At 33.3% G+C, this 144,179-nt stretch overlaps 13 protein-coding genes across 17 annotated transcripts; 4 read left to right on the plus strand and 9 right to left on the minus strand.

Moving 5' to 3' along the window:
* The first annotated feature begins 3,793 nt into the window (after positions 1-3,793).
* LOC133313409 (protein MAIN-LIKE 1-like) lies at positions 3,794-7,656 on the plus strand. Of its 2 annotated transcripts, none has more exons than XM_061514775.1 (6): positions 3,794-3,964; positions 4,068-4,679; positions 5,543-5,689; positions 6,036-6,164; positions 6,493-6,924; positions 7,053-7,656. In XM_061514775.1, exons 1-6 carry the CDS (start codon positions 3,911-3,913, stop codon positions 7,326-7,328), a joined length of 1,650 nt encoding a protein of 549 aa, XP_061370759.1. In that variant the 5' UTR covers positions 3,794-3,910; the 3' UTR covers positions 7,329-7,656. The 2 variants fall into 2 exon arrangements, with proteins under 2 accessions (XP_061370759.1, XP_061370761.1); XM_061514777.1 differs by having other exon boundaries at positions 3,880-3,964; positions 4,073-4,679.
* A 1,884-nt stretch (positions 7,657-9,540) lies between these two features.
* Positions 9,541-10,547, minus strand: LOC133313408 (non-specific lipid-transfer protein 1-like). Its single transcript, XM_061514774.1, has 2 exons — positions 10,116-10,547; positions 9,541-9,811 (listed from the first exon to the last, which is right to left on the minus strand). The coding sequence occupies exons 1-2, from the start codon at positions 10,481-10,483 to the stop codon at positions 9,802-9,804; spliced, it is 378 nt and encodes a 125-aa protein (XP_061370758.1). The 5' UTR covers positions 10,484-10,547; the 3' UTR covers positions 9,541-9,801.
* Positions 10,548-15,487: 4,940 nt separating this feature from the next.
* On the minus strand, positions 15,488-16,043 carry LOC133313382 (non-specific lipid-transfer protein 1-like). Its single transcript, XM_061514744.1, has 2 exons — positions 15,690-16,043; positions 15,488-15,547 (listed from the first exon to the last, which is right to left on the minus strand). The coding sequence occupies exons 1-2, from the start codon at positions 16,041-16,043 to the stop codon at positions 15,488-15,490; spliced, it is 414 nt and encodes a 137-aa protein (XP_061370728.1).
* Positions 16,044-25,882: 9,839 nt separating this feature from the next.
* Positions 25,883-26,771, minus strand: LOC133313384 (non-specific lipid-transfer protein 1-like). Its single transcript, XM_061514745.1, has 2 exons — positions 26,418-26,771; positions 25,883-25,909 (listed from the first exon to the last, which is right to left on the minus strand). The coding sequence occupies exons 1-2, from the start codon at positions 26,769-26,771 to the stop codon at positions 25,883-25,885; spliced, it is 381 nt and encodes a 126-aa protein (XP_061370729.1).
* Positions 26,772-36,460: 9,689 nt separating this feature from the next.
* Positions 36,461-37,240, plus strand: LOC133313385 (serine/threonine-protein phosphatase 7 long form homolog). Its single transcript, XM_061514746.1, has 2 exons — positions 36,461-36,514; positions 36,641-37,240. The coding sequence occupies exons 1-2, from the start codon at positions 36,461-36,463 to the stop codon at positions 37,238-37,240; spliced, it is 654 nt and encodes a 217-aa protein (XP_061370730.1).
* Positions 37,241-37,267: 27 nt separating this feature from the next.
* Positions 37,268-38,731, minus strand: LOC133313386 (uncharacterized). The gene is made up of 4 exons (XM_061514747.1): positions 38,482-38,731; positions 37,783-38,397; positions 37,412-37,646; positions 37,268-37,295 (listed from the first exon to the last, which is right to left on the minus strand). Exons 1-4 carry the CDS (start codon positions 38,729-38,731, stop codon positions 37,268-37,270), a joined length of 1,128 nt encoding a protein of 375 aa, XP_061370731.1.
* Positions 38,732-44,319: 5,588 nt separating this feature from the next.
* On the minus strand, positions 44,320-44,743 carry LOC133313387 (non-specific lipid-transfer protein 1-like). The gene has a single exon (XM_061514748.1). It carries the CDS (start codon positions 44,701-44,703, stop codon positions 44,320-44,322), a length of 384 nt encoding a protein of 127 aa, XP_061370732.1. The 5' UTR covers positions 44,704-44,743.
* An 11,293-nt stretch (positions 44,744-56,036) lies between these two features.
* On the plus strand, positions 56,037-57,088 carry LOC133313397 (expansin-A2-like). The gene is made up of 3 exons (XM_061514760.1): positions 56,037-56,163; positions 56,278-56,566; positions 56,785-57,088. The coding sequence occupies exons 1-3, from the start codon at positions 56,037-56,039 to the stop codon at positions 57,086-57,088; spliced, it is 720 nt and encodes a 239-aa protein (XP_061370744.1).
* Positions 57,089-60,930: 3,842 nt separating this feature from the next.
* On the plus strand, positions 60,931-61,881 carry LOC133313396 (expansin-A4-like). The gene is made up of 3 exons (XM_061514759.1): positions 60,931-61,072; positions 61,158-61,470; positions 61,578-61,881. The coding sequence occupies exons 1-3, from the start codon at positions 60,931-60,933 to the stop codon at positions 61,879-61,881; spliced, it is 759 nt and encodes a 252-aa protein (XP_061370743.1).
* A 9,017-nt stretch (positions 61,882-70,898) lies between these two features.
* On the minus strand, positions 70,899-81,752 carry LOC133313398 (MACPF domain-containing protein CAD1-like). 3 transcript variants are annotated; one of them, XR_009751812.1, is made up of 8 exons: positions 80,988-81,752; positions 80,090-80,328; positions 79,814-80,009; positions 79,633-79,710; positions 77,838-78,021; positions 77,557-77,720; positions 71,276-72,155; positions 70,899-71,073 (listed from the first exon to the last, which is right to left on the minus strand). XR_009751812.1 is itself a non-coding variant. In XM_061514761.1 (7 exons), exons 1-7 carry the CDS (start codon positions 81,243-81,245, stop codon positions 71,523-71,525), a joined length of 1,752 nt encoding a protein of 583 aa, XP_061370745.1. In that variant the 5' UTR covers positions 81,246-81,752; the 3' UTR covers positions 70,899-71,522. The 3 variants fall into 3 exon arrangements, 2 of the variants coding, with proteins under 2 accessions (XP_061370745.1, XP_061370746.1); XM_061514761.1 differs by having other exon boundaries at positions 70,899-72,155; XM_061514762.1 differs by lacking the exon at positions 79,633-79,710 and having other exon boundaries at positions 70,899-72,155.
* A 5,672-nt stretch (positions 81,753-87,424) lies between these two features.
* On the minus strand, positions 87,425-92,576 carry LOC133313379 (serine/threonine-protein kinase STY13-like). 2 transcript variants are annotated; one of them, XM_061514740.1, is made up of 6 exons: positions 91,637-92,576; positions 91,067-91,199; positions 90,684-90,879; positions 89,613-89,737; positions 88,740-88,898; positions 87,425-87,999 (listed from the first exon to the last, which is right to left on the minus strand). In XM_061514740.1, the coding sequence occupies exons 1-6, from the start codon at positions 91,861-91,863 to the stop codon at positions 87,703-87,705; spliced, it is 1,137 nt and encodes a 378-aa protein (XP_061370724.1). In that variant the 5' UTR covers positions 91,864-92,576; the 3' UTR covers positions 87,425-87,702. The 2 variants fall into 2 exon arrangements, with proteins under 2 accessions (XP_061370724.1, XP_061370725.1); XM_061514741.1 differs by having other exon boundaries at positions 87,843-88,006.
* Positions 92,577-102,643: 10,067 nt separating this feature from the next.
* On the minus strand, positions 102,644-108,706 carry LOC133313388 (protein DETOXIFICATION 53-like). Its single transcript, XM_061514749.1, has 2 exons — positions 108,509-108,706; positions 102,644-104,047 (listed from the first exon to the last, which is right to left on the minus strand). The coding sequence occupies exons 1-2, from the start codon at positions 108,704-108,706 to the stop codon at positions 102,644-102,646; spliced, it is 1,602 nt and encodes a 533-aa protein (XP_061370733.1).
* A 12,936-nt stretch (positions 108,707-121,642) lies between these two features.
* LOC133313389 (uncharacterized) lies at positions 121,643-122,047 on the minus strand. Its single transcript, XM_061514750.1, has one exon. The coding sequence runs from the start codon at positions 122,045-122,047 to the stop codon at positions 121,643-121,645; it is 405 nt and encodes a 134-aa protein (XP_061370734.1).
* Between the last annotated feature and the right edge of the window lie 22,132 nt (positions 122,048-144,179).

The raw sequence follows: 144,179 nt of genomic DNA on the forward strand, positions 1-144,179 counted from the left end.
TGGCTTTCAAGTTTCCTACAGAAAGGCGTGGTATGCGAAGCAAAAAGCGATGGCAATTATGTATGGTGATTGGGAGGAATCGTATGCTTTTTTGCCAAGGTGGTGCGAATACATGCTTCGTTTTTCTCTAGGTTCATTTTATCATATACAAACAAATGATCTTTATGCGGAGCAGAGCTTAGTTTCTGGAAAAAAGGTTTTTCATCGCTTTTTTTGGACGTTTAGACAATGTTGTGAGGCGTTCAAATTTGCCAAACCCGTCATACAAATTGATGGAACACATTTATATGGGAAGTACAAAGGGAAATTGTTGGTGGCCACAACCCAAGATGGTAATAATGAATGTTTACCGATCGCTTTTGCCATCGTAGAAGGTGAAACTTTGGAAGCATGGGATTATTTTCTCGTTAATATTCGTGCTCATGTTACTACCATGTCAAACATATGTTTGATATCTGATCGGCATCGAAGCATGGGATTACTCCCAGTTATCACGTGTTAACGAATTTTATTGAATAATTACATAAATACAAAACGACGTAAATAACATACCTGAATATGTTGCATCCTGACACCATGTATGAATCCCGCCTGTCTTAGGTACTCTTCGACAACCGGTGGAATAGCACCGGTAGGTGGCCCCCCTTGTGGCTTCCCACGTTTGGTCTTAATTTTTCGTACATGCTCTGTATTCCACACTCGCTGTGAAATATGCGCTTTTTGCGTCCTCTTTCGAAGGACCTCCCACCTGTACGGCCCAGGGATGATCCATATGCTGGGATCGGTGGGCTCTACATCCGACTCAGATGATGACTCAGCCATTATCCTCAACTATATAATATAAAACAACATTTAAATTAATCACATGTAACAACCCATTTTATTTACAATTTAGTTAAGCAGTGAAATAATTGATTATCACAAAAATTAAGCATATGCGTCATTTATTTAACTAGAATCGAAATTTATGAAGTCCCGCCAAAACGTAGAACAGTTATTTATTTGCAATTAAATAATAATAATACATCAAACAAAAATAATATAATACTAACTGAATACTTAACCCTAGGTCACTACCAACTTGTCCAATATGTACTAATCATCACACCTAACTAACTACAAAGTTATGCACTCCCGCATTAATAACATCATACATACGAAATTTACGAAGTCCCTAACACTATTTATAAATCACTAATTAATATGCTAACCCTAATGCATAATTAAAATTTAATAATAATAACTATGTAATAATAAAATTACTATATCATACAACATTTATAGCATGCCACAAAATTTCTAAGTGACTATCCTAATGTTCCAAGTCTCTAATATACAGTCAATCCTAACATGTATTACTAACTAGCACTGTTATTTAAATGTATACATATGAGGTATTATGACCTTACCTACGTTGGCAAAGCTTCACTACGAACCGCGGTTAGAGAGAGGTTAGAGAGATAAATGAGTAAGGAGTGAAAAAAAGAAAGTGGGGTATATATAGGTTGCACATGAGACGCCCCCTTTGGGCGTCACATGTGACGCCCCAGTGGGGCGTCTTCTCTAGGGGAGAGACGCCTCACTGGGGCGTCACACGTGACGCCCAAAGGGGGCGTCTCATTGTACAACAGATGTGTAATGTTTACAAAACAGCATTAAATGCGTAATTATTTAATTTAAATGCATTACTTTAATTTTTTTGCCCACATGCATTACATTTGTTCGAATTATACCTAATAATAACTAATTATTTTATCTGTGCGCGCGTTAGGTTATTTTGTATTTATACTTTTTATTGAAAATAATTGTTTTTGTTTAATTGTTTATTGGGAAATAATACTCTCAGCCACATGAGAGTACATCATTTTCCTACACAAATTCGTTTTCCGTGCCAATTAATTTTTCTTTTCTTTTTTAATATAAAATATGGGACCCACATTTAACTTCTCTCTATTTTTTTCTCTCCTACAATCCTACAACATAAGAAAACTTAAACCCTTCTTTATTACGCATTATCATTCTTTTAACGACATATTCATTGAAAAGTATTAGAATTATAGTATGAAATTTTAGTTTAAATATAATATCATCATTTATTTTCATGCCTTAAATCTTCAATTGAGTATAGCCTTATAATTTTAAGTTTGTAAAGCAGTATACCCACTATCGTCGCTTCTCAATAATTTGTCACGGCTCAAGACAATTTCGTTCGTGAAATAATATTAAAATACTATCACTTCTTCCCCATTAATTACTTGCAATGGCTAAGGTAATTTTACATATAAAAAACATAGATAAATAAGTGAGCTTGAACTTTTATTTAAGAGTTAATTTAATCCATTTAATTAATTTGGACATTGACCTATCAAAGTTTCTTAAATGTTAATTTTTTGTCCGATATATGCAATATTTATAGAATATTTAATAAAGATCAATTGCTTTAGATAGCAGCTTTTACATACATTAATTTATTTTGGCTTAAACTTAACATGATTGAATTGTTAGGTAAAAAATTATTGTAATTGTAATTGTAATAATTTACAAAAAAAATTATTGTAATTGTGAAAAGTATTGAAAATTATAAAGAAATTAATACAATCGAAAATTGGTGAATGCTGATATGGAAAATTGTATTTAAAAAAAAATAAAAATAAAGGCAGGCTGTAAGCTTTATTCTTTACCCGCATAATTAATTTTGACTTTTTACTTTTTTATTAAGATAAAAAATATATAATAATAGAAAATATTGAAAATTAATTGTATATATCTATAACATATAGAATAGATTAGAAAAGAAAAAAAGAAAGAAAGAACATATATATGACGTACAAATTAGAAGATGGGTCGTTTATTAGTTTTCAAGTTTTACAAGGCTTTGATTGTATCGGACATGTAAGAGAGCCCATTTTAATCGTCTTACTGGGCTTTGATTACATTGAACTTTGTGACATAAGCCATTATCATGCGGAAATGGATTGGGTTGAGGATTAGCAGAACTTTGGACTCGAAAGAAGAAAAAGGCCTTAAAAAATAAAATAAATGTGCATTTAATTTCTTATTAGAAAATTTTGCTTTTATTACAGAAAAAATTTCAGACATACTTATATAAAAGTGAATAATGAGTTCTATTATAAAGAAAAGAGAAATAAACTTTTACGTGACAGAGAAATTTCAGTAAAAGCATATATATTGAATCCTTTTTATAATTAAATTCTAAACGAAGTACTTATACAAAACTTGAAAGTGTGTACAAGAAAAAAATATATTTTATCTTATTTTTTTTTTTATATTTGTTTAAAAAATAACGTTTATATTTTATTTACAAAAGTATTAACAAAAGTAATTTTGTATTAAAATTTTATAAAAATAAAGATGAACTTACTTACAGGAATTGGATTTGGTAGTTATTTTAAAATACCAATTTATAATTCTGTTCACAATAATAATAAAATAAACTGATTTTTGAGTTTTTTTTTTAAATGAAATAAATTCTTTCGTATAATAGTATAGATTATAATCACAAATATATATCGTTAAAATAAAAATGAATGAATACTTTCAAAATAATCATTATTTAAAGTTTTGTATAATACTTTATAATTTTATTTATAATATTTCCTCATTTTATTGATATCTCTTTATTTCATCTAAAGAAAGTATTAAAAAAAAAAAATGAATATTTTTTATTTTGTTAAAATGAAAAAAATTAAAATAATCTGATATTTTGGCGCCCTTTATTTTGATCTCAGGTACACGTCATCCATTTTTTTGAAGCTTCTCCCGAAAGCTTTGCCACTATTACCAGTAGACATTTGTGTCCTCTGTTTATGCCGTTTGCATTTCTTCACGTTCATTCACTTCCATTCAACACTTCCGTCACCGTCACCGTCACCGGAAAACCCAATTCCCGATGAGGAAATCAACCAGACTATCTTCCGCCGGCCTCGCCCAAGTCCGAGAACCGGTACACCTCAATTTCATGTTTGTTTCCCGAGAAAATCTAAGAAAAACAGGAATTCCAGTTTCAACTTCGATTTCTTCGTTTTTCTTTTTTTTTACCGTTTCAGGTTAGGAATTTCAGGACAAGATTTTCTCTCACGTCGTACGCGAAGCGTGTTCAGCAGCTGACGGCGGAGCAACGATCCGCGATAACGAAAACGGGTTTCGGGAACCTGTTACGTGTTCCGAATCACTCGCTGAACAAGGTTTTCTTAACGGAGGTGATGGAAGCTTGGAGCTGCGAGAAGCGGGCTTTCGTTATCGGGTCGGGCGAGATCCGAATGAGCTTGTTAGACGCTGCTTTGATTATGGGCCTTCGGGTCGTGGGTGACCCGGTTGTGTTGAAGGAGGATGAACCTTTCTCGGATTTCGAAGGCTCGTATGAAGCAAAGGAAGGGAAGAGGAAGGTGTTGATGAGTTTTCTTGAAGAGAGGCTCGATTCAATTGGGGAAGTTTCGAGCGATTATTTTGTGAGGACGTTCTTACTTTACACGATTGGAACCTTTTTATCTTCCAATGATGGTAAAGTTGATTCACGCTACTTGCACTTTCTAATGAATTTGGATGAGGTTTCTCGATTTGCGTGGGGTGTTGCTATTGTTGAAGATTTGGCTCAGTGGCTAGATAAGAGGAAAGAAAATAATGTGCAATATGTTGGTGGTTGTCTTATATTTCTCCAAGTAAGTTTCACCATGTCATAATTTTATTTATTTATTAATTTGAATTTTTTAATTTATTGAGTCAATTCTCGAATCATGTATGCTAATGTAGGGTAAGAGAACCTATTATAGATTCATAGAATTGATCTGATCCTTTCACTAGACCTTGTACAAAAGGGGAGCTTTATATCATCATGTTACCCTTTTTTTATTGAGTCAATGGATATTTTGGTCTAAAAAAAGACTAAAAGAGTGTGCGTATATTTTGATTCATTAGTCCTACAAAGATTATTTACATTACGTCAATTGATTGCATAGTTTCTCAAATTTAACTCATTTAAGAAGGAAATATAGTCCTCCAAATATTGAGTGCATAAAATGTCTTAACTGAATTGAAGTTGAAGATTGATGTGATCATTTATTGTAAATGAATTCTCAAAAAAAAAAAAAACTAACTTGATGTCAATTCAAGTTTCCTTTTTTTCTTTTTCATGTTTATATTGATTACAATTTACAAAAGGGTATATGCGTTGTCTTGGAAGTAAAATGTATGTATACAAGCAATTTATATGTTGCTTTTAAGACTAGATGGGAAAATTCCAGTGTACAAGTCTCCCTGCTTTGCCAGGATAAAGATAAAGGGAGATTATACACAGCTTTATTCTTGCATTTTTGCAAAGAGGTTGTTCTCTGTACTAGAATAAGTGACCTTCTGTCACAAGAAGCTACCTTACATTTGCTTAGAAGAGTATGTGTAAGAGTTAGTTTTCCGAGGGATAAGAAGTTTTGGAGCAATACTTGTAAAGTTGTGATTTATAAATGCTTATGTTGATTAAATGTTCTTGTTTTTAAGTTTTATTTTCCCCTTTGTCTATGGCGGACAGACATGGTGTTATGAGCATTTTGATATAGCACGACCACAGTTGCAATGTCATGATTTGACCTTTCCTCGTGTGTGTCGATGGGATAATAGTAAATCTCTCCAAAGGCAACGAGGTACTTCAAGGTTAAAGGACCTGCATGATGACCAGGTAACTTGAAACTTGCTTACGTATCTGTTGAATATTGAGTTTATTCTTTATAGTCACTGGCTCCCCGCATAATATGGCAGGTGGAGAAAACATGTGTCTGTTTTGACCTGGTGCCATTTTTATGTTATATTTAGTCATTTTTTGATGATTTAATGATTGAAGTAGCAAAGCCGTTCTCTTCTCGAGAGCTTTAGGCTTTAGTCTGAATCTGCAGATAGCATATTTGGTGTTTGAATTAATGATGGCTGCCTTGGTATTAGTTGTCACACTGAAGTCCTTATCAAAAAAAGGACGAAGGAAAAGTGGGTTATAATTCCTTTGTAGTTTATTATCTGTTTATGTGCAGATAATTTGGAAACTCCAACCTACCTCTGAAGAGTTACAACTAGAGATAATCAAAGAAGCACTGGAGTTGGTGGGTGACAACGAAGAGCTTCAAAGTGAAGAAAATTGTTCGATTAACACATTAAATAAAGTGAGTTATAATTTTTTGGTTTATGAACTTTTTAAATTTCTGGTAAATAAAAGTTTAGGGAGAGGGGAAGTTGCTCCATTCTAAGGTCAGTGCATATCACCAGCCATAGCAGACTCCAAGTCAAGACGTTTGAGTTGATGTGGTACGATCTTATCTTTTGAGCCAAACCTCATTGGAATAATCTTAATGTTGGTAATCAATTCAAATTTTTGATTCGAATGTATGAATTACTAACATGGGTGTCTTTTGAGTTATACTCCTTCTATTTAATCGCTTATGTTGTAATGTGGTTTGCTTTCTCTATTGATTGACAATTGGACGTCGGCAGGTTCCTGGTGTAGGTTCAGAGTTACAAGTTAGTGTCTCTAGTAAAGTACTTAGAGAGGATGGGGATAATTTTGAGAATCAGGTAGTGGACGACACTCCCACAAGGTTGAGCAGTTGTGATGAAGAATATAGAGAGCAGGAGACCAATCTTGAAAACCTTATAGTGTTGGACACCCCCCCAAATCTGAGCATTTGTGACGAAGTAAATAGAGAGAAGGAGATGAATCTTGTAAACCTGATAGTGTTGGACAGCCCCCCAAATTTGAGCATTTGTGATGAAGTAAATAGAGAGCATGAGATGAATCTTGGAAACCGGATAGTGGAGGACACCCCCACAAATTTGAGCATTGCTGACGAAGTAGGCAGAGAGCAAGAGTTCAGTGCTGAAAAATTCAAAATGAACGACACTCCCCCAAAGTCGAGCTTTTATGATGTGAGATCTGGTTCTGCTTTATTCTTTTGGGTCTTGTCATAGATTATATTTCTTTATTTTTTTTCTTTATATTGTATATATATATCCACAATGAACATCACAATAAAATGAACTCTTTTGATTAACAGGATGATTTAAGAAAGAAAAGTGTCATGTTAGAAGAGGAAAATGCCCAATTAAAGATGAAAATAGGCCAAGTAATGGAGGAAAATGAACTTCTCCGTAGGCAGATTTTATCAAATACCCAATTTGAAGAGCAGAACGCTGAGTTAAAGAAAGAGCTGGATTTCTTGAGAGAAGAACTCAGAATTTTAAGATTGTCAGAAAGTAGCTTTTTGGACCGAATGGATAGACATATTTTGGATTACGAAACTGATGCAACTGCAAAAACATGCTATTCTTGAACTTCACCCTTAAACATACCTAGCTGCTTGCAGATAGAGCTGTGGCACTCAAACCACCCGTTACATGCTAACTTTAGACCTTGCTGCAGCCGCTACATCGATCGATCTCAGTTCTTTCGCAACAGCCAAGTGTATATATTTGTTGTTAAGGTAAACATACATTATTCTATCTAATTTACGTGTGGAGGTTTCTATTAAGTGAAACTATGAAATTCATGGCAGGTAAACAGAACTATTTATTTTTATCTTTGTTGTATATTAGTATAGTAGATTGTTCAAGTACTTCTCCAAAAACGAGGCATCCTCCATCCCCTAGATTTTTGGGTGCCTGGATGTACTAGATGTAAAATATTTTTTTTTATTTAAGAATAAATTACATTCACTTCTTGAGGATAGCAGTAATTACAAGTAATAGTCTTTTTTATTTAAGCATGATACCAGTCTCCTTTCTAATTCTGACAACCACATTAACTGCTGTTTAATTAATGGATAAAACTTTGTATATATCTTCGCAATTTATAAACAACCCAGCAGAGAAAAAGGTAAAAGAAAAAAAAGGGACAAGAAAAAGGAAAAAAGAAAAAAGGAATTGTTCTCCATCTTTTCCTTCTACTTTGCACAATGTTTGCGGGGGCCCTGGATTGATGCTCTGTAATTCAATGGCTGTTGGTGTCTTTGTTGGCTGGAGCTCGCTGGTTCTTATTGGGTTGTTTTGGAGTGGCATGTGTGGTTGGTGCGGCGGGGATGCGGCGTTTCCCATGGCTGGGCATAGGATATGGTTTTGCTTGGTGATTCGATTTCTGCGTTCTTGGACTTTGTGGTGGCAGTGGTGGTGAGCTGGCCTTGGTTGGAATTTGGGTTTTTTGAATTGATGAGGGTTTGTGTTTAGTTCTTCCATTTTTAGGAATGGTTGTGCTTTTTGTAAATCTGAAAAATTATTTTCTTTCTCTCCTCAGTCACATAGCTAACGTGTAAAATAATTTTTTTTTTCAGAATTACACATTCATACTCTGTGTTAGTCACTAAATTGATACAACTTGTGTCCTTTTAAATGACACGCACTAAACCTTTAATTTAATTATCGTTGATTTTCATCAATCTAATGGTTATAATTTATTGAAAATTAATAACATTTATTGGGTCACATTTATTAATTAATTTTTAATTCTGAATAAATTATAATCGTTGGATTATCGAAAATCAAGGTATAACGGTTAGATTGTTAGAAATCAACAATGATTAAATTGATTGTAAGAGTAATAAACTTTTTTGGTGATAAGTATGTCACTTTAAACTTTTGCAGCTAACCCAAAGAATCGTGGGGCCCACCATCATTCTTTTTAAAAAAATAAAAATAAAATATTGCCACTGATTAATACCTCGGTAACAGAAGGATACACCCTTGCAGATGAGAAGTGTATTCCCCATGGTTAATTCCTTAGGGCTATAATAAGCAAGACTTTTTAAACCAAATCAGTAAAGGGATTGATTCATTAACTTAGTTAGAAGTTGGTTTTCCAAGTTGCTTGTTGGGTTGGAGTTTATCTTCAATCCTCAAGTGATCGGTTCGAACTTTAGAACTTTATATTTCTAATATGAATAATGTAGATAAGCAATATTATAATAATAGTGTTAAGTTAATAAATAAATAAATAAATTTAAAATTTAAATAGAATTCTTTATATTGTTATTAAATGATAATTATCATAGTAACTGACATACAAGTTCACATTATACATGGATCAAATATGCTTTATAGTTTATACTATGTAACCAAAAAAAAGTAATGCATGCTTCGTATTAGGGAGAATGTTATATTTACAAATTTTTTGTTTATAAACTCTTACAAACTACACTATGACCAGTCATACTTCAATCAAGAGTGTATGACCGGTCATACTTAATGTAATTTGTAAAATTTTTTGTAAATGGATCCATCCCTTTATATTATATATTTGAAAACAAATAGTAAAATAAGTGAGCTCATTATGATTTAAATATTTAATTGCCTCAGCAAACATTTGATGATGAGTCATCCTTAAATCTTGATCCAAAGTTCCTTCCTTTTAATATTACGTTGATAGTTTTGAAACCTCTTTCCCCAATGGCACTTTTGGTCAAGGAACAAAGAAATAGACAAAGTCACTTGTGAGGCACAAGCATCATTAATCAAGTTCTCCAAATCCATTCACAAAATAGACTGCGCATATCATTAACAAAGAGACAACCACTGCTTACATACCCATTTCTTCTAGTACTCCACTCCTTATCTTCTGCTAATGCCTACAATAACCATGAAAGAAAAGGCTACCCACTATCAAACACAGACACACAAGAACACTAGTACAAGCTTGCAAGAAGCAATTTCTAGTCATTCCCATGTCACTCATGTAGCCTCTTATTCACACACTATATATACTACTGCCATAACACCACTCTTGAGCTACTGCTCCAAGATCATCATGCATCAACCTCACTGAACTCTGCATCAAAACAAAAAAAAGAAGACTCGTTAGACATATTGGAAAGATGAATAAAGGGCATGCATGGGGCAAATCTTGGTACAAAAGATATCCCAATTTTGGGAGGAGAGGGTTGATGGTCCATTGTACACGTCCTAACCATTGCATATTTGCAAAGAGGTTGTTTACAACACTGAGAACCCATGACCTTTTGGTCACTAAATAACAACCTTACTGCTGCTCAAGATTCACCCTATGAAAGATGCATGATAAAAAAATAAAATAAAATAAAAATGCATGTAAGATATGTATATATTATAAGTACTTGCTACAGTCTGTGTTGGGGCTGATCTGGTAGGGAATGTTAACACCACATTTCTTTGGAAGGCCAGCAGCATTGTTTAGATTAAAGTTAGAGTAAGTGAATCCACTGGAACTAACAGCATTCTTTATGCAATTGCAAACTGTTTTGCGATCTGGTGTGGTCTGAGCCATGCCATAGAGGGACTTAACCCCGTTGCAACACTGTGCTGGCACAGTACTCCCACCATAGAGTACATATGTAATGCATGGGGTCAAATTGTTTTGAACTTGATCACATGTCACTGCAGCTTGAACCTTAGGACTAGTTGGACCAAGTGCTAGAAACACAATTGCCAAACAAACAACCTTAACCATGATTGAACTAGCCATGACTCAAATCTTGCACTTTGTATAGCTTTACCCTTATACTAGATTTCAACTTATATATATGGCCTTTTTAGAGACTCTTTGTGTTGAGCTTTTCTTTCTGTTGCTGCATGTATATATAACAAGAGAAGGGTAGGAGGGTATGTGGGGTGCAAGCACAGTCATGTGACTAGCCACGTGCTTGAAGTTATTTGGTAGTTGAGCTGAATTCAGTGCCATAATGGATTGTGGTTGGGCATGTTAAATGCCGCTATTACTGTTTTAGTCAAAAGATCCAGGACCAACCATTTCCCTGCCTAGATTTTAAAGAAAGATGGCAAACTCATTGAAGTAACATTTATATGTGATGAACTGAAGTCACTGCTATTTATCAGTGAGTGAGTTACTGTAACCACGTTTACAAACAGTCCCATGTCTTTTTTTTTTTTTTTTTCATCTAGATTTTCAAAATCAAATTAAGATTCTTTCTCTTAATTTTGGCAAACAACGCTTGAATATTGTTGAGATATATAGTCCCACATTGGTTGTATGTGCAATTAATTAATGTGAAGTTTATAAGGCCTTGCGCACTCCCACCCATTGAGCTAGTGTTGCTACTCACGGCAACTGCACCGATCGTACAAGTAATATATGATTAAGTAAGAGATCGTTCCCACGAGGATTACGGTTCAAGCACTAATTCACTATCGCAAACTTAGTTGGACAATCGAAAGTGTATTTGGAAACAGGATTTGAATTGCAAAATTAAAATATTAAATATTAAGCTAATTACTTGCAAGAATTAAAAACAAGAAATTAAAGATGTGATTTAACTAATAAAATAAAAACGTAGCTAGGGGTTCGATTTCCTTTAATCTCCTTATTATGATTCGAAGTCCTTCTTTACGTTAACCGTCCTTAATATCAATCTAACCAATTCTTTCGCGTGTTATTAGAGCTCAATTCCTTGTTACCCTAAAATCTTTACAAACTTGAAAGAACCCTAGTTCCCCGGTTATTCCCCAAGAATGCAAGCATTAAGTTCAAGAATCTTAAGGTTACACAAATTCTATGTCTATCCCTAGAATCATAGCGTTTACGATGAAGTTATCAGATATGGATCACACACCAACATCCCTATTGTCATGCATTTACCGATGATCATTATATAAGATTCAAGCCTATATAAAGCATTAAAAACAGATAACTTCATTCATGATAAAAAGGAAAATTAACGTACGAATTATTCAAAGCATAATAAATCGACTAAAATCCATCTAACCCTAACTACTTAAAGAACTAGCCGGACATGGCAAAATCAAGAACAAAAGAAAATAGAAAAGCTCCCCCAAACACCATAAGTGATTGGTGGATCTTCAATATCTCCAGTGAACACTTGACGTTGATCCGTCTCCGCCGCTCACGAACATGAATATGATGTTCCTCTGCGTTCCTTCAGCCTCCAAGCACCCAAGAGTTGTTTTGCAATGTAAAAGTTATTTATTTCTGGTCTCCAATGGCCCTTTTATTGGCCAAGAGTTTGTATCCTAGTAGAAAACTCGAATGGGCCTAAGTTGGATCTGTCTGGGCGCTTAAGCCTGTTGTAGCGCGCTTAAGCGCCCTAGGACAGTGAATTCTGATTCGCGTTGCGCGCTGAAGCGCTCTGAAGGGCGCTTAAGCGCGCTCCTCGCGACAACCTTTTCTTCTTGTGGCGCGCTTAAGCCCTGAGTTGGGGGCTTAAGCGCCCAGAGGCAGTAGCTATTTGCGTTTTTAGGGAGCTTAAGCTTCTGAATGGGGGCTTAAGCTCCCACTTCTAACAACTTGATAAGATCTTCAATCTTATTGTTTTTGATCTTCTTCTATCATCTCTTGATCTCATCTTTTCTAGTTGTGATCTCTATTTATCCAATCTTCATCTTTGACTCCTTTTGTCAACAAATCCCTAAAAAATAGCAAAGATGATTCCATTAAACAAAAATTCAGATAATGTTCATGATTATTATATTAAACCCTAGTTTTTGACTTATTTAACTTGATATTTTATATTAATTTAGTCTATAAAATAAGATAAACTAAAGGTTTATCAGCTAGTTTTTGGGGTGGTGTATCCCAAGGTTCTTTACATGGTATGAGAGCTTCGCCGCCCCCCACTTTCTCTTGTGGCATTTCTTAGCACAGGTAGGCTGGGCATGTTGTATTGTCCACTCTTCAAGCCCAACGGGCTCTCGTGTGAGGGGGCGTGTTGAGATATATAGTCCCACATTGGTTGCATGTGCAACTAATTAATGTGGAGTTTACAAGGCCTTGCGCACTCCCACACTTTGAGCTAACTTTTGAGGTGGTGTATCCCAAAATACTTTACAAATATGATATTTTTTTTTTTTGGCAACAAATGTTGATAGAGGCAAATTTTGGAGTAGTAGTAAGATTGTTCTTTGTGATCACAGAAAAAGTCACCGGTTTAATCTGTGTATAATCCAGTTTCATCTCTAACCCGGCAAGTCGAGAAGTTTCATGCATTGATATGTTGTTTTTAACATATGGTGATCACTTTATTAGTATACTGTTCTTGATTATTCAGGAGTACTGCAATTTAAAAATTACCAATCAAATTTAGCTTGAAGAAAGTCCTGTAAAAGCCATATAGGAGGTTGCATATGTGGACCGGCAGAGATTTGAGTCATAAATATCGGACTTAAGTAGTTCTCACTTGTCCAATTGAAATCTGTCCTTTCCATGTTTCTACCTCTTGATGTATACAATAATTTCTTGTTTGCTTGATAAAATGATATCATTATTGTGGTTACATACGACTTTAATTTTGATATAATATTAATATAATTTTTTTTTACACATTCGTTCTATAATATATTATTTAATGTGTTTAATAAGATGTCAAATTTATCATGTAATATGAAAATATATTGAGTAACAATATAATTTTTTTTAATCATCTTTTCATATGACTTGCGGTTATTTGAGATCATCTTAATCGTTGTTAAACAAATCATTAGTTACTCTTTTTCATTATCTATCCTAATATTTTAAAAGGTTTTAATGTTTTTTATGTTGTAGGAAATTAAACTATTTTTTATACACATACAAAAGTGTGTGAGACTCATGTAGAGTCATGTAAAGAGAAAAAAGAGAAAACATAAACTTCACACACTTCTATGTGTATATAAATCTATAAGAGATAATTTTATGGCTTACAATACAATAGACATTAAACCTATTTTAAAATTCGGAATTGGAGTGGAAAGTGCTAGACTTTCGATGCAATGATATCATTGGTTTAATTGGTTGTTGAATTTATAATCAATGAGTTAGTTGATGTAGTTTTAAAACCATTTCTATAAAGGACTAAAAATAGCTTTATATTGATAAAAGAGGGAGACAGAGGGTGACTCTTAAAAAGCACCAGGAGCTAGTCCCTTTTATAGGATTCGAGGGATCTAAGTTAAGTTACAATCGTATTCTACGTGGAAAATGAGTATCTCTTATTTCAACATGAATTTATATTATTTGAAAAATATCAATTATTCATTAATAGATTAAATAATTTTAAAACAAAAACTTGTAAAACAGAAAATAAAAATGGTCATTTTAATTGCTCTGATAATTGATCTATTAAAGAATTAATGACTAATTTTTTTGAGATAACATGACTATATTAAAACAAAACATAGGGATTCATTCCCCTCTAAGTGATTCCTGAAATTATTAAAATTAAGAATGAGTTTCTCAAGTGTCAATAAATTAAAAGTTCATAAACCTCAGTTTAATCTAAAATTACTTACCTTCTTATGGTTTAATTTTTTATCATTTATATCTTTATGATTTTTTCTATCCAAGTCCATTTTTTTAATTTATTGTTAAAAATGTCATTAATATCTTCAATTTGCCCTTGTTAAAAGCATCTCCTATTCCAGTTAAACATCCCATCAGAAATTCTAAGGACACAAAATGTATACCATCTCAGTATTTAAAATTGAGTTCACCATCTAATTCTGTTCCTGGTTCATGGGCTTGTATGGAGCACAACACTTCAAATGACTTTATTGAATTTTGCATAAACTCATATACTTGGGATAAAAAATCTAGTGCAACTCGAGGTTTAGTGTTGCTTTACGAATGCAGTGTTGGGCCAACAGAGGGAAGAGATCACCATCCATGGGTTGGTTAAGTGACGGGAATCCAAAGTCTTGACTAGTGTAGCCAAGCCTTGATGGCAGTTCAATGCCTTAAGGGACACTAGTGTCTATTATAATTATGAGAAAAATGCTTATCCTTTTAAATGACACAACTTATATCTTTTCACTCTCACAAAGAGGTGGGACTCACATCTTTATTTTTTTTTTGTCAACTCTCTCTCCTCCTTTATCTATCTCTTTCTCTCTCTTAAAATGAAACAACTTTACATCCTTTAAAATGACACACACTTTACCTTATAAGTGTAATGGTTAATTAAGAACTTTCCTCACAAGAGCGAGCCCCATTGGCAAATGTAAATTGTAAAGAACCAATTCAACCTAAAAGGTTAAGCTGTTGGGTGAGGCTACATTAATGGTTTTATATATCTCAACACGTCCCCTCACAAAAGAGCCCATTGAGCTTTAAAGGTGGATGATGCAAGCCCAGCCTACCTATGCTAAGAAATTCCACAAGAGAAAGTGGAGGGTAGCGAGGATCGAACCCGAGACACGAGGCTCTGATACCATGTAAAGAACCAATTCAACCTAAAAGCTTAAGCTGTTGGGTGAGGCTAGATTAATAATTTTATATATCTCAACATAAATCATTGATTGAAACATTTGAAGTTACTGCAGTTAAGTATATCATTATCTCATGAGAGATTGATAAAAGAGATGATGTGAAAATGGATAGAAATGCAACAAGTAGCAAATATATAACATTTGCTGTAATAATTAAATGGAAATCTGAAACCACATCTTAGACATGTAATCTATAACTGAGGATCGATCCACACATCTAGGAGTAGCCCACTTCCTTATTTTCTCTTGCCACTTAATAAGTACTTATTGTAAACAAGCACAATAACCTTTCACGCGAGTTGCTCACTGAACCCTGCAATTGGCAATCAAATTAAAATAAAGGTTAATAAGTTTGTTGACTAATTAATACATCATAATGAAAAGTTCATATGTTGAACATAAAGGAAGAACATTATACAATGTATAGATAAGTATCTCTATATATGTATATATACATACTTGTTGCAATCAATGGAGGGAGTGACCTTGTAGGGCAAGTTAACACCACATTTGCCAGGGAGGCCAGCAAGGTTGTTAGGATTGAGGCCAGGAAGGTTCAGAACAGTGGGTTTGAGGCACCTACAAACAGCTTGACGATCAGGTGTGGTCTTAGCGCTGTTTAAGGTCCTAATCGCATTGCAGCATGGTCCAGGGACTGCACCACCACTACTTCCCTTTAGGTATGCAACGCATGGTGCTGCTGTGGTGACCACCTGGCCACAACTGAGAGCTGCTTGTGTTAGTGGTAGACACAAAACAATGCACATCACTGCCAAGCATGCAACCTTGACGACCATTGAGCTAGCCATGGTTAGGAAACGCAGGATGAGGACTTAGGAGTTTTGAAAGTTAGTGTGAATTGATGTGGAGAGCAATGGTAGAAGCTTGACTATATATAGATAATTGGTACCATAAATGTAGTCACCGAAGTAACTCAAATCATTGTTTGCAGGAGAATTCAGGTACTTGGGTTTAGTATAAACTTTTAAATTATAAATTTCACATATCTCAAGTTAGGGAAGGATCCTTTTACCACTACTAGAGAAAACTTGTATAGGGACGGAATTGTTATGGAAATTCCGTCGCTAATTTCATCGCCACTACTACTTTCCGTCACAAATTTCCCCACAAAATCGTTAGCGAGGGAATTTGCGACGAAAAATAGTAGCGAGGATCAAATTAGCGACGGAATTTTCATATCAATTCCGTCACTATACAGGTATTTTCTTGTAGTGTACTTTTTTACAAATTTATACAAATTGCACTATGTTCTCTCTGGAGAAGATAGTGTGATTAATATTCTCCCAGAAGAAGATAATGTAGTTTGTAAGAGTTTGTAAACAAAAATATTTGTAAATATAACCTGGCCCCTCAAGTTAAGTAGGTAATATATTTATATTGGGGTAAGATTTGGGGGTGAAAATTTTCAATACGACCCACACCACACGAGAAATTCATGTTTAAATTGACCCGTTTTCAAATTTGGGTCAAGTTTGTGTTGGAAAAAAATCATGTAATGTTAATTTTCTCACCTTAATTTTTTTTAAATTATTTGTATTGTGTCATATTATGTCACGTCAACATGACATTAGTGAAAATAACATTCATCATGCATGTTATTTGTGTTGTGTTATGTTATATCATTCTGCATATTAAGTGAAACATTTTGAGCTTGACGAGTTATTTGTGTTGTGTCGTGTTAACTCACGAAATAAGCAAGTCATATTCGTGTCGAAGACGAATCTTTGTGTTGTATTCATGTCGAGTGTTGTCAAACCTCGACCCGATGACATGAATTGTCACCCCTAGCATTATCTACTTGTACCAATGCAAGGATAAGAAATCTTAGCTATTGATTACACCTATATAAATGAGATCAATAATTAAGATTGAGTGTAACACATACATTGGTACAAATTGATCATGTATGGTATATAAGGGGTATTTATAAATATTTTATTTATAAATTCTGACAAACTTAACTATGTATTAAGGATAGTACATGAATTGGTTTATGTACTACCCTTAGTACATAATTAAGTTTGTAAATATAACCTTCCTCGTATAATTATTTTTTAATAAATATGTTGACCCGTGTTAACTAATAATTTGAATGCATATTTAGCTAAGAATTTTTCAGGCTAGATAATATGCTCAACTGCCCGCTCAAGCTTCTAATAACTGAAATTTAATGCAACCACATGCTGCACGGAAGAATTTTCTTGGGTACAAACGTTAGAACATGCAATGATTGTCTCTCGTTGGTGCTGTATCAATTGGACCCATTTTTTAAAACCAAATGGAAGTCCTCTGCATTCACATTTTATATAGTAATGAATATTGTAACAATTAATAAAGAATAATCTAGGGAGTTATAAATATTAACAAAAGCAGTGAGGAATTATTTAAATTTAATACTTATTATACTCATTATCTTCATCATAAAAATTCTCAAATAAAGAAATTGACAAGTGTCCTCACGTTGGACAAGTAATTTAAATTTAAGTAAAATTTAAATAAGTATAAATTAAAAAATATTTAAATAAAAAATATTTAAAATTAAAAGTAGTGTGTACATATATAATTAACTCAGGTAAAATATGAAAAATATATACTACAAGAGAAAATTAAAATAATAGGAATTATAAGAAGGATATGCATAATTAATTTAAAATAATTTAAATTTAAAATTAAAAAGAGTAAAAGTTATGAAACTCATGTGTTATTCTTTAGGAAAAGTAATCTAAAAAATTAAGTCACTTTCACGGTAATGTATTTAAATAAAAATATAAGAGTGAATCAGCTGAGATTTAAGGGTTTTTTGATACAAAAATAAAATTTTTAAAAATTAATTTGAGCATATAAGCATGTAAGTTTTGGAAAGAAAAAAAAGTTGTGCAAAGTAAATTGAAAGTAATTATTTTGAGAATACAAGTATGAAGTATAGTTGAATTTTAGTAAAAAAGAAAAAAAGTTAACATAAAAATTAGTATTTAATAACTTAAGAATTTTTCAAAAATGTAAAAAAGGAAGAGTGTTAAATCTCACGTGCCTGAATGGAAAAAATTACAATAAAATATTATCTCACGGCCAAAACTGGGAACTCTCTTTTTTTAAAATTTTTTATATTAATTATGATATTTTTTTTTGCACATTCAATTAATAATATATTATTAGCTATCAGATGTTAAATTTATTAAATAAAACAATGTAATCTTTTTACACGCACAGTACATTTTAAAATTTAAATCAAAATTTTAAAACATAAAAATTATCTTGCCCATCAATATTATTTTTGGTACAGCAGAAAAGAAAAGGAAAAAAGAAATCAGCATTTAAGGCAAGATTGTGAAATCAAGACAAGAACAATATAAAATCCTAAAATATAAAATAATAAAGCGCAAAATAGACGAGGTATATTACTCATTTATCCTTGTTACGAAAAAATCACAAGCAAATAAAATATTATAGCAAGTCTATCTTTTTCTTTCTAACGTGTTTAGCGTGTTTGGGAAAAGATGGCAATGTTACGAAAAGTTCACAAGCAAATAAAACAATAGAGCAAGTCTATCTTTTTCATTCTAACGTGATGGCAATGCTTGCCATCCATAAAGTAATATTTTTAAAATTCAGAACTGGAGACGGAAAGTGTGAGAATTTCGGTGCAATAATTTCATTGGTTTGATTTGTTGTTAAATTTGTAATTTAACTGGTTAAATTTATAATTTGAGCTTAATTGAATGGTCATTAACTCAAATAACATTTGAACCAAAAATATAATTGGTTTCAGTTCAACCAGTAAGTGTGATATATATAGTTTTAAAAACATTGCTGTATGTAATCGATTAAAAATAGTTTTTTTCCAAAAAATATTATATTGATAAGAAAAAACAGAGAGGGAAAAAAAAAGACAGATGGAGAAGGACTCTTAAAATGCAATAGCAAGCCTGATTTTGACTTATTCCACATGGGATATAAGACCTAGTCCATAAATGGTCTAAGAGGTTTAACCTTTAAGATTTAAAGGTTAAAGAAAAATGTCCATCTCATCTTGATGTCATTCCGTCGGCATACAACTATGCTATCAAGAGCACAGAACTCTACGGCCATCTTAATAACTAATAATCAAAGGGCAAGCACCTGATTCCGGCTATACATAGAAGGCATAGTTCACGAATATAGGCATCCCACACACTAGAGAGCCTGCAAGAGCCATCTCAGTCCACCAATGAGATCAAGTGCCACCATATGAAGGTGGCATAAGTAGGACAACCAACAACTATATAACAAAGACTTGAAGTCCATGTATAATCATCTAATCCATCTTGACTAAAGCTCATCGATAAAAATCTGACTTGAGCATCATAGTCCTTGCAAGTACCCCATTTTTCCCAATAAATCAAGACAATTAATCAAACACCAAACTCTATCTCGCTGAAGTATCCTACAAAGGAATCTCTCCTCAATATTTGAATTACTATTGGACCAGATTCAACTCTGTGTGGTCTATCAAGCCCTTTTATAGAATTTGAGGGATCTAAGTTAAAAAGTATTGTGCTTTAATTGATGATTCCTGCAAATTATTGAAGTTAAGAGGGAGTTTTTCAAGTACCATCAAGTGATGTCTCTAATTTCTTACCTTTGATGACTCTTTCATTTTTTTTTTTTAGAGTAAATATCTTTTTCGGTCCTCAGCAAATTTTACGATATCCGCTTTAATCCCTAACAAATAAAAAAGCTATTCGTGGTCTCTAAGAAATTCAAAGTGGACCCATTTTAGTCCTTTTGAGGGACTAATGTGGGTTTTTTTTTGAATTTGTGAGAGACCACGATTTTAACTAAATGGATTCATTTTGAATTTCTTAGGGATCATGAGTAACCTTTTTATTTGCTAGGGACTAATGCGGACATTATGAAATTTGCTGAGGACCAAAAAAGATATTTACTTTTTTTTTTATCTATGCATCTTTTTATATTCTCTATTTATTCCTCCATTTGTGTCTAAAATTAAGAACAAATTCAACTTGATTGACCTTAACTATGAAGAAAATCATGCGTGTGTACATCTGAGCTATATTTTTGGCGAAAAATCATGTTAAGAATTGGTTTGAGGTTGGTTTCACACTTCATCTTTCTTCCATCACCTGTTTCTTTGAATAAATTAGACCCTTTATTTATCTTTTTAGTTTGATGATTGAAAACAAGGTATTGGATGTTCTATTTTTACTTTCAACTTAGTTAGCTATTGAATCACTTGAATCTGCTTTTTTTCATGGGCCGTAAATATTTCAGATTAAGAAAATGACTGTAGATTTTCTTTACTTGTCCACTTTGTTGGGTGGAAAGAGTGTGTAAAGTGCTAAGTAGGACGATGAAATAGAGTCATTGACTAACTTCTCTATTTTATCATAACCTTTGTTCATTGATTATTTTCGAGTTACAAATAATATTTTAGCCTATTGTGTTGTTGGTAATTGTTAAAAGTTGTGAAAACATTTTTTATTCAAGGTTTTTTTTTTTTTCTTTTTTCTGAGAGCTTCTAAAGTTGTTCTCTAATCAAACTTGAAGGTAAGTTATCAATTCTCTTCTATTCGGTTTAGGAATGTAATTTTTTTTTTTTTTTATAAACTATATGTATCCTCAACAGGAAGTAATCATGTTCTAGTCGGAAACATTCACATCATTTTAGGGATAACTCTTTCAAAAGAAATTTTTTGCATTCACAAGGACTTGAATCCAAAACCTTACTTAAACTGAATCAAACTTGTATCACTTAAATCAATCCCATTGGTTTAGGGATGCAAATCTAATTAATGTGTTATATACACTTTCAAGAAGATCATTCCCGTGAAAATTATTATATAACTACATGCTAATTGCAATTTTAATGCTTTCTGTGGGTTATTAATACTATTATTTTATTTATTGTACATGCTTTTTAACTTTTAAAATTTATTTATCATCCCACTATTATGGAACTGTTGAAGAATTTTTGAATTATGCTAAAGAATTTTTCTTTTTTCACAGTACATCAAACATACTATCACATGATTATTTAATATAAATGGTTGAACATACTATCGCTAGTGTATCTGCTAAATGCTTCGAAAAATCTATGAGGTGAATTATTTTTGTTTTGAGATTGAAAAGTTTAAGTGAAGTTAGACATTGGTACCCCCCACTAGGGTCAGGAAAGATCCCCAACCATTTTAAGAATTTCTGAGAGAGATTACATATTACTTACCAACAAAATATTCTTAGAACGGACTGCAGGGTTTGAATCCACATCTTTGTGGAGTGTGAACCAAACTTTTAGCCAACTATACCCAGTGGCGGAGCCGGACTTCAATTTGAGCTCGGGCCAAAAAATTATATGTATATTTATTTTTCTTAATTTTAGTTAGTTCATATCATAATATATTTAAATTATATTAAATACAGAGCACTTGAGCCGGCAATACCAAGAAGAGTTATAATTTTATTAAATATTTTTTAATTTTTTAAAAAATATTTTTTTATACAAGTGAAAATTGAATACATAACCTAATACAATTTACCCAAATCTCTTATTAAAAAATTTTAAATTTTAGATAGGGCTAAATTATAAATTGTAGTCCGAGCCAAATTATAATTAATTATATAATTATATATAATAAGTATAATTTGTTAAATTTAACCCGGATCGAGGTCACACCCAGAATGTATGTGACCCGTGACTATACCCACCATTATTGGCACAACTTTTGTTTGATTAGTAGCTTATTATGTAATATGTGTTCCTCAAAGGTTAATTTGTATTAACTCTTTTGTGATATAAATATCCAAAATAAAATATGGTGATTTGATTCACGTCTAACTCTTACTATATGGACTATTTTCTCTTTGAACTATTTTTGTACTTTTTGCTTTAATAGAATAAAATGAGTAGAATTTGTAATATTTTTTAATTAGAAAAGTAATCTCATATAAGTAACCAAGATTACAAATGTGGTTAAACAGAATTTTTGACACAATTAGGCATGTTTTCTATTGTACGTAGTAGACAAAACAATTTAGCTTGTTTAACTTAATAAAAATTGTGGCGAAATAAATGTTACCAGTTCATTAGTCAATGCTATATTTTGAAATGCTAAATAAAAATTGTGGCTAAAGTAATTGTAAAAAAAATGAGTAAATTATTGAAATGCTCTATATAATCACGTTAGTCAAACTATGAAATTTTTTCTTAGCCATTGCTTTTTAGTACGGTTTGTCGCGGTTGGCCGTGGCTAAACACTATGTTATTTTAGTTACAATTGAAAATATGGAAAGAGATATTCTATATTTGATAAATTGTTTTGAATGAACAAAATATTGGAAGGAAAATGATCCTGCTAGATAGAAAATGCAACGTAAGATAGTCATCACATCGTAAGAAAAAAAAGAAACACTAATCAATAGTATATTAAATTATTTTTTATCCCAAAAAATATTAAATTAATCCAATAATTGTGAGATAATCCAATATTTATGTCAGCATTATTGAACAAACTTTTTTTTTGACATCATAAACATAATCCCACTGCAGCTGGGTGGGGAAGGGGAGCATATCTTCTTTATTACATGAATAGGTGTTACTTTATTAAAAATAAGAAAAATAAAATTTGGGTGAGATTAATCACAAATAAGTGGATAAAATAAATAAAGTCAATTTTTTTTTCAATTTTAATAAAGAATATACTAAATTTTCAATTCTCCTAAAGAATTGAAGATATTTTTGGAAAGACCCACAAACCAGAAGGTCTCAAGATAACCGGGTCGAGTGTTGGTGATCTGATAAATAAGATTTGTTCTATAAAAGGACTAATGGGCTTTGAGATGTTTTTTAATGTTGACTTGAGTTGGCGAGGGCCTTGGCTGACCTTGGATTTTTTGCTATTCCTTTTTTATTTTTTTTGGTACATGAGTTTTTGCTATTCCTTGTTCGAACCTAACATGATTTTTAATTATTTATATCCATAACATAATTGAGATGTGCAATTTATGTCATTCCATTGTATTATCCCAGGTTTCATCTCATTCATGACTATATATATATATATATATATATATATATATATATATATATATATATTGAATTAATTTTCCTAATAATTCTCTTCATTCTTAAATGAAGAAAGTATTAAATACTTTTTTTTATAATTTTAATATATTAACTATATAATTATTTAATTTAATTTTTTAATTAAGTGTTACGAGAATTGTTAAAATGATTACTGGGATACATCATTAGTATTATGAAAAGCAATTATGAAGCTTGGAATGAAATGTTTTAAGGAAAAGTGCTTAGACAAAAAAAAAAAAAAATACTCAAAATGAATCCAAGTATCCAACTAAATCAAACCAATTGACTTGTTTGGTTCTTCTATCAAAATAGAATCGATTGTATTTCTAACATAAGGAAAATAATTTATTTAGTTTGAATATATTTTTTTCTTTAAAACTGAAGCAATGCAAACAGCAAAACGGGCTATGATTAATTTATTATAGCTAGGAATGATAAATTCCAAAAAATATTTAGTTTGAATGCCTTTTCATTTTTAGTTTTCTTTCTTTTCTATTATTTTTCTTTTTTAAGTAAAGAAACTCATTAGATGATGTTAACCGTTAGATAAAAAAAGGTATTGAAAGTTACATATAAACCACCTATCTTAGGCGGGCTATAAGGATGGAACTATGAGAAGAACTAACGACGTTAAGTGTCAAAATTGTTTACCCACAAACATTGATAATGGTGTGCGTACATGATTCTCCAATGAAGCACGGTGATAAAATAAGATACCGGTATATGGCCATGCAGCAAATTAAGTCCCAAAAATATAAAATATCATGATGTAGTTTTTACAAACTTCAATGAAAGGAAAGTAAATCAAAGCAATGGTTAGCAACTGTCGTTTCCCAATTGTCAGAGAGCGTGAAATGTAGACATTAGGTACGGATATAGAGATAAAGACCTGTGGTACGAGTGTTGGAGCTAATGAGTTTGAGAGGGAAGAGTTTAGAGGTGTTTAGGGTCTGTTTGGAGCACATGATAAAGAAGATAGGATGAGATAACTTATCATATCTTATTTTTATCTCTTGTTTGGTGGGTCAATAGGATATGATTAGCTTATCCTATTGTCTCATTTTATCCTATCCAATGCATTATTTCTTATCCTATTGGGGGAGCTGGGTTAGGATTCAACAGGATATGATACCAATATTAGATACCCAATATATCCCCACGCTACCCAATATATCTCCACGCTACCCAATATATTTGTATTTATTGCATTATATTTTGTTTTTTCTTTCTCTTTTCTCCTTCTACACAATCTTATCAGATTGCTAATCAGGTGCTCATCAAACATATGACATGATATAGGCTTATCAGCCCCATATCATATCCTACCCTTATCAGCCTCATATCATATCCTACCCTTATCCTATCTTGTCCATCCAACGAGCCCTTAAAGTATTACACCAAGAGATATTAAGTTAGTTTTTTTTTTTGGTAACCAGATATTAAATTAGTTTTGAATGGTTAACAGTGTTACCTCCAGTATAAAAAACCTAGAGATAATAGAAGTTATTGGGTTTCAGCTCATATGGACTCAAATAAGTATGCTTTTACTTGTTAGGCTTGTATGTGAAGATACTATTGTTGGACTATATAATTAATATATCTAACATAGAGAATATCACAATGATTAAATATAGGAATTATAGTCTCTCAAGTTACATAAAGTAATTTTGTCTAATACTACATAAAAAATGGGTTTGACCCGCTTGTTCTTATTCTCACTCTTTTCTTTAGTAGATCTCACATATTTTTTTATATATTGCAAAGAGACAAATTGTCTTATGTAACATGAGAAATTATATTCTCTTAAATATATTATATACATATTTTATTATGTTTTTAATGACTAAAGTTGATTTGTGAAACATTAATGTCTTTATTTTAATTGTTTTTATGTTAATACTATCTTCATATTATATTTAAGTTTTGTTGTATTATATCATTTTTATACATTACTGTATTCACATTTCGATTTCGTATTCTATCCATATCTCGCATATGTGGCAATGCATATTATATTGAGTTTTATTAATCTCCTTCCACATAAGATAGTTATCTTACGTGGTAGAGAGAAAATGAGTGAGTCCCACCATTACAAGAAAAAAGAAAAAGAAAAAAAAAGTGGGGTGCGAAAATCGAAATGAGAGAAAATGAGAGTAATATTTCCCTATTATATTTTATGCTGAACGGAGTTTCTATAATAAGTAGGGCTAATTAAGAATTTGCCTCACTAGTAATTAAGAGTCCCTTTGATAAAAGAGGTGAAGTGAAAATGGTTAGAAATGCAACGTTGCACGCGTGTAAAAAAAGCAGCGCAGATTTTTGTAACAAAACAAGTAGCAAATATTTGTAAGCAGGAGAAAATCAATAATATTTTTAACTGCTATTATATATATAAGAGTTCATAATAATTAAATGGAAATTTCAAAACCACATCTTAGACATGTAATCTATAACTGAGGATCGACACACACATCTAGGAGCAGCCACCTTCCTTATTATCTCTTGCCACTGAGTAAGTACTTAGTAAGCGAGCACAATGCCCCCTCACGTACGTAAGCTCCTCACTTGATCCTGCAATTGGCAATCAAATTAAAAAAAAGGTTAATATCTTTGTTAACTAATTAACACATGCATGATGATGAAAAATTTATATTAAAAAAAAAAAATTATCAGTTTAAATAACATAATTTTATGTCATTTTAAGTAAAATCACTGTATTTTGGTGCATATTTGTTGATTTTTTATATTCTCTTTTTTTTATAATATTCTTTCTTTCTCACTTCTCCTAATTTTGCCAAGAGGAGAGATAATATAAAAGGTCAACAAACATATACCAAAATTTTATTTAAAATGACACAAAATTATATAATATAAAATGACAAACATTTTTGAACAACAATATATAGGGGCAGATTATATTTACAAACTTTTTTGTTTACAAATTTTTACAAACTACATTATCTTCTCCCGGGAGAACACTAGGTTTCATTATGTTCTCCCGGGAGAAGATAGTGTAATTTGTAAAATTTTGTAAACGGATCATTCCCCATATATAATGTATATATAAGTATCTATATACATACTTGTTGCAATCAATGGAGGCAGTGATCTTGTAGGGAAAGTTAACTCCACACTTGCCAGGGAGGCTAGCAAGTTTCTCAGGATTCAATCCACCAATGTTCTTAGCAATTGGTTTGAGGCATCTACAAACAGCTTGACGATCAGGTGTGGTTTTGGCTTGGTTGTTTAAGGTCCTAACCCCATTGCAGCATGGTGCAGGGACTGCACTACCGCTTCCAATTAGATACGAAACGCATGGTGTTACAGTGCTTGTCACCTGGCCACAAGTGGGAACAGCATGGGTTAGTGTTACACCCAAAACAATGCACATCATTGCCAAGCAAGCAACCTTGATGACCATTGAGCTAGCCATTGTTAAGAAACACAGAATTAGAACTTATAGGAGCTTTGAAGTTATTATTGTGAATTTGATATGCATAGCAATGATCCAAGCTTGACTATTTATAGATAATACCATACATACAGATACTTGGTAGTTGGCAGTTGACAGTGTAGTCACGATAGTGAGTACTCAAAACATTGTTTTCGGGAGAATGTTAGGCATTGTGGGCCGGGTTTACTATAAACTCTTGAATTATTTAAAGAACTAATTTAACTTAAAAGTTTAAGATGTTGAGGGGAGGTTACATTAATCATTTTATATATCTAACACGAGTCGGGTGAAGTTACATTAATGATTTTATATATCTCAATACGAGCCCAACAATATACAGGCCTACCTACCTGTGCGAATAAAGAAATTGCACTAGAAAGAAAGTGGAGGCGGTGAGGATCGAGCTCGATACACCGAGGCTCTGATACCATATAAAGAATCAATTCAATCCAAAAGTTTAAGCTGTTTAGTGAGGCTATATTAAAGATTTTATATATCTCCACAAATTATCATTTGATATATGTAAAGTTATGTAAGTAATATATACTTATTTTTTAAAAAAATTATCTTTATACGTATTAAACAATAATTTGAGTGAATATAATAAGGGTATATTTAGCTAAGAAATTTTCGGGCTAGATAATGCTCAACTACCCTCTCAAGCTTCTAATGAGTTAAAATTAATTGCGACCACATGCAGGTTATAAAGTTGCCGATTGAAATAGACCCAACCGTTTCTGGGTAACCATGTGGTTAGCTTCGTTACCTAATTTTGGGTGCACTAGATGTGGACACTTGCCGATAAGAATTTATTTATTTATAGTTAAAACTTAAAAGTAACATATATGCTTCATTTTTATTTATTAAATAATATATTTTATATGTTTAGAAATTATTAAAATTATCTTTCTACTTGAAAATTTTAACTATTAAAATAATAATTTAATATTTTATAATATAGTAGCAAATACTTTTATTATAATTAAAGATCAAAATTATAATATACAAAAGAGTTAATTAGTTGTTCAAATATTGAAATGAAGTTCATTTGGTTGTGCAAATCTTGTTTATGGAATTAGTTATTATTAAGCAATACAGATTTTACCAAATTTTTTTTTTTTTGGAAAAATAAGAGTAAATTGCTATCTTATATCACAAATATCGTGGTCTGCAAATCTCGTGTGGGTACACAGAAAGGAATTAGGTTATAGAGATTAATTATCAAAACTCATTTTATTATGTTGGTTTGAGCTCTGGTACCCCGGCACGGCATTTTTTTGAAAAATTGTGTGTCGCACCGTGGCAGACACCAACATGCTTCAACACGCGATCAATATTTTGGGACACGTAGTCAACTCTTTGACACGTTTTTTCGACACGCAGTCAATTTTTTCCGACACATGGTTAACGCTCCGATCCGTTTTTTTTTCTTAATTTTTTTTATTAACTAAAAATAAAAAAAAATTATTTATAAATCAATATTTTTCTGTTATAAAATTTGACATGAAAAATTAACCAGGTATGAATTTTTTTATATTTATGTTATAAAAATTGAATATTTGATTGATTATATGACTTATTATGGTCTGTTAAATGTATTAAATAAATTATATTTTACATATTGAAAATATTATTTAATATCAAAACATGTCCCAACGTGTCGAATATGCCATTTTTTAGAATTAATGTGTCGGCGTGTCGTGTCGTATTGTGTCACGTGTCTCGTGTCAGTGTCCGTGCATCGTAGGGTTTGAGTGTACGTGGCTTGGCAACGTAGGTGGTAAAAGAAATATTTGCTCAACTTGACCCGTTCTGCATCTTCAGGGATCAAAATCTAATATCATTATACGTTATGACATTTTCAGTTGTTTGGTGTGACCATCGTATAGTATAAGCTTATACATCAGAACCCCTTAATACATCAAAATGATGTATAACTTAATCCGGCCTAAGGGCATGTTTGGTGCATAGTATAGGATAAAGCCTGATAGTATAAGACCTGATAGTATAAGGCCTGATTGTATAAGACCTGATTGAATTTTAATACTATCAAGCGTTTGGCACTGTATTGTATAAAATAATATATTGTATAAATGCACTGTATAATACTATATATGATAAAAATAATTATTTTTAATAAAAATATCCTTTAATAAAAAATTTATATAATTCTTCAAAAAATGGCATATGATATTAATTTTTATAAAAATTTATTGATCAGTGTGTCCAAAATATAAATTAATTTTTATTAAAATAAAAAGATTCAATATTTTAAAATTAATATATTGAAAAATATTTTTATTTTAATAGATTAATATCAAATAATATATTAATTTTTGAGAATTACATTGGTCAACGATGTTAATACATCAATCACTTATCAAGTCTTATCCCTCACCCTTAGGCCGGATTAAGTTATACATCATTTTGATGTATTAAGAGATTATGCTGTATAAGCTTATACTATACGGTGGTCACACCAAACAACTAAAAATGTCATAACGTATAGTATAAGCTTATAATATCATGCCTTACATGTCACACCAAACAGGCCCTAAGGGGGTGGGATTAGGCTTGATAAGGGGTTGATGTATTAATATTGCTTACAAGTACAATTCTCAAGAACCAATATATCATTTCAATATTAATATATTAAAATAATTTATTTAATATATTAATTTTTAAAATATTGAAGGATATTATCTTATACAATACCATACCAATTGATGGAAAGTATTAAAATTTAACCAGGCTTTATACAATTAAGTCTTATACTATCAAACTTTATCCTATACTATGCACCAAACATATCCTAAGAGTCATAATTTCGGAGAAGGATAGAAAGGCACAATCCAAAACCTGATATAATTGGTCTATTAAAAAAAATGGTATAAAAAAGATTAGAGTGGATTGATTTAATGGGTCGGAGCATTAATCCCACCGGACCAAAAGAAGCTTGGGAAGAGGCCCAACTATTTGAAAGACTGTGAGCAGCCATAAATGTGAGCTGATCCATACCTAAAGCATCTTTTCTTTTATTTTTAATTGCTCTCTTGTAATTTCGTTTGTTGTTTGTTTCGATCCAGTCTCTTATGATTAAATATGTACATTGAGCATGAGTAATGCATTAAGCAATTTCTAGAATATTCTCCCTCCAATTTCTCTCGCTTATACTTTCTCATCTTCTTGCAATTAATCTTAAAATGTGAATGATAAATAATAAAATTTCATATTAATTAAAAAATAATAATTAAAGATTGTATAAAGAGAAAGCATATACTTAAATTTTGAATCAAGATATAATATTAGACCCACATTTTTTTTTTTGATTGCTTGCGTAATTTTATTCCTGGAAGATGACGGTTAAGCCCAGTGAATATATCTTTGTACTGCAGGAGTATGTACTTCATTTTTAGAAATAAGTTCGAATAGATAGATATTTGGGAGAGAATAACCAAAAAAAAAAAGTGGGTAGATGGATGAATCAAAGGCCCATAACAGTACTAGGTCTTTATGAGTTTCACAACAAAAATCTTCGTTAGTACGTGAAATATAAGCTATATCCAAAAAAAATTCATATTTTATAAATTATTATTTAACAAGATAAGTAAGTCAAACTTGTATGTGAAAAAAAAGTTCAAACCTTTTCATTATCACATCTAAATCAACTAATAATGCCTAACCATGGCAATAACTTTTCAGATATCTAAATTCATTTGCAAGGAGAAGGACATAATTTAAGAACAATTAGTTAGAGGATAACATTTAGCTAGCTGAGGCAGATTTGTAAATTGTAAGTACTGATTAGTTTCATTTGAGGCACATTTTTTTGTTTTTTTTGCGTTGTTTGGCACAAATTTAATCAGTTGAGAGAATAGCATTTTGGGTGAACAATCCACCCACTCTTTATAGTTGCAATAATTTCAGAACGCGGTAGAAGAGGAAACCATGAAAAGGGTCAGGAAATCAACAATTAAACTTTATTTGATAAATGTTGGAGATCCATCTCGTGGTTATTTGGTTTTTCATACAATAGGAGTGAATGAACAAGAAGTGTTAATTTGAAAGGTAAAATGGAGATTAATTTTGTTAAACAATCGTCTCAACTAAAAACTCAAGTTGTCAAGTGAAAGTCCATGAATGATTTTTATATATTCTCTCTTTAATACAGTCCTCACACAAGAGCCCTTCAAGGATGGACAATGTATCAAACTTGTGGTCACGAAAACTTTGATATAAAGCAACTAATTCAACCCAACAACTTAAACTTTTAAGTGAAAATCCATAATTATTTTTTAATTATATCTCTCTAACAAGCTTCATATTTATACAAGTTCTTTATCCTTTTGGGTAGTGTGGATATATAAGAAACATCACTCGAGCCCTTAAATGAATAATCAAGATCATGAATTAATAAAAAAGAACTAAAAATAAATAAAATGTTAAACAAAATACATATTTTGGAAATAAATTTAGAGATATGATATTATGTATATATTTTTATGCCTCTTCTACTTATTTTTAAAATGAGAGAAAACAAAATATTAATTAAGATTCTGATCTAATAATATTGTAAATAAATAAATAGAATAGTCATGGGAAAAAAATAAAAAAAATAACCATAGTATTCTATCCCTTGAATTTATCTCATGTCACCGTTCAAGTGAGCATCTCAACCAACTGCGCCACATATGGCATATGTATAACTTTCAGTGTCACCCGCTCTAACTCTCAAATTACGCTCTTTCAAGTTTCAAGATTCTTTTAGAGAAAAGTGTTTGTCATTTTAAATGATATAAAGTTATGTCATTTTAAGTGAGAGATAGAAACAAGAAAATATTTTTTATTTAAAATTTAAATTAAACAAAAAACCACCTACTTTCTCTTCCATGATTTTCAGTTCTTATGTCTATCTCTCTCTTAAAATGACATAACTTATGTCATTTAAAATGACAAACACCAAACCCTTCTTTTAATAATTAATTTAATTCAAATGTCACTTAAAATTGGTAACAATATGCTTTGTTTGTGAATTTATATTAATTGACTACTATACTGCTACTAAACTAAAGAGCTTCGTGAACAGAGACAGTCTATTTTTTGGATATACAGGATTAATTATATTAATTTATTTATACTATTCAATACTTTTATTCAAAGGAGATTTTTCAATTTGGTCTCTACTTTTTTTAATATAACTAATTATTTCTTTGATTAAGAATTTATAAATAAATATAAAAGAGAAAATTAAAAAAAGTTGTTAACGAGTGTATAAGATTAGAAAAAAGCCTTTGCGTTTTATTTAATGTTTTTATTTTGATTTCTTAACTAGTGTCTTATATATATATATATATATATATATATATATATATATATATATATATATAAATTAGATACAAAAAAATTAAAGAATCTCCTTTACATAAACGAGTTGAAAAGCATAAATAAAAATAGGGAAAGTTCAAAAATTCCATATGATTTTGTTTTGAATCACTTATACTTTTATGTTTTTTTTAATCATTTACCTCCTTATAATTTTTTTCATCCAAACATATCCTCAATACAGTTAGAAACTAAATTAATTTGCCTATATTACCTTTCTTAGAAAAAAAAATAGACTAACAACAAAAACTAAAACAAAATAAAAGATATAAACGCAAATATATTGAAAACTTATAATACCTATAGAAAATAAAAAATAAAAAATGAAAAATATAAGAAAAAAATTAAAACTGTCTTAATCAAAAAATTAAAATAAACTCAGGTCAAAATAAAATTGAAAAATAAAATAAAATAAAAAATAAAATCAAATGTGTTAAAACTTACAACAATGACAAGAAAAGAATAAAATTGAAAAGAATGAAAACACTCTAAATCAAAAAGAAGAAAATTATGAATAAGAGAAAATCTAATTGAACTCAAACTTTTCAACATGTTTAATTTTATTTTTTCTTCTTTTCTTTTTATCTTCAAACTATCTTCTTATTTTTAATTCATATATGTTTGATCTTTTTTATTATATATATATATATATATTTACTTTTAATTTTTTCTATTATTGTTAAAAATATGGAAGACAAAATTAGACAAAAAAAGAAATTAGTGTTGAAAATTTTCAACATATTTGGTGTTATTTTTGTTCTATTTTTTGTCCTTTATTTTTTTTTCTTTTTTGTTTAGTCTTATTTATTCTTCTATTTTTTTTTTATCTTCAGTTTATTTTCTATTTTAGACTAGTTCTATTTTATTTTTACTTTTAGTCTTTTATACTACTGTTATTAGGATATTCATTTTATAACCAATTTTGACAAAAATCAAACTGAATCGATTTTAAACGGTTTGGTTTTCAAACCAAATCAATTTTTTTTTTTAAAATTGATTTTTAATTTTTCAAACTGGTTTGAAATCGGTTCCAAAATCAGTTTATGGTTCATAATCGGCTTTGATTTAGAATTAATTTTAATTCAAAATCAGTTTAAAATCAAAATTAATTGTGAAGCATAAATCAGTTATCAATCGGAACTGTGATTTGAATATATATTACTCATTAATTACATTCTTACTGAATTAGAATATTCTTATATTTAGATAAAATCTTCGACGCTCAAGCAAATAGACAATTGCCAAATATTGTTTTGAATTGGAATATCCTTACCTCCTATTTTTACCTCTCAGTCATCACAACATTCTGATTTTACAATTCAAGCAACAAACTGCAATTCTTCATTTTTTATTTTATTTTATTTTTCTCTTCCTCTTTAAGTTACTTCTGCCATGACAATTATGTATTTATCCTTATCTTTTCGTTAATTTCTTCATTTTTTTTATTTCGAAAACAATATAAAACTGTAAATTTGACAAAAGACTTTCATAGTATAATTCCTTGTCTCTTCCTACACTTTCCAAAGTCTTGCATTTTCTTAGAAAAGATGCTAGGGAGAAAGTAGAGTAATTTGGTTATGAATAATCATGGATAACTAATTATTTTTATAGTTTGGTAAATAATCAGTTTATAAAATAAAATACAATTTCGTATGAAATCGGTTTTTTAAAAAAAAATTGATTTTTAAATGTGGAACAATTTGGTTATGGATTGATTTGGTTCTTTTGAACATTTAGAACACTAAGTTTCCATCATATTGATTTTTTTTCTTGTCTTTTTCACCTTAGTTTATTTTATTCTTTTTGATTTAAACTTATTCGATTTTTCTTCTTCTATTTTTGTTTTTTTATTTTTAATTTTTTTAAGTGTTATAAGTTTTCAATATATTTGGTCTTTTTTTTGTTTTGTTATAAGTCTATTTTCTTTTTTTAACTAGGGTAAAATAGACATATTAGTTAAGTTTTTAAAAATATTATGGATGAATTTGGATGAAAAAAATCATAAGGGGATTATAAATATGGGGTTTAAGTGATTAAAAATATGGGGATGAATTTGAATTAGTGATTAAAAAAAAATCATAATGATTTAAGTGATTCAAAGCAAAACCATATGGGGTTTTTTGAACTTTTTGCATAAAAATATATTATATTATGATAATAACTAAGACTTTGTAGTTGCATTAAAATATTTAAATAACGGTGTCTCGTAATTAATGTGAGTGTCTAAGATTGACAGAATAACATTACGTGCAACGAAAGGATGAAAGTGGGTTATCAGTTACCAAGAACAATCAGAAGATGCGTTTGAAGATTAAAATCATCCTTTTTTAGGTTTTACTTAGCTAGGGATAGAAATATTATTAGCAAGTTGGGTCACACTTCCTTTAGCAGCAAAGTTGTCCATCATATTTTTGTTGCTTCTAATCTAAGCATTATTATCTGCAAAATCAAAATAATATTAATTGCCAATCACCAATTTGCAATGCACGAATGTGAGATCATACTCCCAACTGAAAATTTGCTTTCAAATTGAAAGGCATTATTGATTTTAATTACTAATCATGGCCTTCTTCCATTTGTTCCATGTTCTTCTGATTTGAGCAATATATATTTTTATATTCTTAACGGAATTTAGTAGAAAAAAAACTCAGCCAATACCAAAAAATCCAATCGGATAGAATTTTACCAGTAACATTGCTGTATTATTTTTAAAAAGTTAACAAATATATACTACAAGTGTACCATATTTTTTTTAAAAAGATCTATATTATTTTTAAAAGTTAGCAGGTGACTTGGCTCGGGCTAAGTAACTAGTGGTTTCGCCACTGGTCCCAGCTTTCTTTCATAGTTAATAAATAATAAATTTTCAACCAGTGAGGTGTGAAGCACGAATCTCCATCCCATATGCTTTTAGATTCAATAAAAAGGTCAGGTTAGAAATACTCCATCATATTATGACTACAAGTTAGGATAGAATGTGGATTATTTTGGTAAATTTAATTACGTTAGAGAGCTTCATATCAGTTAATAATGCAATTTATAGACTCAGCGAAGCTACTATAAATATATTTTGATATATTTTACAATGTAGGGGATGACGAGGATTAAGCTCCTGACCATTCATTAAGTAAGGTTACATTAAATATTTTGTATTCGCATTCTATAGCTATGGTATCGTTGGATCTGCTTGCTAGCCAGGGATGCTGCTACAATGTCGTTGGCTAAACTGCATTTGCTTTTCCGCAAATGGTATTTTGTTATCGAATTCAATTAAATATTTATAAGTATATGACTTTATTTTTGGCAAAAAAATTAAAATATTACACTTTTACTAATTAATTACGAATAGGTTGCAATTTGAAAACTATGTGCAAATTTATTGCAGTCATTCACACCCAAAATGGGCGGGACAGTTCACGCCCAAAGTAGGCGTGACAATTCACGCCCAAACCAGGCGTGAATTGCTTGGCCTATAAAAACCCCAAAAATTTCATTTTTCCATCTCACACCTTCTCTCTAAATTCTCTCTAAAGTTGGTATGCCTTCTCTCTAGATTATTTGTGGAGCATTTTGCGCGGCGAAGCCCTGTTGAACAAGTAAGTTTTCATATCTGTTTTATTAATTTTTAAAATATAATATTATAGTGATATAGAAATATGTTATTATAGTGATCTAGAAATATGTTAAAGTAGTGTCTTAAACCCTAGGAATATAATAGTGACTTAGGAATATAATAGTGACTGTGGAATACAATAGTGACTGTAGTGACTGTGGAATATATTAGTGAACTAGGAATATTGTACAGATTTAATTAAATATTTTTTGTAGGTAATGTAATTTAATATTTTTGTTAACACATGTAAATTAATATTTTTTTGTAACACATGTAATTAAATATTTTTTGTAACACAAGTAATTAAATTTTTTTTAACACATGTAAATTAATATTTTTTGTAACACATGTAATTAGTTAATTGTTGTAACACATGTAATTAATGTAATGACTTTTGAATATATTAATGAAACCAATTAATTTATTATTGTGTATAGTACACTATTATGGCTGACTCGTCATCGTCGGAGTCACCTCGGTCTACATCCGATACTGAGGCTCAGGGCGAGATCCCAGGACTCACGTGCTTCCAGGACCATACAGGTGGGACGTACTTAGGAAGCGCACGCAACGCACACATGTTTCACAGGTTGTGTGGAACGAGGAGAAGTGTCGCTAGTGCAAGACTAGACGTGGAAAGATGCAGGGGGGCCATCTCCTGATGATATTCCCGATGTCGTGGCAGACTATTTCAGCAAGCTGGCTTCCTACATGTCGCATGCATGCGGCATGTTCATGCTACGCATATATGAAAGTACCGATCATATGACTTTTAATTTAATAATAAATGTGAAAAACTTAGTGTATGCTTAAGCAAGTTTATTTTGATAATAAATGTCTGCATTTATTTCAGATTGATCCCATGCTGATCAGTGCTCTGGTGGAGAGGTGGCAACCAGAGACACACACGTTCCACATGACGCAGGGCGAGATGACTATTACGTTGCAGGATGTTACGGCTATATTGGGATTGCCGACTGATGGGAAAGTGGTTACGGGTGCTACATCCATGAACTGGCGAGTCCTGTGCGATGAGGTGCTTGGTCACGCCCCGCTCGTTTCAGAGCAGCCGTACGGGGATGTCAAACTCTCATATTTAGACAGACATTACACGCATTTGGGTGCAGGTGCTGCGGATCCACAACAAGTTATATTTTTTACTAAGGCACACATTGCGCGTATGTTAGGATCATGGCTTCTGTGCGACAAATCTGGAGGTAGCGTCGTCGGATGTCGCTACATTGCGTTGCTTGCAGGAGATTTTGATGACATTGGTCAATACAGTTGGGTATCTGCTGTTCTCGCACATTTGTTTAGACTATTGTGCGAGATTACTGACCCACGCAGATCAGACATGGGTGGGTGTCATATACTGTTGCAGATATGGGCGTGGACCAGGTTTACACCTATTGCTCCTCTCTCTGGAAGGTTGACAGAATACGACCTCTCATAACCCTCGTCAACTTCAAATACAGTTTCATCAACATTGTATGTACGCACATTGTGACCTGTTGCAAGGGACTCATTAAACTTCATCGATTCAACTATATTTTTGCAATGACGATGTGAAGCATGAAGTTGTGTTGTAGCTGCTTGACCTCTTTCCACAAAATAATGAACTAGCCTGATGTATGTATGCTTAACCAAACCAGTTATTGGCATGTTTCTTGCACCCTTCAAAACCCGGTTAACGGATTCAGACAAGTTTGTTGTCATATGGCCATATCTAAGTCCATCGACATCATATGCCCTTGTCCACTTTTCCTTTGGAATCTGATCAATCCAATCTGCAATCTCGGGACTAATGTCACGAAATTTTGCAAAGGCTATATCGAAATCAACCTTAGAAGGAGTATAACCTGAAAAGAGAAAAATATTTAATAATTTGTTGCAATGAATAATAATCCTAAACATCATACAAAAGAGACCAAAACATACCCAAATTCATAATCGTCTTCTTCAATTTTTCATTCTGAAACTTTTGATTAAAATTACTTGCAATATGGCGAAGGCAAAACACATGTTGGGCATGTGGTGGCTGCCAACCACGATGATTCTCCACAGCAGATAATATACTTCGATGCCGATCTGAAATGAGACATATGTTTTGCTTTTGCATGACATGACGACGAATGTTATCGAGGAAGTACTGCCATGCTTCCAAAGTCTCGCCTTCAACAATTGCAAATGCTAATGGCAAACATTCAGCATTTCCATCTTGAGCTGTGGCAATCAATGATTTCCCTTTATACTTTCCATATAAATGAGTGCCATCGATTTGAATTACTGGTTTGCAAAAATTGAAAGCCTCGCAACATTGTCTATAAGTCCAAAAAATGCGATCAAACACTCGTTTTTCACGTACCAGTCGGTGGGCAACAAAATAATCATCTGTATGAATATTATAAATAGAACCTGGAGAAAAGCGAAGCATATATTCACACCACCTAGGAAAAAATGCATAAGACCCCTCCCAATCACCATACATGATCGCAATTGCTTTTTGTTTTGCATACCATGCCTTTCTGTAAGAAACTTTGAAAGTATACGCATGTGTGATCCTCTCCTGAACAAGTGAAATTGACACTGATGGCTCCTCTCGTATCATTCCTAACAATCATATTGTAGTTAGACATTAAACCTTAACCCTAACTATAAATTCGATTTCCTTGACAAAATAATCAAATAACATACCTAGTACGAGTGAAGCAATCACATCAGCATCAAGCTGTCTATGACCCTGAGAAATATGATCATTCAAGCAATTGTGGTCTCCACCCCATTTAGTAACCTCCCATTTTTCACTGTACGTTGGTTTTATTACCCTAACCCTCCACGGGCAACCCTGTTCATACTTACAACATTTCATACTTAATTTGGTAGGCGTGCTCTCAAGTACGATCGCTTCTTGATGCTCTTTCATTAGGTTTCCCTTGATTTCCATTTGCGCCTCTTTTTTATTCAAATTCTTGCTTAACATACAACTTGTTACCTATTTTCCATGGACCATTAATTGAACCTGAGGCTGAGCCAGAACTTGAACCGTCATGGAAAGAATCTTGTTCCCTCGGATGATCCCAATTAATGTATGTGTAATGTGGAATTTCTTTCCAAAATGGAACAATATCGTCCCCTGCAAGTACGAAATTAAACATTAAAACCAAAAAATTTGATAAATATAAATGTATATTTTCAGTCCATTAACTTACTTACCTTCCGATATTGGCGGTAACTGAGTGGACGCGACGTTATCATGTTCCTGGACATGAGACTCCCCCACAACATTATATTCTAGGATTTGAGTTTCAGGAATACCACATTCATCATCGTTGTCTGAAGCGCTAGCATCCTCAGCAAGAAGTTGATCTTCCACTGCAATATTTTCATCATCGTCATCCTCACCATCATCTTCCATAACCTAAGTAGGGTCATTTTCTCCTTCCTCAGACAGATTACTGATAACACATATTTTGTTACACTTATTTATTACTCTTGGGTGATATTTTTATGATTTATTTGAATTAAATAAAGGTCTTTTGGGTTAAATCAGAATTCTAGATTTTAATTGGGTTTAATTGATTTTCGTCATAATTTTCCAAATTTACACTACTTTTGTATTTTGACCATATCTCACTCTACAGATGTCTGATTGACTCCGTTCTTGTTGATTTTTGCAGCTAATAGATAGGTCTACAATCTCTATTTCATCTACTAAAGCCCAATTCGGACGTAAAGATGGTCGAAACCTGATTTCAAGATGGACGTGTTTTTCTGGAAATTTATTTTGACGTTTGGAATTAAGTTATAATTTTGAACCCAATGTACATGAGGCCCAGAGCCATTATTTCTATTTTGTTTCCTTTTATTTTGGGTTGGATTTGTAGAGCCTGATGCCCAGCTTGATTAGGGGTTAAAAGGGCGAGAGTAGGGACCTTGTGGAGAATCTTTCATTTGAGTTTGAATTATACAGTTTTGAAATTAATATAATTTTCGTCTCTTTTCTCTCCTCTTTTCTTTAATCAAACCAAGGGTTGAGGATTCTATGGTTGAATCTTGAGGACCTGCGCCTTATTTTGAACCAAATACGTTTCTCTTTCGAACTCGGTTTGGCATCGCGCGATTGTGGGTGTTCAATCTGAGATACGCGATTGCGTTCTTAGGAAAGAGATTAACTATTAGATTTAATGGTTAGGTTGATTAACCCAATGAACTCAAGTCGAACGGGTTGATACTCCGCGATTGCTCGAGTAGACGCGCCGTATTCGACCAAGCGCTAAGCGATCGCTTAGAGAGGGTTCTCAATTGGAAATAAGGATTCTGATTCAATTGAGATCAATCACGATTTGGTAATTATTTGTCCAATGATGGATATCCTTGGAATCCTAATTCTTGGGTTGGTTGCTTTTAATTTGATTATTCTTTTTTGTTATTTTATTTTTTTTATTTCCGTTTAAATTGACAATCATATTAAGTCCCCCCCTTTTTAGTTTCCAATTTTCTTTAGTTTCCGTTTCTCCTTAGTTTTTCTTTTATTTAGTTCCCATTTTTATTTGGTTTTCGTTTTATTTGATTCCCATTTTTATTTAGTTCTTGTTTCATTTAGTTTCCGTTTTCATCTGGTTTCTATTTTATTTTTATTTTTATTTTCATAACTGAACGATTAAGATCCTTGTAAACTCCTTGACAGACGACTTAGGGTTTTTCACTTTACTGAAAATTTTCTGAACCCTAAATAAAATTAATTTTTAATTTGCGCAAGTTCGACAGCTCGTGTCAATTACCAACTGGAGTAGCAGATGATGATGCATTATGTGCAAAATTTAAATCAACTGACCTCACGGGTATAACAACATCCTCTGTTTTGACAATATCCACGTATAACTCTAGAAAATCTTTCCTTGACTGGTTGAAAAACTCTCCGATTACCATTTCTACGTCTTCACCGTCAACAACTAGCATACTAATATATTGTGATTCACACCATATTCTTGCAGTGACCATATTGATAGATTGTTTACCTTCAAGCGCTAACTTTTGACGAATTTTTTGATGTAGTTCGCTAATTGTTGAGTTCCGCATGATACGTGTTGATCTTTTCTCGCCTTCAAAAATGACACCACGTCGACCTTCTATTTTCCTACCATTATAATATAAAACAACACGAACAAAATCATAATGTGAACTCATTCTTAACTATATTAATAAAGAAAAACACAAAACAGAGTATGCATAAGCAAGTGAGACTGTATCGAAGACTAAGAAATTAAGATGAAGAGTTGTGATGAATGTGGAGATGAGAGGTGTTTATATAGGAAAAATAGGTGGTATTCACGCCCAAAGTGGGGTGGAAAGGGGGCTGAGTCACGCCTAGATGGGGCTAGAATATCCTTTGATTCACGCCTGCATGGGGCGTGACTAATCATGCCTATTTTGGGCGTGAATGACGTGAAATTCACGCCTAACTTGGGCGTGAATTGTCCCGCCCATTTTGGGTGTGAATGACTGCAATAAATCCGAAAATAGTATTCAAACTGCAACCTATTCGTAATTAATTATTAAAAGTGTAATATTTTAATTTTTTTGCCCTTTATTTTTCTCATGTAATAGGATAAAAATTATCTTATGCTGTGAGACAAAAAAAGTGGGGCCCACCACATTCTTATTTTTTTTTATTTTTAAAAAGACACATCTTTTTATATGATTGTAACATGAAAGATGAATTTCATGCAATATGAGAGTATAATTTTCATTATAAATAAGTCTTTAGTTCTGTTTTATAGTTTCCATAACTTGCTTTTTGATATATATTTCCATAACTTGTTAATATTTAATTGATGTTTATCTTTTACAGTAGGTTTAAATATTTAATTCATATTTTATCATTATTTTGCTCAATTCCAATTTATAAATTTTTTAATTTAATATTTAATATTAATTATTTTATTTCTTGATTTATTAGTATTTTTCCATGTTTTATCTTTCTTTAGGTTGTAAATTATTTACTCCATGTGTTGTCATTATTTTGCTATTGTTCATTGGAAAATATATTTCTGCAGTTACTGTAGATAAGTTATCTGTATTTATTTCTAAAACAACGTCGTTTTGGGATTGAAAAATTAAATAATCAAAATTATAAAGACTATAATAACCCTGAAATAAATTAAAATTATAAAAATACTATGATTTCCGCCCCAAAATGACGTCGTATTAGGTTTACTGTAGATAACTTATCTACATTAACTACAGAAAAACAAACCCCGGTTCATTTTAGAGGATAATTTAACATATTTAAAGTATTATACTTCGCATAATTAATTTGTAGGAAGTTGTAGGATTCGGTCTTTAACGTTTCCTTAATTGACTCTGAAACTTAATTTGATATTTTTTTTTGGTAAAAAACACTTAATTTGATTTAACACATAGTGGATTTCTAAAATTTTAAAGAATTTTAGAGAGCATGGATTTGAATCCTTTTATGTGAAAAAATAGTTATGTGGTCATGTTATTTGATCACAACCACTTATTTTCACTCATTGATGATGAGATAAGAGAGAGAAAAATGTATATTTTTTTAAATGAGTGATTGTGATCAAATAATAACATGATCACTTTTTCACATGAGTGGATTCAAATCTGCCTTTCACTACCTTCAATAGACATTTGAGACTAAACTAAGTTTTAATTCTGACCAAAGAAAAAGTAAGATCTCCTTTAGATAAAAGCATTGAATAGTTAAACAAAAAAAATATTACATGCTCATAATAACTAAGACTTTTTACTTGCAATAAAATCTGCAAATAATCTTCAATTCATTTATTATATATACAGTAAAAAGCAAGAGGAGAGATGGAGAAGAACACGAACAATTTGTTTAACGTGAGAAAATCTTCTTCAATATGAAGAAGTAAAAATCTACAAGACACTAGTCTAGAATCAAACTTTCACTATAAGAATAATGAGTTACAACAATCAAACATCCATAGTCTTTCACTAGAGGTATAATCAAACTACACCTACAATAAGGTGGTAATATTAAACTTCCCTAAAGAGGTCTCACTCAAATTTTTCTCTAGAGGTATTCAAATTCTTTTCATCATATCTCCAAACCTCACACACTATAAGCTTATATAAGGGAAGGAGATGATTCTAGACATTGAACCACTCAAAGAATGTGTCCCTTGAGCTTTGCATCTTCATTTATGAGAGACATTGAACCACTCAAAAGATATGACCCTTGAACCTTGCACAAAAAATGGAGAGTTTCAACCTCTTGGAATTTGAGCCAATTGAAGGAGGAACAACTCCCAAAATTAATAAATCAAAATAAAATTTAATTAATAATTATTAATCGCACAAATTTTTCTTTTAGAATGCAAGGACCGAAATTGAGACGTGATGAATGACCATGCATGTAATCAAGAAAAGAGGAGCGAGACAACAGGGGAGAAACCAATTTAAAATAGCTCACTATGTAACCCATACAAGGAAATGATAACCAATACATAATTAAAAAGCATCCAAGACAGTCGCGTACAAGTGGAGAGGGTTATATAAGTGTGTCACCATCTTCACCCTCATCGTTATTCTCAATATAACATTAAGGTTAATTACTCTCATACTAGAAACTAGAAAGTACTTTCCTGTGCCGCGACTTCCTCCTCCTCCACCTCCTCTTCAGAACTTGATGCTGTAACCAACATATAAATTAAGATAATCAACACCATCAAATCAAAATAATAAATGCATATGGTTCACGAAGCTCTCTAGTTTACAAACTAATAACATGAACGCATATACTTCGATAATGATCCCAATAAAAAAGTCAAAATAGTATGAACTATGTAGCACCGATACTGACACGGGACACGTGACACGATACGACACGACATTCCGACACGTTAATTCTAAAAAATGTTAGATTTTGACACGTTAGGACACTTAAATAATATTTTTAATTTATGTAGTATATATTATATTTAATATTCAATAATTTAACAAAAAAATATATCTAAACTTATAATATTCATAAATTTTGCAAAGAAACATAAGATATCACAAATATTTATATTAAACTCAATAAAATGGTAATCGTAATCCAACGAATCTACTAGTTGGAACTAAAAACTCAACGCAACTTAACCTTTGAACTTTTTTTGAATTTCTATAACGCGTGTTAGAGTGTCGGGGAGTGTCCGAGTGTCCGAGAGTGTCGGAAAGTGTCGGACACGACACGTCAGAGTTTTTGAAGTGTCGGTGCTTCATAGAGTATGAGTACCTTTAACGTGAATCAATTTACTTATGTCTCATTTATTTATTTTTCTTCTTTTTTTTGGAACGAGTCAGATTTTCAGGATTTCCTCACAACTAATGTGAGAAAAGGATATCAAATTAATAACGTTATGCCAAAAAAAAAAAATTAATCATTTATTGATAGATTAAATTCTACAATTTTAATGAAAAAATAATTATTTTAATTGCTGATAATTAATTCATTAATAAATAATAATATTTATATTAAAATAAGACATGAGACTATTCATTAAAGTAGTGAGGGTGAGTTAAGTTAACATACGCGGCGCAGTTGGTGGTGGTGCTGATCTTGTAGGGGAGGTTGACACCACATTTGCCAGGGAGTGAGGCTGCATTTTTGGCATTGAAACCAGCAAGAGAACCAGCAGCCGTTTTCAAGCAATTGCACGCCGCCTGGCGGTCAGCGGTGGTCTTGGCGGCGGCGTTCACATTCTTCACTCCGCTGCAGCACCCTGGGCTCGGCGACCCACCTCCGCTCAGGTAAGGGATGCATGGAGATAACGAGCTCACCACTTGACCGCATGTGATTGCAGCCTCGGCCATTGGTGCACCCACCAATGCCATGCACATCATCACAACCATGCATGCATACTTCACACTAGCCATTCGATCCCCTTCTCAACTAAAACAAATCACAAACCAATTACAATATATATTTTCCTTTGCTTTTGAATTGCTTACTTCACTTGGTGACTATAAAAGTGTTGCATTGTGTGGTGTTTATATAGAAGGGTAATGGGAACATTGAGTTATGGCTACAGACAACACGTGGCAGTTGCAAGTTGATTGGTAGGTATGTTCAATTCAATGCTTGGAATAACTTTTCTCAACGTTTGAACACCTGGCACTATATGATGCTTTACCAAACTCATATTACGTGGGATATCATGATCAAGACCCAAGTAATTTTAAGTGTTGACAATGACAGGAGAAATAACCCAAGTAACAGAGCTGAAAATAGGTGCATCAATTCCGTACTTAACTTTCTAATTTATATATGCACCGACTTTCAATCAATTGAGCGGTTTCAGCCTTTCAGATATGGTGTCATATTCGTAGTTAATGATTTAGCACTTTTCTTTTGTTGGTTGAAATAAGGCACAGCACAAAACAAATAAGCAAATAAATTATAAATAAGAAATTCTAATCCTAGGAATAGAATTAAAATCAGAAAAATACAATCACTTAATATGAGAAGGAGATTGGAAAGTTAAATAGTCCTCTTGTTCCATTCTTTCCAGCAAAAAATTAGCCAGTCAATCTGCGCAAGAATTACTTTCTCTATATGTATGCACCAGTTGAACTGTTCATTTATTTGATAGCCATTCTCATATTCGAGTCATAAATCGATCGAGACTCACAGGATACATCACCAGATTTGGTGAGCAGAGTGATATCAGTAGATGAATCACTTTCTAGTATAACTTTCCTCCAACCACCATTCCAAGCAAGTTCCAGCCCTTTAAATATTTCCCATAATTTAGCAGTTAAAGAATTACAAAAACCCACCCTGTAAGAAAAAGCATTTAGCCATCTCCCATCTGAATCAGCCCCCCCCACCCCACAAGCAGCTCTACCAGGATTACCCTTTGAAGCACCATCTGTATTTAGCTTAATCCAATCAGCATTTGGCGGGACCCATTTGACTAGAACCTCAATACTATATCTCCTATCCATTCTAACTCCATTCATATCAGAGACAGCAGCCCAAATTTCCAGCACTTTGAGCCTAATTACACCAAGATTATATCTACTTTTAGCCATACCTGAACTATGAACTATTTCATTCCTCCTCCACCAAGTCATCCAGCAAGTAACACCAAAAATAGTCTCCCAATGAACGCCAAATAGCCGTAGCGATTTATGATTTAAATTAAATAACATCCATTCATGCAGCTATAAATCACAAAATGATGGCGACAAGATAGGAGAAAACATTCGACACCACAAATTTTTAATGTTCGAGCAGTCTCTTAACATATGCAAAATAGTTTCCTCGTCATGGTTGCAAACTGGACATGTTTGATCTCCAATTTGTAGCCTATGCATTCTGCTATAGTTGGCAACCTGTCATGACCCACTTTTCAAAGAAAGATTATTGTTCTTTGAGGGCCTATCCACCTCCAAATAGCTTTCCATAACTCAGGTACCCCACTTTGTTGACTTAGAGAATAAAAAAAAAGCCTTATACAAACCTTTGATAGTTAATCTCGGATGACCAGGAATATGCCAGAATAATCTATCCTCACCATCATTTCTGCTAGGAGCTAGAAACTTCTAATGCAGTCAATAACATCCGAAGACAGCCACCTAGCAGTCTCACCTACTTCCAATTACCAAAAATGTCTACATACTGATTAACTGACTTATTTACCTCATCCCAAGAGATTAGTTGAATAGCCTGGTCCAAAAGCCTACTAGAATTAGAAATCCATCTATCCTTCCAAGAGAGAATTGAGGACCCATCTCTAACTTCCCATAAAAGCAACTCTTCAAGTTTTCTCCAAGTTTTACAGAAATAAATCCAGGTTCTGGAATTCCCATTTTGGGATTTAAAAATATCAATCCCTTCTCTACCAGTTGCATACTTAGCACGAAGAATGTAAACCCAAAGGGCTTAGGGATTTGAGTATACAGATCAGCCTAACTTAGCCATAAAGGTGTCATTCATGGCACTACGATTCTTCAAACAAAGCGAACCTTTCCGTTTTGGGTTTGTCATTGTTTCTCATCCTATTAAATGCATATGTCTTCTATCTTCAGCATCTCCCCAAATAAACTTTCTTTGAATTTTTTCAATCTCCAAACACACATTATTAGGAAGTCTGCCAGATTGCATGTGGAAATATTGAACAATGGCTAAGATTGATTGCGCAAGAGTGATTCTACCCGCTTGAGATAAACACTTAGCCAGCCATTCAGTTTTTCTCTCACCCTATCAATTGTTGCCATATATGACTCCTTTGAGACACGACCATGTTGCATCCAAGCTCCAAGATAACGGCCTACATTCCTTACCATCTTAAATCCAATAAATTCAGTAATATTTGCAGCCACATCTTCCGGAGTATTCTTTGAAAAGAAAATACTAGTCTTCTCTGCATTAACTTTTTCACCTGATATTTCACCGAATAGATCAAAATATTTGAGTTTAATATGAATCTGATCCATATTGACCTCCACAAAAAGCATAAGGTCATCAGCAAACATTAAGTGTGAAATTTTTGGCCTCTCCCTGCCAACATGAATGGGCTTCCATAATTCCCCCCTCACTTCTGTGTCAATTATATGAGACAACTTTTCCATTGCCATAACGAAAAGATATAGAGATAATGGATCCTCTTGTCTGATCCCACGTGTAGGTTGAAACTCCTCAACTACACTACCATTCCATAAGATATTAATTCTTATGGAGGAAATTGCTTGCAAAACAATATCAACTAATTTTTTAGGGAGCTTCATTTCATGCATAATATTTTTCATAAAATTCAAGTTTAACATGTCATATGCGCCTTCTCAAGGTCCACCTTTATAGCCATGGAGACTTTATTTCCTCTCATGCGATGCATAGATGAATGAGTTCTTGAACCACTATGATATTATCTTGTATATGACTTTGTGGAACAAAGCTAGCCTGCATAGGGGATATTAACTTCATCATGACTGGTTTCAGTCTCATAACCACTATTTTACTCAATATCTTGTAGATAACCGGGCATAAAGAAATGGGTCTGAAATAAGTAATATGAGATGGAGTCTGACTTTTTGGGATAAGGACTAGAAGTGTTGAATTTATGATTGAAATGGGCTCAGGATAGCTCCAAACAACATCAACCAGCTTAAGAATCTGATTCTTTACAGTATCCCAATTTCTTCTTTAGGGTTTATATATGCACCTTTTTTAATTTTTTAATTTTATTTCATCCCTCCATTCCTTGCATATTTATAACGGGAACATATATCTATAGATAAATTCATTTTCAGAAGTGTAATTTTTTTGGGGGTTCAATTTGGCCTTTTAAATTCACTTTTAGTTCATTAATTCACTGTTATTTATTGTATGAAAAATCAAATAATCATGCATTCAGGTGAAGGATCTCAAACATTTATCAAATATAGAGTTTCAAATTTAAGTGTGAATTTGTTGATTTACTTATCCCTTTCGTATTTTCCTCTGCTGTCACGTTCTGAAAATTAATGATGGCAATTAAAGAGTCTTTATAAAGATTTGACACACTTTTTTTATATATTAATATAAATTTGAAATTTTTATTTTATTGAATATTAATTTGTAAAATGTGATTATTTTTTTGAGGCGAGTTGATTCCTTCCGGTATCCTCAGAAGCTTTAACTTTTTTAGTCAACATTGAGAGTAATCCGAAGTGCGAGGTGAGTTAGGTATAGAAATATTTAAACATCTCGCTAAAATAATATATGAGAATTGAACCGAGACCTTTCCTAGCCCAACTATAACGTGATATTATTATAATAATCTCACATACTTGAAAATCATTGCATGTGTCAATGCATTAATCTACATGTACAAAATGCCAAGACATTCTGGTAACTGTTAGTGGATAATACATATATTATTGAATAATCTTTTTTGTCAGAGGCAATTCAAACATAATATAAGCTTATTTAAGAATCCACCACTGTTATTTTGGGTGGACTAGTGTCCAAAGTACATTTTTTATGGTTAATTATCCAAGTTCAATTGAAGTTTATACACAATATATGTGGATTAAATATATTTAAATTCGTTTTATGAAAAACACAATAGTATAGTGAATTAAATGTTTGTCATCTAAATCTCTTTAACAAAAAAAAAAAATATTTGTTGTCTTAAGCAATGAATATTATGAAGCAAACACTAGCTTGGTCCTCAGCTGGACCATGTTGAAACCCTTGGAAGAGACTTTACAACATTGTTTTCCTAATAAATGAAGCACCAATTTTGGCCCAAGAAATGTACAGGCTGATTTCTTCTCTCGTGACATGTACTTAGTGTTTGCTTGGATGAACTTTTCCTTATTTAGAAGCTGCTTTTTTTAAAGTGCTTTAGAATTTTTTTTGGCTATTTGAATATGAGCTTTTAATAAAAGTAAAAGTAGCAAAAAAGTCAACATATTGCTTTTTTGAAAAGCTAAAAATTCTGGCTTTTGAGAAAAGCAAAAGCCAAAAGCTACTCTGACCAATTTTACCCATCTCCTTCGACGCTCTCTCCTTGGTCAATAGTTACCTTCCTCTTTGAGGCCTTGAAGGCGGGGAGATGGTGGATGCTCCAACTTCAGAGACTCTTGGGATCGATTTGAGGAAGGAGTGGGTGGGTGGTTTGACAGTAGCGATTGGGGTAGTTCTGGTGGTGTTGTTGCCATTGGGAATGTAATCCATTTCCATTAGGAGTAGACGAGAAAATGGAATCTCATATTGCAAGTGGATAAATGTTGCTACAAAAACAAGATCAAATTTTGTGCCTATCAACTATATGATAGCCAACCTATATATGAATCTGAAAAGTCGTTTAGTTCAATATGGTGGTAGCATACAATGTTTTGTGCCATTTGTTTGATTGACAATAACTCACTTAATCATTATTTATTTCCTTGTACCAGGATTATGAGGAAGTTAAATGTATGAAAACCACCTAGGATATGAGGGAGGATAGAATAAATATGGATATTGTTCCAAGATATACTAAGAATGTGCGTGACATGAGCGGAGGAGAGGACGGTGACAGATTAACAAGGGAACAAAAGGGGGTTATTTTATATTTAAAAAGTGTATTTTTTTTTACATATGACATTTTTATTTAAAAGCACCTTGTAAATATTGCATCTAAACACAAAATAACGTTGGCTTATAAAAAAGTTATTTTTTTAAAAGTCCATCCAAGCAGGCTTTTAGTTGAGTGCTTCAGTTTATTCACGCTCCAATGTAGCCAACCCAAAACTTTTCGGGTAATGAAACATGGGAAAAGAAAATAATATAGACATACACAAGAAACAATTTCTCATTAATAATAATAATAATGGCACATACAAATCTCTATATAAGGATTGTATATATGCATAAAATTCAAAATTAAAATTATTTCGTCCAATGCAAATTTTTTTATGAACATCATGTTTGCCTAAGAAATTATTTTAAATTTCATATGTTGACCGAATTGTTGAGCTTAAAATTAATTGAAGTCAGCATTTATGAAGCATAGGGAAAAATGAAAGGACCTTAAAAAATTTAAATTTGAATATTAAACTATTTATAACAATTAATTAGGTTTTGAAAGTACCTTAGTACCATACAGTTGCTCTTTGAAGTCAAAGAGTGCAAAATATTTTGTTTTTTATATTTATATTAATTTATATTTCTATTTTTAATTGTAACTACATTGTTTTCCGACTACCTTTTGTACATATCAATTTTTTTTTGGTAATTGTACATATCAATTTAATTCACTAATGTATTTACAATGATTATTTCTTATAACTTGATTTTAAAAATTTGACATTTATATTTGTCAAATTATACTAAAATTTACATCTAATATATGTTGTATCCAAACCCGCACATTATTATAGCCAGCCAGCGTGGGGCTCGGCACCGTTGATAAAGAAAAGAAAAATGTTCAAAGTTTTGAAATCTAATTAAGGTTGAATTAGGTTTTGAGTGTATTTATCTTACTGAGATTTCTTCTCATGTTTTGAATATGAAATTTATTATCACTTAGAAACTTTTCTCGATCACTACAATATTTTTTGCATTTTCAAATACATAAATGCATACATACATATGTGTATGTGTACATATTTGTTACAAGTATATAAATAAGATTAAGAAAAAATTATCAAAAGAAGTTTATGATAGATGTTAGTCTTGATGCATCATGATTTGCGTATATATAGGTGGGGAGCCAATTATAGTTTTATTGGAGGAGTTTGAACGACATTGTTATGATTATATTTTGAGGCAGAGAATCATATATTTTAATAACACTATTGTTCTGCCGTGGGCAGAGATGTCCGACCGTAAGTCGAGTGTTTGATGTTGGATCTATAGCTTTCTCTCTGGATACCTATGGATTAGGTATCTTGGGGACAACAAATCACTACACACAATACGATGGTCTTAGCCTGAGGGGGTGTGTGTGCTGTCATGTTTGAAAGAAATAGGGTTAGAGAGATCAGCCATACATGTGGTCTTTAGCCCCTATTTATAGAGCTTACCTTTGAGCTTATGTAGGTTGGGCTTCTTGCTGTCGTGGGTCTTTCCCTAGTCCATAACAACTATAATACACTTAATGGGGAAGTCTGAGATTGACATGTTGTAGTTTTGTTAGTTGCATATCCTGCTAGAATATATTATTTTAGTAAAGTATATAATTATATTTTATAATCTGAGTTGCTACTGAAAATTTTATCGTCTGAATGTACTATTAATATTTGTATGTTATCTAGTTTCACTTGATTATAGTTTTCATTATTTGTGCACTGGGTTGCATTGCAACTCGCTCATATCGTGACTATATATTTTCGCATAAAAGCAAGGATATTGTATTATTTGTACAAATAGATTGTGGAAGTGTTATTATGTGTTCACTCGTTCAATTTGATCAGAAAGTGTTATTACTTCTTAATAGTTTGTCTGACACTTTGTTCATATGGGCAAAAGTTAAAAAAAAGTTATTATTATTGAAATTTTATTATGTTCTAGAGTTGTTCCATTATTTCTACAAGTAGATTGTGTTATAAACTTATAAACCTTATTTATATTATAATTTAAATGATTTACACTGTTGTGCTTATTAGGCTTGTGAGCCTATTTGACGATAGTTTGTTCCTAAAAAGTGTATTCATTTTTATAATTAATGAAGTGTATTCTTAGATGTTCCTAAAAATTTAGGATGCCAAAGAGCTTTCTAGTATGAATTGTAATTATCATAATCATTTTTTAAGGATATCTTTTAAATATTTGAAAAGTTAAAGTGAGAAGGATCTATACTCTTTTAGATATTTTCTAATAATTTTCCTGCATCTCCACAATCACATGCTAGTGAGATAAAAAACAGTGTTTATTAGGGATAAGTGTTTGATATAATAGCAACCAGTTTGTTAAAAGAAGCATAAGATGGTTCTATCATCATTAGATATGAAACTTAAAGGGCTTTCCAAGCTTTGTTAGAACAAATGTAACAGTTGTCGCAGTTGGTGAGTTCCCCATAAAACAAAGTTATATCCGGATACAATATTTGATCCAAGAAGTTGCTCTTGTTCTTATCCTTGATGTGCTTCTGTCTACTATTTATTTTAATTTTTATATTTGTATTATGAAGCTGTGAAATTTCAGCTAAAAATAGTATATGGAGGGAATTTATTGGCATTTTTTTGACTGCTCCACTGTTTGGTTGGTCAGAAATTGCATGCAAAGAAAGTCGAGTCTTTTTTTAGTTGCTTCTTGTTAGCTCCCTTCACATAGTGTCTCATGCTAGTGAGCTTCAATTCACTTCATTCTTATAATGAAGTGCATTCTTACATGTTCCTTTTTACTCGTTTGAAAAAAGTTAGGATGCCAATGACCTTTCTAATATGGATTGTAATTATCATAATATTTTCTAAAGACTTTTTTTAAATATTTTAAAAGTTAAAATGAGAAGGATCTATAATCCTTTAGATATTTTTTAATAATTTGGCGGCATCTCCACCATCATATACTAGTCTATAAATAAGTGGAGTCTCCATCAACATCTTTACTGTTGTGCAATTACAACTGCGTAATAGTTATAATTTATTGAATTATATCAAATATTATTTAATTAATTTCAAATAAATAATTAGTCGTTAGATGAATAGAAATTAATGATTAAAATGAGAAATAAGACTTTTATATATATATATATATATATATATATATATATATATATATATATATATATGGATTATCTTTCTCTAGATGAAACTCAAGGGGGAGAAAAGGATAACTAGACTAATTGACTATTTTATCCCTATTTTAAAATCAATTTATTATTTTGTCTATTTTCTCAAACTATATATCAATATCCCCTGTTTGACAAAACCTTGACCAAAACTGGTTTTTAACCACGTTCAAAACTGTAGTTGGTTTTTTGAAAACCGAGGCTAATATAAATGATGATATATATTGATCATATATTTTTTTAAAAATATTTTGAGATATATTATAATAGTATTTTCTCACACTAGAATTCTATAAAATGTAAAAGCATCATTGCTTCTCAATATGGGGATGTTATTTTTACAACTAACATGTTAATATGTTACATCTACCAATATCAATTAGTATTTGTTTTGCACTAATAATTTGTATATACATGACTTATTATCAATTTTCGTGATTTAAAATTTTAATTATTTCCGCTGTCATTAAAAGATGATTAGATTTGTTTATAACTTATTACTTCTTCTTTTTATACAGGAAAAAATTATTACTACTAATTTTTCCTAAATATTTAAGTGGAGTTCTATTTTCATGTATTTATTCTTAAATGGAATTAATATATTGTATATCTATTTAACAATAATCCAAATAAAATATACTTTTATCAATTTCAGATTTTTTAAATTTTTTAGCAACTTAATTATGTATTTTTTTTTTACAAAATTTAGTATTTCAAATTATATGAGACATTTTTTTTGGATAACATTATATGAGACATTATACCTACTTGACTAATGCAAAACAAAATTAGTATATTAAGGAGGAGATGAGAGAATATGCAGCCCGTGAAATATACAACCTTTAGTATTATTATTACTTTAAAAATATTATTTAGTATTAATTAATTGAGCTGCCGACTTTTATCCTTCGTTTTCTTTTTCAAAGGTTTCCCAACTAGTTTGGGATAGATGTGATATTGATGCTGATTTTGTTTCTTTTTCAAAAGTAGTGGGGATTTATATTAGCCATGGTACTTCGTCATGTTAGCTACGTTTTTGAATGTGGCTAAAAGTCATTTTTTATAATGATTTGGTAAAATTTTGATCAAATAGGAGCAAATTGATGTATAATTTAAAAAGAGTGATAGATTGGTATATAATTTGAGAAAATGAACAAAATAATAAATTAATTTTAAAAGAGTAGTAAAATGGTCGATTAGCCGAATAACTAAGAGCCTGTTTGGATCCTCTTATTTTTAAGCTAGAAACTACTTATAAGCTAAAGCTAAAAAAAAGAGCTTAAAAAAATAAGCTAAAAGCTGTTTGGAAATTACATAAAAGTTTTAGCTTAAAAATTACTTAAAAGCACATATTTCAAGAAAATTATCTTTTTCTATCTTTTTCTATCTTTATCACTCTTCATTTTTAAAAAAAAAGCACACAATTCAAGAAAAACAGATAAGAGCTTAAAAAAAAGCTCCTCCTAGGAGCTTTTAGTTTTCAGCTTTTTTCTTCATTATAAAAAGAAGAGCTTTTCGTTATAAGAGCTTTTCCCAAAACCTGTTTGGCCTAGCTTATGCTTATAAGTAGCTTGTAGCTTAAAAAAGAGAGGATCCAAACAGGCACTAAGTCCTATAATCTATTTTGTTTAACTTGCTATGTAATCGGAATTCTTGGTAAGATTACTTTGATCTTACGGGAGAAAAACACATTCCATATATCATGCAGGATATAAATGCAAATTATGTAACATAGTTTAGAATCGAGGCCAGAATCGAAGTTCTGCAGTTTCTATATATTGAAATATTTGCATGAAAACATCTCATTCTGCAAATTGTAAATGCAATTCAATATTCAAAGTACAAACTCTTCAGTTTAAATATACATAGGGAAATTTTGGTCATAATTAATTTGCTTTCATCTCATTCCATCAATTGATTTTTTTTCATGAAATTTAAAAATAGAAACCGCACCAAAGTATGAAAGCCAGGATTTTTTCAGAAAATGGATTCCTATTCTAAGGGTGCATATATATAACCGCATGGATAAACTCATACTAACCCATCAGTTTCTGAATTTTCTTTTCTTTGGAAGGCATCAGGAAGGAATTGGGATGTAAAAACCTCGATTCAATTGAAATTTGGTTATTCACTATTAAGCTCGCACTAATCCATCAATTTCGAGATTTTCTTTATTTTACCTGGAGGTATTGGGAAGAAATTGGATTATAAGAATATCGATTCAATTGAAATTTGATTATTTATCATATACGAAGATCTCCACTAAGCAACCATGGCTATTTACAAATTTTTTTTTGAATTGTAATAATAAAACAAATAGAAATATCTGACGAAGAAATAAGCAAAGTTCCATGGTTAAATGATAAATGGGAAAGTTAATATAACTTGCAGGATGGATGTTTTCATGTCATTTAATATATTGAAACTAAAGAGCTTCAACTTTTGAGTGTTAAATTGCATTTATAACTTGAACGATGGGATACAGTAAGCTTGCGTTGTGGAGTGTGGACGCACCACACTCCTAAAAAACCTTAATTCATTTACTCCACCAAATTTAACTTTTTATTAATAATGCTACATGAATTCCATTTATTTAATATAAGGGTGTGTATATGTACTACTCGCATAAGCGTACGTGGAAAATAGTTTACACACATGTCATATATAATTGCATGTATTTTTAATATTCTTTAGTAAATTGCTTTTTATTTACTATTTAGAAAAACTCATGTACAAGTGCTACTTCTAAATTAAATTGGACGAAACTTTTAGTTTGGCACTTTCGGTCACTCAATCTTCAATGTAAAAAAAGCTTAAACAAATTTATGGTTTACCAACCGCTAGAGGAAAAAGTCCACCTCTCCCTAATACACTTTTTTATATATAAACCTTGTCCCTTCCTCTATTCACCTCAACTTCAACTCGTAATAAAATAACACTCCTTGATCCTAACTCTTCTAAGTCATTGGAATCACAATTACCTTACAAACAATGAACACAAAAGCAATGCAAGTTGTGCCATATTTGCTCTTCCTACTTGTCTGTATTGCTAATGGCACCTATGGACAATGGGGTGCTTGGCAGAATGCACGTGCCACATTTTATGGTGGCCCTAATGCTTCTGGCACTAAGGGTAACTTATTATCTCTCACTTTCTATGTCTTCATTAATCTTTTGCATATGAATGCACAATTTCTAACAAAGATTATTATTTTACATAATTATTTTATTATATGCATGTGAATAGGGGGAGCATGTGGATATGGAGACTTGTTTAGCTATGGCTATGGAATTTACACAACAGCTTTAAGCACTCCCCTTTACAATGGTGGCCTTAGTTGTGGGGCATGTTATGAGGTTGCTTGTCACAATGACCAACAACATTGCCTCCCTGGCTCCGTCATTGTTACTGCAACAAATTTGTGTCCCCCTGGTGGATGGTGCAACCCGCCATTGCTTCATTTTGATTTATCCCAACCAGCTTTCGAAAAGATTGGTCGAGATATAGCTGGAGTTATTCCTGTGCAATTCAGAAGGTAATCAATTAACTATATATACGCATATGAGTTTGATTTAATAATGAATTTATGTTATGATTGTAGCATTAATGTATTACAATTGTAGCATTAATAATTGTTAGCATTGATGATTGTTACGATAGAAACATTAATGCTACAATCGTAATTAATAATTTCTCATAAAAGTTAAGGATATAGTGTTTTCTAATTTATTTATTTTTTTGGACTTGGTGTAGGGTGACATGTACGAGGAAAGGAGGGATAAGGTTCACTATAACTGGGAATTCACATTTCAATTTGGTGTTGATAACAAATGTGGGTGGGGCAGGAGATGTTAAAGCAGTATCAATTAAAGGGTCAGCAACTGGGTGGATACAAATGAATAGAAACTGGGGCCAGAATTGGGTGTGCAACTCATATCTCATTGGACAGAGCTTGTCTTTCATGGTCACAACCAGTGATGGTCGATCAGTTACTAGTTTTAACGTTGTGCCCGTAGGTTGGCAATTTGGACGAACTTATGAAGGTCGCCAATTTTGAAGTTTGTCTTCTTCGTTATAAAATTATATTCAGAATGTTAATTAGGCTTTAAAATGAGAAATGTTTATCCAAATTAGTAAATAAAAAGCTTATCTTAAAAATATTGAAAGTGCAATGAGACAGTCTTGTTTACAAAACATTATTCCATGTGGTGTCCAAAATGGCCTCACCTAATTAAAAATATAATTTATTAAAGGAAAAAGTGTGTATCATTTTAAAAGATGTAAAGTTGTGTTATTTTAAATGAGAGAAAGAGATATATAAAGGAGGAGAGAGTGTACAAAAAATTATAAAAGTGTGGGTCCCACCTCTTTGTGAGAGTAAAAGGATATGAGTTGTGTCATTTAAAAGGACAAATATTTTTTCCTTTATTAAATGAATATTCTTTGATAATGTGTTACTCCACGTGACATCTGATATCTTATAAGATGCCAAGTGTACTAGCACATTAGTACTAAATTTGACACAATTTCTTTCACTTTCTTGATAGTTAATTGGGAAATGTGTTTATCTTTTTACATAACACAACTTATATTATTTCACTCTCACAAAGAGGTGGGACCTATATCTTTTTTTTTTTTGTCAATTATCTCTCCTTCTTATCTATCTTTTTCTTTTTCTTTTTCTTAAAATGACATAATTTTATATCTTTTAAAATGACACATACTTTACCCATTTTGCCATCAATTCACCGATGTTACTATTAATTTAACGTCACCGTTGATTTTCCATTTGCTCATTTGTGTTACTCTCACTCCCAGCAACTTTCACCCTCACATATTGAAACCATGGCCATTGGCCACCACCAACAAGAAAATCTTTAACTACTTTAATGAGAAATAGTCTAAGACTCCGATCAAGCTCCACCCGCTTATTGCGGCATTATTATTATTATTTTAAACAAGGGAAATAAAAGGAAATAGATGTATCATGTTGTAGGAAATTGATTGTGTCATGATATAAACACAACTAATGTGGATCCCACCATTTTTAAAATAAAAAGAAAAGAAAAGAAAGTGATGGGATCTATATTAATTGTATCTATAACATTACAGAACTAATTTCCTATAACATGATACATCTATTTCTCAAAAATAAATTAGGTTGCCGCATTAATTTAGAAACCCAAGAATCCAAGTGTTATTTAAAATATAATAAGTTGTTTTGTACACGTTGACATATCACATGTGAAAACACTATTTTAAGTGATGCCTTACATGGAATAAATATTCAGCACTTAATATTACTTACCTAACTACTGCACATATATGGGATATGTGAGGGTGTTAGCGGTCTGGATTAGATCAGTTTTGGAAGCAAAAATTATCAGATCCAATTTCTTCGGTTTGATCATATAATCATCCATTTGGTTTTGATTTTTTTTCAAATCCGATCCGATCCAATCCAATTTTTTTCGGTTTGAATTGGATCGGTTTTCAGTTTTTTAAAAATCTTAAAATTTATTTCATGATTATTGTCCAAATAACATCTTTTGTATATATTGGCTTTGTAAAAAAAAAAAATTGAAATACAAAAGCATTAGTAAACTATAATATAATTTTTTTAATTTTGGCAATGAGATATGAAGCTCTACAAAGATAAAATTTTGTTGATGAGATATGACTAGATTTTTTCTTGGGTTTAGTTGATGGGTTAATGGGTCTTGAGTTTAGAAATTTTTAGGTTATGATTAGAGAAATATCCAAGTAGGTAAAGGAAAATTAATATATTGGATCAATTTGGATTGGATCGGTTTTCATCAACCCATCCAAAAACCGATCCAATCCAATTAAAATTTGCGGTTTTTAATCGGTTTTTCGATTTATTCGGTTATCGGTTTTTCGGTTCGGTCACCGCGGTTTGAATCGGTTTGGATCGGTTGATGAACACCCCTATATGTGACTCTTTTTGTCAAATTTCTCCACTATAATTATTAAAGAGGATATTTTAACCGTAAAGAATCAATTCCACCAAAAAATTTAAACTATTAAGTGAGGCTATTCAAAAGTTTAAACTGTTAGCTGAGTCTATATATTTATGATTTTATATTTATTTAAGTACACACTCCTCACTTGGGCTCGAAGGATGAATGATTTTATTTTTTTTGGAAACATTGAAGGATGAATGATGCATTAGGCAAACTCATGACCAATCATGTCACATTTGATATTATGTAAAAAATTAATTTTACCCAAAAACTTAAGACATTAGGTGAGTCTACATTAGTAATTTTATAATTTTCTAACGTTAACAACCAAGTTTTGAGCTTTTGGATTGCATGCACCCAATTACTCTGAACAAATTTCAATTTTTTTTTTGGTAATCTAATTTCAATTTTATTGTTATTGTTATAATGTTTGTAGTATATACTATGCGTTTTATAATTCTCATTTAACATGAGGATTACAATTTTCCTACGCATCCTTCGATTTTTGTGCTGACATGGGTCCTACATATAATTTTTTCTAACACATGGGTCTCACATGCTTTTTATCTCTACAACATGAGATTTCAATTCTCCTTCAACATGATAATTATAAAACCCATATACTATATATACAAGAGATTTTCTTAAATAATAAATAATAATAATAATAATTCACCTAAAAATTATTGAAAAAAAAAAGGATTATTTTGTATACATGATCATGCCATATATTGCAAAATTTTATTCCACGTTGTTAATCTTGGATGAGGCAACGTGTTCCACTACTTTGCACGGGCGCTAATCGAAGAAAACTGAAGTATGAGTACTAATTGAATTTGTATTCATTATATTATAGTTCCTTAATTAAGCTGACAACTGAATTAAATTTTTTGATGGCATTTAATGTATAAATTAAAATTGAAGAGTTTCTACTTTGAGTGTTAAATTGCATTTATAATTTGCAGGATGGGATGTTTTAATGCCATTCAATATATATATGTAGAAACTGAAGAACTTAAACTTTGGGCTCGACTTCAAATGTTAAATTGCATTTATATCTTGCAGGATGGGATACGCTTTTCTCTCCAGTAAGCTTGTGTTGCGACTGCACCACACTCCTTTTTTCTAGAAACAAAATTGAAAAGTTAAGTGAAAGTCATTTTATAAGTAGCTTCAATATACATTAATTTCATCCATTCATGTTGATTAATCAATCCATAAATATATTCTGATAATTATTGTGTATATCTGCAGAAGATCGGGCTTAAATAGCTCACGTGTCCAATAATGGTTAATGTGTCTCCATTAATTAATGATGTGGCAGCAGCTTAATTTTTTTATTTTTAATTATGAGAGGTGTGCATAAAATACGTTTTGTAAATCTGACAAATACAAAATAACTCCATTTATAAAAAAAATTCTTTTTAATATTTTTTTAGTTTATTTATTTTTGTATTTACTATTTAGGAAAAACTTTGGTAATTATAACGTTGTTGGGTGCTAATTATATACTAATAAAATTGACAATGTTAATTCCAAGAGGTGACACAGCTGGAAGTGAGTTGTGTCTAATAAGTGAATTGTTGGGGCTGAAATGTTCTTGATTCGAATCCTAGGCGAAATAACTTTAAACCGGTGTGGATTAATCTCATTCGAAGGAGTGGGAATACCCCTAAAAAACATTCATAATATTTGATTAGAATTGCAAACTTTGGAGTTTACCAATCCCTATAGCTATAGAGTGAAAAGTCCACATCTCCCCTCATTTTCATTTCATTACATTGTGCTCTTAATACACTTCTATATAAAGCTTTTACCTCCCTCTACTCACCTCAACCTCAACTCACATTGAAATAGCACCCCTTGATCCTAACTCTTCTAATTTGTTGAAAACATAAGAGTTACTTTAAAAACCATGCAAACAAAAGGAATAGTAGTTGTGCCATATTTGCTTTTCCTACTTGTTTGTATTACTAATGGCACCTATGGGCAATGGGGTGGCTGGCAGAGTGCACATGCCACATTTTATGGTGGTCGTGATGGTTCTGGCACTATGGGTAACTTATCTCTCACTTTCTATTTCCTTTTTTTTTTTCATATGAATGCATAAATTCTAATTATATTATATACATATGAATATAGGGGGAGCATGTGGATATGGAAACTTAATTGACCAAGGCTATGGAATTTACACAACAGCATTAAGCACTGCCCTTTTCAATGGTGGCTATAGTTGTGGGGCATGTTACCAATTGATGTGCCACAATGACCCACAATGGTGCCTCTCTGGCGCCATCACTGTTACTGCAACAAACTATTGTCCATCTAATGCTTCGTCCCATGAAAATGGACCAGGATGGTGCAATCCCCCATTGCAACATTTTGATTTATCAGTGCCAGCTTTCGAAAAGATTGGCCAATATAAAGCTGGAATAATTCCTGTGCTCTTCAGAAGGTAACCAATTAAATTACCTATACTCTTAAGAGTTTAATAATGAAATTCTCATAAAAGTTTAGGATATAGAGTTTTCTAATGTGTTTTTTTTTTTGGACTTGGTGTAGGGTTACATGTGTGAGGCAAGGAGGGATAAGGTTCACCATAAAAGGGAATGCAAACTTCTATTTGGTGTTGGTAACAAATGTGGCAGGGGCTGGTGATGTTAAAGCAGTATCAATAAAAGGGTCAAATACAGGGTGGATACAAATGAGTAGAAATTGGGGGCAGAATTGGCAGAGCAACTCATACCTCATTGGACAAAGCTTGTCTTTTATGGTCACAACCAGTGATGGTAGATCAGTTACTAGTTTCAATGTGGTGCCCCAAGGTTGGCAATTTGGACGAACTTATGAAGGTCGTCAATTTTGAAGTTTGTCTCTTTTATTCTAAAATTGTTCACAATGTTACTTAGGCTTCTAAAATGTGGGGTGTTTTAAAACAATATTTTACGTGATGCTTTGCATCGCGTCACGTGGAATAACGCATCTCACTTGAATAAAAAAAAAAATTAAGAAGCAATTGACTGCATGGCAGCGTGTGATATATAAATCATACTTGAAGGATGTGATAAGAGCCGAGCAAACGGGCAAAATTATAAGAGCGGCAAGGACACTATAAAAAAAAGAAAAAACTACTCTTATGCTACATGTGATAAGTTTCTCTTTTACACACCCTTTGATAACTGTGTTATCTTTTTCTTTTCTTTTCTTTTTTATTTTTCAAGTAGTGGAGCCCACAAGTTTATCTCTATGACATAAGATAACTTATCTCCTTTAATATGAGATTAATAAAACCCATAAAAAAATCATCTTTTAATCTTAAAAAATGTGCTCCCCTCCAATCAAAGTCGCTATATCAACAAGCTGAGACGTTTTTACGTCATCCAATGGCAACACATGTCCATTAGCAGGCTGAGGTCTCATTCGTTAACGGAATTAAACATAAAGAAACAAAAAACAAAAATGCAAATCTATTATTTGAGAAATATCTGAAATAAAAAAGAATTATCTTGCTATTTTTTGTTATTTTTGAACTTGAAAAAGCTACAGAATTCACGCAGAACTTTGTAAGCAACAACTTGCCCAACTCTGTAATGAAGAAAAAATGTGACAAAATCCAGGACAATTCTCAGCAATTAATGTGGCAAACAAATTTTAGCTATTACTCCTTCTCTCCTTTTCTTTGGCAAAGATTAGGATATTTAGCACCCTATAAAGACCAAAAAAAAAAAATAACCATAAATTATCTAGGGTGAACACTACTCGACAGTAGAAATGTTAAATTGCTTAGCAACCAATCAATAAAAAAATAAATTATAGGTGGCATCAAATAAACTGCTTAAACATTTGGATTAAATATATATTACTCATTAAATAGATGACACTAATATTTTAACACCCAGATGAAATAGAACCAAATAAATCTTGTCTTACAGTGGACCAAATGAACTACACTTATCTTTGAAATACTTCATTGTAGACGACATTAAACATGCTATTTATAACACAACCATTATCATCAAGTATCAATATCTTCAATCCCTGTTTTCTCTTTACTCTTGATAGTGCCACATAATTTCCATGAGTGAAGATAGGCCCAGGGAAATAAATTCCAACATGAGAAAGCGATTGTCCTTGACCCTTGTTGATAGTCATGGAAAATGAAACGACGAGCGAGAATTGTCTTCTTTTGGAAATATACTGGAAATGTATGACTTGATGGGCTCATCGTCATTCTAGGAATTAACACATTTTCTCCAATATTGCTTCTTGTAAGAATAGTTGCCTCAACAACATGGCTGTCCAATCTTAAAATAAGCAATCTTGTGCCTTACATAAACCTCTTGACTGGTCAATATTTCTCAACAACATAACCGGCACATTAACCTTCAAAGATAATTTATGATCAGGAATCCCCAAACATGAGAAGGTATTTAAAATCTCGGGTGAGAATTCGTTATCCTCAAGTTGAGAGTTACCATCTTACTTCAAAACATTACCCAAACTCAAATATGTTTTTTCTTCACCCGAAATCAAAGGCATTAGGTGTTCATTTAACATAGCAACATCTGCCAATTTACGAGTTAAAATTGCACATTATTTGAAGAAAGTAGGATCTAATATTTGATCCAAGATATTTGCGTACACAAAACCAACCATATCCGAGAGTGGATCTTCTGATTCCTTAATCAATAATTCATGTAAAATTGTTATGATAGATTCTCCATCAACATTATCTCCAAGATCACCATCCCCTACTTTAATAAGCCATTTAGAAAATATTTTATTTCCATTAATTAATTGTGAACACCACACTTCCAGAATTAAGAAGCATTTTCTTGGTCAAATTTAATAAACAACAATGAGACCAAAGATAAGAAGAATTGATGGTTGCATGAACTATATCTTGTCTGCTGCCATGAGGAATAACATATAATATTTGTCGAAAATCACCTCCCAGAACAACAACTTTTTCACCAAATGGCTTATAACACAACTGGTATCCAAAAATCTCAGAATATTCGTAGATCGTAAAATTATATTGTTGCATTTTATTTAAATCAACACTATGAGGTACCTAACTCCACCTTTTTGTACATTTAGAGTTGGCAAATATATGAGTTAGTAGATGTCTTTATATTAGACTGTCCTATATTCATTCAAAAATTATGTAGTTTGACTCGGCTTCTTTCAGTATTTCTCAAAGATGGACTTTCATATATCACAATCTAATTGCTCATTTTGTTTAGATGTTTATTTCTAAAATATTTACAGTGGAAAATCCAATGATCTTAGCCACACAAAGATGAGTTTGTTAGAAAATAAATATAAGGAGAAAAAAAAAATGATGGCGGGTGGGGAGGGCCGCCCCTCTGGGATGAGCCCATTTTTCCACGTATAACTGTCAGCATTTTATATCAGCAGTGAATCCAATTATCTCAACCACACAAAGACATGTTTGTTACATTGTGAATATAAGGAAAAAAAACGTATTGGCGGGATAAAGCCCACTCGTTTGGCGGGCTGGCCCTCCAGGCCGATCTCATTTTGCCACCTTCAACTATTAACATTTTATAATCAGCAATAAATACAATGATCTTAGATACACACAGACGAGTTTGTTAGATAGTAAATATAAGAAAAAAAATATATGTTGGCAGGCTAACTCGCCCTTTTGTTGGGCGGGGTGGATCGGCCCTTCGGACCGAGCCCATTTTATCACTTCTAATTGTCAGCATTTTATATCAGCGGTAAATCCAATGATCTTAGCCGCACAAAAGCGGGTTTGTTAGACAGTAAATATGAGGAAAAAAATGTGTTGGCGGGCCGGCCCTCTGGGCAGAGCTTATTTTGTCACCTCTAACTGTCAGCATTTTATATCAGCTATAAATTCAATGATCTTAGTCACACAAAGACGAGTTTGTTAGACAGTAAATATAAGGGGGGGAAAGTGTTGGCGGGCGAGGTGGGCCAGCCCTCCTAGCCAAGTCTATTTTGCCATCTCTAACTATCAGCATTTTATATTAGCAGTAAATCCAATGATCTTAGCCACACATAGACGAGTTTGTTAGAAAGTAAATATAAGAAAAAAATGTGTTGGCAGGCAGGGTTGGCCGGCCCTCCGGGCTGAGCATATTTTTTCACCTCTAACTGTTAGCATTTTATATCAGCAGTAAATCCAATGATCTTAGCCATACAAAGACGAGTTTGTTAGACAGTAAATATAAGGGGGGGAAATGTTGGCGGGTGGGGCGAGGGCCGAGCCCATTTTGTCACCTCTATCTGTCAGCATTTTATATTAGCATGTACTTTCAATTAAAAAACTTGTATTTTTTATATTAAAACTTCTTATTCTCCCGAAATCTTAATCGATTACATTTTTAATTAAAAAATTTGTACTTTTCTCTCTCCAAATCTTAATTGCTTATACATTCAAATTTTCATGATTTCTAATATTCATCTCTTTTAATTTACTTTTTATTTTATTTAAATTAATTATGCATATTTCTTTTATAGTTTTTAATATACTTTCTCTTAAAAAAAATTACTTATATTTTTGTATTTAAAATAAGACTAAAAAAATACATATAATACATGATATGTTTGCTAGTGTACATAACTTGCATTTAATATTTTTACTTGAATATTTTTTAATAATAATAGCTTAATTTTATAAGTTAACTTGAACTATGTATAAAAAAAACACTTGAACTGAAATAAATATAGTTTAAAAGTATTGATAACAACATCATTTTGTTGATATCAAAATAAAGATATTTAAATTACTTTTACACTTATTTTACTTTTTATTGTTAGTATATCAAAGTGAATTGATAGAGGGATTCGTTTTTGAAAGAACGATTATTCATGATAGAGCTATTTATCATATACGAATTTATTTATTTTAATTTTTTTATAAATTTTAAAAAATTAATTATGAATATTTTCATGTATTTTGTAGTACTTATTATCTATTTGAAGTAAACAAACAAAAAGCACATAGCCAACAAATTTCATTAGACTCATGATACGTGTCACACAACGATATTATATATCATATTCTTATTTTTAAAAATGAGTTCTTCATTAACACGCGATTTATTTATAAAAATCACTGTTAAGAACACATGATTTATTAAATATGATCAAAAATTTGTTTTAATATGTTTTGTATTCAGATACTATTACAAATGTAATTTGTGAAATAGTGGTATTATTAATCCTAACAATCATTCGTTTGTTTGTAGACCCAAAAAATTAATTAATCCTAATAAACACAATAATAAATATTATTAATAGGCTTAACAATTTTTGATGTAGAAAGTAGTGGTATTATTAATAGGTTTAACAATTTTCGATGCAGAAAGTAGTGATATTATTAATAAGTTTAACAATTTTCGATGCAGAAAGTAGTAATATTATTAATAGGCTTAACAATTACCTATGCAGAAAGTAGTAGGACATTAATACAGTTGTTTGCCATCAAAGAATATCGAACTTTTCTTTCCCACCTATCAAGTTTAAATTTCGAATTTTAAAAGTTACTAAAAGAAGAAACATTTCAAAGTGGTTTCAAGTGTGAACAGAAAGTGGATATTGAAGGAGAGAGCGACACATCAACAAACTTTCCAAAGAATGGTTTAAGATTTTATATATAAATAAGATAAGATTTTTTAATACCAAACTGAGAAATGTTAAGGGGCAACTTGTGTATTCAACTAAAACAACTTGCCACGTTAAGCTGGAGCAAGACTGATTATATGAAGTGTAAGCAAGACTGCTCTAAAACTATCCTCGCGAGATGGGCCTCCTTTTGATGATCCAACCTTGTATCATTTTATAGTTGGTTCTCTCTAGTACCCCAAAGTAACTTGTCCTGATATAACCTTTTGTGTCAACAAGGTTTGTCAGTTCACACATTCTCCTTTGGACTCTCACTGGAAAGCTTTTGAACGCATTTTATGGTATCTCAACGACATAGTACACATAGTCTTGAGCATCTCTCCCTCATCTCAGTTTCATCTTACTACATTATACGATTCAGACTCGGGCTCTGACCTGGATAATAGGCGCTCCACATCTAGCTTTTGCGTCTTCCTTAGGGGGGAACCTTGTATCTTGGTCATCTAAGAAGCAACAAGTTGTAAGCCCCTCGAGCATAAAGGCTATCAGTGTTTAGCAGCTACAGTGGCAGAATGGATCAAGTCTCTATTAGTATGTAAGTGTCCTAGAGACAATATGTTTTATCAGATGAACACCTTGTACTATTTTGGTATGTTATGACCTATATATTTGAGCATACTTTATCTTTATCATATTTATGTCTCGCCTATATTTTATGGTTAATATGCTTTTATATATAAAGGCCCTAGGGAAGGAACATGTGTTCACTTGAGGATCTATGATGAGGATCATAATCATAAAGACTCGAGGACAGTACATGTCTATTGCCTAAAGCTTGTTCCTAGTCTTGCATCACCAAGAAATGGTATTGGTGATCTCAATAAGATTAGTACGACATCTACTTGTATGGAGATACAAGGTAGAGACCTCATGGAATGCAGGCATGGTGATGCCTTAGCTGATGTCATGGGTGGATCTGTTAGGGAACAAATGGCACTGAACTGAATTACTGAGAGACTCCACAAGGATTCATTGTAGAGAGTATCATTGGATTTGCAAATTCTCTCATCGTTTGGTAGTGCGGATCGTCCTCAACTTGAGGATGTCATCAAATACTATGTCCTAAGATTATATTTTGACTGTACTCTTGGGTATATCTTGAATACATGAGTATAGATAGATATGCCGATAGGACTCACAATCCCCTACAAGGGATTTTTCGTTCACAAGACCAGTAGAGCTTAGATAATTTTTAGTTGAATCGAGAATCTATGTATAATAAGAGATCATGAGAAGTCACGATCCATCTTAGAGTCAATAGAAGAAGATTCCTAGTTTTGTGAAAAGCTTCATTTTTATTTTTTTTTGTAATAAAAAGCTTCATTTAGTCAATGAAGAAAGATGATACTTTATTCTTGCTCTCGACTAAATGTGAATGACGATGTGAGGATGATGTCGGCACGGTATCCAAATAAGAAATGTAAATCACAGGATCAACTCAATTAGTTCTGGGATCGCAGAGCATTGCTAGTATTTTCCGTTAAAGGAGTTTAATTGGTCCAAGTTTATTTATGTCAGTGACTAATTGGGCATAATGGGACGCATTAAGGATATTCTTGATTGCTTATACTTAGCAAGTTTGGGCCAATAATTGTTATTGGGCTTTTTTTAACACTGTAGATGTAATTGGGTTGGAGTTTGATTCCAAGCCCAATAGTACCATGCACCTCATTTGGCTATTAGTGAGATATTGGTTTCTCCACTCATGGGTTCAAATGTGTCAGAAGACCCAATAGGGTCCTTGAGTCATGAGTCCTAGTAAGTCAAAGAGTTGACTTGGCCAAAATGAGTTTCGACACAATTTGAAATTTGAATTTTGAAATTTAAAATTTGAATTCAAATTAAAATTACGATCTAGGATAAAATTGAATTTGAATTTGATTTAAATTTAAGTTTGAAATTTAAATTCAAATTTTAAATTCAAGATGTTAGGTTTTTAAGGATAATTTTGAATTATCCAAATCTATATCTAATGAGATTGGATAGAGATTTTTTATTACTATTTTATTTGAATTATGAATTAAATATAATCGTATCTTGCAACAAGAGATTTCATGAAGATTCTAAGAGATTATAAATGGATCTGATCCATTGGGCTTCGATTTTGAATTCAAGTCTATTCTTAATTGGAAATCAAATCATGAGGTGTCTAACTTCATGATTAAATAATATCCTAAGAAGATACACCTAGGGGTGTTCATCAATCGATTCAAATCGTAGTGACCGAACCGAAAAATCGAAAACCGAATTAATCGAAAAATCGAAAACCGAAAAAAAAAACTAGTAGAATTTAATCAAATTGGATCATTTTTTGGATGGGTTAGTGAAAACCGATCCAATCTAAAACGATCCAGTGATTCTCCAATCTTACCATCTACATACTTGGGCCTTTCCCCAATCATAGCCCAAAAATCATATAGCAAAATTATAAATTCAAGACCATTAACCCATCATGTTGGAAAAAGTGGATTGTGCTTGATCTATGTTATACTTTTTTTTGGTAAGATACATAATATATTTTTATTACATGGGTTATTGTTGTAGAACAGCTTCTCTATAGGATGAAAATTTGAGTTACTTCGTATCTCATGCAATCATATTATAAACTTTTTGTTGGAAGTAAAAGATGATAAAATAACTTTTTGATGTACAATGCTCCTAGATTGCACAATAACCAGTATACAAACTTTACAAAGCCAATACATACAAAAGATATGTTATTTGCACAATAATCATCATACAAATCTTAAGCTTTTCAAAAAATCAAAAATCGATCCAATCCAAACCGAATAAAATTGGATTGGACTGGATCGGATCGGATTTGCAAAAAATCCAAATCGAACGGATGATTACGTTATTAAACCGAAGGGATTGAATCAAATGATTTTAATTTCCAAAATCGATCCAATCCAAACCTCGAACACCCCTAGATACACCATATCTTCATGGATATGAGCCTAAGTAATGTTATTGAATTATGATTGTAATAAACCCTAATTACATAACATTAAATTAGCGCCCTTCTCATTCTAAGAAAGAAAAGTAGTGCCTCTTTTGACTAAGAACTCTAGTCTTGGCCACCCCTCTCTCTTCATCTCTTCCTCCATTGTTGCTCCTCTCACCTAACCTCAAGACAACATTACAGTCTTGAGAAAAATAACCTAATCGCTTGAAAACCTCCACCTTGCCTTGCCTAGCAAGCTTCCAAGGAAAGGAGGACTCGAGAGAAAGTGTTTCTCACAAGCAACCAAGAGGGAGCTGTGTGGATTACTGTTAAAGGGAGTCGTCTTCGTTAACGCCTTTAAGTAAAAAAGGTACGAGCTTTAAACCCTACGTGTTTTAATGGGTAAATCATGGGCATGAACACATGAGGAACATAAATTGTTTATGTTTTTCCGCATCAAAAATTTTTGTTTTCACCCTCATGTGAGCACACCAAGGTGTTGCCTTTTTCATCTTTCAGTGTCTGTGTTGACAGAGATACGAGTAATCTTCAGAGTGTTCCCAAGATCTATTGTAAGAATTTAAGTGCACCAAGCATTTTGAACTTGACCTTTACTTTGTGCGTGAAAAAGTCCTTAACAAGTCAATAACAGTTCAGCATGTTCCTTCTGTTGATAAAGTAGCAGATGATCTCACTAAAGCTGTGTCAAAGCCGAAGTTTATGAATTTTAGGACTAAGCACAAAATTTCCAATTCCAAGCTTATGGGGGTGTTGGGGTGCCACGGGGAGGGGGGTTATAAAATAACAAACTCAATCATTTCTGTTGTAACTGCATACGTGTATCAAATATTTAGTTAGTTATTCTATGAGAAATATTACTCTCATGTTAGGGGGGTTATAAAATAACAAACTCACTCATTTATGTTGTAACTGGATACATGTATCAAATATTTAGTTAGTTATTCTTTGAGAAATATTACTCTCATGTTAGGGGGGTTATAAAATAACAAACTCACTCACTTCTGTTGTAACTGCATACGTGTATCAAATATTTAGTTAGTTATTCTTTGAGAAATATTACTTTCATGTTACATGAGAGAATTTTTCTCTTTTACACTTACAAATTAAAAGTGAAACTCACTCTATATTTTTTTTCTCTTATCTATTCTATCTCCTCTCTCCTGTGAGTACATTAAAAAAAAAAAAAAAAAAAATCTCTCATATAACATAACATGAGAATACCTTATTCTTTAGTCACAGCCTATATATTGTACAACTGTATAGTGAATTATTCATTGAATGTATTTACTCGTATTAGCTACTTTCAACTACTGCAGAATTCTCTTTTCTCTCTCCTTTCGTTCTTAGACCTGTCTCAACTGAACTCTGATTGCTTTACAGGCTATATTAGACAGCCTATGCATAAACCGTGACCTAGTACGGGTCATGACACGTGAAATGCACAAGCATATGCAAATAGAAGAAGAACTGGTTAGGGAATGTATCCCACAAAAGAGAACAATAGAAGATAAGGATATTCAAGACTTCTGTTAGAGAACGAGAGAGAGAGAGAGAGAGGAAATCAAGGATGTTTTGTCATGTTGTATTCTCAATGCTGTAAAGATATGAACATTACCTTAAATGTGCATGATGGAAAACAGGTTCTAACTCCTATGAGATGTGGTCATCACATCATCATTAGCAATGGAAAAAGAAACAGCACTTGCCACCACAATATGGATCCAGTAAGCAAAATAGCATTATAAGCTTCCTATTCAACTCAGGTCATCAAACCGCAAAAAGATTTTACATGGACCACAAGGGAAAATCATATGCTCCTCAAACACTGCTTCCTCTTAACACAAGCAACTTGGACAGTAAAATCAGTAATTAAGCAACGAATATTTCAATCTCAAAACAATTTTCCCTTTTTCAACACCAAGCTTTCCACCAGTTACTAACCAATGTCCAGGAGGATCTTGGGGTCCTTTGTTCATTTCAGACAAGTCAACATACTTCACCAACTTGTTCCCTGTGATGTTTTCTCTAGAACCAAAGCTTGAGCCATCTGGGTTGGAAGTGTTCCCAGCATTCACAATTTTCGGTGACTTATCCGGGACGTGATCCCACAGTGATCTTCGGATTGTGCAGCCAGGCAACCTTGAATATAAAAGTTTCATGTACAACACATTCCTTGATCCAAAATCCCACACCCCAAGCTGTGCTCCAGTAACTATGTAGACACCAGAGAAGTCTCCTATAAAGCCTTCAGGGTTCTCAATTGGTGCAGTGCTCACATGAGAAAAATTCTTCCACTTAACCGGCTCAAACCACCTGCTATCTTGTTCCTCAGGTCCCTGCCACTTGGGCGCACCGATAGCTACATGGCTGTCCCAATATGGCTGAAGGATCTTCGGAAGGGATACCAAGTGTTGAAGATGAACACTCAGCCTATTTTGCTTGCTTCCTTCTAGACAAAGACGTAAGCCAGTTACTGGCCTACGTCCAACTGTAATCTGCATTTGAAGAGAACCATCATGTTTAGAGTAAAATTGATTAGATATGCTCCACATTTCATTTACACTTTGATGGCTTCTCACTAACCCAAGTAGCCAATAATTATATAAATTTAGTCCCCAAATATCAATATGACAAAAATCTGCTTAAATCCGTATGTAAGTTAGCAAAAATGTAACGGGAAATAGGTTAGCATACTCAGATACTATTTCATGAATAATACATTTGGTGAGAAGAATTATAACATTATGCCGAGGACAGTGGGAAATCATGTTTTAAGGCAAACATTCCCATTATGTAATGTTTCACAAAAGGAAATTAAACAAAGAAGAAATAATGAACGGTAACGTGACAACATCAAATGTTAGTTTCTTCATTATGTCTTTAAAGCCGATCTTCTCTCTTGAAGATACACATTCCCCATCGACCAACCCCTATTTCCAAATTATACCATGAGACATTTTGATGAACTTCATATCAGCGAAGAGAAAGGATTATATTATTTCCAACCTACTATAATAGAAAAATAAAGTTTTAGACTGTAAGTTCTTCTCTTTAAACGCTTCACAGCAAAGATGCAGCACCAATTTCAATAATTAAAGGCACCATATTGAAAAAAGATGACAAAATCAAGTATAAGCTGCCTTAGAATAATGCACACAGGAAATAATGAAAAGAGTACATTAATGTAAGTTATAATTTATTAAAGAAAAATATAAACCATTAAAAAAGCCCTCACCCAACAGCTTAAGTTTTTGGGTTGAATTGATTCTTTACATAATTAAATGAGTTTCAGTGGTTAAAAAAACACAAAAAAAAAAAAAGACTGACCTAACATAATCCAGAGAATGACTTTCCCCTTAAATCCAAAAGAATACATTAGAATTTAGAAATAGAAATCATTTCATTCAGGTGTATAAATATTGGGGTTATAACTTCTATTGTGACCACAGAAATATAACCTTGCAACAGACACAGATTTTCGATGAGGCCCATGATTGTTAACTAAATAAAAAAAAACAAAATGCTCTACACACACTTCCATATCTCTGCGGGAATCAATTTGTCTTCTCCTGTGAAAGGAGAGACATATTACCCAAAAATATTATAGATAAAGGTTCAATTTACTAGATTCACTAGACTTGAAGACAGTTTCCTATAGGCGCTAGATGATTAGGTCATAGAATTATATCTTGCCAAGCAAGTAACAAACCAAATGTCCCCTCCCCGAAGCAAGAAAAATTGGAAAACAAAAAAGGGTACGCCCTATCTACCCACAAACTCTGAATATACTACATCTCTTTTGTAAAGAACCAATTTAAACCAAAAGCTTAAACTACTAAGTGAAGGCCCCACCAATGGTTTTATATTATATTTCTTTAACACGCCTCCTCATACAAGAGCCCCTTCGGCTTGAAGGGTGGACAATGCACAGGCCTTTCCTATCTATGCTAAGAAACTCCACAATATTTAATTATTTATTAATAGAACGAGGGTGAGGATCGAACTCGTGACCATTTGATCAAATAGGCTCTGATATCATGTAAAACAACAATTTCAACCTGATGGACCTGAAAGTAAGGGAGTTAGTTAGAGAATTGTTCTAGAATATTCTTAAAGAATAGGATAAAAAGAAGGGGAGTGTGGAGTGAGGTAGGCATGAATTAAGTAAATATTGGGAGGAATTGGGGATTTCTTGGAACCTAGGTGAGTTGGTTCTAAGGGTGAGCTAGGGTTTTTTGGTGTATTTCTCTGCAATTAGTATTTGTAAGGAGCTTGTCTCCATTTTTGTTTTCACCAATTTCAGATTAATAATATTGGGTTTCATCAATTTGGTATCAAAGCACTTCCAATCCTAGGAGTGCTTTCTGGTCCAGATTTGTGAAGACACGACAACCATGAGAGGGAATCTAGCTTGGAAGAAGGTCAACACACCAGAGGTCAAGGAGTTGATGCAGAAAATGATAAAAATCATAGATGCATGGGAAGAGAAGCAAAAGGCTCTACCTATGGACGACAAGAAACAACATGACAGTGATAGCAATTGTCAGTCAAAGAAGGATCGAGAGGCAAAAATTGAAACAGATAAAGGAAACAAAGAAGAAAAAGAAAAAGAAAAAGAAGCACGATCTGAAGAAGGAAACGAAGAAGAAGAATATGCAGCAGTTGCAAAAAAGGAAGAGAAAACAAAGGTTGAAGATGAAGAAGAACAACAAATAGAAGGAGGAGGACTAGAAGAAATAGAAGAAGAAGAATAAACAGATCAGCAGCGTGAAAAGGGCATGAAGAAGGAGGTTCTGATCACAGAAGACGGGGTGAGGCACGCTTCACAAGATCCGCAAGCATCTCCACCACCACTATAGTCGTCGATAGCAAGCCCATATACGACGGACAACAGTTTGACTCTTGTGAAGTTGCAGCAGAAGTGGCCGTTGTATCATAGAAGGATTGCACGACACCACCCATCGTACGAGAATTGAGTGGGTTGAAGGAGATGTAAAGGGAAGAAGGACAAAATTGGAATTATGCCAAATGGGTTTAAATTTTAATCTTACGGGACAAGCCCAAAATAAAGGGTGGCTGGAAGGAAATAAAATGGGCTTTACCCAACCCATAAATACAAAGATTATAGTGGTTGAATCTATCAAATGGGTGCTAAAAATAATATTAGGCCAAGGTAAAGGTCAGCTGCAAGAACCCAAATCAAAAGAACAATGTGTGTGGAAACTCCTTCCACGACTCAACCATGTTGACATTAATGAAGCTGAAATTAGCCTCAGTTTTGCGGGCAAAAATGCCACAAAAAACAGATCACCAAGGGACAACGCAGGAACAACAATTTTCAATGGTGCAGTGGGCTTCAATGGCAATATTTCATTTCTGTAAAGAACCAATTCAACCCAAAAGCTTAAACTATTAAGTGAGGGTCTCTTTAATGATTTATATTATACTTTAACACGCCCCCTCACAAGAGAGCCCATTGGGCTTAAAAGGTGAATGATGCATCAGACTCAGCCTACCGATGCTAAGAAATTCCACAAAGAAAATGGGGGGCGGCGAAGATCGAACTCGTAACACCGAAGCTCTGATACCATGTAAAGAACCAATTTAACACAAAAGCTTAAGCTATTAGGTGAGGGCCTCTTTAATGATTTATATCACACTCTAACAATTTTCAAGCATAATAAGGTGGAACGTCTCTCACATTACATGTCCTCTTTCTTCACCTTAGGGACAGGGTGAGTTTTGAAGGGGGAGTATTGATAGGCCTGCAAGTAAGAGAGTTAGTTAGAGAATTGTTCTAGAATATTCTTAGAGAATAGGATAAAAGGAGGGGGAGTATGGAGTGAGGTAGGCATGAATTAGTGAATATTGGGAGGAATTGAGGATCTCTTGGAACCTAGGTGTGTTGGTTCTACTAGGGTTTTTTTGGTGTATTTTTCTGCAATTAGTATTTGTAAGGAGCTTGTCTCCATTTTTGTTTTCATCAATTTCAAATCAATAAAATTGATAACAAGACACAAAGGCCCATCAATACACCCCCCTCCAAAATTCACCTTGTCCCCAAGGTGAAGAGAGAGGATAGGTAACATGAGAGAAACTTCCACCCGGATCCTATTGTTTGAAGCATATTATGCTTGAAGTTAAAGAACTGTCGTTGGGTCCTACTACAACCTTATCAATTGTTATGCACTTGTTGCCCTCTAGTGCTCTGTTTTTTGTATTTTTTGTCACCAAACAGAGTATAACTCCACTGTCCCCGTGCTTTGTTTTTTGTGGCGTTTCTAGCCAAAAAACAGAGTGCATTGGTATGAAATTCCAGCCATGTAGCCTCTTGCGCCATTATTTCTAGCCCTTGTAAGTTGCCTTTCTCTTGTTGCACCATTCTGTTTTCATCGTGAAATTTCGCATTCTCCACCATTATTGCTTCACGTGCTCCCAAAATCATACTTAGTGTCAAAAATACAAGATTTGGTGAGAAGGGGTTGTCGCACCTAAAACCCAGATTTCGCCATTGTTTGTCGTTGAGCACCTCCGGTGAGAGTTACCTGAATCTTGCCCCACTACCCTATTGTTCGAGCTAGGGTCATACGATGTGCTGGCTTCTAAACAAACCTCCTCAAAACTTGGGTTGCTAATGTTATGTGTTTGCCCTTCGTTTTGAGTTGTGACTGGCAAGGCTGTTCCACTTGGCCCAATATGTCCCTGACTAGCATTTGCATTGGGCCTTTCTGTGTAAGTTCTAGCCCGATTATGTAAAGTTGGGCCCTTGTACAACCCACTTCCATTTCCCACACAACTCATCAGCTTCCCCCCTCCTGTCTCGTCATTTTCTTCATCTTCTTTTGCCTCTGGTGCCTCTTCATCTTCTTTTGCCTCTGGTGCCTCTTCTTCTTCTGCATCTACTTCTTCTTCTTTAACCTCTGTTCCTTCTTCTTCGTGCACTTCTTCATTTTTTGCGTGTCTTTCTTTCTCTTGTTTTTTTTTTCTTCGATTCTCGATGCAGCGAACATGTGAAGACAGATTTGTGCCTTGATTTTCTCTCTCAAAGCCTTGAGCTCTACTCTCTTCTTTTTCTCCTCTTCTTGAGGGTGAGATCCATTTCTGTCTACACGGTTTAGGAACTCCAAAATGATTTCTCATAGCTGATGAAATGCGTCCTCAACTCCATTCATCCTCTCTTCCAATAGCTCAGTGCGCCTCTCCACTTTCTTCACTCTGTTTTCCATATTTTTTATATTTTTTTATAAGGACCAGAAGCACCTCCGGGATCGGAGATGCTCTGATACCAAATTGATGGACCAGAAAATTATATTAAAGTAAAATATGAAGATAAGCTCATTCAACAACAATACAAAAACATATAAATGGTAATCCTAATGCAGAAACAACTAATACATGATACTGAGAAAATTCTGCAGAAAAGAAACAAGGAAAAACACTCCCAGCTCCCTCCAAGATCAACAATCCCAGACCTTAGAGTTCCCCAAATCCTACTCCAAGTTAGCTCAATTCATGCGTGCCTTCCCCCTTTCCATTTCTTGCTATATAACCACCTTCTATCATCACAACCTTCTTGAATCTTCTTTCCACGTTCTCCCCACTATTCCCTCACCATTCATAGCTTGCCACGTGGCTTCCCCAATATCTAATTTTCCTCCTTCATTCTCTTTCACCATCAGCTTATTATTTTCAACTTCCTCTTGGGCTCTCTTCTTTGGCCCCCAACATAACGTTGATAACAAGACACAAAGGCCCATTACAACCCAACAGCTAAAGCTATTAAGTGAAGGCCCCATCAATGATTTTATACTATATCTCTCTAACATCTTTAAAGGAATCATTGATGCCGGATAAGAAGTTTCAAAGGATAGGAAAATGCCACAAATGATTCTTTACCTGTTCTTGACTGACATAAAGTTTCTGGCCCATTATGCTGAATTGCAACGATGGGCACACAGGTTCCTTCCTTTGTTGACCAGGAATCCTGTCCTGTAAAGGAGCCCAAACACGAGGAATCTGAAACTCTAGGAAATATCTAAGTTCTTCAATTGGAGGTTTATCTGAGTACAAAATTTAAGAAAAGGAAAAAGAAATGTGCAATTGATATTAGATTATGCTCCCAGAAGCCAATAAGAAAAAAAACTAAATCATCTAAAATAGAGGATAAGTTGACTTACATTCAAGATAAAGACCGATTGCACGAGTCAAATGCTCCTTGGCAGGTATTTCATCAAGGAGATCTGTTATAGGACAGAAAGTCATCTGAATGATATCTGGGGAGGATTTGACAGTTCTTACCCATTTACTGTGGTTTTGTTCCAAATCATCTCCTCCTCTTCTTCTAAAAATGACTGTGACATCCTGACCAATAAGTATTCGAGAAAGTTAAGAGAAAGATAATACTTGATGAAGCTTTTTTTTTTTTAAAGATAGAATTGATGGAGATATTCAACAGACCAGCAAGCTACTAACAATCAAAAACCATAAAACCCACGAGTATTGTTCTTAACAATAAGTATGGATTCTTCCCAGTATTGCACCATGCTGATGCACAGCTCCCCATCCAAAATTTAGTCATGCTCGTCATATTCCAAAATGTCAAGGAAAGGGGAAGAAGAAACAAGTAACAGACTTATATAGGACCAAATTCCAAGAAATTACACACACAAAAAGCTGCACAAAAACAGTAACAGATTTGGTATTCATGGCTGTAAAATAATAGGCATTAATGGAGAAAGAGTCTTGCCATATTGCCTATGCCTTGGTTCTATAATAGTGACAATTTATCACCATTCACCAATGTATTAATTTTGGCATTTGTGTGCAACATAACAAACAAGGATTATTCAAGTTACAAAACCATCAAATGAAATGAAATGAAATGAAATGAAGGAAGCTATTCCGATGGGATATGTGGTTGAGTTGAGAGAGTCCCCAAGGATCCTGCAGAGAACAGGCCAGCAGGCCAATAAGAAGGGTCTTAAAGCCTAGAGAGAGAAAGCCTCATAACTACTCACAATCGCAACTTAAGAACCAACTACTCCCAACCACAACTTAAGAAAACCATTCCTCCCGGTTACCCTTTTGGTGCCTATACATATTAAACCTCTTGTAAAGAATCATTTCAACCCAAAAGTTTGGGCTATTAGGTGAGACTACATTAATGGTTTTATTTCTCTAATATCCCCCTCACACGAGAGCCTATTGGCTTGAAGGGTGGATGATGCATCAGGCCCAGTCTACCTGTGTTAAGAAACTCCACAATATTTAATTATTTTTATTAATAGAATGGAGGCGGAGAGGACTGAACTCATGACCATTTAGTCATGTCAGCTCTGATATCATGTAAAGAACCATTTCAACCCAAAAGCTTAAGCTGTTAAGTAAGACTATATTAATGATTTTATATTTCTCTAAAACCTATTATTACAAAGGTATGCTCATTCCCCTTCTTTCTCCTCTACCAAGCATTCCTCCATATGCTCAGTAGGACAACTAATTGACAAAAGTCTTCTCCAATAAACAAAGTCTATCATTACTTAGGCATTGGAGTGAGACCATGGAGCTTCCCGCCTATCTCTTCCTTGCAGATAACCAAGCATTCCTAGAATTGACACTTTGGAGAGAAGAGACCATGACCAATGGACCTGAGCCCAATCTATCTCGGATACAACAAATTCTAATAAATTTGCTTATACAATTTCAGATCTTAATGAAGTCAAATAACATAAAAGGGAAACAGATCACAAGAAAAACGCAGGAAGGAAATGCACAAGATAACTATTTACCTAGGAAGCACTTATAATTTAAAATGTGTTTTGTACTGGTATTGATATGTACCCGTACCAGATACTTTACTCATGGATATGTATCCATACCAGATATTTTACTCAAACAACATCAAATACTGTTAGCCTGGATCCTACATATGTATAAGAAATGTCATAGAAGTATGAAACATATATTACATACTTCCTTCCCAGTAGAATATGTTGCAGTTGTCGGTTGAGGGTAAATCCCTTGATTATTGAATGAAAATGGATCAACACCCTGCAAAATATATAATTAAAATAATCAAGCATTACATTTCTTGCCATCATGGACCTGGATCATATCAATTTATGCAAGAAAAGTGGAATAGAAGTGAACTAGCCTTATCCTTGGATTTTATTTGACCTGAGCTTGTATGGCTATTGATGTCAGAGAACCTTTGATTTCCAATATCCTGAATATAGTTTTTTATCTCCAACTTTGACAAAGGTGAAGTATGGTGTTGTTTAACATAAATAACATCTTTACCACCAATAGTTATTGATGTAATGACATGCGTCCCAAAATTTTCAATAAAGCTGTCAGAATATAATTAAAAGTCAGGGAAATCTGAAGATATCTTTGTTACAGAAGTATGTAAATAACTTGATATACGTACCTTGCCAAGGATGGTGGATCCCAATTGACTGGGACAGCCCTTTTGACATTTTCTTGCAACATTAAGTGGGTCTTTTTAAGCTGAACCTTTGCAAGGGGAATGTAAAACCCATCTGAAGACAAGGTTTTTGTGGCTGCAGCATCAACATGTTTAGAACCAGTGAAGCTAAATGCGGAATTAAAGCTCCCAAGGGGAAAGCTGCCTGATATATTTGCCTTATGATTGAAATATTCCACCATCTGCAGTCAAGTGACAAAAGAAGAACTATCATAAATTTGAGGAAGCATTTGGGGGGGTGGGGGGGACAGTTACAATATCTGACTTTTACTATTATTTTAACAACAAGTAGCTTTGGCCTTTAGTTTTAAATTATTTCCTTCATTTAAAGCTACAATTTAGAACAGCCAAATATGACTCATGTTCTTTAGTACAATGCAATCTGAAATTGCTATCGTTTGTTTGCCTCAAAAACTTAATGCACACAAAATATCAAGGAATCAACCACTGTACTTTGAAAGCAATTTACAAAGACTATAGATATAAATGTCAGTAATAGATATAATTTGAAAATTTCTGGTAAACAAGAAAATTATCTAATGCTAAGGCTTGCACTGGCTATCGAGTCATCATCAAGAAGATCACTTTGGGGGTTCCTATAGATCCATTGCTAGAAGCCATTCCATACCACAATTTCATTACACCAGGACCATCTCTTGCCCACAAACATGAATGACAACTCAAAAACAATGTCAAATTTACCAAGTAATTAAATATAACTGAAAAATTAACATGCTGAATTACATTTAGGAAATTATTTTCACCGAGTTAACACACAACATTTTCACAAAACAAGAAAAAAGGATTGTAAACAGGGAAAATTTCCAATCGTCAACTTTACCTCTTGGAAACTGCAGACCCCAGAACTCTGACGCCCTACGGACTCCTGAGAGTTTCTAATGTCCCTGGAAACATTGGGAACAACCACATCATCGTACAACCAAAGTTCCCTCGGGTGTTCCTCATCAATCTCAACTACCCTAGACCCTGAAACTCCTTTACAATAAAGCAACCTCGTATCAAAGTTCACATCAAAGCCCCTCCCTAATGCTTGCAAAGCGTTAGTAGCAGTGTGCAAGGCTGCTACATGCTCCCCCATAGCTCATCAAAATTCGTTGTCTCACCTCAAAGGACTCTCCTTATATGCAATCAGAGGGAAACCCAATTCTGAATGGAACTTGAAGTTGAATTATCTCAGCAATCGAAGGGAATTAGAATGACCCACGTGAACAAATTACACAGAACCCAGAGAAAAGAAAAGAATTTTAACTTTAGAGCTATGTGGGTATGTGACTCATTGAATGAACATGAACAAACCCATCTTAAACCAGTTGACCCAGTAAAAATCAAGCTATGTAAGGACAACCCATGTTGGTGTTGGTGTGCCTCAACAATCTGAAGCTGGAATGGATCTCAGAGCGATGAAGATTATTATCCAAAATCTTGTATGGTTTTTGGCCTTGAGTGCTAGCTCCTTCTGGTGCCTGTCAGTGTTTCTCTCTCTCTCTCTCTCTCTAAACAGTTTCTCTCTGTAAAACAAAAACCTCTCTCTCTCTCTCTCTCTCTACATTGACATTATCGTACAGTGTAGCTTTCTAGTTTCTACCTTAGGAGACTCAGCGTATATGCGCATTAATGAATTGTCTGTTTTGTTTGTCCAAAGAGACATTGACTTCAGTTTCAGTCTTATGTATTTACCCTTCATCGAAACGTTTGCGTGTTCTTTTGCCTAACATCTTGACCGTCCATCATGATCCAAACATTTGCGTCCAAGTACGGTCAGGGTCTTATTTTAAGATTCCTATTTTTATTTTTTTATTTTTTTTCAATTTTTAGAATAATTAATTTTGTCAATGGAATTCATTCTTTTCGAAGCATACTTGATTTTAATGTACTTAATTCGAGTGCGGTAAAATATTACGTTCATGATTATATCAAATGATGTAATAATATTTTACTTTTATATTCAAGATGAATGAATATAATTAGGTTTTATAGATTAATCTTTTCAACCGATAACGACTAAAGTACATTGCTTATAAAGTTTAAGTTTAATTCCAGGTATTAGTTTATTTTTGTCAATAACCAATATAAACGTACCACTCAAAAGGCCAAGCGAGGAGAATATGAAAGTTTCATGGTCTTCCAAGTTTCTAATTTTTGTCACATATATTAAATTTACAATTTTTATCAATTGAACTAAATATTGAATAATTTTCATTAATTAAAGTTTATCTCTTTATATATTTATATATATATATATATGATGATAAGGTAGGTGGACCAAATTTCATGAGATTGTTTCATCTTAATCAGTATTTCATGTTTGAATTCTAAATATGTAACTGTGTTAAAAAATTTAGTAGGAAGATTTTTATTGTCCTTATGATTTTGCTCAGTGGGCCAAATTAATTACATAATCGCTCAATTGATGGAAATTTTTTTAAAAAAAAATGGAGAGAAAGGAATATGAAGGATGGTAATTTTATTTTTATAAAATAAGTGAATAACCTGTGTTATGCATGTTCGAACTTAGAAATTTTAAATATTTAATTTGATATTACATCCCAATTTAACTATTTTTATTTTTTTTTTGATAAATTTTGATTGAGATGAAACTAATGGTTTGTACTTTTCTGAGTTTTCGCATAAATTTCATGCTTGAAGATTAATGTATGTAGAACCTCCCACACTTGTCCAAGAAAGCAAACAAATTAAAATGGAGTTCAGAAGGGGACGAAGCAGAAAGTGACAAAAACCTCAATTGCAAATTTGCAATAACAGTTGAAAACAAATCCAAGGCATTTCTTTGCCCAATTTTACTGATATATCTGCACAACATTATTCCTGTAAATGTGTGAGAAGTTATGTACAAGTATCAGAATTCTTATGGCAAAAAAATTAAAATATTATTATTTTAATAAATAATTACGAATAGGTTGCAGTTTGAATATTATTTTTGAATTTATTACGGTCATTTACGTCTAAATTAGGCGTGACTATTCACGCCCAAGTTAGGCGTGACTCCCAAGGCATTCACGCCTAAATTAGGCGTGACTTGTCTTATGTTGACACGTGGCACAAAAAATTAATAGTTTAACCGTAAAACTTTATAAGGTCATAACTTTTGACTCAGGTATCCAAATGAGGTAATTCTTTTTTTTGATTCCACATAACTTTTCGAGATCTACGCAATGACATCTCATTTGATATATTTTATCTCTCACAAACACAATTCAAATTTACAACAATGATACTATAAAGATGGCACCAAAGTGGATTAACTCATCTATAAATAAGATGGCACCAAATTTTCTATTAAATACAAAACGCAATCAGTTCCTATTAAATACAAAACGCAATCAACTCCTATAACATTAAATTCAAAATTCAAATAACCACCAGCAATTTATTTGAATTGGCGACAATCTGTAACCAACTCATAAAATTATAACGCAATCAGCTACTATTAAATACAAAACACAATCAACTCCTATTAAATACAAAATGCAATCAACTTGTTGGAGGTTATTTGAATTTTGAATTTAATGTTATAGTACCATTATTGGGCTTGAATGAGTGCAATATATTCGTAATTAGGTTCAAAACGGCAACTTATTCATTTTTCTTATTAATAATAATTTTTTAAATTTTTTTTGGTAATACACTATATAATACAATTATTGCAAATTTGAATTATGTTTGTGAGAGATAAAATATATCAAATGAGATGTCATTGCGTAGATCTTGAAAAGTTATGTGAAATCAAAAAAAGAATTACTTCGTTCGGATACCCGAGTCAAAAGTTATGACTTTCCAAAGTTTTATGGTTTGTAAGTTGACTTTTTTGCCACGTGTCAACACCAGATGATTCACGCCTAAATTAGGCGTGAATGCCTTGGGAGTCACGCCTAATTTAGACGTGAATGAGTGCAATAGATCCGTACATAGTTTCGAAATAACTATGTATTCGTAATTATTTATTAAAATAGTAATATTTTAATTTTTTTTCCCCGAATTCTTATAGTATATTCAAGATAGCGTTCATTCCATCTTAACTTTTTCTTTTATAAAAAGGTATTATTTTTTGTAAAAATAATTATATAATTTTCTGTAACAAAACTGATTATCTCCTTAAAAATTCTGGATTAATGAGATTATAGATAGTAAAAAAAATATTTGATACACATAGATAGTAAAAAATTACTAGTAAATAATTATACCCTTTTCTGTAGTGATCAAAATTAAATCAATCGGCGAATGAAACAAATGGCCCTTATTGAAATAAATTCAACCTTTTAAACAACTTTTTTTAATACAATTCAGACCAAAATAATTGTGTATCGAGTTTAATTACATCTGTCTTAAAACTTTGCTTAAATAAACACACCCAACACTTTACATTTGCCATACATTAGATCAAAACTTTGTTTAAAACATACAGATTGAAGCGGCAGGGATGCATCATGAATTTATACGAGTTATATTAAATAACCTTGTTTTTAAAGTTTATATTTAAAGGTATATTTACCATTGGTTTAATAAATTTACTAGTAGATTTATCTTTAAATTATTTAATAGATTAAAGTTTTTTTTTTTTTTTGGAAAACCAGGGATACTAAAAAACAACACAAAGCTATTGGATTGCTGTGAGCTTTGTGTTGTTTTTTAGTTTCCTTTGTTTTCCAAAAAAAAAAAAAAAAACTTTAATCTATTAAATAATTTAAAGATAAATCTATTTCATTACTTTACAAATCAACTTAATTTTTTCCATTATTAACATGGATTGGATTGATTTACGTTGTATTGAAATAAACGAAAACCTTTTTTTGAAAACATTTTTTTTGCAATACAATACAATATTGCAAAAAAAACACAAATTTAAATACACAAATTTGATAAGATGATTAACTACGAATTGATATATAAGTTGATTCGAGCTTAAATTCACTCAGTTTTCATTACTTTAGAATAAATTAGAGAAAGTTGATTGAAATAAAAAGACACCTTACTTTTTTACAAAAATAAAAATAAAAGTTAGTTAATATGCAATAAAGACAACGTGATACCAAAGTAATACTCAAGCAATATGCAAGAATATAACAATAAATACATATTATGATAAATTATTCATTGTAATAATGTGTTTATTATGGCCGATTTATCATTTAGTTCTTATTAAAAAAAAATTAATTTTATCCATATGTGCTCTTCTCAAATTATGGGGTGTTTTGATTTTTTTGTTCTTAAAACTATTTTGTAGAATAATTATAGAAATAGTTATTTTCTATGTTTTTTTATTTTGAAAGTTAAAAACTAAAACAGAAAACAAAAACAACTCAGACATGTTCTCTAAATTTGATTCTAAAAACAAAAAAACAGTTAAAGTTTTTAAAACTTTTTTTACAAAACAGGCCTTACCAAACGAGTTTTTTTGTTTTTTTTTCTAAAAACTAAACAATTGTTTTTGAAAATAGTATTCAAACAGAGCCTATATATCAATAGGCTCTTATTTGACCAAAATTTGATTAAATCTTATTTCTTAGTAAATCATTTTTGCGAATAAATGATACTCAAATAACTGCCACACAAACTTTGATCAAACAATGATAAGTTAAATATAATTTAAAAAATAAACAAATTGGTATGTAATTTAAGAAATTTTATTAAAACAAAGGCAAATTGACCAATGAGCCCATAATTCTTCATGACAGTCATGTTCGTAGCTCTTTATATTAGATTATTGAATCTCATGGCGAATAATGTATTTCGAATGGGATCCTCATGATCATGTGATCATATTATTTGATCAAAATCATTTATTAATGATAAAATAAGAGAGAGAAAAAAATGTAATAACATGACCACATGATTATTTTTTCACATGAAAAAATCCAATTCCCATTTCGAATACATGTTGAAAGTTTTTCAAAGGAACATAAGAGCGTTACCTACAAAATCATTTCATTAAATGATTTCTCTAAAATAAAAACAAAAAAACAGTTAAAGAGAGAACTAAAAATTGTTTTTGAAAATAGTATTCAAACAGAGCCTATATATCAATAGGCTCTTATTTGACCAAAATTTGATTAAATCTTATTTCTTAGTAAATCATTTTTGCGAATAAATGATACTCAAATAACTGCCACACAAACTTTGATCAAACAATGATAAGTTAAATATAATTTAAAAAATAAACAAATTGGTATGTAATTTAAGAAATTTTATTAAAACAAAGGCAAATTGACCAATGAGCCCATAATTCTTCATGACAGTCATGTTCGTAGCTCTTTATATTAGATTATTGAATCTCATGGCGAATAATGTATTTCGAATGGGAATGGATCCTCTGATCATGTGATCATATTATTTGATCAAAATCATTTATTAATGATAAAATAAGAGAGAGAAAAAAATGTAATTTTTAAATGAGTGATTATGATCAAATAACATGACCACATGATTATTTTTTCACATGAAAAAATCCAATTCCCATTTCGAATACATGTTGAAAGTTTTTCAAAGGAACATAAGAGCGTTACCTACTTGTGAACGTTTTCATTTTCCATCCCAAGTTTCAAATCATTTTCAGAGTCGCCCCTTCAGCTATAAAATCCACACATTTCAATAGAAAATCAAAGTTTTCTAGCTAAGGGGAAAAAATACAAACGACAGGTGTTCCTTAAACTGTGGTATACTCAAGACCAGTACTAACCATATCACAGAAGTAACGTTCAATAGAATAATATACACAATAGTCATTGGAGTTTTAAAATTGACAATAAGTGGGAACAATGACCATTTTGCCACGCCCGGCAAAAAAATTTACCAGACTATCACGCCAACAATAAATTTTGCTAAAATGCCACGCAACATATTTCGCTACACAGTGTAGCAAAATATGCCAGGTCAGGTTGCACAGTCAGCAAAAATGACACGTGTTAAGCAGACAGAATCCAAGCATAATTCGCTACACAGTGTAGTGAATTTCTGCATGCTTGACACGTGTCATTTTTTTTAACTGTGCAGCCTGACGTGACATATTTCGCTACACTGTGTAGCGAATTATATGCAAACATATTTCGCTACACAGTGTAGCGAAATATGCCGCGTGACATTTTGACAAAATTTACTGTTGACGTGACAGTCTAGTAAATTTTTTTGCCAGGCATGACAAAATGGTCACTCTCCCCAATCAGTGAAGTCATTTAAGAGAAAAAAAAAAATTATTAAACACCCTTTGGATACAACTACTTTCAAAGTTTCAATGAATTGCTTAACCATAATTACAAAGTTGCCTTAGAAGTTAGAATGGAGGAAAATATCTTTAAACCAACGTGTTCTTTTACAAGAAGATCAAATATACAATATAAACAAATCTTTTCTGTTTCCTTACTCTTTCTAAAAGATTACCAACATCATTCTACTCTTCTGTTGAACATGTTACACACTTCTAGTTGTCACCTTAGATGATTACTTGTGAATGCATTAAATTATAGAACATACCATGAGAACTCTTTATCTACAATAAACGGGAAATTTTTTAAATTTACCGCTCACGGATAATTTCTTGTCCTCTTTGAAGAAAACAAATGGCGAAGAAAAGCAAATTTTCCTCTGTTTCGGGTAGAAAAGTTAGTTATGGTACAGTTACCGTTACTTGTGGCAGCCTCAAGTTCATTGTCAGGTTCTGGCAATGAAGGGGTTGGTAGTTGGAGTGTAAAGGTAAATGCATTGAGCATGCGGATAATCTGACTAAAGCTTGGTCTCAGGTTAGGATCCTCAACCCAACATGATTGTATGATAAAGGCAAGATCAGGGGATATATCACCAGGAAGGTTAGGCCTCTCTTGCTGCAATCTCAAATGTCAACCATGTCATGATTAGCAACAAAATCCATACCATCCAAATATAGGAAAATTTAAGCAAAAAAACAAGGCATTTTTCATATAAATATGGATAATGATTGAACATATTTTGGTGATTCTGTGCAAAAATATGGCTAGTTTTTTCCTTCATGATAAATATCTTAAGGGTAAGCCTAGAGCAGTGTAAATATGTAAATATGCAAATATACAAAGGTAAAACTACATACAAGGGTTGCGCTCTCCTCTACCCTCCCTAGTCAGAGTTTAATGGGGAGTGATTATTTTAGTAAATATCTTGTCAGAACTTCCAAGAGGACGGGCCTTAGCAGTGGTAAAGTTGCTTCTTTGTGGCTAAAAAGTCACATGCTTAAATCAGGAAACAATCTCTTTGCAAATATGTAAGGGTAAAACTGCCTACAAGGATTGTCTTCACCCCACCCTCGCTAATCGAGGTTTAATGAGGAGTGGTTGTTTATCTTATCATAAGTTCCCTTCAGGTAATTATCCCAGAAACCTTAATCCTTGAACAAGGGAGCATAAATGGAAATATGCCATGAATATAAGTTAAAATGAGGCAAAACTATTACAACTATCCACCACATATCACAATAGAGGAATCCATATTAGCATTTGTAACTTGAGGCATCCCAAATCAATGAAACATAAAAGGGGGCATAAAAATCGCAACCAGCTGATTGATGACCCAGTTATATCAAACTTCATACCTTAAATGCAGCAGCATAAGCAGCTTGTAAATTTGACATCCCTTCAAAAGGCATGCGGTTCGTTAGTAGCTCCCACAAAACAATTCCAAAGCTGTAGACATCAACCTTGTTGTTGTAATGCTTTTTCTCCCCTTGACGCAATGTCACGGTACTGTACAACTGCAAAAGCACAAGCTATCATTAAGAAAAGAAATATATCTTCATAAATAAAACCTACCATATAGATATTCAACAAACAATCTCAGTTCAACTTCAAACTAATCAGCCACCTCAAGGATTCTAAGTATGTATTATCGGCCCGATATATGGCAATTTGATAAATATCCCTTTTTCTGATTAGGGAAATGATTCAACTTACTTTACATTTACACCATGTTCCTTCCTTTGAAGAAATTTAAAGAAATGAGATGATAATCAGAATAGAACTTACTCAACTGAAAAAATGAAACAACTATCATCATCCTACTGGTTACAGACTTACAGCTAATATCCACTTGACGCAATGTAGTGATTACACAAATTCTAGGAAGAACTACATGAACTTTATCAGATACTGATAAAATACTTTGTCCATCTTTCTGGCAAACCCCAACACATCTAACTTTAAATATTGCTTGTATATATCTTTTTTACTGGTTTCTAGTGTATTGCATATAAGTTCAGGTCGAAGCAAACCAACGATTTCAAGCTGAGTCTGCCACTCATCCATCTTATATCACATAGGTACAATACATTATTATTTTAAATTAATAGTGATTATGAATTAAGATTATTAAGCATAAAATAAATGCAGTGTTTATTGGACCCTCTGGTGCACATTTTTGGACAGTTGTCAGTGAAACAAAAGAATTATGTTCCCAGAACACAACATACCTCTGGTGCCATCCAACGATAAGTTCCAGTTTCTGCAGTCATCATTTCAGTCACAGATTCTTCTCTAGCCAGACCAAAATCAGCAAGTTTAACTGACTTATGATTTGCCGTAAGCAGCAGATTGTCTGCATTGTGACAATTTGAAAATAATAGTTTGAAAGAATCAGACTATTAATAATAAAATAGACCTACATTTCAAACTAAAACATTAATGTCACAAACTACTATGATTAGCTGTCATAGAGGGCAAAAGTTCCAATCCAGAAATACAAGGTAGTATATATGTTTTAACATGAAGTTAATAGTTTCTTCTTTATTGTTAGAGAATAATATAAATCATTAAAAAGGCTCTCACCCAATACCTTAAGGTTTTGAAGTGGTTCTTTACATGTTATCAAAGCTTAAGTGACCATAAGGTCACGAGTTCGATCCCCCCCCCCCCCCCCCCCCACTTTCAAGTTGAGTTAAATAAGCACAAAGTAAAACCAAAAAAATTTGGGCCTGTGCAATATCCACACTTCAAGCCCAAAGGGCTCTTGCGTGAGGGATATATTAGAGAATAATATAAATCATTAAAAAAACTCTCACCCAACACCTTAAGATTTTGGGTTGAAGTGGTTCTTTACATTTCTGATTTGCACAGAGGATAGCATACAAGTTTCACAAACGTTAAAATTATGAAGAAGAAAATTTGGCCACTAAAAGAAGCATTACAGGACAGCAGCAGCAACCAGATATATTTATCTGGCATGCTGCCAGAACTTAAAGAAATAACGATTTTCAGGTACCGAATCTCCTAAAACACATCCTAATTTCTATTTAAGAAAGGAAACATGTTTTTTTTTTTTTTCTTCAATAAAATATAACGCTGACTTTCAAGTACCAAGAGAAAAAATTTAAAAAAATTCTTCAGTATATGAAGAGATCTATAGACACATAAGGAAGAAAAATAACTAAGGGACAAAATTCACAATGCTCTCCACAACTATTGAACAGAAGGACCAGCAAATAGCACCACATTAAAACAACAAATATTTAAACACAATTCAGCCATTGCAGAATGCAAGATACCAGGTTTCAGATCTCTATGGATGATCCCATTGGCATGTAGCCAATCCATGGCTCGAGCAATGTCAAGGGCGAAGTTTATAGCCACATGAAGGTCCAACAGTTTAGGGCGTATATTGATCAAATATTTTCGCAGCGACATCCCCGGTAACAGCTCTGTAACAATCACCATCAGAGGATCCTTACAAGCTCCAATAAACTGCAAAAAATCAATAAATGCATTATCTTCTATAAGAGGAATCCAATAGTCCTATAGTAGCATAAAGGTCAAAAGACTAAAACATATATACTTCAAACAAGTACATAGATAGGCCTTCAGTGAAACAAATGACTTAACAGATACATATAAGACAATTACAGACATATCCAAAAACAATGGTACTCACCTTAACAAGATTCTCATGGTGGACACGGGACATCATATTAACTTCCCGAGCAAAACGATCTTCAAGGGAAGCTCTTTCTTCTGAAGTGCTCCCACGATGTAGAACTTTAATTGCAACAATCCGATCTCTATACCTGGAAAATTATTAATCTACACCTACATAAACCAGGACTCCAGCTGCCAGCAAACCACTCGGGGTATACACACAATTATACAGTTGAATTGTTGACTCCATAGCAATATTGTCTTTTTTACAGACTTAGACGTGTAAAACCATATCAAACACTAACCTCTCAACAGTGAACAACAATCTGAATACAATAATTCCAGTAGTTTTTGTCATACAATCATGACAAAGACTTAGCTGAGCTTATTGCAGGTTAATACATAACTGTGAAAACTAAATTGTACACAATTATCCCACAACTGCTGGGTCTTACATGCAAGGGAAGTTATCATTTTTAATCTGGTCTTCTGACCAATATGTTCACATGAATTCACAACTCAAAAAATAAAAAAAATAAAAAACTTTCTAAGGCAGACAATACATCCAAGGCTTTGCCACACTGACCTTCCTTCAAAAACTCTTCCATGAGCACCTTCTCCAATCTTTGAACCAATAAACAATAGTTTGGGGTCAACCAAAAGATTGTCATCAATTGTTAGCTGCTGGTTTGCTATTGACCCATTATTGTGCCTCGTTGATTTTGGTTCCAATCCTTCAGAACTGTTTTCCTCATATTCCTTCTCTTCTTCTCCTCCTCCTCCTCCTCCTATGCTCCTCTCACTGCAACTCATGCTGCAACCTTAAACTATAACCCAATTCCTCATTTCAATGGTTACCAAGAACAAGCCAAAAAAAAAATAAAACTTTCTTTAAATCCAACAAAAGACCAACCTCCCCTGAATATTCCTTCCCACATAGATAACACCTCCAAATTTAAAGGAAAAGAAAAATCATCTAACAGTTAAACAATCCCCATCATCCAAATCAATCATGTATTGCCACACCTTCTTCAAAAAACATTAAAAACCCAATCTTTTTTTATTATTTGTGTTCACTAATGCAGCATGTTCCCCTGTTTCAAAACTTGTCAAACCTTTGCTTCACTAAGAAGCTGGCCACCCTTTGAAGTTCACCCAAAGAAACCCATCAAAGAAAGAAAAAAAAATACATGTATTAAAAAAAAATAGGAAAGAAAAGACTGTAACTTACAATAGACGCTAACAAAATTTTCCCAGAAAATTTACATCCAAGAAAAACGCCAAAAACCAAACCTCCAAGTTCATATTTTTAAGCTCTTTTCAAAGACCCCAAGATTCCCACAAAAAAGAAAAAAAAAATGGGGGACAGAATTTGAGTTCACTTTCTCTCTCAAGAAATGGGGTTTATATTTCTTTCCCACTTTCTCTCTCTACCCACCAACTTGGAACTCCGATGAAGAAGACAAGTTTTGGAGTGTCGCTCCGAGAAGAGAGGGTTCCAAAGCATATATTCCAATAAATGCAAATGCAAGTGCTTGATGACTAGTGATGTTTGAGAAGAGAAAAAAAAAAATAAATAAATAAATAATATACATTGTCCAATCAGAAAATAACACAAGTATGACGTCAGCGATTTGGACGTTATTGGTCGAGGGTGCTCTCACGTAGAGACAGATATCAGTATATCACCGTTTTATCGGCTCGGCTTAAACGGCTCTGAGCTATTTATCCACAATATTTTGCCACGTGCCGATATTAAATATATTTCAGACTTCTAGAAATTTGGTGCAGAAGACTTTTGATCTTTTATTTTTTTTAGAGTAAATATCATTTTTAGTTCTAAGTAAATTTCACGATATCCGTTTTAGTCTTTAGTAAATAAAAAGACTTATCGTGGTTCCTAAGAAATTCAAAAAATGGACCCATTTTACTCTGGTTTCTAAGAATATCATTTTTAGGGACTAATATGGATCTTTTTTGAATTTGTAAAGGACCACAATTTCAACTAAATAAGTCCATTTTGAATTTCTTAGGGACCACAATGGGCCTTCTTATTAGCTAGGGACTAAAACGGACATCGTGAAATTTGCTGAGGACCAAAAAAGATATTTACTCTTTTTTTATTAAATGATGAATATTACTAAGAGCTCGTTTACTCGGCCTTTAAAACAAAAAAACAGTTTTTATGTTTGGGTTTTATAAGAGTTATGTTATAGGAAAAGTGATTGTGTTATGTTATAGAGATTCGTTTTACGTGCCGAAGTTTTTTCTTTTGCTGCAGGCCCCACAAAATATTGTATGTGTAGGAAACTTTTTGTGGTCATGTTAAATGATAGATGATAAACCCTTTATGTTTTTACTTATTTTAAGAATTCTTTTTATAAAAGTTATAATTATTTATATTTTTAAAAAATATTTGACTTTTGATATCTGTATTTTTTTAAGCTAAAATTTCCAGCTTCTGAAAAAAAATAGGTTTTTGATTTTTTTTTTGTGACTTCTATTTTCTTTTTAAGAATTCAAACGAACTTATAGTAAAAAGTGCTTTTTTTTTAATAAACCACATGTATCCTTCACAAGGCGGGTCCAGGATTAAGACTTCAAATCCCTTCCAAAGATGCATTGGGGAGAATTGAACACATCATTTCACCCATACCTGCTCAGTTCTTATGCGTCAACTGAGCTACCATCATTTGGTGTGAGAAGTGTTTTTTCTTCTAAAAAAAATAGCTTTTATAGGGAAAAAAAACCCTATCCAAACAGGCCCTAGTTACTAGAAATGGTCGCACTTATATCCCAAAAAAGAAAAAACAGTGATGGTCATACTTTTGTACTTGAAGTCATTTTTTTATACCAACCCTCATTATCTTTTTGAGGTGAGTCATCCAAGAATGATCCACGGGCCTTAAAAAATTACATTGTCCGCTAAGTTTTCTTATTGAAGCAAGCAAATTCGTGAGCAAATATGATTTGCTCGCTTCAAATTCCAGAGTTGTAGCAGACAACAATAATATAATTTCGTATTTTAGACATAACTTCAGTTATACTCGTCCAATGGATGTGATTTTGGTCTCGTTGAAAAGATAAAAGAGAAATCTACAATTTTTATGAAGAACACGATATCCAAATCCATCATCTTGGATACAAAAAATTGGCTGGAAGATAGTTTCAGGGAGATTTTCACTAAATGGTTGCTTCTCATTTATCGTTTTTAATTCCTTCGAACTTAACCATTGCTCCAATACTCCAATTCAAGTCAATTGTCCTACAAAACAGGAAAAAATCATTCAAATGAGTCAATAATTCAAAATCCGTGCTTTTTAGCCAAATAACTCTAAGTTTTCATACTTTTGACTAGATATAAAAGTGATTTTAGTCCTTTGAACATGATAAACTATAAGTTTATGAAGAAATTTAAGGAAAACAAAACTAAAATGGAGAGAGAGAAAGAGAGAGAGAGAGAGAGAGAGAAATGAGTATTTTAGACTTAAAAAATTGGTGAAATTTTTCCACTTCCCGTGGATCCAAGAATACCACCCCTGGTGATATTCTTAGATGACATTTTGCTTCACAAAATAAAATCCCGGGATTCTAATTTTCTTTCACAATCCTTATATTAAGTGTGAATAAATAAGATTTTCAATATTAATTTTTCGAGAATATAAAATTTACCTACTTACCAAAGACTAGAAGTGATTTCGTTTGGTTGTAGTTTAAAAAAAAAAATTATTTATTGTCTATAATTAAGGTATTTTTAGGTAGTATTTAAAATTAAATCTTCAAATATTATGTAAGAAGATGTTTTTTAATAATTATCTTTTTTAAAATTTAAGTTTCGCTTCACACATAATTTTTTTATTTAAATTGATTTAATTCATTTCGAGAATTATCATATTCAAATTAGGGGGAAACTAATATTATGTAACATGATATAAAAATTTTTACTTACTCACACATTGATTTCTACACCAGTATTTTTTATTTTTGTTTTTATTATATGTATGGGACTCACATGATTTTTGTTTGAGTAGGAAAAATACTTTAGATTATGTTACATGATGGTAGGTTTACCCTTCAAATTAAGGGGAAACTCATTTTGGAGGCTGCTCTTCCAATAATATTTTTTTTCACTTTAATACTCGAAATTCGAAATTTTTCAGAAAAACCTCTTTGCTACCTCAAGCAATGATTATTGATTACCTTTTTATCTTTTCGTTATATTAAATGAAGGGTAATACTTCTCTTATGTTGTATAAGAGAAGTACTATCTCATGCTCAAACAAAAAGTAGGAGAGAGAAAAAAGTTAAAGGTGAGAGAGAAAAAAGTTTGTGGGACCCATTTGAAAAATGTGAGTATAGGAGATAATATTTTGTTTATATAACATGAGAAAAGTAATTCCCTTAAATGAATGTTATTTTTTTAAATTTTTGATATATAGATCTAGATAAAGGGGAAAAAAAGTAATAGTAAAAAATTTTTTTTTGGTTAACTTCAATAGTAAAACAGTATTAAGCTTACAACTTGCTAAATTCTATCAATATTTTAAAGTCAATTATAATGTTTTTCACAAAATGTAAAGACTTAATTTTTAGGACACCCCTCTAACTTCTGCAAAAAAATTAAAATATTACTATTTTAATAAATAATTATGGAGCTGTTTTGAAATTATTTATGGATCTATTACACTCATTCATGCCCAAATTAGGCGTGACTATTTACGCTCAAGTTAGGCGTGACTCACAAGGCATTCACGCATAATTTAAACGTAACTCGTCTGGTGTTGACACGTGGCACAGAAAGTCATCTTACGAACCGTAAAACTTTGGAAAGCCATAACTCTTGACTCAAGTATCTAGATCAGGTAAAAAAAAAATTGTTTCCATAAATTTTTTCGAGATTTACGCAATGACACCTCATTTGATATATTTTATCTATCACAAACACAGTTCAAATTTGCAATAATGATATTATAAGAGCGTTTAAACCAAAAGCCTCCGAGTTCGGAGTTTGTGATTTAATATAAAAAATAAATAATGATTTGGTTTGTGATTTAAGTTAAAAAAAATCAAAAAATTTAATATAAAAAATAAATAAAGGTTTGTGATTTAAATTAAAAAATGTAAAAATTTATTATTAATAAGAAAAACAAAATAAAGATTTGATTTATGATTTAAACTCAAAAATCAATATGAAAAATCTGTATTAATAAAGGAAATAATTAAATAAAAATTCTAAATCTCTAAGAAAGAAGGATTAATAAAGGATGTAAAATACGATACGGTTCGTTAAAAGTCATAAAAAAGTTATATATTTTTAAATTGTTTTTTATTATATTTTTGTATCTTACGATTCGATATGATTCACGATACGAAAAATCGGTCAAACGATACATGATACATATTGCGATTCAATAACCTTGTACACTATTTTTTTTTTCAAACACTTGGTAGAAAGTATATATTTAAATATGACATTAAGTATCCTTATTTGTAGATGGACTAATCCACTTTGGTGCCATCTTTAGTTTTAGACCACGACTTAAATGATAAAGTCTCTATTCACAGTGATAAGAATACAACCCAAAGGATAGGGATAGAGAGGTTCTAGTAGGCAGAAGACTGTGTTTGATGCTGATTCGGAAAGAACTCGGAGGCTTCTGGGTTTAAACGCTTGTATAGTATCATTGTTGCAAATTTGAATTGTGTTTGTCAGAGATAAAATATGTCAAATGAGATGTCATTGCGTAGATCTCGAAAAGTTAAGTGGAATAAAAAAAATTATCTGATTCAGATACCCAAGTCAAAAGTTATGGCCTTATGAAGTTTTACGGTTAAATTGTTAACTTTTTGTGCCACGTGTCAACACCATACGAGTTATGCCTAAATTAGGCGTGAATGGTCACGCCCAATTTGGACGTGAATGAGTGCAGTATATTCGTAATTAGGTTCAAAACAACAACTTATTGATAATTATTTATTAAAAAAGTAATATTTTATTTTATTTTACCCTCTAACTACAAATCACATTAAACTACGTGACGGTAAAGTATTCTGGCACAAAACATAAGGGACGTTTATATTTATTGTCATTTTAGTCTTATCACTTGTTTAGTTATCTTTGGATTAACTTGAAATTAATAGTTAAAAAAGGAAAAAAGTAGCTGTCATTGATTTCAAAATATTCCAACGGTAATCAAACAGGTAATAAGAGTAATAAAATTAAAATAGTAATAAGTATAACATTCCCCCAAAATGTATATATACAAAAGTTTTTATATAGATGTTTATAATACTTAAGAAATATATAATACTAAAAAAAAAGTTTATATAGCACTAGTGGACAACAAAATAAGTGATTATATCAGACAGAATCAATGTTATTGAACCCGACTCGATTCGGCCGGTTGATCCAAAAATCAGTGAGCCGGTGACTTAATCGATTCGAGTTAGCCAACGGATCTGTCATGCAACTGACCCAGTGAGAATCATTTTGACTCGGCTGATTTTTGTCAAAACTAGTGACCGACCGATCGATTTTTGTTAATCTGAACAGGCCTTGCATATTTTTGTTTTTTTAAATACATCGAAACAACATCATTTTTAAAGCAATGGCCAAAAAATCTCTAAGTTTACAATGCATCATTTTCAATTCAAAAATACACATATCAATCACACAAAAAACAAAATACAATTAAGCAATTAAAATTAAGAAAAATGAAATTGAAATGAAAACTGAAAATCTTAGGTAAGTTAGATTGAAATTTGAAAGTATAAAAGACATCGGTCAGAGCTAATTTAATATTTAAAAAGTGATATTAATTTTATTTTTTAATAATGACTTTATGGATAATTCCTTTTCTTTCCCCCATAATTAGAGAGAGCCTACTGAAAAAAAAATTACAAAGATACAAGAGTTCTATAGTTATAAAAAATAAATAAATCTCCATTAAACTAATTATTGAGAAGGAGACTAGTTAAAGAAGATAATATCTTTCTCTATGCCAAGATCTTGTTTCATATATCGATCGTTACATTTGTTGTCAGACATAATTTTAGATAATTTTAAATACATATAATTATAAATTTTGCTAGATAATATAAAAGTTAGTGTGAAGTTAAATATAAAAATAAATTTATATATCTATCTATCTATCTGGGTTATGCAATAACGCACTGATTCAATATCCCAAACGAATCGATGACTTCGGGTTTAATAACGTAGAGACTGATGCATTATCACGGTCTTTTTCTATCACTTTCAGCTGTTTTACTTCTATTTGATTGAATGCACTATAAACCAATACACGTGTTTAAAGGATTTTTCAATTTAGCAAGAAAAATGATCAACTAACTTTAATAAATACTATTGACTTCTGTGTTAAACAGCTCCAATTAGTATCCAGAAACATAATTTTAAATTTCAAAATAAAATTTAATAGCTGTGGGACCAATTAATTAGTCCAACCTTGAAGTCTTCGTATAAGATTATGCAAGGAACCAATCAACACATGTGTGAGAGCCTGAGAGGTAGCTAAAAAGCCAGCAAGATTATGTAGCTGAGCACAAATGCATACACAACAACATGAACTCGATCACAATCACGCAGTAAAGCTTTGCAAATTGATAAGAAAAACATCACAACTCAGGAGGTTGCACTTGCGTAAATGATCGGAAGCAATTATATCATGTTACACAACCATAAGAAATTAGGGACAACAACCAAACCAACATGTTTTTCAAATAAAGTATTTATATCACGTTTCACCAAAATCATGCTAAAATATCATGTTTTTTTTTGCTTTTAAAAGACATAAATTGTGTCCTTTTAACAATCTATAACTACGTATTAAGAATAGTATATAATTATAATATTAAAGTTATATTTTTTTTTCATTTTTCACTTTAGGAAAGAGAAAAAAATACAACTTTAAAATTATAACTATATGTACTACTCTTAGTACATAGTTATAATTTGCTTAAAAGACTTAATTTGTGTCTTTTAAAATGACAAATGATTTCCCATAATATAAACCAAAATTCTTTATTTCCATCCTAAAAATAATGCCAAAAACATTTGCATAAAAATCTAATTAAGCACATATTAGTTAATTTATATCCATATAGTTGCACTTAGCCAACTAATAAAGGGCAAATATCAAGCCATTCCTTGAAGTCACCAATTCACAGAAGCCAAAGTCCTATCAAGAATGCACCCTAAGTCCCTAATGAAATTACGAAAGCAGAGTCCTGTTAATAAACTCAAAGCTTCAATATTTTGTACAAAAAATCTCACAATTTCCTTGTATAAGTTCATCATCTAAATTCTTTCCTAGACATTTCTAACACTCCGTGTATACCCGGTTTGTTATTATATCATCGTGTTAAGCTGCGCTTAATTAAAATGCGGAAATAACTTTTTCTTTTCAATCATGACGTCATTAGCAGTTACCAAGTTGATTACTTAATCCTTTTTCAAAATAATGCATGTATGTAAATTGCAATAAAGCTAAATACACTGAATAACCTCAATATATAAATAATTGTGAGTATCTAAGTCACGGAACTACAACACGTAGTCTGGACCATAATCTTGATACAATTATACAACCCAATACTAAAATAAAACAGAGTCAATCAATGTGGCATGGACAGCCCCCATGCTCACCAAATAAGGCAACAAGCCCAACAAAGTCTCAACAATAACAACAAAAACATAAGGATAGAACATGTCAGCATCCAAACATAACAGTAATAACAGCAAGCATATCACATCAGCTCCGACCTCCTGCCACCCGAGGTCTCAACCCCCGAGTTACCTGAACCTGAAATATGTGCCCAAAACATGGGGTGAGATCTCTAAACAGAAATCTCAGTAAGACAAGGGGTCCTCAAGGATCTTCCACCCCAAGCTCACTTACATGTGCAATATAAGTTCTAAAAACTGTGAAACAATATAAGTTCCAAAATCAGTGCAATGCAGCAGAATAATCATGTCATGTGTGTCAACTATTCTACTGGCCAGAGAAATGCAGGATTTACATACGTTTATTACCTACAATCAGTGCAAGTCACTACTTGCACCCACCCATATAATCACCCTATGGTATGTCTCCTACATACACAAGCTTACCGTCTAGGTGGAACAACACATGCATATTATAAGCACTTGCACAAAATAGCTCAACAACATTTCAAAATCAATAGATGAAAACACATCATGCATATAAACCATTCCTCCATGGGGTATGGTGGAACCAACAATGGCTAAGCCGAGGACACGAAAGCTTACCTCGCAAGCTAACTATCCAACCAAGAGTCCAACCAAGTCCAAGGTCCACAAATAGCACTCTCACAGTTTGTTTATACCAACAATCATATCAACAATCATAATCTACAAGCATATGATATAAAGACAACGCTTTCCTTTTACATTTCATGTCTTTAGGCTTCTCACAAAGCCATAAGCCCTTAATCCCATTGATTCTGACTTAGATTAATTATTACAGAGGTTGACTTAACCAATTATGGGTCCACAAACCCATGATACAGTTCTGTCTGAACATAATTGTCACTGTCTCGAAATTCCCAGAATATCCGGATATTTGTCGGGGCCATATTCGGATATCAATATCCAGATATTTCCAACCCCATATCCGGATACCAATCTGGATATCAATATCCGGATATCATATCCGGATATTTCGCGACAGAATGCAGTTTCTGCATTTCACGAGATATCACTCCCAAGGTTACATTTTTAACACTTTAATACGTCCAAGCATGCATATTTAAGCCCCTTTAGCCCAGTTATCATGTTGGTTACTTGTTCATTTTATTAAACATGCCAAGGTTTCATTTTTAACTAAGGAGACTCATGATCAAGGTTGGGAAAGTTTACCAAGCTCTTAAAACAGAAGAAAGACAATGGCTTGGAGCTTCCAATGCCACTCCACAGTGCTGCCAACGAAGAGCCACGAAAATGAGCAATCAAAATGGCTCCTTGCTTCACAAAATGGTTTCTTGGAGTCACAAACACTAAGTAAAAGACTCCCACCACACAAACCCAAGAAGTCAGCATACCCACTCTCCCAAACAGAAGATATAACTCAACAAAAACAAGCCTTTCAAACCCCCAATGCTAACACACCCCAAGACATGGTGTTTTGTGAAGAAACAATGATCAAAGATGATCAATTTGGAGCTTCTATGGAGAAAGAGGTCAAGAAATGGTGAAGAAAAGACTCAGCAGCCCAAGAGGTCAGAAATCTCACGAATAAGGCACAAGGAATTAACCTAGGATAATGTGTTACCCCTTATATAGCCCACTTAAGTTATAATCGCATTGTATTAGCGCTAATAGTTACGCTTAGTATTTTAGTCCCAAACTTTGGATTCTGAACCTAACCATTTTTCTAAGATTTGATATATTTTTATTTTATTTTTCGCAGCACTTTTCCGGTACGCGCTTTTACGTAGCCAGTATCAGTTCTGGAACCAGTTCTCATTATTTTGACTCCAAATTTGTTATACAAGTCGTATATATTATTCTAGTAATATATACACACTTTTTCATAATTTTTTGGAATACTTCATCGGTACGCATTTATATCGTGAGGCAGAATCGGTATTTGTATTTTTCGTCAGAAAAACGACTTTTAACATTATTAATCACTTACCATAATTATTTAAGCATTCTCATAATTATTAGGGTCAATTATGAAATTATCTCATTAATCTCATAATTAATTTATTAAATTTCTAAATTAACGGTGCGAGTTGATAGCAACCCCGTAGTCACCAAGAAGGTGGCATAAGTACGGGTACGAGGTTTATATGAATAGACAGTTCGTCACTTTTTGCATTATTATTACATGATTTTCTTTAAAGAATTTAATACCCATTGCATAGAGTTGTTGAGAGAATTCAATAACTATGAACAAGCCACAAAATAAAATATGTTGGATGACAGAGCAAAATTGTTCAAATACATCCAAAGCAAGGTAGCTTCTTGTCTTAATACTTACATTTCAAGAGCCGGTTTTTGACTAAATGGATATCACACCTAGGAACTTATGTTCAATAATTGATTTTGTGTGTGCTTAAATTATAAAAATCCAATGTAGTTTTTTTTTTTCTTTTTCATGTTTACAACTCATGCATTTTCAGAGTAATATAATAATAAGTCAATGGTATGATTTTGTATAGTCTAAGGTATATTGCTAAGGCTTGATTATCAATGAGTTGTTCACAATGTATGCTTTTCTTATGTACATCATATATGACTGAAAACAATGAACTAAGAACGTTTCTCTGTTGCCTATCATATTGAATAAGGGAGAGATGATATTTATAACTTATTTTCCTTACAACATTTTACAATTACTTTTAGAGTTGTTAGATTAAAATCAAATCGACGATTTTTATTTATTGCTATTTTGTAATCATTGATTTGATTTTGATTCAACAACCATAAAAATGATTGTAAAAGAAAAAATGTATTAAATATAACTTCTCTCGTTGAATAAATAATGATAAAAAAATTCATTAAAGGAGATGGCTTGCACTACTGCCCAAAAAATTGAATTTCAAAATGTCATAGATCAGAATTAAGAAGCCGATTTTCCTCATCATTTACATTCTCTTGCTCTGTTGTTCTTTGAGCTAGCTCCACTGCTCTCTTAGATTGTTGCCCCCAATCTGTTTGAATCAGTGTGTACACCATCATAACAAAACAAGAAACCTGTGCTGCTAACATTCCAGACCATAAACCCACCAATTCATATTTGTATATGAAGGTAGCAAAAATAGAAACTGGCAACCCAATTAGGTAAAATGCACACAAATTTATTCTAGCACCTACATAAGGACGAGCAGTCCCTGATAAAATCCCACATGAAACTGTTTGAGTCCAATTGCTAATTTCACATAAACCCAAAATTGGAATAATAGTTGTGACCATATCAATAATTTGTGTCTCATCAGTGAAAATCTTTCCCAAGGTTTTCTTCTCAGACATCAACAAAGTGAAGGCTGAGATCCCAAGTGTAAATGCTATGAACAAACCAATTATGGCTGTAGTTTGGGCACGTGAGGGTTGTCCTGCACCTAATGAATGACCAATTCTTGTTGTCAAGGCAACACTTAGTGAAAATGGGAACACATACAAGAAACTAAGTGTTTGAATAAGGATCCCCATGGTGGCAACTGTGGTTTGTGGATTATTTAATAAACCACAAAGAAAGAGCATTATCTCATACCACCACCACTCCAAGCACACTGAAATGCAACTAGGCAATGCAAGACTTAGCAATGGTATCCACCCATGGAAGGCTGAGAGAATTGAAGCTCCTTGCCAAGGTTTTAGTGGTTTCTTTGAGAAAATAATATAAAGCAACAAACCTAAAATCATGTTTATTGAATTCAAACCAGTAGCTAATGCAATACCCTTTACCCCTAAATTCAAATATATAGCCAAGAAATAATTGATGGGAAGGTGTAATAGGGCTGCACAAGATGCGGCTATAGTTATTGGGGTGGTTAAGCCTTGGGTTCTTAAGAAAGTCCTCAATGGATGAAGATGAGCTTGAGCTAGCAACTCTGGAATAGAGAAGACCATGTAAACTTTAGCAACTTTGGTGACTTCAGGGTCTTGACCTAGCATTTGAAGGATGGGCTCCATATTTAGCCATAAAAGTGATATGGGTATGGTAACAACTAGGAGGAGACATACAGTTCTGAAAAAGGTTTGGTTGAGAACTGACCATCTCTTGGCTCCATATGCTTGGCAACAAATTGGATCCATTCCCATAGTGAGGCCTTTGAGGACTGAATTAGCAGTAATGTTTGCAAAACCAAGTGCAAGTGAGCCTCCAGCTAGTTCTGCTTTCCCTTGGCGACCCAAAAACAGCATGGAGATAGCAGAACGAGAGTACAACATTAGGCTAGTCAGTATTATGGGACATGAAATCTTTGCAAGAGATTGAAACTCTTCTTTAACCTGCATGCAGTTGCATTTCACATTTGTCAACAAATGCAGTGCAATATATTAAGGTTCATATTTTACTATCAAACAATAAAAGGTCAAATAGTTGCACAACACTTTCCGAATTTTTGAGGGTACGGGTGAGGATTAAGAAGTCTTATTCTTGTATTTTTGGAATGATACTATTTTCCATATTCAAATTTTGAACCAATGTGACTAGCTCCATTTTTTTTCCAAGTAGGGACGCATAATATGATGTATATATTATCATTACAAATCAACCTCCAATTCCTAGTTTCCTAGTTTAAAAGAGAAATCTCATATACTATTTATTTATGTGATTATTGTTTCTTATATTGTAAGAGATAATTTTATCTCCTATACACACATAAAAGTGTGTGGGGCCTATGTTTTCTTTTCTCTCTCTTCTGAACTAGAAAAATATCAACACGCTCTCATCTAAATAAGGTCCATATTACCCTCTCCCCCATTAGCCCATTGTTGGGTTCCACAAGCAATGGACTAAGTCACACCAACCATTGCAAGTCGATTAGACACACATTAGGTTCATGGATCCAACCAACGTGAGATTTCCATCACATTTGAATATCTCAACAATTTCTCCCTCAAGTAAGCAACCTCGTACTAGTATGCTCCTCCTCAACGGAGCCCAATCCGACTCCAATACCACTTCGAGGAGGGCTAATGGGAGCTCATGACTAGAGACCACAATCAATGAACTAAGTCACACCAATCATTGCAAGTGGATCCAACACCATATCTCAACCCAAAATCTTAAGATATTAAGTTCATGGATCCTTTCACTTAGTATATTACTAACTAATACGAGACTTCATCAACACCCTCTTTTCTATTTAGTGAATAAACAGTTTTAGGATGGAGATCCTCTTTCCTCATTCACATTGTCTGCTGAACCAAACTAACACCTCTAAAATTCATAACTAATATCAATAGTTTAACATTGCTTAACCACAATCTCGCTTCTTCAATTCTCCTTTTTTTTATCCCTGTTTTCCACTTCTAATAATGTTTAATGAAATCATCTTTGAGTTATCTGAATTTGCTTAGAATGATATTAAAACTCTTACAACAGACTAATCAACATTAAGATTGAATGAAAGCTGAGTAGTGTGTTCTCCTTTGAGCATATAATAAACCTTCAATAATCTAAAGTACCTCAGTGATAACCACCAAGCAATTTACAAAATTATGAGACAAATAATAATAATAGTAATAATAATAACTTAAATGTTCTTAAGCAGATATGTTAGGAGAACCATTCTCTTTGGAACCATAAGGTCGGAGGGGAGGAGGCGGAGAACCAAGAACTGAGCGTCGTTGTCCATTGGAATTACCTTGATGATTAGCATAATTGGTACAACAGACATTTTTATGACTCAATCAATACTCCAACAGTGTCCATTTCGAAGTTACTTTATCAATATTTTATAACTTTTATTTATAATTTTTCAATAAAATTGAGCTTATGATTATTTTTTATTAGATCAAGTGCATGATATAGCTAGCTTAGAAATATTTGGTTGTCCTTTTTTTCCCTTACATGGATTGCCTTCATTTTGTGTACAGCCAAAAATAAAGCCATTAGTCTTGAAGAATAAGGAATTTCCATTAAACCAACTTGAAAATATAAAACCACTGCAATGAAATAGGGTTGGTTTGCTTACTAAGCAAAAGAATCATTTCAACCAAAAATAATTAAATTTTACCATATTAATAATTTTATATTATATTTTTATAATATGTGTTTTCTCACAAGAATGTGTTATCACACAAGAGTTCAATTAACTTGAAAGATAGAGAGCGGTGAGGATACGGACCACTTAGTCACGAGGATCTGATATTATGCAAAAAAAATTATTTTAACCCAAAAATTTAAAATTTAAAGTGAATATCACAATAATAAATTTATATTATATTTATCTCACACACTATTTTAACCCAAAAAAAAGATGTTTGGCTAAGCTATCTTGAAAGGAGAAGACGGAGAGGAAACAGGACCAATATACTTGGAGAATAATTGACTGAGGGTAGCTAGCTAGGTTGGTATTGTGAACTGTTCAATTCATTCATGTTCTAAAGAAGAAAAGCTTAGTCAAGTTGTGAAAAAGAAAATCTACTGCCATAACTTTGTAGGTGCATAAAATATGCTAGTAACATATATTAATGTTGTAATAAGAAAAAGGAGAAAAAAAAATGAAAGTAAAAAACAGTGTGATAGTAATAATGTAAAGTTGCTGCCAGATCTCTCAGATATAGGCTCTAGTTTAGGACAAGCGAAAAACAGAAATTGCTGTAGTTGCATATGAGCATGTTATACAATTAGGCTATAAGACAAGGTTCTGCATCTTCTGCGTAGTTTTGTTAAAGAAATGAGGTTATAAGCTTTATAGACAGTTTTGAAAATCACGATCATATTTGTAAATTGATTATAACACCAAAAACAAGATATTCAAGGATTATGTGTCACGATATTATTAGCACCATGTACGACGAGTATCTTCAATTTTCCAGTCGAGACCGAATTTGATGCATGGTTATTATGAATGTCACTACACGCACGCGCACAATTTAATAATAAGAATAATAGCTATTAAAAGTACACTGCTGACTCAGCAATCACACGACAATGAAATGTGCCAGATATGGTGAAAAGATAGGAAAACAGATTCATGGGCATGTCTGCCATTTTTAATTTGAAAATGATACAAGAATTCAAGAGTGCCGTAGAATGACACATAGATTACGAATGTATTAAGTAAAGAAAGTGAACAATTCATGAATATGTTAGTTTTATTCATTGTTATGGGTTTTATTAATCTCATTTTACATAAGATAATTATTTTATGTTGTAGAGAGAAAATGGATGGGTCCCACTATTGTAAGAAAAAAGAAAAAAAAGAAAAAAGGTGGGGTGCAGAAATCGAAGTGAGAGAAAATGAGATAAAATGTCTATGTGAAATGAAAGTAATATTTCCCAATTATTATTGGTGTAAAGGAACCATGCCGTACGACTTAGCCACAAATATTATTATTTTCATTATAACCCTTTCATTATAAGTTATTAAGCAATGGCCATATATGTGCTTTAATTTTTTCCACAACTGGATTATTCTACTAATTAAGCAAGCAATTTATATCTGGATATAATAGTTGGATGACTTATTTAAAAAATGGGTTTAGTATTGATAATAACACATTCAGAAATGATGACAATATACTCTGTTGACACTTTTTTAACTATTATTTTTTAGGTACAGGATATTATATGCCTATCTTTTTCTTATACTTATTTTATTTATTTTCTTTAATACTATTATATTATAATTTCAAAATATGAAGAATTAATTAAAATTATGATTTAACGGTATTAAAAAAAGAGTAAAGTAAGTATAAAAAAATAGACATAATATCGTATGTCTATCTTTTGTTAGTAAGTAAAATCTTATACGAACTCACTAATAATGATGAGCTCAGATTATTTAATAGTAGAGTTAACATATGATAGTTTACCAAAAAATAAAAAATAAAAAATTAACATATGATTTTAATCAATAATAAAGAGAATATAAAAAAAATATTACTATCATTCATTAAAAAGTATCAGTATTGAGAATAACGGAGTGATGTGTGTTTAATATAAATGGATGTTATATTTACAAACTTTTTGTTTACAAATTCTTACAAATTATATTATGTTTGACCTGTCATATTTTAATCAAGAGTGTATGATCTGTCAGACTTAGTGTAATTTGTAAAAAAAGTTTGTAAACAGATCTTTCTCTTAATATATATACTAAAAATGAAATTAAATAAAGAAATGCTCAAAATACTCTTCACGAAAAAAGTTGAATTAATATATTGTAACTAATATTTCCTTATTTATGTCATTAATTGATAATATTTTCTTTTAATGTTACATAATTTATTTTATGAAATTTAAATATTTTGATCTACATCTAAATTTTAAAAATATTTTTAAATATATAAATTAAAAAAAATTAAATTATTTTCTCAATAGTAACCTTAATTAATAATTACTTTGATTTGTAACTTAGAGGGATTATGGCTCGAATAATTATTATTTTTTAAAAAGGCTAATTTTATAACATTTTTTAGATACTGGACTAAAACTGCGTCCTATTACTATAAAAAGCCAAAAGCCCGAAGCCCCAAACCAATAAAACAAATACTAACTCCTAAAAATTAAATATTGATAGTTTCTTATAATTTCCTTCCATACATTTAAGGACACGAGTTTATTCCTTAAATTCTATTGATTATGAGGTTTTCAAATATTTATACCTTCGACCTTTTAAACAAAAAGGAGCTAAAAAAACAGCAAGACATTGAAGAAACTCAGCAGTTTGCATAACCAAAACACATTCAGAGAGAGAGAGAGAGAGAGAGAGAGAGAGAGAGAGATAAGTTACAAACCTCAGAGACAGAAAGACTAGGAAGAAAGGCAGTGAAGAAACAATGTAGGCGTTGAAGAAGGCCTTGAATGAATGTGCCACAGCTGCAAGCTCTTTCCACACCTTCTATGGTTCTCATTCTGTCCTCATGGTAGTTTCCTTCTACCTTTGATACATGGTCAGCATTTATAGTTCCTCGAGATTCAGTACCAGTGCACATGTTTATCCTAAGGCTTTTGCAAACGGGATAGACAAAGAACCTTATAAAAAACAAAAGAAAGTACAAAACAAAATCAATTTCATAGATGGATATGTTGTCCACTTATTTAAAACCATAGGGAATGCAACAAAACAAAAGAAAAAACATCAATCCTTCCCATCCCCCAAGAGAGCAAAGGGAAAAAAGAATTAAAGATCTTGAAAGTGATGAAAAAAGGAAATAAAATCAACTTGGTTTTTGAATGATTGAATGCATAAAGTAAAGAAGAGTTTTCATTAGTCACTGAGATATTATAAATAAAAGCTTAACTAAAAAATAAATAAACAAAGAAACCGTGGTATCACAAGAAAGATGTGTACGTACGGATACTGAAGGATGTCTCGTTAAGCTTTGCAACTCTCCTTGGCAATGGCGCATATGAAGTGTAACTGTAAAAGAAGATGGGTACTATGCAGAGGCGTTTTGGGACTTGAAAACAGTTGAAGCACACAAAACTCTTTCCAACTTGATTAATCACATTCCCTAAACCATTGTGTTTACTTTATACTTGTACCTAATTTTGTAATTCCTTAAAATAATAGCCATTGCTACCCCCACTCTACTTTTATTGTTTGCTTCATCCATTTTTTTTTTCTTAATAACAATTTAGTGTTAATCCCGTGAAAAGAAATATACATGTAAAGTGATGAAAGAGAAAGACTTAACAAAATAAAATACGATTTCTTTTTCCGTTTCATTTAAAATTTATGTTCCATAGATAATTCTTAAACGTTTTAAATGACGACATGTCAATAAAGTTAAATAGAATATTCATAGAAATAATAATACTTGTACGTAAATATATTTTTTATATGTAAGTTTTACATTTTTGGTACAATGAAGGAGTCATCATAACGAGAACTTATGAACTTTAGTCACATTCTCTTCTACCTCAATTACTTGAACCCAACTCACACATAAACTATTTTTTAAAACAAAAGGCAACTCTTAAAATTTGTGCTTCAATTGAAAGTGATTGAAAAAAAGTTGAAAAACGACTGCAATATAAAACATGAGAAGTTTAAAAAAAGATGTATTTATGTGCTAGTCAGTCAGTTGAGTTTATGGTGGGGAAATATTTATTAATGGATTAAGTGATAATCTATCATGATAAGTAGGGTGACAATCTCAAATCATAATAATTAAATTTGACATCATGAGTTTATGAATTATTTTAGCTATATGGTCTTCACTTAGTGCATTTTTAGCAAATATGAGACTTTGCTTACGCTTGAATTTGTAAGGACCAAAGCAATTATACAATAATCGAAAGTAAAGAAAGAAGCCAGAGAGAAAAGCATGAAACACAGTTTACCCTATTTCAACCAAGTGTAAGGCTACATCCAGTAATATGTTTCACTATATTCTCCTCACCACATGCATTATAAGCACTTTATTAATTACAAGATAATGTAAATAAGCTCTAGCAATTGTTCATAGGCCCAAGCCTAAATTACTAAAAAAAAATTGTAAAGAAACTCGAGGCCTTAAAGCAGTAAAAGGCCTCTACAAGCAAAGGGACATGAGTGAACTAGATGTAATGTATCAGTCATACACAACAGAATTTTCAAGACTCTCTCCATCAAATGTAAGACCTAATATTATTATTCTCCACCCTAAGGGGGCGTTTGTAAGAAGAAATTTTTTTGATTCTCGGGAAACTGACGTTGGTAATCCCATTTATCCACGTTTGGTATAGGGATTCTGAAAATTTTTCCAGAAAAATCAGATTCCTGATATTCCAATTTGTGAAGAAAAATCCCACGTTAAAATACCACCAGGTGGGTGGTATTTTCGGATTCCCACCTGGTGGGAATATTTTTGAAACTTTTCTAGACAAAATTACCTTATCTTGTTGCAGCGGTTACGTTCACACCTGACGAAAACAAAGTGCTTCTCTTTTATGAATCTTCATTGTTAAAGGCATCACTAGGATGATGATCGCTCCAGAACTGAATCGCAGAGTCTCTTAACTCTTTGTCTCGTTCATTTCCGAACCTCGAGCTTTCAGAACACAGAACAATGTTGCTAATTAAGTTAATTAAATCTCTGAAATTCTGCAGAAGCAGAACCGATTTTCTCAATTTCAAAATTGAAATGATGGATAACTTTGCAGTAGTTGACTACAAAGTTGGAACAAAAAAATTAAGCAAAGTGAGAAAGATAAAAGTTGAAAAAAAATGTAGCGATGGTCGGAGCATCCGAACTCCAGGGTGCAGTTGAATTTTTCGACGAATCTGGCGCCAGCGACGAGGGGAAATTGAAAGGAGAAGCTTGCTTGTTAGTTTATAAGTGCAGCGGCGGGCGAAGAGAGGATAAAGAGCACAATGAGAAGGCGTTGGACTAAAGGCAACAAAGAAAGAAAATGCCACTAGTTAATTGTACTCCCAAAGGTTAATTATGTAAAATCAACCCACATTCCTATCAATCATTGACAATCAACCAATCATGGAATCAGGAAACTTGGGCCAATATTCCTGGAAATATTTTGGCCTACCAAATAGCTTTTTTAACATTCATGGGAAATTTATTTTTCTAGCATATTGTTGGGAATCATGATTCCCAGGAATAGAAATTTTCTCTTATACCAAATGCCCCATACATGGAAGCTTATTTTAAGAGTGTTTATTGGGCTACCAACTAAGAGTTACATCTTCACTCTACAACATGGGTTTGGCATGCAAGACAAAACCAAACACCAACCACTATCTCTAATACTAAATCTAGCGAAACATATGGTTAACCTGACTAAAGTATTAGCTCTGATATCATTGTCAGGCAATCAAGTGAACCTTTGGCTAGGAGACATTCATCAATGAGTTAAGCGACAATCCACCATAATAAGTAAACTCAACATCACATCTTAACCTAAAATTTTAAGACAATAAATTTATTGGTCCTTTCTCTTATATATTTCTTATTTAATCCTTTAATTGATGTCTATCTTGCCATAGTCTTTGATATGCCTCCAGCATATAATGTTTTAAAGGCTAAAAAGAACAAAGATTCAATCTAAATTGAGTGAAATAAACAGATAATTGTGATCAAGATTGCTAATCCACTCTCAAGTTATTCTCATTGAAAATCTTGTGTTTTGTAGGAAAATTACATTGAAAAGAGAGCAATTCATAAGAGCAAAATAAAGGAAGTTCTAGTTTAGTCGCGCTATCAGCGTTAAGATGGAGTTGAGAGCGCCAAAGGATCACAAGCCTTATGTTTCACTGCGCTTCTAGCGCGGTATTGGTGTTAGAAGCGCCAAAATATGATGAAGTCATTGTTTGTTCGCGCTAGTAGCACTTGACTGGTGCCAGAAGCACTAGTAACTCGAAAACAACCTCGCCAATAGCGCGATATTTGCGCTACCAGCACCAACACCACGTGACTGCATTTCATGAAGATATCCATACAAGACTCAACCTTTAACCCATTTTAACGTCCAAGCATACATTTTTAAGCCCCTTTAGGTCAGTGATCACTTTTGTTACTTGTTCATCTTATAAACATGCCAAGTGTTTATTTTTAACTAAGGAAACTCATGATCAAAGGTGATGAACTTACCCAAAGCTTCAAAACAGAAAAGAAGGGTGCTCTTGGAGCTCTCAAGTCAGCTCCAAGGTGCTGACTCCAAGGGTACTCGAAATGCAACTTCAAGATAGGTCCTTTCACACCAAAGGTAGCTTCTTGAAGCTCAAAATGTCATGACAATGGCCCCTCCAACAACACTCAAGAACACAGCCTCTCATTACCCTCCACACAGAACCAACACTAAAAAACGATGCAACTTCCCCACTCACAACGCTAGTTTACACTAATCCAATGTGTTTTGGTGAGGATTTCTTGAAGAAAAATGGCCACTTGGCTCATAAGATGAAAGAAAAAAGGGTGGCAATATAAGTTACCTGAACCTGAAATATGTGCCCCAAACGTGGGATGAGATCTCTAAACAGAAATCTCAGTAAGGCAAGTGGTCCTCAAGGATTTCTCCACCCCAAGCTCACTTACATGTGCAATATAAGTTCCAAAAACAGTAATATAATATAAGATCCAAAACTAGTGCAATGCAGCAGAATAATCATGTCATGTGTGTCATCTATTCCACTGGTCAGAGAAATGCAGGATTTACATACGTCTATTACCTACATTCAGTGCAAGTCAATACTTACACCCACCCACAAAATCACCCAATGGCATGTCTACTACATACACAGGCTTACCGTCTAGGTGGAACAACACATGCATATTATAAGCACTTGCACATAACAACTCAACAACATTTCCAAAATCAATACATGAAAACACATCATGCATATAAACCATCCCCCCATGGGGTATGGTGGAACCGACAATAGCTAAACCGAGGACACAAAAGCTTACCTCTAAGCAATCAATCCAATCCAAGGTCCATACCCGCTCAAAGTCCACACACAGCATAATCACAATCTGTTTGGACCAATAATCATATCAATATTCATACTCTACAAGCATATGACATAAAGACAACGCCTTCCTTTTACGTTTCATGTCTTTAGGCTTCTCACAAAGCCATAAGCCTTTAATCCCTTTGATTGTGACTTAGATTAATTATTACAGAAGTCCACATTAGCCAATCATGGGTCCACAAACCCAAAATATCATTATGTATGAACAGTACAGTTACTGTCTCGAAATTCCCAGAATATCCCGATATATGTCGAGGCCATATCTGGATATGCATATCCGGATATCCATATTCGGATATCACAAGGCCCATATCCAGATATCAATATCTAGATATCATATCCGGATATTTCGCGACAGAATGCAGTTTCTGCATTTCGTGAAGATATCCATACAAGACTCAACCTTTAACCCATTTTAACGTCCAAGCATGCATTTTTAAGCCCCTTTAGGTCAGTGATCACGTTGGTTACTTGTTCATCTTATAAACATGCCAAGGCTTTATTTTTAACTACGGAAACTCATGATCAAGGGTGATGAACTTACCCAAAGCTATAAAACAGAAAAGAAGGGTGCTCTTGGAGCTCTCAAGTCAGCTCCAAGGTGCTGACTCCAAGGGTACACGAAATGCAACTTCAAGATAGGTTGTTTCACACCAAAGGTAGCTTTTTGAAGCTCAAAATGCCATGACAATGGCCCATCCAACAACACTCAAGAACACAACCCCTCACTACCCTCCACACAAAACCAACACTCATGAAGACTGGGTGGAGGCGGTGAAGGTGGTGGTGGAGGGGACTGACCCTCATTGCGGCTAGCCCTCATCTCCTCCAACATGACCCTCATCATGGTCATGTTCGCCAGCCTGTTCGCCTCAAGAACATCTTCTGTGGCCTTCCGGTTCGCCTCGCGAACGTCGTCCATCATCGCCTGGTTGGCCAATCTAGCGGCCTCCTGATCGGCTAGTCTAGCCGCCTGCATCTCAGCTAATGCAGTCAGGACAGGATCAGGTTGATCCTCGTTCGTCTCTCGGTTTCTCCTAGGCATCACCATGACTCTGCACAAGTTACATAAAGAATGAGTTGATCAGGCCCACGCAATGTGGTCTCACATGCATCATCATAGCAAAACCCAACAGAGAAAACACACAAGACAAGACTCACAACAATACATCCTAAGTTATTGCAATACATACAGGCTTTTACCTAGAAAGTGCTCTGATACCATAAAATGTAACACCCCGTGTATACCTGATTTGTTATCATGTCATCGTATTAAGCAACGCTTAATTAAATATGTGAAATAACTTTTTCTTTTCAATTATGACGTCATAATATTACCAAGTTGATTACTAAATCCTTTTCATAAGACATCACCTGTATATAAATTGCAATAAAGCTAAATACACTGAATAACCTCAATATATATATATAAAAAGTGAGTATCTAAGTCACGGTACTACAACACGAAGTCCGGACCACAATTCTGATACATTAAGACAACTCAAAACTGAAATAAGATAAAGTCAATCAATGTGGCATGGACAACCCCCATGCTCACTAAATAAGGCAACAAAGCCCAACAGAGTCTCACATCAAATAACAGGATAATAAACATAAGCATGTCATCAACCAAGCACATCATCATAAACAACAGATATCTAACTCAGCTTCGACCTCCTGCCGCCCGTGGTCTCAACTCCTGAGTTACCTGAACTTGAAATATGTGCCCCAAACGTGGGGTGAGATCTCTAAACAGAAATCTCAGTAAGGCAAGGGGTCCTCAAGGATTTCTCCACTCCAAGCTCACTTACATGTGCAATATAAGTTCCAAAAACAGTAATATATAATATAAGTTCCAAAACTAGTGCAATGCAGCAGAATAATCATGTCCTGTGTGTCATCTATTCTACTTATTCTACTGGTCAGAGAAATGCAGGATTTATATACATCTATTACCTACATTCAGTGCAAGTCACTACTTACACCCACCCACAGAATCACCCTATGGCATGTCTACTACATACCCAGGCTTACCGTCTAGGTGGAACAACACATGCATATTATAAGCACTTGCACATAACAACTCAACAACATTTCCAAAATCAATACATGAAAACACATCATGCATATAAACCATCCCCCATGGGGTATGGTGGAACCAACAATGGCTAAACCGAGGACACGAAAACTTACATCTGAGCAATCAATCCAATCCAAGGTTCACACCCGCTCAAAGTCCACACACATCACAATCACAATATGTTTGGACCAATAATCATATCAATATTCATACTCTATAAGCATATGACATAAAGACAACGCCTTCCTTTTACGTTTCATGTCTTTAGGCTTCTCACAAAGCCATAAGCCTTTAATTCCTTTGATTCTGACGTAGATTAATTATTACAAAAGTCCACATTAGCCAATCATGGGTCCACAAGCCCAAAATATCATTATGTATGAACAATACAGTTACTGTAACACCTCGTGTATACTCGGTTTGTTAAAATATCATCGTATTAAGCTGCGCTTAATTAAAAATGCGGAATATCTTTTTCTTTTCAATTATGATGTCATTATACTTAGCCAAGTTAATTACTTAATCAATTTCATAAAATATTGCCTGTATGTAAATTGCAAATAGACATCTAACTGAAATACCTCATAATATAGATAAAGTGAGTATCTAAAATCACAGATCTACAACACGTAGTCCGGACAATATCCTGATACATTAATACAACTTCAAATAAAACAAGACATAATCAAGTCTAAGTGGCATGGACAATCCCCATGCTCACCAAATCAACATCATAACAAACAGAGTCTCAACAGAGAAATCCATAAACTGAAGCTAAATGCATAAGACAGTAAATATGATCCAACATCCAATCATAACAGCATATCAGCATAAACATGTAACATCTATTAGCTAAGCTCTGGCCTCCTGCCATTAGAGGTCTCAACCCCCGCATTACTTGAACCTGAAATAAGCATTCCCCAAACGTGGGGTGAGATCTCTAAACCATAAATCTCAGTAAGACAAGGGGTCCTCAAGGATCTTCCACCCCAAGCTCACTTACATGTGCAATATAAGTTCAAAAGCAGTAATTTAATATAATTTCCAAAACTATGCAGTGCAACAAATATTCATGCCATGTGTGTTTAAACTATTCTACTGGCCAGAGAAATGCAGGAATACGTCTATCACCCACATGTAGTACAAGGAACACCGCTTGCACCTCACCCACAGCCTCACCATATTGTATGTACTACATACTCAGGCTTACCGTATAGGTGGAACACCACATGCATATCATAAAGGCACTAGCATATAACAGCTCAACAGCATTTCCAAAACACCAAAAGCATGTAATACAACATGCATATAACCATACCCCCATGGGACATGGTGGAACCACAACATGGCTAAACTGAGGACACGAAAGCTTACCTTGCAAGCTCACTATCCAATGCCAAGAGTCCACACAGCTCAAGTCAAACACACAGCAGATCACAATCTGATTAGGACCAGCAAGCATATCAACACTCATAACTCATAAGCATAAACATAAAGACTACGTTTTCCTCTTATGATTTATGTCTTAAGGCTTCACACAAAGCCATAAGCCCTTAACCACTTGATTCTGACTTAGTTCAGTTAAAACAGAAGTTTAACTTCATCAATCTAGGGTCCAAAAACCCCCAATAGCCTATTGTATGAACAATGCAGCTACTGTTCTTCGAAATTCCAGAATATTCGGATATATGTCGGGGGCATATCCATATATCAATATCCGGATATCTAGATCCCCATATCCGGATATCAATATCCGGATATCATATCCAGATATCCCATATCCGGATATCATATCCGTATATTTCGCGACAGAATGCAGTTTCTGCATTTCGCGAAGTATCACTTCCAAGGTTCCATTTTTAAGCCATTCCAACGTCCAAGCATGCATCTTAATACATTTTTAGGTTCATGTTAAGGTTAGTTACTTGTTTAACCCATTAACATACCAAGACTTCATCTTTAGAGCACAAAAACACAAGATCAAGGTTGAGTCACTTACCCAAAGCTTAAAACTGAACCAAAGGTTGCTCTTGGAGCTCACAACCAGCTGCTCAAGGTTCTGACTTGGATAGAAAACGAAAATACCAAGCAAGGCTTGGCTCTTTCTCCCCAAAGGTTGCTTCTTGAAGCCACATAACCAAAGAACAAGGCTCTAAACCCCACAACCAGAGAAGACAGCCCACGAAACACCCAAGAGTAGCTCACCAACTCAGAAACCAAACGTCTCACCCAACCCAACACAACAACAAGATGATTTCAAGGAAGAATCAAGAGAAAAGATGATTATTTGGTGGTTTCTCATGAAGAAATGGTGAAGACAAGTCAAGAAAGCACCATGTCAGCAATGGGAGGCACAAGGGTCATGTAGGAAGGCTGAGTATCAGCTTAGGGTTTAGTGTCCTTAGTATTTATAGGCGGTTTTACACTTAAACACATAGTATTAACTTTAATTGCTACGTTTAGCATTTTAATCCCAAACTTTGGATTCTTAACCTACTCAATTTTACAAGAATTATCATATTTTTATTTTATTTTTCGGAGCACCTTTCCGGTACGCGCTTTTCATAGCCAGTATCAGTTTCTGGCACCAGTTCTCATTATTTTAACTTGAAACTCGTTTTACAAGTCCTATATAATATTCTAGGAATATTCATGCACTTATTATAATTTTCCGAGATACTTTTTTGGTACGCATTTATACCGACTAGCAGAACCGGTATCTGCAATTTTCTTTCGAAAAGCGACTTTCAGCATTCTTAATCACTTACTATATTTATATAAGCCTCATAATAATTATTAGGGTCAATTATAGAATTATTTCCTAATTCTCATATATAATTAATTAATTTCCTTAATTAACGGTGCGGGTTCTTACAGTTACTGTCTCGAAATTCTCAGAATATCCGGATATATGTCGGGGCCATATCCGGATATGAATATCCGGATACTATATCCAGATATCATTTCCGGATATCCATATCCGGATATAACAAGGCCCATATCCGGATATCAATATTCGGATAACATATCCGGATATTTCGCGACAGAATGCAGTTTCTGCATTTCGCAAAGATATCCATACAAGATTCAACCTTTAACCCATTTTAACGTCCAAGGATGCATTTTTAAGCCCTTTTAGGTCAGTGATCACGTTGGTTACTTGTTCATCTTATAAAACATGCCAAGGCTTTATTTTTAACTAAGGAAACTCATGATCAAGGGTGATGAACTTATCCAAAGCATCAAAACAGAAAATAAGGGTGCTCTTGGAGCTCTCAAGTCTGCTCCAAGGTGCTGACTCCTCCAAGGTACACGAAATGCAACTTCAAGATAGGTCATTTCACACCAAAGGTAGCTTCTTGAAGCTCAAAATGCCATGACAATGGCCCTCCAACAACACTCAAGAACACAGCTCTTCACTACCCTCCACACAGAACCAACACTCAGAAATGATGCACCTTCCCCACTCACAACGCTAGTTCACACTAATCCAATGTGTTTTGGTGAGGATTTCTTGAAGAAAAATGCCACTTGGCTCATAAGATAAAAGAAAAGAGGTGGCAAGCATGGGAGGCTCAAGGTTCAGAAGAGAGGCACGTAGAGTGTGAGATTTCTGACCTAGAAATATGTGCCAAGGCCTTATATAAGCCACTTAAGTTTTAATCGCACTGTATTAGCGCTAATAGCTACGCTTAGCATTTTAATCCCAAATTTAGGATTCTGAACCTAGTCATTTTCCTAGGATTTTTCATATTTTTATTTTATTTTTCGCAGTACTTTTCTGGTACGCGCTTTTACGAAGCCGCTATCAGTTCTGACACAAATTCTCATTATTTTGACCTGAAACTTGTTATGCTAGTCCTATATATTATTATAGTAACATATACATACTTTTTATAATTTTTCGGGATACTTCATCGGTACGCATTTATACCGTGAGCAGAACCGGTATCTGCACTCTTCGTCAGAAAAGCAACTTTCAACATTATTAATCACTTACCATAATTATTTAAGCTTTCTTATAATTATTAAGGTCAATTATGGAATTATCTCATTAATTTCCTAATTAATTAATTAAATTCCTAATTTAACGGTGCAGGTTTTTACATAATTTAAATAAAACAGATTTAAAATTTGGATTTAAAAATTAGAATTAAAAAGCAATCAACCTAAGGAATCAGGATTCATTAATTTATTTAGTCATTGAATTAAAATATAATTATCAATTTGTGATTAATCCCAATTAAATTCGGAATCCTCAAATTCAATTGGAAACCCTCTCTAGACTATCGCCAAGCGTTTGGTTGAATACAGTATCTCAACTATGCGATCTTATCAACTTATGTTCATAGGGTAAATTAATCTGACCATTAAATCTAATGATCAATTTTCCCTTATAGAATGCAATCGCATTATTCAGTTTGAATATCTACAAACGCATGATATTCAACCTGAATTGGGGAAAAAAATGAAATTGATTTAAAATGTTAAAAACAAATCCTCTGAAATAAACTAGCGAACCTTTAACCTTAGATTGATTAAAGGTGTTTAGCCTAGCATCGCAAGGTGAAACATCATTCAGAATAAAATAAAATAGAAGAAGAAGAAGATGAAAAGAAAGAGTGCAGAATTTTGATAAAGAAAACTAAAAACAATTGTTCAATTCCAAAATCTGACTCCAAAGGGTTTCCTAACGTTTCCCTTAAATAACCCACATTCAGAACGGGTTAGGGTTTCACCTCTTCGGCCCATACATAAAATAAAACTTAATAAAATAAAATAAAACATTAAAACATGGCCTTGGGTCCTAAACACATTGTGTTCTAATCTGATTTACAAGTCCAAACGTTAAAATAAAATTCCAGCAAAAACATGTTATCTTGGGCTCAGGTTTCGACCATCTTCTCGTCCGAATTGGGCTTTAGTAGCTGAAATAGAGATTGTAACCCTTTCTGTTAGATGCAAAACGCAACAAGAACAGAGTCAATCAGACATTTGTAGAGTGAAATATGGTCAAAATAAGAAAGTAGTGTAAATCTGGAAAATTATGACGAAAATCAATTAAACCCAATTAAAATCTAGAATTTTGATTTGACCCAAAAGACCTTTATTTAATTCAAATAAATCCTAAAAATACCAACCAAGAGTAATAAAAAAGTGTAACAAATTATGTGTTATCAAATTTCCACACCCTTATCTTTTTGCACTCCTGGGCAAAAACTAAAATAGAAAGCAAAGACTAAGACCCTCCAATCCCTTCTAACAATTACCAAGCATACAGAAAAAATACAAAAATCACATATCTTTAATTAGGACAGAAATTCCCTAATATCAAATCATAAGACCTGCTTATTTTAACTGTACACGCCAATTACAGAAAATGTTTCCTTACAAGATGCTCTCAATATTTTTCTCTCAAGGGTATTAGGTAATCAGTGTATCACTCAAATCTACTCAAGAAAATCATTCTACCATAGGCTTGCTCAAATTCTACTTCTCCACTGCTACCAACATATGCATGCACAAATCAAGAGGACTTTATGTAGGGTTGTAATGGGGCTGAGGTGAAGGTAAGGATTAAATATGGAAAAGAAGGTTAAGCACCCAAAAATCTACTAGAGAAAAACTTAAGAACTACACTAAGAAAATAAAACAAAGATAATGAAAAGATAGAAATAAACACATTTTTTTTTGATTTTTTTGATTCTTTTGATTTTTTGTTGACAGTAAAATCACATAGCAGAAAAGAATCAGATGATCACCCCCCACACTTAAACTTTTGCACGTCTCAGGCAAATCTCCACACTTAAACACAACATCACAGTGAAAACCAATGCTCAGTAAATCTCCAGGTGTGGAATTAGTTGCTTTTTCACTTAGTCTAGTAATGTGGCTTAAGAAACAAAGGATATAAAGGCACAAAGGGGCTCACCAAAGCATAATGTAAGGTATGATTATCTGGCTAAAATGGGTAAAGAATGAAATGAATGCCTCAATCATATTCATGCATGTAAGTGAAAAATGCAGTTTCAAAAAGAATCAGAGCAAGTTCTAGAGAAAAAAAGATCAAGAGCAGAAGCACACAAGAAAAAAGAATGTCCAGAAGATGTATGCCATGTATACAGGCTCAAAATCTTACAAGGGTTAACCAAATCATCCAATCAACAACACAGAATCGATTAACAGGTATTACAATCCAAGAATCGAGATCAGAGCCCAACATACCATGCTATCAAACAATGTGATCTAAGTCTACTCCATGTACCACTCAATAATTACCAAAAAGAAGAGGAAAATCTACTTATGAAAATCAAAAACTAAAGAAAAATGCAAATAACAGAAAGAAAAGGAAATAAGGAAGAGAACTCCCTGAACTCCCTAAGGAGAATAAACAGCATCGAGCAGCCTGATCTCTGCTTCCATCTCTGTATCCTCAGGCTGCTGTGGTGTTTCTTCATAGAAGGGCTTCAGACGATGCCCATTAACAGTAAATGTGCTCCTAGTCTGTTTGTCTTTTAATTCAACTGCACCATAAGGAAAGACATTAGTAATAACAAATGGGCCATTCCATCTTGATCTAAGCTTACCAGGCATGAACTTAAGACGAGAATTAAATATTAGAACATTCTGGCCCACTATAAACTTTTTCCTCAGGATCTGCTTGTCATGTAATGCTTTTGTTTTCTCTTTATATATCCTGGAACTCTTATAAGCATCCAATCTCAGCTCTTCTAATTCTTGCTGCTGAAGTTTCTTCTCTGCTCCTGACTGGATGAGATCCATGTTGCATTGCTTCACAACCTAATATGCTTGATGCTCCAACTCTACCGGAAGATGACATGCTTTTCCATAAACAAATCGATAGGGGGATATCCCATTGGGAGTCTTGTAGGCAATCCTGTATGCCCATAAAGCATCTTCAAGGCTTTTGCTTCAATCCTTCCTGTTAGAATTGACTGTTTTCTGAAGGTTTTGCTTGATTTCTCTGTTTGAAACTTCAGCTTGGCCATTGGTTTGTGGATGGTATGCAGTGGCTACTTTATGAATTACGCCATATTTCTTCATTAATCCAGCCATGCTTCGGTTGCAGAAGTGAGAACCTTGATCACTGATAATAGCTCTAGGAATGCCAAACCTGAAAAAAATATTAGATCTGACAAAATCTAAAACAACAACAGAGTCGCCAGTCCTGGTGGCTTTGGCCTCAACCCATTTAGATACATAATCAACAACCAAGAGAATATATGTAAATGCAAAAAAAATAAGAAAGGGACGCATAAAGTCAATACCCCAAACATCAAAAATCTCACAGAAGAGAAGGCCAAAACAAACTAGAATCTAAAACTTTCCTAGTAGTTCTTTGTGGTCCAAAGTGACCACCACAGGCAGATGTATGACAAAAATTCAAAACAGATTGGAATTCAATATCAGGCACACATCTCCTAACTACTTGATCACTACAAAGTCCAAAGTCCTGGAAGCATATGCAATGACATGTGGAGCCTGATATTTTGCTTGGGCCGAATCCAAAGTTTTAGAACCATATGCAATGACATGTGGAGCCTTGTTGACCCGCTAAGCAAGAATAGCTCCAACAACATAGTTGGAGGCATCGCACATCAACTCGAATGGAAGGGACCAATCAGGTGACTGAATCATAGGGGCAATAGTTAGGCAGCGCTTCAGATGATCAAAAGCTGCCTTGCATGCATCACCAAACTCGAACTCAATGTCTTTTTGGAGAAGGTTGGACAGTGGTAGGACAATCTTGCTAAAATCTTGAATGAAGCGCCTGTAAAATTCTGCATGACCAAGAAAAGAATTCACTTCCCGCACAGAGGCGGGGTAAGGCAAAGCAGTAATAACATCAATCTTAACAGATCTACTTCAATTCCATTTTTATACACTACATGTCCTAACACTATTCCTGACTCAACCATGAAATGAAATTTTTCAAAATTCAAGACAGGATTAGTCTGAATGCATTTTTTCAATATTCTGTCCAAATTACCCAAACAAAGATCAAAAGAAGACCCATATACACTAAAATCATCCATAAATACCTCTATGCAGTCCTCTAAAAACTCAAAAAATGCTTACCATGCAACGTTGGAAAGTACCTGGTGCGTTGCAAATAGAGTCGGCAAAACGGGCCCGGCTCGGCAGGCCAACCCGCCCAACCCGCCAAACTGGGCGGGGCGGGCTGAGTTTTTCAAACCATCTCAAAAGCGGGGCAGTGCGGGCTCATTTTTTGGTGGGTTGATGGCAGGCATAGGCGGGCTGAGGTGGGTCAGTGTAAAATAGGCTTGGGCTGGCGGGCCAACCCGCCAAACGGGGCGGGGCGGACTGAGTTTTTCAGCCCATTTTCAAAAGCGGGGCGGGACGGGCTGACTCATTTTTTGGCGGGGTAGGGCGGGGCGAGGCGGGCCACCCACTTTGCCACCTCTAGTTTCAAAGGCCAAATGGCATCCTCCTATATGCATATGTGCCAAAGGGACATGTGAAGGTGGTCTTCTCCTGATCCTCAGGTGTAATACGAATCTGGAAGTAACCAGAATATTCGCCCAAGAAGCAGTAATGGGATTTACCGGCAAACCGCTCAAGCATCTGATCAATAAATGGCAAAGGATAATGATCCTTGCGAGTTGCTTGATTTAGTCTACGGTAATCTATGCAGACTCAAACTATTCTGAGCTCTTGCTAGAACCAGTTCATATTTCTCGTTTGTCACTACAGTCACTCCAGACTTCTTGGGAACTACTTGAACCGGGTTGACCCATTGGCTATCTGAAATGGGATAAATGATGCCAGCCTGCAAAAGCTTGGTGACTATCTTCTTCACCACTTCTAAGATAAGTGGGTTCAGGCGCCTCTGGGGTTGTCTAACTGGTTTAGCACCTTCTTCAAGAAAAATACGGTGCATGTACATGGAAGGGGTGATTCCCATAATATCTGCTAAAGTCCATCCAATTGCCTTTTTATTTTCTTTCAGCAATATCATAAGCTTTACCTCCTGCTCAGGTAGAAGGTTCTTGGCCACTATCACAGGTAACTGCTCATTTTCCTCTAGATATGCATACTTCAGATGGTCAGGCAGAACCTTCAATTCCAACTTAGGTGGGTGCTCAGTGGATGGGAGAGGTCTAGTGGGTGCAGGTTCTGCAGAAAACATATTAACATCTATGCCTGCAATCAAATGCTCATAAGCATAAACATCAATAATTTCAACAGGCAATTTAGAATTCAACATCAATGCAGAACCATTGTGCAAATTATCATTCAATACATGATTAAAATCAGAACAACACAATGCTATCTCAGCACAAGCTGTACAGTCACTATTATCGGTACAACCACATGTCATATCAGAATCAAGGAAGGGTGAAAATTCTGGATATTGAGCAGTTAAATCAGCAGAAATATCATCAACCACTTCATCTATTACATCAATACAAAAAATAGAATGCTTTTCCCTAGGAAATTTCATGGCATCAAAAATATTAAAATTGACCATGCTACCACCAAATTTCATGGAAAGGGTACCAGCATGGACATCTATCTTAGTCCTAGCAGTTTTCATGAAAGGTCTACCAATATATCTTAGTACTATGAGTCTCGCCCTCCATTCCTAAGATATAGAAATCAGCAGGAAAAATCAGATTGTTCACCTTAACTAATACATCCTCAACTACACCAGAAAGGTGAACACTACTCCTGTTGGCTAACTAAACAACAATACCAGTAGCATGCAAGGGACCAAGACCAAGAGACTTATACACAGATTCAGGCATAACATTAATGGATGGTCTTAAGACTAACATGCAATCATGAAAAACAGAATTCCTAATAATGCAAGAAATAGTAAATGTCCCTGGATCTTAACGCTTTTTGGGCATGGGCTGGATGAGTGCTGACACATTCTGACTGACGTTAACTCCCTCATCTCCTTTCAGCCTCCTCTTGTTATTGCACTACTCCTTTAGAAACTTTGCATATCTTGGAATTTGCTGAATCGCATCCAGGAGTAGGATGTTTACCTCTACCTTTCTGAAGGTGTCAAGAATCTCTTTATCCTGAGCTTTTTCCGCTTGCTTCTTAGACTGGGTGGCTTTTTGAGGGAAAAGCAAGGAATGTGGATATCAGACGTATCAGTGTTCTGCTTCCTTGCACTAGTGTCACCTCCCTGGGATGATTTAATAGCATCTTCGATTGGCTCCTCCAGTATTTTGCCAGACCGCAGAGAAATAGCACAAATATTGCCGCTTCCCTTTGGATTTGGAACTGTCTGTGATGGAAGGGAGTTGCTGGAAGGTTGAGCTTGGTTCATTGATGTCGCCAATTGCCCAATCTGTGTCTGCAAATTCTGAATTGTGGATTCTATCCTCTGTTGAAACTCCAGATTGTTGGTGGCCATCTGTTTCATTAAGTCCTCCAAGGAAGGACCACTGCCACTATTTTGATGTTGCATTGGTGGTTGTTGTTGCATCTGTTGGGAGTAGCTTTTTGGAAGTTTTGTCTCTGCTGTGGGATGAACTGCTGCTTCTGCTGATATGGAATATTTCACTGACTCTGCTGATATGGAATATTTTGCAGATTCTAGTTCCATCTGAGGTTGTGTAAGAACCTGCATCGTTAATTTAGGAATTTAATTAATTAGTTATGAGATTAATGAGATAATTCCATAATTTACTCTAATAATTATGAGAAAGCTTAAATAATTATGGTAAGTAATTAATAATGTTGAAAGTCGCTTTTTTGACGAAAAGTGCAAATATTGGTTCCGCCTTACAATATAAATGCGTACCGGTGAAGTATCCCAAAAAATTATGAAAAGTATGTGTATGTCACTAGAATAATATATAGGACTAGTACAACAAGTTTCAAGTCAAAATAATGAGAACTGACATCAGAACTGATACTGGCTACGTAAAAGCGCATACCGGCAAAGTGCTACGAAAAATAAAATAAAAATATGAGAAATCCTAGAAAAATGGCTACGTTCAGAGTCCCAAGTTTGAGATTAAAATGATAAGCGTAGCTATTAGTACTAATACAGTGAGATTAGCTTAATGGACCTATAAATAGCCTTTGGGCCCAAAACCCTAGGCCATATTGCAATTGTTACGTGAGGCTCTTTTGGGTGCTGATTGCTTCAGCCATTTGCCCTCTTCTTGGAAGCTTGGAACTTGCATAATAAATCCAACCAAGTGATCACCTTTCTTCTTTTTCTCTCCACCAAAACACCATAGCTTTGTGTGAGTGTGTCTTGCGAGGGTGTGGGTTGCTCTTGGCTGAGTGGTAAACCCTGTTTGGTGGTGTTTGTTGCTGTCCACCTTGGTTGAGAGGATGAGAGCCTTGCTCATTCCATTCAAGGCTTCAAGACCACCTTTTGGTGTAAAGGACCAATCTTGTGTTGCATTTTCGTGGTCCTTGAAAGTCAGAATCATAGTGCTGTGTAGAGGACTCCTTGTGTGTCCTATTTTCGAAGTTTTGAGCCTTGGAGGTATACCATGATCATCTCTTTTGTATTTTCATGATTTGAGCTTGTTTAATCCGTTAAAAAGGGAAACTTTGATCATTTGAGTTAAGGCCTGATAATCTAAGTCTAAAATATGTTAATGAACATCTGTTTACAGAGTTATTGGACTCCAAATCGCTTTAGGACCCTTAAAAATGGAATTATGCAGTGAACAACTGGAGTTTCTTCATTCTGTCTGATAAGTATTTGAATACTTTTCGTGTAGTATTCAAATACTCAACAACTGGTAATCGGATACTCCTTGAAGGAGTATTGGGATACTTTTCTAGGAAGAAAAGTATTCGGATACCTGTGAAGAAGTATTCGAATACTGGATAGTATTCAGATACTGAAGGTAATGTATTCGGATACCTTGTGGTATTCAGGTACTTAAGTGAAAGTATTCAGATACTTTCTGGAGACTTAGAGTATTCGAATACTCATCGAGGAGTATTCGAATACCTCTTGCAGAATGTACATAAAATCACTTAAAATGAGTTGGAAAGCCTTAATCACTTAATGAAACCTTGGGCAATGAATATTGATGATTATTTATTGTATAAACAGACTGTGATTGTGTTGTTTGGTGACTTTGAGCTAGTGTGGACTTGGCTTGGATTGTTAGCTTGCGAGGTAAGCTTTTGTGTCCTCGGTTTAGCCATTGTTGGTTCCACCATATCCCATGGGGGAATGGTTTATATGCATGATGTGTTTTCATGTATTGATTTTGAAATGCTGTTGAGCTGTATGTGCAAGTGCCTTATGAAATGCATGTGTTGTTCCACCTAAACGGTAAGCCTGAGTATGTAGGAGACATATAATAGGGTGACTCTGTGGGTGGGTGCAAGTGGTGTCTTGCACTGATTGTAGGTAATAGACGTATGTAAATCCTGCATTTCTCTGGCTAGTAGAATAGTTGACACACATGACATGATTATTTTGCTGCATTGTACTGATTTTGAAACTTATATTGTTTACTACTTTCTGTACTTATACTGCACATGTAAGTGAGCTTGGGGTGGAGAAATCCTTGAGGACCCCTTGTCTTACTGAGATTTCTGTTTAGATATCTCACCCCACATTTGGGGCACATTTTCAGGTTCAGGTAACTCGGGGGTTAATATCTCAGGCGGCAGGAGGCCGGAGCTGAGTTGAGATATATGTTATTTATGATGATATTCTTGGATGCTGACATGTTATTTTATTTATCATGTTGTTGATTTGAGACTCTGTTGGACTTGGTTGCCTTATTTGGTGAGCATGGGGGTTGTCCATGCCACATTGTTGGACTATGTTCTATTTTAGTATTGAGTTATATAATTGTATCAGGATTATGGTCCGGACTACATGTTGTAGTTTCGTGACTTAGATACTCACTTATTTATGGCATGAGGTTATTCAGTGTATTTAGCTTTATTGCAATTTACATACAGACAATGTTTTATGAAAAAGGATTAAGTAATCAACTTGATTAATGTTAATGACGTCATAATTGAAAAGAAAAAGTTATTCCGCATTTTTAATTAAGCAACGCTTAATACGATGACATGATAACAAATCGTGTATACACAGGGTATTACATGTTGGGATGATTCTTCCAGCCAGGATTGTATGTGTTGGAGAATGGATTATTCTGCTGCTGGAACTGTGGTTTCCCAGGAGAGACTGTAGCTACTGACTGGTCTGCAGGAATGGGGCCCTCTTGCAGAGATGGGCAAGCATCAGTGGGGTGAAAAGGATCACCGCATATGCCACATGGATTGCCGAACTGTGGAGCAGAAGTCTGGTGTAAGAACCCGCACCGTTAATTAAGGAAGTTAATTAATTAATTATGATAAATTAGGAAATAATTTCATAATTGATCCTAATAATTATTATGAGGCTTAAATAAACTTAGAAAGTGTTTAATAATGCTGAAAGTCGCTATTCTGACGAAAAGTGCAGATACCGGTTCTGCTACTCGGTATAAATGCGTACCGGTGAAGTATCCCGGAAAATTATAATAAGTGCATGAATATTTCTAGAATAATATATAGGACTTGTAAAACAAGTTTGAAGTCAAAATAATGAGAACTGGTGTCGGAACTAATACTGTTAGTGTTAAAACGCGTAGCGAAAAAGTATTGCGAAAAATTATTATAAAAATATGAAAAATCCTAGAAAAATGGCTAGGTTCAGAATATGAAGTTTGAGATTAAAATGATAAGCGTAGCTATTTTTTCTAATACTGTGTGTTTTAACTTAAGTGGGCCTATATAAGCTTATGGCACAATGCCCTAGGTCAGAAATACATTTGTGCTACGTGATTTTCTGAGTTCACTCCATAGCTTCTTCTTCACAAATTTCACCAAAGTGATCACATTTGGTCATGGTACCTTCACCAAAATAGTTGAGTATTGTGAGGTCAAGCCTTCTGTGAGTAAAAGATCTTGATTTTCTGAGTTTAGGCTGCTGTGTGAGGGGTTTTGTGGGCTGAGTTGGTATTCCCATTGGTGCGAGCCTTTGTTCATACCATTGGAGGCTTCAAGGAGCCATCTTTGAAGGTAAAGGTCCAACCTTGTGGTGTATTTTCGTGCTCTTGCAAAGTCAGAATCTTTGAGCCTTGTTGGAGAGCTCCAAGAGCCTTCTTTTTACTGAGTTTGAACCTCCATTGGTATACCTTGAACTTCCCTTTGAATTTTCATGAAAATGGCTTGTTTATGTTACGAAATGAGTTAACTTTAATCATTCAAGCTTAGGGTTGTTAATCTAAGGCTAATAAGTGGTAATGAACATCTGTTTTGGGTCAAAACCGGACCTTGGGTCATGGGATGGCATTTTGGCTTCAGATTATGCAGAAAAAATCTGCAGAAAACTATTCTGCCCGCGTGGTAATCGATTACTTTTGGTTGGTAATCCATTACCATGTGCAGTAATCGATTACCTTGCTGGTGGTAATCGATTACCATGTGCAGTAATCGATTACCAGATCCTTGGTAATCGATTACCACATGTGAAAATGACCAGAAACCAGTTTTGTGCGTGGGACAGTTCCCATTTGGGCTTGATGTCCTAGGAAGTTGGTGTTACTGTTGGGAAACAATGATACCTATAATTAAGGGACTTAGTGCTTGATAATTATGAGCTAGAAAAGACGTAATCGAATAAGGAAATGTTGTCATAATGAAATGAACCTTTAAAGTATGGTTATTGATGATATTTCTCATATAAATAGATTGTGATTGTGCTGTTTGTGGGTTCTGAGCTTGTGCGGACTCTTGGCATTGGATAGTTATCTTGCAAGGTAAGCTTTCGTGTCCTCGGTTTAGCCATGTTGTGGTTCCACCATGTCCCATGGGGGTATGATTATATGCATGCTGCGTTACATGCTTTTGATGTTTTGGAAATGCTATTGAGATGTTATATGCTAGTGCCTTGTTGATATGCATGTGGTGTTCCACCTATACGGTAAGCCTAAGTATGTGGTACATACAATATGGTGAGGCTGTGGGTGAGGTGCAAGCGGTGTTCCTTGTACTATATGTAGGTAATAGACATATTCCTGCATTTCTCTGGTTAGTAGAATAGTATTGACACACATGGTATGAATATCTGTTGCACTGCATTGAGTTTTGGAACTTATATTGAATTACTGCTTTTAGAACTTATATTGCACATGTAAGTGAGCTTGGGGTGGAAGATCCTTGAGGACCCCTTGTCTTACTGAGATTTCTGGTTTAGAGATCTCACCCCATGTTTGGGGAATGCTTATTTCAGGTTCAGGTAATGCGAGGGTTGAGACCTCTAGTGGCAGGAGGCCAGAGCTTAGCTGATAGATGTTACATGTTTATGCTGCTTATGTTGATATGCTGTTATGATTGGATCCTATTTACTGTCTTATGCTTTTAGCTTCAGTTTATGGATTTCTCTGTTGAGACTCTGTTGGTTATGCTGTTGATTTGGTGAGCATGAGGATTGTCCATGCCACATAGACTTGATTATGTCTTGTTTTATGTTGGAGTTGTATTAATGTATCGGGATTATTGTTCGGACTACGTGTAGTGGATCCGTGACATAGATACTCACTTTATCTATATTATGAGGTATTTCAGGTAGATGTATTTTTGCAATTTACATACATGCGATATTTTACGAAATTGATTAATTAATCAACTTGGCTAAGTATAATGACGTCATAATTGAAAAGAAAAAGATATTCCGCATTTTTAATTAAGCGCAGCTTAATACGATGATATGTTAACAAACCGGATATACACGGGATGTTACATCTGGACTGTCTGGGTAACTGCCAACTGTCTCACCATTGTTGCTAATTCATCAAGTTTATTTTCAATTCTCTGATTTTCAATACTTGATGCCACTGCTGAAGGCTGGGTCGGAGTCGCTTGCACCTGGTACACAACATTGGTATTGGCTCTCGTTCCAAACTGTTGAGCATTTGCAGCCATGTTTGAGATCAACGCCTTAGCTTCATCGAGTGTTTTGTCAACAAGAACTCGTCCACTGGAAGCATTAATCAGGTTCCTATCCATATGTAGCAATCCCTCATAGTAGTAAACAATAAGCAGCTGGTCAAGAATTTGATGATATGGACAACAAATTTTCTCCATTTGCTTGCCTTATTCCACTGATGTCCTTTCTGATTACAGTGGCCCTTGATTAAGGAAAATACTTCTCAAGGAATAATGTAGACATGTCAGCCCAGCTTGATATGGATGAGGGTGGCAGGTAGTATAGCCAATCCTTGGTTCCACCATCCAAGGAGAATGGAAAAGTCCGCAGCTTAATTTGCTCATGGGGGTCCTCACCTTAAGATGCTTGGAACTCCTTAAGATGCTTATGGGGGTCCTCACCTGCAAGACCATAAAATTTGGGCAGCAAATGGATTAGTCCAGATTTGAGCTCAAAAGGCACATCAAGGTCAGGATAATGAATACATAAAGGTTGTTCATTGTTAACATTAGGGGAAGCCAATTGCTTAAGTGTTCTATTATCCATAACTTTAGAATTAAATAAATCACCAACTGAATATACACTATGTGAAGGACTCGAACAAACAGACTTAGACTCAATAGACTCAGATTCTAAGGTATGCTCAGGAATAACACTACTGTAAGTCAACCTACGAACTCTACTAGCAGCATGCAATGATCTCTCTATCTCAGGGTCATATGAATATAAATCATCAACAAGGGTAGTCATACATCACAGGCACAGGCATACAACAGTAAAATCACAAAACATACGATAGGACACAAAAACTACCGAAAATAGCAAACAGAAGCAAAAATAAATATACGGAAAAATATGAAATGACCTCAGAACGCTATGGGACCAACTCTCCTAAAGTCTAATCGACCCTACAGACTCAAAAATCAAATAATTTTTTTTCGAAAAGTAAAATAAAATAGTAAAAGAAGGAATTCGGCTAAAATTGGGTCTTCATCATGAAAGGCTACGCCTCCTTCACGTCACCAAAATTCAGATCGATCAGAGCAAGTTGAACAAGTGCAGAAATACTTGGTACATCCTGAAACGACAAAGAAACACTAAAATGGGTTAGTAAACGGCGGAATTTGACAAAAATAAGGGTGACCTCACGCCTTTTAAGGGCGTGACTTATGCTTAGAAGGTCAAATTCCTTGGGGAATAGAACTCCTGAAACCAATCTCTTAGACAACAATCTGACCAATTGCCCAAAAATGCTAACCGTAATGCAGAAAAAACAAAAACTGAGACAAGATGCAGTAGCAGATAAAAAAATTCGATGCAGAAAATAAGGGTGCAGATCAGAATGGAAGAACAAAGATGCAGAAACGCATACGAATGCAAAGATAGAAACAGGAAAACAAAACAAAACAGAACGCACACAGAATGCAGATGCAGAAGAGAAACAGATGAATAATTGATGAGAAAAAGATGCAAACAAGAATGAAACAGAAAACAAAACAGAAAAACAATGGAAACAGAAAATGAAACAAAAAAACAACGAAAACAGAAAAAAGAAACAGATAATCAAAACAATATATATATATATATATATATATATATATATTAAGAGAAACAGAAAAAAATTAAAATAAATTAGAAAACAGAAACAAAAAGAAAAAACAAAAACAAAAACAAAAACAGAAAAATGAAAATTGCAGAAAATGAATATATATATATATTAACAGAAACAGAAAAATGAAAAATTAAAAGAAGAAGAACAAGAACAAGAAGAACAAGAACAAGAACAAGAAAACAGAAAAATTAGAGAAGAAAAAGGGAAAGAGAAAGAACGCTATTGACGTGCAGATTCCCCGGCAACAACGCCAAATTTGACGTGCGTTGTCGAACCCACGTGAATTACCGAGCTTAGCTTTGTAGTGATAGGGCAACTCAGATCGTCTCCCAAAGAACCTTGTAGAAATCAGAAATGCTCTTGTAAAATAGAATACAAAAAGAAAGGGGATTTTTTTGATTTGTAATTTAAATAAAAACAGATTCAAAACATGGATTTAAAAATCAGAATTAAAAAGCGATCAACCTAAGGAATCAGGATTCATTAATTTATTTCGTCATTGGATTAAAAGATAATTATCAATTTGTCATTAACCCCAATTAAATTCAAAAATCCTCAAATTCAATTGGAAACTCTCTCTAGACTATCGCCTAGCGTTTGGTTGAATATAGTATCTTAACTATGTGATCGCAGTATCTATTCAAGTTATGTTCATCGGGTAAATTAATTTGACCATTAAATCTAATGATCAATTTTTCTTTATAGAATGGAATCGCACTATTCAGTTTGAATATCTACAATCGCATGATATTCAACCTGAATTGGGAAAAAAAATGAAATTGGTTTAAAAAGTTAAAAACAGATCCTCTAAAATAAAGTAACGAACCTTTAACCTTAGATTGATTAAAGATGTTTAGCCTTGCATCGCAAGATTAAACATCATTCTGAATAAAATAAAATTGAAGAAGAAGAAGAAGAAGATGAAAAGAAAGAGTGAAGAATTTCGATAAAAAAAATTAAAAACAATTGTTCAATTCCAAAATTTGACTCTGAAGGATTTCTTAACGTTTCTCTTAAATAACCCACTTTCAGAACGGGTTAGGGTTTCACCACTTCGGCCCACACATAAAATAAAAGCTTACTAAAATAAAATAAAACATTAAAACATGGCCTTGGGCCCTATACACATTGGGTTCTAATCTAATTTATAAGTCCAAACGTCAAAATAAAATTCTAGCAAAAATATGTCATCTTTGGCTCAGGTTTCAAAAATATGTCATCAAAATAAAATTCTAGCTGAAATAGCTATTGTAGCCCTTTCTGTTAGCTGCAAAACTTAGGAAGAATGGAGTCAATCGAACATCTGTAGAGTGAGATATGGTCAAAATACGAAAGTAGTGTAAATCTAGAAAATTATGATGAAAATTAATTAAACCCAATTAAAATCTAGAATTATGATTTGACCCAAAAGACCGTTATTTAATTCAAATAAATCCTAAAAATACCAACCAAGAGTAATAAATAAGTGTAACAAGATATGTGTTATCAATGAGCCAGATTCTCAACCTGAAGAATAACCTAGACTGTAACGTCCCGTTATACACCTGGTTCATTAATATTGCGTATGATATTAAGCGCAGTTACAATCACATTAGTTCAATTAAAAATACAGATAAACTTTTCTTTTAAACATTGTTCATTTCCTTTTTAAAATAAAACCGTGTTTAAAATAATCAAAATCATAATTGTAACCACGTAACATTCTCTAAACTGAGACCACTACACTTAACCATTAACTCTGAATCTTTCATTATGTTAAACTAGACATTTAGGGCTTTCCGGAAAGATATTACATTAACCATTTGGTTAAGAATAGCTGGAGTTATTAAACTCACAAGGTAGCTGACGAAACCAAACTTTTGGAATTGTATTATCAACTTCAATCCTAAACTGGTATTGATATACTCATCCAATAGATCTAATATTTTATAGGGTTATATTCCTATGTGTTATTTCATATAGATTCAAACCTTACTCAATTTGGAGCTCTGTAGCTCGAGTTATGCCAATTTTACTAATATATATTCGTGCTGATTCCAGGCAGCGTGCTTTAGCGAGCTCTTCAAACATATTTTTCTTCTGGTAGCGCACTAAAGCGCGTTCTCAACACGAGTGAGACGACCTTCCACAAGGCACTCTCCTGATGAATATATTATTGTTGCTGAAGAGGGAGAACCATAAAGTTATGATGAGGCCATGATGAGTTCAGATAAGAAAGAGTGGGAGAAGGCAATGCAGGACGCGATGAAGTCCTTGCATAAAAATCAGATTTATGAATCAGCCAAGTTGTCTCAAGGAAGAATAAGTGGGTCTATAAAATTAAGCATGAAGAGAACGACCAAAAGTCGAGATACAAAGCCCAGATTGTGGTGAAAGGCTGTAATCAGAAGAAATGTTGTAATCAGAAGAAAAGAGTACATTTTGAAGAAATATTCTCTCCTGTGGTGAAAATGACTTCGGTCCAAACTGTTCTAGCAATGGCGGCTTTAATGGACCTTGATGTTAAACAAATGGATGTGAAGACAAAATTTATTTACGGAGACATAGAATAAGAGATATATATGGTGCAACCTAAAGGGTTCCGAGCTCCAGGACCAGAAGACTTGGTATGCCAGTTAAAAAAGAGTCTATACGTCTTAAAACAAGCACCTCAGCAGTGGTACAAGAAATTTGAATATTTTATGATTGAGCAAAAGTTTATGAAGATTGAAGCCAACCATTGCGTGTTTGTCAAGAGGTATGACGCTGGAGATTTTCTAATTTTGCTGTTGTATGTAGATGACATGCTGATTGTAGGGCAAGACAAATGAGGATAGCTGCCCTGAAGAAGGCGTTAAGCTCGTCCTTCATGATGAAGGACCTCGGCCATGCAAATCAGATACTCAGAATCAAGATTATCCAAGAAAAATATATTGAGAAGATTTTGAAGCGTTTTTGCTTGGACAAAGCCAAAACAGTAAGCACCTCCTTAGCCGGACATATAAAGCTGAACCGAAAGCAATGCCCGAGACTGATGAAGTAAAACACGAGATGTTGAAGATCTCATACCAATCCGTCGTCGGAAGTTTGATGTATGCAATGGTATGTACGAGACCCGGTCTGGCTTATGCTATTGGAATGGTGAACCAGTATCTGTCGAACCCTGGAAAAGAGCACTGTGAAGTTGTCAAATGGATTTTCAAGTATCTCAGAAGAACAACAAATCTATGCCTCTGATTTAACTGGAGGGCTTTACAGATGCTGATTTAGGGAGAGATTCCGACTTGAGGAAGTCGACAATGAGATATTTGATGACTTTTGAAGGAGAAGCTATCTCATGACAATCAAAATTGCATAAAAGTGTGGCACTTTCGACGATCGAGGCCGTGTACATAGCCGCGACTGAGGAAAAAAAAAAATATTGTGGATGAATAAGTTTCTCTTTGAACTCGGCCATGATCAAGACAAGTACAAGCTGAGATGTGACAATCAAAGTAGAATTCATCTTGCGAAGAATTCGACCTATCATTCCCGCTCTAAACACATTGATGTAAGGTATCATTGGATCCGAGATGTGGTAGAGGATGAGCAGCTCGAACTCGTCAAAACGTACACCGACCTCAATTGGTCCGACATGATGACTAAGCCGGTACCAGCAAGAAAATTTGAAGACTGTTGTGAAGGTCCCAGGCTGCTGCTGATGCCGATACATTAAAGTCGGAAGGGGGAGAATTGTTGAGTTTTTCCTTCTTAAATGCTACCAAGGCCCAATATTGGTGAGTGAGACTCAAGAAACTTAGGGCTCAAGTAACCCTATTCTCCACTTTTGATATTCTAGAATTTTTCCTCCTCTTCTATATAAGCTTGTATTATGTGAAAGGCTAGGGTTAGACATTTTGAGAGCACCTCTAGCGAGAAGCTTGAGTGGTTCCTTTGGGAAGTTTGAGAGAATACCACCATTGTAGGTGAGGTTTGAGCGTACCACCATTATTTGTGAAGTTTGATATTTTGTACCCATTATTTTCATAGTGAAAGTTTGATTCTGGACTAGTGTCCCGTGAGTTTTTACTGCTTTACATTGGAGAAGGTTTTCCTTCGTTAAAATTTGCCTATGTTTATCTTTCTTTCTTTTTTTTCTCTCTCCTTTTTATATTTTCGTTTCTACCGCGTATAGGTCGACCTAGTGAGTTCAGTTGACCTCTTTGATAGCCGAGCTCCAAACTCGACGTTCGACTTCCGCAAAAGACTTCTAAGCCAAGATTGAGAGACCATATTCGTCCCAACACTTTTTCACATAATTATGGATTTTGTTACAAAAAGAACCTCCACAAAAAGGAACGACACCCTTAAAAGAAGCATAAAAGGTATAAGCTGTGTCTCTTGCACAAAGTCAGTGCAACCCACCCTCATAGGTGGCTCCTGCAAGGCATGCATAGAACCCATTCTCCGACTTTATTACTGGTTCCTACTTTGTGTGTACGAACTACTTTCCATGCATGCTTTCAGTTTTAGGAAAACGGAATATTTCCACTTCTGCATTTCATTATTCTTTTATTCCTGTGATAGGGAATAGAAAATTAATATGCAAAAGAAAGGACAGGACTTCTTCTATAATTTTTTATATTCTTAAACTTTAGCCACTTTTCACTGTTGGAGAACCTTTTCTGTCTTCATCAATTAGGATGTTAATGAGACTTTATAACTTTCCACCTTGAAGCCATAATGCAGGTTGGAACTATCAAAGCGAAAAGTTCAGGGGACAGAAAAGGTTGAATTTAACGCTTATTATATATCACTTCCGTTTCAATTGTTTGCAACTTGCCAAGACTTCAATTATATGTGGTAAAAAAACAAAAATGAAATGATGGATGGTTATGCTTTAGGTTCCCTTTTACTTGAGCACTTGCCTAACTAACATTGTATTTGCTTCATTCATTTGATAACTTATAACTTAAAAAGTGACATGTTAGGTAAAGTCATCAAGAAATCTATGCTGCAGCCTCAGCTAGCACATAAGAAACATATATATAGTAGGGGGTACTATTCTTCCACTTATGGTCCAATAAGCAATTGATGAACTCAAACCATGTCTGTCACTACTTAATTATAGTGTTACAGGATCCACTCGTGCACTTTTTATTGGCTGAATTGTTATTTGGACCACAGATTATGGGCGTTTTATGAACTTCATATATAATTGAGGAAGACTAAATAATAAAAAAGAATGAGTGAGGGGAACATATATTATTGAGTCAAGGACTTGAATCCGCAACATGGTAAGGTAGGTAACGGAAAGCTTTTAGCAACAAGGTTGGCATAATTATTGGGAAATCTAGTGGGAGTAATGCAATCTCATAAGAGTACTACTCAGTGGTGGTTTGAACTCGATGTTAAAACTTTAATATTTGGAAAAACAATTTTGAATTTCACCACATCCGGGTCGAAATTGATAAAGTATATATATATATATATATATATATATATATATATATATATATATATATCATAAAAAAATAAGAATAATAGTACTCTTCTTGTTTAGCAATTCATAAATTACCCTTTCACTAGTTTAATCTGCAGGTACTAAGTGATCTTTGTGTACTTTCATCAAAGTATGGTCTTGGCCGTACTTTAGTTATGCATGCGTATAGCTAGCTGAGAATATACCATATCCTCAAGTTAGCATTTTGTTGGGACCAGTAAATTTGGACAGCACTGCAACTGTACGAAGATACCTAATGGCACCAACCAGGGCTTAAGCATATGCTAGCAATCTGGAAATTGCACAACATTAGAATTGAGACCCAACATCTAGGTTGTTGCAGGGTCATAATTTGTGTTTGCAAGACAAAGATTGAATTTAGTGATTGAGGGTTTCTTTTGAAAAAGATAAAGAAGAAATAAAAAGAAAACTTATAGGTTCTGCTTTTGATAATTTATTTTACAAAACATTGTGCGTTTATCCAACTTTGTTCTTGACCCTTTTCAGCAAGAACTTACCCCAAATAAAACCTTGCTCATATTGTTTTTCGTTCTTCAGAAAGTTGGCTAACACGTTCAAAAGTATAAATTTTATTGCAAAAGTGCCAGGGAGGAGGATATGCTATAATAATGAAATTTAATACTTTATATTATCGCATCACTTAGAGAACTCAAACATAATAACTTACCATAAATTTTTTTTTTTGAGTAAATACCCTTTTGGTTCCTAACAAAAAACAAGGTCCTCACTTTAGTCCCTTACAAAAATAAATTACTCAGTTAGTCTATAACAAATTCAAAGTGGACCCATTTTAGTCCTTTTGAGGGACTAATATGGGTCTTTTTTGAATTTGTGAGGGACCACGATTTCAACTAAATGAGTCTACTTTGAATTTGTTAGGGACTAACTGACTAATTTATTTTTGTAAGGAACTAAAATGAGGACCGTGTTTTTTCTTACGGACCAAAAAGGCTATTTACTCTTTTTTTTTTCTTTTTTCTTTTTTTTAACTCTCAAAATCCTCCTCCACATGTCTGAGGAATGATGACAAGATTAGGTTTCTTGAAAATAACGACATTTTGAAACTCCTTTTTTTTTTTTTTTGGTAATAGGGAAATTGTTTGATCTTGAGTAACTCCCCTTTTCTTGAAGTTCACTTGTAATATATATTTTCATTGTTATCAAAAAAAATATATATATATATATATATATTTTCATTCTCCTAGCACTTCTTTTGTAAACAAACTTTCTATCTCATTAGGCATATATGCTTAACGGACCTTGTTTTAATACTTCACCTTACAGGGAACCCTAGATGATGAATCCTTTTAGCCTGTTTAATTTGTGTTTATAGATCTTTTTTTGCATGTCTTGGGAGAAATGTTTTTAGCACATTTTGGGAGAAATGTGAGAAGTATGATTCTAAGCTTCGCAATTTTGTTTTCGATCACACTTTCTCTGTTTTTATTTTGCATCTTTCTCTGATATCTTCTTCCTCCAATTAATAAAGATATCCAAAGATATACTCAACTAATAGTAAAGGTAGGATATAAAATGATTATTATCAAAATTTTAAAATCTTATGAGTGAATAAAGCTTTAATATAAAGACGCGTGATAAGTAGAGAATTAGTAGTAGAATGTTTATTCAAACGACTTTCTGTCATATAGAGACTCTGATATTATGTTATGTATAAATCAATTTTCTTAAAAGCTTAAGTTTCTAAGTCAAGGCACATCAATAATTTTACACTAAATTTCTAACAACATGCTTGATAGTGACGTTCTGAAACTTGAGGTATTTCTAACTATAAATCTCAAGTGAATAAATAATTGCTGGGATCTTTGACAAAAAAATAAATTAACTTGCTAAAATGAATATTTAAAGAAAATGAAGGACAGAATGTGGCCTTTCATAGCTCTAATTATGGGATTGTCTAGATTTATAATCACAATCCTGGTTCTATTACATACCACTATCAATATAAGATGAAACTTAATTAAGATTTTACTAACAAGGTTAGAAGAGTTATACAATAATAGTATGCTTCATCCCCTAGCTATCGGAATTTTGCTTACAATGATCAAACTACCAAGATCATCGGTCTCGATACTTGCAATCAAATTAGTTAAAATTCGTGAAGGATGAACAATTATGTATTAAATGTAACATCCCCCAATTTAAATCAAAAAATGTTACTTATGTACTCTATTTTTTTTCCTTTTGAATAAAATAGTCTTTGTAAACTTTATTTTTCCTTCCTCGCCTAAAGAGCTTCACTCAATATTTATTGTACAATATCACATCCAATTTGGGTGTCATCAATTACGCCTAAATTGGGCGTCACTCAAAAAGCAATCACGCCTAATTTGGGCGTCACTCATCAGGTGCACATTTTATTTTCAAAAAAAAATTAACAATTTAATCGTAAAACTGTTAAAGGCCGTAACTTTTGACTCGGGTATCCAAATCAGATAATTTTTTTTTGATTCCACATAACTCTTCGAGATCTACGCAATGACATCTCATTTGACATATTTTATTTCTCACAAAACAATTTAAATTTGCAAGAATGATATTTTAAGAGCGGTTAAATCCAGAAGCCTCTGAGTTCTGAGTTTGTGATTTAATATGAAAAAATAAATAAAGATTTTTTGTGTGATTTAAACTCAAAAATCAATTTGAAAAATCATTATTAATAAAAGAAATAATTAAATAAATATTCAAAATCTCTAAGGAAGAAGGATTTTATTTTTGAAATTAATGATTAATGCTATAAGCTTCTGGGTTATTATTTGTGGTCTGAAATTAATGATAGCTTATGAATGTTTTTCAAAAATAAAATATTTCTTCCTTAGAGATTTATAATATTTATTTAATTATTCCCTTTATTAATACAGATTTTTCAAATTAATTTTTGATTTTAAATCACAAATCAAATCTTTATTTTGTTTTCCTTTTTAATAATAATTTTTTATTTTTTATTTAAAATTTAAATCACAAACCAAATCTTTATTTATTTTTTATATTAAATCACAAACCCAGAACTTAGAGGCTTCTGGGTTTAACCGCTCCTATAATACCGTTCTTGCAAATTTAAATTGTGTTTGTGAGAAATAAAATATGTCAAATGAGATGTCATTGCGTAGATCTCGAAAAGTTATGTGGAATCAAAAAAGAATTACCTGATTTGGATACCCGAATCAAAAGTTATGGTCTTCAGAAATTTTACGATTAAATTGTTAATTTTTTTTGAAAAAAATATGACACGTCTCAACACCTGATGATGAGTGACGCCTAAATTAGGCGTGATTGCCTCTTGAGTGACGCCTAATTTAGACGTGATTAGTAACTCCTAAATTGGACGTGATATTGTGCAATAAATATGTAATTATTTTCAAAACAATCATAAATTCATAATTTTTTATTTAAAAAATAATAAATTAATTTTTTTTCCGATTCTCTCGTCTTTCTTTCTCTCAAAGTTCCTCTAGAAAATCTCAAACCCCTCATTTTTTTATTAAAACAAAGGTCGTTTTATTATTTATACACAATTTCTTAGGGTGTTACTCTGTTTGGTTACAGTTTGTCTATTATCATTTATTTTTTCTCATGATAATGACTTAATTGAACTCGAGATTTGTTTGAAGCTATAACCTTTTATCAATCCTAAATCAGTATAATACAATTTAGCATTATTATAAAGTCTAGATAGAGCAATAATCATAAAGGTAGCTAGGCTCCAATAATAGTCTCCATACATATAAAACGATATGTAGCTCCCTCTGAGACTACTGTTTTCGTCGTTTCGTTTGTACTATGAAAATCATAATGGGGAGAAATCAGACAACCACCGACAAGCCACCCTTATATAGTTTTTAATTTATTTCTAACCTCACTATTATTCTCAATTCGTTTGATGTCCAGTAAGTGGGAACAAAGAAGAGAAAGAAAAAGTGTGTTCGAATATTTTATCTCCTGTGGTTTCATTGACGGCCATATTGGTGGGAATTTTCAAGACTAAGGTTGTCTAGAGACCACGCAGCAACATCTGTCAATGTCATGAGTTAGGTGACAAATGGCAATTTTTATTTTTGTTTTTTCATTTCTCCAACACTTCATCAATACCCGACTAATTCGGTTGAGTTGAGAAGTATTATATATGTAGTAAAAGTTTCCTTATCAAATTTTTAGTAAAATTATGTACTTAGGACTCGAACTCGAAACTATTGATTAAGTTGAAACAATTTCGTACCAATTAATTCATGTGATTAGTGGTATGACAATAATCCCTAACACACCACTGCAAGAATTTTGGGAAATAAGGATTAAATTATATATCATTTCATTATATAGACTCCCGTATCATGTTACGAATTAACTCTCATAAAAAAATTAAAAGAGTAAACACCCTTTTTAGTTCCTGTCAATATCTATGAAGTTCTTTTTAGTCCCTGACAATAAAAAAGGACCAAATTGGTCCCTGAAATTACAAAAAAGGGTCATGTTAGTCCTTATGTCAACTCCCAAATATGTAGAGTGGCCTTTTTCTTGTACTTTCAGGGACCAATTTGGTCCTTTTTTATTGTCAGGGACTAAAAAAGACTTCGTAGATATTGCCAGGGACTAAAATGGTGTTTACTCAAATTAAAAATATTATATGAAAACACATATATAGCTTTTTATATTATATCATGATACACCCGGGTGACCATCTCAAAACAGGATCAAACTTTATCGGACCTTTGGAATTAATCTTCTGAGTAAAGCTCATGCTTTGCGATGAGCACCAACATTTTTTGTGCTCTCGAGGTCATTTTCATGGAGTGTTTAATTATTTCTATTCAATTTTTATCTTTTTTATTTTTGTAAGGGTAGTTTCATAATTCTTATTATTTTGACTTTTTATTGTCTATTTAAGGATGTTGTGAAGTCTAGTTTATTCAATTGTTTTTTATTAAATAAAGATCATATTAAAAACTAGGCCTACACTGAATCTAATTCTTTCTGTTTATTCTAGTCATATATGCATCAGTATGTTAGGTGACATAGTATCATGCAGCTAAGTGTTGAAAGAAACTAGAGTTTTAAGACACTGCTATAACCAACAATTGGTCAAATAAGTGTATACCGGTGGAAGTTTCTTTGTGCTACTATAACTAATTAAATAACCACTTACATTTGTAGACACCAATAGTATAATTTTCCTTATCTTGATTCCACCAGTCAAAAAAGCAATAAATATGCCAATTGAAGTGTTGGCCTTGCTAACGTTTATGCAAGAATTGCTCAAGTATACACAGCCACAAGTAATATAGGACGTATTTGAAATCCCAATATCGTTCCCACAAGGATCTTTTGGCAAAAAGTTCAAAAGTATAAAGTGCAATTGCTTAAAACTAAATTTCTAAAAAGAGAGTAACAATAAAAATAACATAAACACAAAACTACTCCGAAATAGCACCGACTACGTTACTATTTTTTGTATAGAATTTTCTTAATTAATTTTTGGAGTCAAGTGTTCTAAAGGATGAAAAATGATAAAAAATCAATTTAAGTACTATTTTGTTTATTTTTTATGTAAAAAAAATTTTATAAAAAAAAATGTAAAACAGAAGGGAGATTAAATTCTAAATCAAAGAAAAAAGAAATCAGTTGGTGAAAATCTTTAGAAAAATAGATTGGGCTTTCGGTTTACCCTTTCCACAGCATTGAAAGAAATGCTAATTACAGATTGCTTAATTTTAATTCCCAGTTAACGAATCACTTTTGTTGATTTTAATCTCTTAAAATCATTTTATCTCAAACCTTCATTCACACATATCTGTGCTAAATGTAGTGAGGACTCTTGTATTTCAAGTCCAAAGTTACA

Source organism: Gastrolobium bilobum, unplaced genomic scaffold (assembly GCF_033153095.1).
Source record: "Gastrolobium bilobum isolate Gb01-03AN ecotype WA unplaced genomic scaffold, APGP_CSIRO_Gbil_v1 utg16668, whole genome shotgun sequence".
Classification (NCBI taxonomy): domain Eukaryota; kingdom Viridiplantae; phylum Streptophyta; class Magnoliopsida; order Fabales; family Fabaceae; genus Gastrolobium; species Gastrolobium bilobum.

Coding starts and splice junctions, on each gene's coding strand:
- LOC133313409 (XM_061514775.1), top strand. CDS start 3,911: ATGAGGAAATCAACCAGACTATCTTCCGCCGGCCTCGCCCAAGTCCGA. Junction 6,165..6,492: donor CGATTAACACATTAAATAAA/GTGAGTTATAAT, acceptor GGACGTCGGCAG/GTTCCTGGTGTAGGTTCAGA. Junction 6,925..7,052: donor CAAAGTCGAGCTTTTATGAT/GTGAGATCTGGT, acceptor TTTGATTAACAG/GATGATTTAAGAAAGAAAAG.
- LOC133313408 (XM_061514774.1), bottom strand. CDS start 10,483: ATGGCTAGTTCAATCATGGTTAAGGTTGTTTGTTTGGCAATTGTGTTT.
- LOC133313382 (XM_061514744.1), bottom strand. CDS start 16,043: ATGGCTAGCTCAATGGTCGTCAAGGTTGCATGCTTGGCAGTGATGTGC. Junction 15,548..15,689: donor CCATTGATTGCAACAAGTAT/GTATATATACAT, acceptor TGCCAATTGCAG/GGTTCAGTGAGCAACTCGCG.
- LOC133313384 (XM_061514745.1), bottom strand. CDS start 26,771: ATGGCTAGCTCAATGGTCATCAAGGTTGCTTGCTTGGCAATGATGTGC. Junction 25,910..26,417: donor CCATTGATTGCAACAAGTAT/GTATATAGATAC, acceptor TGCCAATTGCAG/GATCAAGTGAGGAGCTTACG.
- LOC133313385 (XM_061514746.1), top strand. CDS start 36,461: ATGTCGTGGCAGACTATTTCAGCAAGCTGGCTTCCTACATGTCGCATG. Junction 36,515..36,640: donor CTACATGTCGCATGCATGCG/GCATGTTCATGC, acceptor CATTTATTTCAG/ATTGATCCCATGCTGATCAG.
- LOC133313386 (XM_061514747.1), bottom strand. CDS start 38,731: ATGGAAATCAAGGGAAACCTAATGAAAGAGCATCAAGAAGCGATCGTA. Junction 38,398..38,481: donor GATTGCTTCACTCGTACTAG/GTATGTTATTTG, acceptor TATGATTGTTAG/GAATGATACGAGAGGAGCCA. Junction 37,647..37,782: donor TTGCCTTCGCCATATTGCAA/GTAATTTTAATC, acceptor TTCTCTTTTCAG/GTTATACTCCTTCTAAGGTT.
- LOC133313387 (XM_061514748.1), bottom strand. CDS start 44,703: ATGGCTAGTGTGAAGTATGCATGCATGGTTGTGATGATGTGCATGGCA.
- LOC133313397 (XM_061514760.1), top strand. CDS start 56,037: ATGCAAGTTGTGCCATATTTGCTCTTCCTACTTGTCTGTATTGCTAAT. Junction 56,164..56,277: donor TAATGCTTCTGGCACTAAGG/GTAACTTATTAT, acceptor GCATGTGAATAG/GGGGAGCATGTGGATATGGA. Junction 56,567..56,784: donor ATTCCTGTGCAATTCAGAAG/GTAATCAATTAA, acceptor GACTTGGTGTAG/GGTGACATGTACGAGGAAAG.
- LOC133313396 (XM_061514759.1), top strand. CDS start 60,931: ATGCAAACAAAAGGAATAGTAGTTGTGCCATATTTGCTTTTCCTACTT. Junction 61,073..61,157: donor TGATGGTTCTGGCACTATGG/GTAACTTATCTC, acceptor ATATGAATATAG/GGGGAGCATGTGGATATGGA. Junction 61,471..61,577: donor ATTCCTGTGCTCTTCAGAAG/GTAACCAATTAA, acceptor GACTTGGTGTAG/GGTTACATGTGTGAGGCAAG.
- LOC133313398 (XM_061514761.1), bottom strand. CDS start 81,245: ATGGGGGAGCATGTAGCAGCCTTGCACACTGCTACTAACGCTTTGCAA. Junction 80,010..80,089: donor GATCCACCATCCTTGGCAAG/GTACGTATATCA, acceptor ATATTCTGACAG/CTTTATTGAAAATTTTGGGA. Junction 77,721..77,837: donor AATCGGTCTTTATCTTGAAT/GTAAGTCAACTT, acceptor TTTTGTACTCAG/ATAAACCTCCAATTGAAGAA.
- LOC133313379 (XM_061514740.1), bottom strand. CDS start 91,863: ATGAGTTGCAGTGAGAGGAGCATAGGAGGAGGAGGAGGAGGAGAAGAA. Junction 89,738..90,683: donor CCATAGAGATCTGAAACCTG/GTATCTTGCATT, acceptor GTCACAATGCAG/ACAATCTGCTGCTTACGGCA. Junction 88,000..88,739: donor CTTATGCTGCTGCATTTAAG/GTATGAAGTTTG, acceptor TTGAGATTGCAG/CAAGAGAGGCCTAACCTTCC.
- LOC133313388 (XM_061514749.1), bottom strand. CDS start 108,706: ATGTGCACTGGTACTGAATCTCGAGGAACTATAAATGCTGACCATGTA. Junction 104,048..108,508: donor CTAGTCTTTCTGTCTCTGAG/GTTTGTAACTTA, acceptor AACTGCATGCAG/GTTAAAGAAGAGTTTCAATC.
- LOC133313389 (XM_061514750.1), bottom strand. CDS start 122,047: ATGGATCTCATCCAGTCAGGAGCAGAGAAGAAACTTCAGCAGCAAGAA.